This window comes from Aulonocara sp. 'chitande type north' Nkhata Bay, linkage group LG8 (genome assembly GCF_057382095.1).
Source record: "Aulonocara sp. 'chitande type north' Nkhata Bay isolate Kocher_YH1m ecotype deep benthic linkage group LG8, A_spYH_male_GT1.1, whole genome shotgun sequence".
In the NCBI taxonomy this organism is placed as follows: Eukaryota; Metazoa; Chordata; class Actinopteri; order Cichliformes; family Cichlidae; genus Aulonocara; species Aulonocara sp. 'chitande type north' Nkhata Bay.
Window position 1 is genome coordinate 18,699,731 of NC_141351.1, and position 144,179 is coordinate 18,843,909.

General features: G+C 39.8%; 5 protein-coding genes, 1 long non-coding RNA gene, 1 other non-coding gene and 2 pseudogenes across 13 annotated transcripts in view; 3 read left to right on the plus strand and 6 right to left on the minus strand.

Moving 5' to 3' along the window:
- Window positions 1–11,200: 11,200 nt before the first annotated feature.
- On the minus strand, window positions 11,201–25,164 carry trim8b (tripartite motif containing 8b). Its single transcript, XM_086304092.1, has 5 exons — window positions 22,545–25,164; window positions 14,063–14,158; window positions 13,690–13,955; window positions 13,468–13,583; window positions 11,201–13,347 (listed from the first exon to the last, which is right to left on the minus strand). Exons 1-5 carry the CDS (start codon window positions 23,148–23,150, stop codon window positions 12,647–12,649), a joined length of 1,785 nt encoding a protein of 594 aa, XP_086160218.1. The 5' UTR covers window positions 23,151–25,164; the 3' UTR covers window positions 11,201–12,646.
- A 4,343-nt stretch (window positions 25,165–29,507) lies between these two features.
- Window positions 29,508–29,622, minus strand: LOC147323618 (U5 spliceosomal RNA). The gene has a single exon (XR_015130852.1). It is a non-coding gene; the product is annotated as a U5 spliceosomal RNA (small nuclear RNA).
- Window positions 29,623–31,876: 2,254 nt separating this feature from the next.
- Window positions 31,877–43,553, minus strand: LOC147323619 (alpha-N-acetylgalactosaminide alpha-2,6-sialyltransferase 1-like). The gene is made up of 9 exons (XM_086304093.1): window positions 43,355–43,553; window positions 42,899–43,193; window positions 42,275–42,437; window positions 40,938–41,100; window positions 40,128–40,266; window positions 39,937–40,040; window positions 38,883–38,966; window positions 37,578–37,677; window positions 31,877–34,572 (listed from the first exon to the last, which is right to left on the minus strand). The coding sequence occupies exons 1-9, from the start codon at window positions 43,447–43,449 to the stop codon at window positions 34,399–34,401; spliced, it is 1,317 nt and encodes a 438-aa protein (XP_086160219.1). The 5' UTR covers window positions 43,450–43,553; the 3' UTR covers window positions 31,877–34,398.
- A 55-nt stretch (window positions 43,554–43,608) lies between these two features.
- Window positions 43,609–44,582, plus strand: LOC147323620 (uncharacterized; annotated as a pseudogene).
- Window positions 44,583–58,694: 14,112 nt separating this feature from the next.
- Window positions 58,695–64,798, minus strand: LOC147323621 (uncharacterized). Of its 5 annotated transcripts, XR_015130768.1 has the most exons (6): window positions 64,591–64,798; window positions 64,218–64,297; window positions 63,128–63,219; window positions 62,245–62,402; window positions 61,761–61,818; window positions 58,695–59,136 (listed from the first exon to the last, which is right to left on the minus strand). It is a non-coding gene; the product is annotated as an uncharacterized LOC147323621 (long non-coding RNA). The 5 variants fall into 5 exon arrangements; XR_015130769.1 differs by lacking the exon at window positions 64,591–64,798 and having other exon boundaries at window positions 58,695–59,133; window positions 61,761–61,815; window positions 64,218–64,581; XR_015130767.1 differs by lacking the exon at window positions 64,591–64,798 and having other exon boundaries at window positions 61,761–61,815; window positions 64,218–64,581.
- Window positions 64,799–65,299: 501 nt separating this feature from the next.
- On the plus strand, window positions 65,300–80,664 carry LOC147323622 (alpha-N-acetylgalactosaminide alpha-2,6-sialyltransferase 1-like; annotated as a pseudogene). Its single transcript, XR_015130759.1, has 9 exons — window positions 65,300–65,420; window positions 65,576–65,846; window positions 66,020–66,182; window positions 70,750–70,912; window positions 74,320–74,458; window positions 74,548–74,651; window positions 75,315–75,398; window positions 76,079–76,178; window positions 76,708–80,664. The product of XR_015130759.1 is annotated as an alpha-N-acetylgalactosaminide alpha-2,6-sialyltransferase 1-like (transcript).
- Window positions 80,665–83,214: 2,550 nt separating this feature from the next.
- On the minus strand, window positions 83,215–101,999 carry LOC147323623 (alpha-2,8-sialyltransferase 8F-like). The gene is made up of 7 exons (XM_086304095.1): window positions 101,875–101,999; window positions 88,478–88,546; window positions 88,279–88,353; window positions 85,789–85,930; window positions 84,525–84,637; window positions 84,350–84,442; window positions 83,215–84,264 (listed from the first exon to the last, which is right to left on the minus strand). Exons 1-7 carry the CDS (start codon window positions 101,958–101,960, stop codon window positions 83,787–83,789), a joined length of 1,056 nt encoding a protein of 351 aa, XP_086160221.1. The 5' UTR covers window positions 101,961–101,999; the 3' UTR covers window positions 83,215–83,786.
- Window positions 100,923–115,821, plus strand: LOC147323624 (alpha-N-acetylgalactosaminide alpha-2,6-sialyltransferase 1-like). 2 transcript variants are annotated; one of them, XM_086304096.1, is made up of 9 exons: window positions 100,923–100,938; window positions 104,153–104,426; window positions 104,649–104,811; window positions 105,662–105,824; window positions 111,900–112,038; window positions 112,128–112,231; window positions 112,897–112,980; window positions 113,885–113,984; window positions 114,443–115,819. In XM_086304096.1, exons 2-9 carry the CDS (start codon window positions 104,337–104,339, stop codon window positions 114,629–114,631), a joined length of 1,032 nt encoding a protein of 343 aa, XP_086160222.1. In that variant the 5' UTR covers window positions 100,923–100,938; window positions 104,153–104,336; the 3' UTR covers window positions 114,632–115,819. The 2 variants fall into 2 exon arrangements, with proteins under 2 accessions (XP_086160222.1, XP_086160223.1); XM_086304097.1 differs by lacking the exon at window positions 100,923–100,938 and adding an exon at window positions 103,883–103,995 and having other exon boundaries at window positions 114,443–115,821.
- A 24,426-nt stretch (window positions 115,822–140,247) lies between these two features.
- The window catches only part of LOC147323625 (alpha-N-acetylgalactosaminide alpha-2,6-sialyltransferase 1-like), a 15,135-nt gene continuing 11,203 nt past the window's right edge, over window positions 140,248–144,179 (minus strand). Inside the window, exon 9 of the mRNA XM_086304098.1 lies at window positions 140,248–140,827. Within this exon, the coding sequence (XP_086160224.1) occupies window positions 140,618–140,827 (210 nt within the window). The 3' untranslated portion in view covers window positions 140,248–140,617. The remainder of the gene's footprint in view (window positions 140,828–144,179) is intronic.

The window sequence follows — 144,179 nt, forward strand, 5'->3', positions numbered from 1 at the left end:
TTGCATAATATATAACATAAAATCATAAATGTTGCACTTGCATAGGTGTACAAGGTCAAACTGTGAAGGATAATATAACATTAAAAATTTGACACATCCACCAACCTGTTTGAAAATCAGTGAACTTGTCTGTAATTATGATTACAGCTAAAAAAAAATGTATAAAGGTAAATTTAACTTCTTGTTTCTTGAAATAAAATCTTAACCTGTTTAAAATTAGGGGTAAGGTTTAGGTTTATTTTTAACTCCTTTATGTGCACGTTTCACCTAGTGCACACAGCACATACACAAACTGATGTACTCAAGAGCTAAGATGCATGTGTAAAGGAACTGATCTGAAAGCTAACACCTTCTAGTTTTAGAAACCATGCTTGTTTAGCATGCAGCTAAAATGTACCCTCACCCACATAGAGCTCTGCCTGTGACCTAATGAATGATAAAGCTACAGTAGTTCAACCTATGACATGGAAAAAACATGTGCTTATGTTTCCAAAATATCTACAGTTGTGGTAAGACATTTTTATGCACGCATGAATGTCATGGTAATTTTAAGCGTTGAGTGATTTCTTTGAACTGCTCTTTTTACAGAATGGAATGACTGTACGCCATACACCTTTAATGATTCTAAAAGCAGAAATTGGGTTCATAAGTTTGAATCGACTCTCCTCCGCTTATCCAGTTCAGGGTCAACAACCTTCAGGCATAATTCCAGCTGTATATTTGACCGCTCTTCTTTGCAGAGTTGGTGGAATTGGTTGGCTTCCTGGTACACCCCCGGCTTAAGCATAAATTTTCAATAGGGTTGAGGATCAGGGCTTTGCAAAATCCCTACCAGAAGCATACTATTAGCTTGCTTCATCCAATTCCAAACCACTTTTGATATGTGTTTGGGATCATTGTCCTGTTGGAACACAATTGTGTTTGACATTTGAAACATCTAAGCTGCTGATTTGACCTGAAGTTAAAAAAATGTAATCTTCCAAACACTGTGGCCAAATAGCTCAATCTTTGTGTCTGACCATAAAACTTTTGTCCAGAAGCCATTTGGCTTGTCCAAGTAGGCAGCTGAAATTTCACTCACGCATGTCAATTTTGGAACAGGAGCTTTTTTATTGGTCAGCACCCTCTCAGTGCATGGTAGTATATGGTCGTTTCACTGTGGACACTGACACTGGTGTTCCAGTGAGTGTTGAAAAATAAATAACTTTTATGCTACCAAAGAGGAAACTGACTGTTATAGTCAGTCGTGATCACTAGTAGGAAGTGAATAGAAGCTTCAGCACCTTATTAAAATATTTAAATCAGTATATGTATATATTTGAGCTTGTATTTGATGCTGTGTAGATTAGAGAAAATCCAAAATAAATTCAACCTTGTTATCTAAATTGGGGTTTTTAAAGGCATTAAATATGCATGCTGTATAATCATTCTAACCTGGAAAAAGAACAGTTCAAAGAAATAATTAAAACCTCAAAATTACCATGACATCATGCTCATGATGAGCGTATGCAAATACTGACCACAACTGAATGTTCTTTTCCGAGATGCTACAGGCTCAGCCTGTCCTAAAATGCAGAATGACAGCTGTAAGATACCATCGTGATACATCTGGAAAATTACTTCCACTGGTGACTTGTACAAATGACTTATAAATGTCTAATCACTTATAAGTCATCACTGATGATGCATGCCTGTGCTACTCCAGGTACTACTGGTGAAAACCAGACAGTACTGCCTGGAGAGGATCAATGGCTTCCTGTGTTACAAAATATTGTGTCACAAAATCATGTCGTTCTTGTGAATATGTATTACAATATAACAGTTGCAGTGTCAAATCAAATCCTGACAGGTTGTCAGGTTTCAGGTAGGTGGTGCTGCATCCACCGGTCTGGGTAAGTGCCTGATGTCCTGGGGCTGTGCTTGAGGAACCGTTGAATCTTCTCCCCCGAGCTGAAGTGACAAATATCAGGAAACAAATACACCTCATCCACCCACAAAGGCCCCTGTTTAACTTGAGAGCACTTAACTGTTACAGACGTGAGCGATAAACAGTTGTATGACACTGCAGTCTTTCACCTCCACCCAGTAGTTTTAATATAACTACGCAAAACTATTTAACCTTCAAATGACTAAGTTGTATAATTGGAAAAAAATGTTTCATGTCATGAATTCTACTTCTACTTTTACATAACTTTTATAAGAACTGTTTTTTTTTTAAACATTTGTTGTCATAAGTTTTGGTAGTGACAACTTTTTGATTGCTACAACTTTCAGATATTTCAGTGATCTCAATATTTGAAGAGTTTCAGGAGTTTTTCTGCCAAAGTAAATCACACGCCCACAAACATGATGTGTGCTTAGGTGTTGTTTGAAACAAACCTTGTATCAGGTCGATGGCTGAGTTTTAAATAATGAACAGGAAATAAACTGAGGCCCAGAGCTATGGAAGCTTGTTTCCACAAGTTAAAATATCTTAAATTTTTTTTGAAAGCCAGACCTAAGTTGAAATTTTGAGCTATTACCTCAAGATTTTGACTTACTGACTGAAACTTCTATGCAAGTCAAAAATGTTAAGATAACTAAACTAGAATTTTGACTTATGGATATATTTATCCATAAGTCAAAATTCTAAGATATTTATCTTTTTTCTTTTGTAAGCAGCAGAAACAACAACAAAATGCAATCTATTTGACTATTACCAAGTTATGCTACATTTCAGAGATAGTTTTCTTGCTTTTGTTTAGTTTCCACTGGTTTTTGCTGTTATAATAAGATATCTTTTTATCAGAAAAGGGATTTAGAACAGGTATTACCACACAACCACAATACTTTGTTTGGCAGCTCACTGACAGTCATGCAGACATCTCAAGTCTCAGTAGACAAAGCCTCATCAGACTGAAACTACAGCAGACATTTCCTGTTTACTTTTATTTTATTTTAGTTATTGTTTCAGTTTTTTTATGCCTTGCAGCAAAAGTTTTGTTTTGTTTTGTTTTTTAATTTTTTTTTTTATTTCTGTTAACTAAAAATGTTCCACTCATAATTTTATTTTAGTTTTTCTAGTTTGGTTTTAGTTAACCATGGCAATGTTGCTCGGTTACCCTGACCCTCTTTGATTTTACATAGAAAACCCATGAATGGCTCATATTTTCTGCTTAAGTGAAGGCAATCACTGACTGCAGGAACCTTAACTACAGCACTGAGTCCACTTACTATATAACTGATTACTCCCAACCCTGAGTCATTTCATTTTAAAGCTTAGAGAAGCAGCATGTGTTTGTTATTACTCAACCCTGAAGTACACTCAGATCCTTAATACTGACCCAGAAGAAGATATTTGGAGGTATTACATGTCTAATAGTGTGTTCCGGGTGCAGAAACAGTGTGCTATGTGTTTTTACTTTATGCATAGCTTTGTATGTAACTGATTCAGAGGGCCTTGGAGGCCTGAAAACAGCCTCTTCTTGTCTTACAAAGATTCTCATTGTTCAGTCTTCCTCTCTGCTCACACAGACAGAATGTGCAAGTGTTGTTCCTCATTTCTGGCGCTTAAACGCCCAGTTGCATTTAAATCTAACAAAGCACTGCGGAAAATGTGATACGCCGCGGGAGTCACATTTAGAAATATGAAGGCGTTGGGGGAAACAGTCTGGGAAAATATCTTTTTGCTCTTTGGTGGAGAGTTGGAGATAAGTTGGTCGCACTAAGACTGAAAACGCTGAAACAGCTAGCATGGCCTGACTAATTCACCTGCTCAGGCTTGTTAATTTGCACAAAGTGCTGCTTTAAGGGGGTTGGGGTGCTGGAGATTTTTTGCTGGGACCAGTTGTCAGGCAGCTGTGAACACAGACTTGTCCCGGCAAACTGAATTACTGGTATCGAATAAATAAACCTGATGAAATGTAATTTAGTGAGCATGCCAGGTGTTACCAGTGTTTATGAAACCTTTCTGTGGCACCGTTAAACTAATATACATAGTGCTATCAGTATTTTAATCTACTACTTCTTTAGCTGGCACAAAAATGGTTTTGGTCTCTACGGTGAGTGTCTTTGAGTCTTTGAATGTTGTGAATTACAGATGCACCTGATTAAGCAAGCCAGTTAGCAACTACACATTATCATATCCAGTATACAAGATGGCAGTGTGCTTCCTGATATGAAAACCAAAGTTAAGAGTCTATGTGTCTAAGTCTGTTGGTTCAATTGCTGATTTTTGAGCACGACTAATAAATGATGGTACTTTTAGAGGCAGAAAGGCTAATGTAAGTCAACCACAAGTTATTAGCTAATGAGGATCCTGGATATTGTTAGTCAGATCTTGGCCAGTTACAAAACACTAAGATGTTGACAGCAAAAATGCTCAAGTCAAGGCTTCCTAACAGGAGTTTAAATTAAAGTAGGTATGCCCATCCTTTATACTTTCTAGCATCCAACCAAAGACAAGATTTTTAAAGTTTAGCACCTTTACAGCCGCTGGTTTTTGTGAAGCCAGAAGTTGCCTTAACATCCATTTGGGATGTTTTTGCATTTTAGGGCGACCAAGTAAATAAGGCCCAGTCATGCAGGCCTAATGACCAATCAACCACCTGTCAAGTAGGAATAATGAGTATTCCCCAACAAACTGTGGGGAATACTCACTGTTGCTGGAGGTTGGTGGGAAAATGATTATTAACAACTGGAACTATGGATGAGACCTGGCAGACTCCAAGTCAGTTATCCAGGTGGGTAAGTTATTAAATAATTGTTATGTAAGGAAAAGAATCCACAGGAGCCAAAACCACTTTTAAAGTTAACCATTTTTTATGGGGAAGATCGACTCCACTTAACAGCCAACCTCAAGCATCACCTAGGGGAAGTGCAGTTTTTGCCACTTAAGCTGCATATGTCTATGGACCACCTTCCCACCTAAAAATGGTGTCAGGGACCAAGCAGTAAAGCACAGAGGACACGTCGCATTCAAAAAGGTAGGTTTTTATTGATCTAAAAATATGAAAATGACAAACAAATCCAAAACTTATACAGGCAGACCAATAAAAGAGGGCAATTCAATAAACTCAACTCCAAACAACAACTAAGAAAACGAGACATTAGGGAACTTAAATACTGGCTTAGCTAAACAAACACCAGGGGAAGACAAAATGGCTGCTATATAGCAAACTAACACAAAACAATGAAACAAACTCCAAACACCCCCCGGGCAATGAAACATGTGGTTCAGTCCAATGAGGCTCTAATCACTACTTTAGATCCCTCAGCCCTTAGCCACACCTTTTGCAACCAGGAAGGAGAAGCCATGTGCCCCGGGTAACTCAAGCAAAGGAAGATGTGTTAATACAACATTAAAACATGTTTTGTAACGTGTGATGGAAAAATAAACCAATTTAATTTAATAATGAAAAAATATATTGGACAATGAGTAAAATATATTTTAAGGACTGACTGCAAAGTGAAGTAAACTAGTGGTGAGGTGTGGCTTGCCATCACATGTGGTCACGCCTAATTAAAAAATATCAAATTTAAGGCTCAAAAACATCCAAAAACAAATTTAATTCTACTTTTTCTATGGTTTGTATGACAAGTTTTGTTGCCTTTGCCCTGTTAAACATTGATTCATAAGCGCTGGGGATTTACTGCACATCCACTGTAGGCAGCATTTTTTAACACCCACAAACAAAGTCAAATAACTGACAAATGAGAGAAATTTCCTTTTAATCACTATAAAAATAGAACACACAGACAGAAAAAAATAAACAGAGGATTTTCAACATCAGCAAGCTAAGAGCTTAAATAGTAGGTTTTGGTAGCTGGTTGTTTTGCATTATTTTAAACTCAACAAATCTGTGTGTATAAATGATAAGTTTTATCAAGATTCCTTTTATAATAATTACATTTTTTAAGCTCTAAAGTGACCATAGAAACATGAAATCAATAATACTTAAATGAGAAATATATCAAAGAGTCTTCTTTCTTTTAATGCCATATTTTTAGAGTTCTATCTGTCTTTTATGTGTCTGTTGAAGCTTCAAATGAGAGTACAAAAAGTTCTGTGGCTGTTTTATTGGTGAATAAAAAACCCTGCTGTGTGTGGTGGTAATTCTAAAGTGGCTCACAGTGTATGCATGTGTGTGTGTGTGTGTGTGTCATAGATGCATATCTGAGAGGTAGGCGACCGGATTCTTCTTGTTTCTCCTTGTGGATCAAGCAGCTGTTCGGCAGCTGTGTGCGCAAGTGTGAGAAAATGTGTGTCAGGAGAGAAAGAGGGGAGTGTTTGCTAATGTGTGTGTGTGTGTCAGCAAGAGAGAAAGACTGAAAAGCAGCGCTGTAATTTATGCTGCACCTCCGACCCCACAGCTCTTGGCTGCCTGTCTCTGCTGAGGTTTGCTGACGTGAGAAAAAGAAGCAGCACATCAGACCTCTGCTTAAGCTTGAAAGGGAGAAGAAGTGGGAGGAAGACGAGGGTGGAGCAAGAAGCAATGTGATTTAAAATGTTTGTTTTTACGTGTATGTTAACCGCTGACTGCTGCTGGAGGGAAAGAAATGGCATTCAGACATTGAAACTGACATATAATGAGTAAATATCTCATAAAACTGTGAAGAGAGTTCAAAATGTAGGTTTATTCTTTACCTTGGAAGCTGTAGTTGACAAAACAACCTCAACGTGATGTTGATTTTGTAGCTTTAGTTGTTTTATGAATAAGACTGGTGCCACTCATACACAGTAGCATGGCATGGGGTAAACTTTTGAGGAAGCCAACAGGACCTGCAGGCACCTTGTTGCAACTGATGCAAGACTTTACAGCTCACAGCTCTCTCATAATGAATAAAAAGAAACCTTCATTTCTAACGTAGCCAGGGCATGTTTAAATTTTCACTTTCACATCATTAAGTATCTGTAGGCTACATATTTAAATTGCTTGATAAACAAAAATGCTGTCAGTAGTTCCTTGGTGTTTCAAACTTGGTCACATATTCAGTTCTCATCACAACGGACTGAAAGCAGAACCAAGTGGTTAACGACCACAATCTTACCAGGTAACTTGCACCTTATGTCCACTGTTCTCATTTTCTGTTTGGAAACATTGCAGTAAAACTACTCCTTCTGTGAACTGACACATGCAGTTACAGTCAGTCATGTAAAGTTCAAATATGCAATTCAGTCACATTAAAAATGAATGTGCAGTCGTGGTCATGATGTTTCCATGACACTCATAATGTTCGGGATTTCTTTGAGCTGTTCTTTGTCTTGTACCGGATACATAATGACTTTTTAAAATAAGAATTGTGTGCACATTTGAATTTATTTTGGATTTTCTCTAATCCACAAAGAGTCAAAAGTGTGCATACAGGTTCAAATATAGACACCTCCACTAACATTTAATTTCCTTTAGCAGGCTGCACCTGGGCCAGACACTTTTGGTAGCTACTGACAGCCTTCAGGCATACTCGTGATTGGACGTCTCACAGTTCTTGGCAGATATAAGTTGGTTTCCTGGCCGGACTTTAAGTGTAATTAACAAATTTGTAATAGAGTTGAGGTGAGGGCTGTATTTGAGACAAATGTCCTGCTGTTGACACCCAATTGTGTCCAAGTTTCAAGTGTCTAGCTGTTCATTTCAGGTGGAGCTGAAGACTTTGGTAGTTCTCCTTCATTACTCCATCCACCTTGAGCAATTTACGAGTATCCCTGGCAGTAAAACAGCCCCAGAGCACGAGGCTACCACCACCATGCTTGACAGTTTGAAAAACCTCATCTTAAATCCTCAAAACATTGTGGACAAATAGCTCAAAGAGAACTTCCCAACTGTAAATCTGAATTTCTCTTTCTTAAATCTACCTCGGCTTTTTGGACTGTCCCATTGTTCTAACAATCCAACAAGTTCTGTCAAATAAATTCTTTTTTGTGCTTTTAAACTGCCCATGACACTGTCAAGTTAAAAGAAATTAGAGAACTTTTAGCTCCTCTTATTAGATTTAAATGTATGTATATATTTGAACCTATATGTATGTGGATTAGAGAAATTCTGAATAAATCCAAACTTGTGCACCCAATTTTTGTTTCTTTAATGTAGTTAAAGATGTATGCATTTTAATCATTCTACCCTGGAAAATAGAAGAGTTCAAAGAAATCATTAAAAGACCAAAATTACCATGGCATTCATGCTCCTGATTGAGTGTATGTAAACTTCTGACCACTACTGCAGCTTAGCACAGAGCCTAGAAGAAAGAAGCATTTAGTCCAGAACAACAAAATCAGCCAAAACCAGCACCTCTGCAGATGTCTCATTCGTAAACTCTACATAAAAGATCATTGTAGCTGCCACAACAACACCCAGAGGTTTAAACTAGCCTGTAGCTTTTTATTTTATACGTTACAGTCCTGTGGAGTTATCAGTTAATGCTGTTGCGAGTTCGCTAGCAGCAACGTAGATCTGTAACTGCCTGTGATATAATTTGATGCCAGAATTAATATAAAGTGTGGCCAGTTGCTGGATTAACATTGAAAACATGTAAAGTAGTGAAACTAAACTACCCTTTGTTTACAGTCTATATGCTAAACAAAGATAACTTTATTGATGGAAGTGTCCTCATCTAGGAAATTATTAGCGTCAGTCTACTCCTTTGAGTAACTTTCAATCGAATCATGTGATCTTCATAACTGAAATATTCAAAATTTTCTTTCCTTCTTTCCGCTCTGCACTCACTGTTTTTCTAAGACACAGGTGGATCATCTCTGCTGTGTGAATGGGATTGAGGCTCAAAGTGCTGGGTAGTGGAAAGCAGTAATGCAACAGCTTAATCGGGCTGAGGGGAACGCACACATGCACTCACTCAAAGACACACACACTCTCTCTGCATCTCTGTCTCGCGCGTCTAGTCATCTCAAGACTTGTTTTCTCCATCCTGTTTTCTCTCTGCAGGCCTCCACCCACACATACTCATGAGCCGTTTTGTACTCAGTGGACACAGAGATAGTTGTTAAGTTCTGTTTAAATGGGTTTTTCCTTTACTGGCACGTCCATTAAGACAGATAAGTACACTAATAGATTATATATAAAACCGATACAAGGCGGACTGATTAGGTTTTTTTGGGGGGAGGTCTGTTGGAGCAGAGATTGTGTAATGTTAAGGGTATAGGTGGGAGGATGTCAGTTTGTTTTAAGGTTGAATGGTTGAGTATGCAGATGACTGTTTAGGGGTAGCTGTGTTTGCAAAACTGCACAAAATGCCAGTGGAAAATTTTATGAGAAATACAATCCACAAAATAGCAAAACCATCAAAGAATTCGTGCTTCCAATAAGCATTGTCTTTATGAGGTCATCTATTTTGCTGCTCTTTTAGGCTATACAGTCAATTTGAACTTCTTTGTACTTGACAACAGACTTTGGTTGACGAAAGATTTTCATATTTGTTTAGGTCACATGTAACATGGCTTGAAATATTCTTTAACTCAAGGCCCAAAACCCAGAGTTGGCTCTCTGAAAGAAATATTTGGCACCATGAGTCAATGTGGTATTTCACATCTAATGGTGTCGAAGAACTGTTACGCAACGCTGATGACACGGACACCTTTTCTCACACACAACAGTGGAAACCCAGATCTATGACTCAGCTTAATTTTTAAATAATTAAAATAAATAAATCAAAGCAAAGTGTAAATAAAATAAGTATCCACCACATCTGGAAAACTTTGGGTCCTCTTCTGAACTACGCTGTAAACTGGACCCTTAATTAAAGTAGTACAAACTTAAATATGGCAGCCCTTTAGTGCTATGAAATTGCCCCCCACGATTTTTAAAAGGATGAAGGCGTTAGTCTCGGGAAAGCTCAGCTAAAGCTAGTGTGTGATTTTACTGTGTACCAGAGAGGAAGATGAAAAACTCTATGCAAAGAGCCAGACCTCGTGCAAATTTTGAAAGTGGTCTTGAGGAAAGGCTCCCTGAGCTTTCAGAATTTTTCTTTGTACCTTACCATTTTCAGAAAAAATGCTTTTTGTTTGTTAAGCTACCTAACACTTAGCAAAGTTGACACAGAAACTAAGAAATGCATTTGCACCTTCATCAACTGCTCAATGAAGCCTCGTCAGAAATGGTGTCAGTGGAAGGGTGGCTGTCAAGAAGCCATTCTTAAGGAAGGGAAACAGACTGAAGTGTGTCAAATTACACAAGAACTGAAAATCAAAAGGTCTTCAATGTGTATGGAAGAGTTCAGGAGAGAGGTCCTACAGTAAAATACAGTGAAGGCACTGTCATGGTTTGGAGCTGCATGTCAACCAGTGGTGTTCGAGATCTTGTAAAAATTAATGGCAGTATGAAGTCAGATTTTTATCCAACATGCAATACCAACTGGAAAGCATCTGATTAGCAACAGCTTCATTTTTCAGCATCACAATGATCCCAAATACAATGCTAGGCTAGGATAGAAGGCCATACAACGGAACAAAATCAGTCATGGATTGACCTCCCCGGACGTCAACATTACTGAAACAGTGCGGGATCATTTTGACAGAGAACGTAACACAAGCGGCCAACATCCAAGGAAGAGCTTTGAATGCCCTTCAAGAAGCCTAGAGAACGATTCCTGATGGATATTTAAATGACAAGAAAGCTGCCTAAGAGAGTTCAAACTATGTTGAAGAATAAAGGCGGTCAGACCAAATATTGTCTGGATATTAAAACAGACTGTTTTTGTTTTATATACTGTATTTCTATGTATCTATGTATGAACTTTAAATAAATAGATCCAAACATTTTCCCAGCCAAAATAAATATTATATATATTTAATTGCAGGTGCTAACAATTTCTTGCAAGTTTAGTAAACCCTGGGCAGGTGAATCATTTGCTATATTAATCTCGCTTTAGCTAGCTGTTAGTATAAAAAAAAACATCCTAACTGCCTCTACAAGTGTACAAAAGCACTTTCACGACAGTTTTGTTGAATTTTTATAACGGCCAGATTGAAAATAAGAGTTTTTAAATAAACTAATGCATAAATTTGTTACCTGTTTACATCTCTAGTTGGAGTAAACAAGCTGCTGCTATGTATGGACATGACGGGGAAGTGGAAACGTATTTGAATACTAACACACAGCTGTTTTTTGTCTTTTTATGGGATTTATTTACAGTAACAAAAATATAGAATATCACCAACCTTATCCTTTAAACATGAGATGTTTCGCACATACACAGTTGACAGCAGAGACTGGTTTAAACTTGTTTATTTGGATCCTTTCTCCAAATCACGTCTGTAATTTTTCCATTTCACAAAATATTTACAAAAAAAGATACTTTTAGGTTTTTTTTTTTTCCTCTCTCTTTATCGTGGCTGTTGTAACAGCTACTTTTAAGGATGATGAACCATTGCTTACATCTTGCAGTCCAGTCTTTTAGAAAAAGTTCATGAAAAAAAAAAGAAGCTCCTCCCACCCTTCGTTTCTTTCGTACACTCATTTTAAAACAGCATACAGTTTCTTCTCCCCCATTGTTCTTCATCTGAGTGCTTTTAGAAAAACAAACAACAAACTAAACCTCTTCCTTGCATGCTTTCAGCTGCAAACAGGAAGCCAAGAGCTTGTGTGCTTATTGAGAGGAAGTGACATCTTTGCCCTGCAGGAAGTACAATTACAGCATCATCAGATCGTCCAGATGCCTGATTAGTTTGGTCTCCCCAGTCTTGCCCTTTTCTCTAAAATAGTAGAGTCTCTGTAGGCAAGCGTTAAACGTACAAGTGTACCAAATAACACAAAGTCATTCATCACTAAATGGAAACAGTCTGTAATATTTTCTGTCCTGTGGCAGCAGGAAGGGAGTGCTAAGGATGCGGGCCGAATTCTCAAAAATGCAGAGGGCTGGGGTCAGCCGGCCCTTTAGACGCTGCTCTATTGTCCCTCTGTGGGTCAGCATCTGTAGTCCAGGCATAGCAAGGCGTCCACAAGTGCATTGTGGGTGTTCCATGGAAGAGCTTTTTGTGTTCAAGCTGTACGATCCATCCCTGAACTCAGCAAAGAAAGGAAGAAGTGCCATGACAATAAAAATAAAACGGACACGCAGGGACCGCAGTCCCTTTTTAAAGGATCTGTCAAACAAAGTCAGCTATGCGGAGAAAAATATGTTTGCTAATAACATAAGGCAATTGACCTCAGTACAACTGGAGGGGTGATTATATCAGAGAAACATGAGCTGAACGTGGAAAGCTCAACACTGCACGGTATAATCTCTTTTCCCTTTAGCCTCAGTGAGAAGCCTTGAAGAAGCATGAGAAGATTCTCTACTAAAAGTTAATTTCCTACCAATCCATCTCCTACTCTATAAATAAAAAAAGATGCATCTCCTCGTCTCCTCTTCAGGCTTCTCTTCCTTGTTTCTGTGTAAAATGCTGAGCTGAGTTTCACCAGCCTGTTTATGCATTTTACGTATAATACACTACATGAAAACACGGACCAAAATTAAAGAAAGGAAGAAAATAAAAACAAAGAGATCAACCCTGCCCCCGAATGTGTGTGCGCGTATGTGTGTAGATATAAACAATTATTTTAATATGTGTATAGTATAATCGTATTGTGTCTATTCCCGTTAGTAAGTCTGTAAAGGTGTGCTATTTTGGTGCCTGTCTCTATATCTGTGTGTGTGTGTGTGTGTGTTTGCTCTGTTAACTGGTGACGTAGTGCTTTGTAGAGGGCTGCCCATACAGCCCGTAGAAATCTGCATGTCTGTGTGTCTGTGAGGCGTCTATCCAGTCCCTCACTGCCAAGCCCTGCATGGACGGACCTCCGGAAGCCAGGCCAGGAGGAGGGGGGTAGTCCTGGGCACTGACCCAGGGAAAAGAGCCCGAGCGTGGATACGGAGGGTGGCTGCGGTGGCCTGACACAGAGGGCACTCCAGAGCAGTAGCAGTTATCCATCGTGCACACCAGAATCTTGCGACCGCCATACTGAGGGAGCACTGCCTGCTGGGAGGAGTGCGAGGAACTGCTGCCTCCAGGAGGGAAGTGAGAGGAGCCGAATACAGAGCCTGAATGGTGATTAGTCAACGAGCCACTCCCGCTTCCCGTCCCGCCGCTCTCGCTGATGTGAGGCGGGCCACAGGGTCCGAGAGCCTGCTGATTGGTGGACTGGCCTTCTCCAGAGGCAGAGCTGGACCCCAGGTAGGGCTGTTTGGCTAACGACGAGGAAGAAGATGAGGAAGAGGAGGACGAGTCTTTGAAACCCGGTGCGGCATTTTTTCCGCCGTTCCCATTTCCCTCTGGGAAAGCAGTGGAATGTTTCCGTTTCTCTGCACCAGAGCCAGAGCTCTGACCGCTGGGATAGGCGGGAACAGACTGCAGGAAGGTCGAGGGAGGGGTGAGGGGAGCTACGAGACGAGAGAGAGAAAGTGCGAAATGAGAAGAGGTAAGTGGTAATTAAAAGAAAAACACTTCCATGACGGTCGTGCCCTGCATTAAAAGCTAACAGGTGTATTTCATTTTCTCACCTTCAAGTGTTCTTTTCAAGCTCTTCTCTCTTTTTGAGATCTCAGAAAGGAAAAGTTTAGAGTTGAGATTCCCAACTTTGTAAGGAGGGAGACTGCTGCCCACACATGCCTGAGATCTGCAACAAGTGCGAGGAGACGGGGTTCATGATAAGGTGTTTGCTTGGAAACATCTCCAAAATAATTCAATAAATAAAAATCATTGTATGAAGACCGTTTGCTCACCTGTCTGTGAGGATTTTAACAGGCTTGGTGTTTTTCATGAAGCTCAGCTCCTCCGCCTTCCCGAAGGCAGTCTGGATGGAGCTCAGCAGCTTCTGGGCCTCGTGGCGCTGCTCCCCGAGAGCTAAAACCTGGGCTGCGTTCTCCTGACAAAACCGAGCCTGAGCCCGATCCAGAGCCTCCAGTGTCCGACCGAGATCCTCCTCCAGGAGCTGGTGCATCCGCTGGTACTGCAGGCGCACCTCCTCTTTCAGCTCACATACCCTGTCCTGTAAAATAAACACACACACACACACACACCAATCAAAATTTCCTAAAGATTTTATAGAGCCATAAAAGAGAAAACGCGCCCACGGAGTGACGTGCAAAAACATACCTCCACCACACACTTGTCTGAGTCGAGTTTGCAAAGCTGTTCCTCAATCTCCTGCACTCGCTCCTCCACGCGTTCCTGCTGTCTTAACAGGTTTTGCTGTGAGGTGAGAAGGACAGAAAATAAATAAAGAACGCCTTGTGGCCTTGTGACCTCGGTCAGCTACTAGCATCCCCTCCCCAAGCCTGAGATATTAGGATCCGGGAGTGGGCTAATTTAGTCTCCATCGAACACACAATCCCTGTGGGGGAGGAAGGAGGGGGATGCAGTCATAGCAACCAGCAGCTATTTTGTGTTTGCATTAGCGAGTGAAGACTAATGTTGGGGGAGCCGGGGGCAGCGAGCAGAGATAGATAAATGGGCAGAAAAAGCTCCGGCAGCTTCGCTCTCCCCTTGGTGCAACTCCTCTTCCTCTATTCTGCCTTTTCTTTCTAAAAGACACACACTCAAACAGAGGAGGCTGCTCTGCGAGCTATGGCAATGTTGTGGCAACAGCGTCTGTTTTTTCTGGGATGATGATGATGATGAAGATGATGGCATGTGAAGAAATAAAGGCCGAGCTGAGTTTTATCCGGCTCAGCTTGTGGCCAAAATTTACAGAAAAGAAGGAATAAATGGCTCCGTGCGAGACCAACAATCCTTTGCATAAATTTTGGATAGCGGGAATGCCATTGACACAGATTTGATGATCCCTTCGTGTTGCTAATATTTAATGGGAAATATAAATAACCCTCACTCAACATTTAATGGAGCGTATTGATAAGATGGTGCTGACATGGCTACAGCCCTTTTTGCTTCTTGGTCAGGTGTGCTAAGTGCCGGTTTCAGCTACATGCCAACATGCTCGCAATGACAATGCTAGAATAGTTATCCTATGCAGGTGTATTGTTTGGCAAGTCGATCATTTAGTGAACTGTGTGACCAGGGGGGCACAGGTTTGTGAAATTCAGGGCTGACACCTGTGTTTAAAAGAGCAATTTGACCGACATTTTTCTGTTCTTGTTTTGAATCGTCATTTTCTGTCTGAGAAAATTAAAGTACTGCTAGTGTTTAAGCTTTTCACCACACCATCTCTGAATAAAAATAAATACATGGCATTAATGTTGGTAAATGTTGTCCTGCTTACTGGCGATAGTTCACGATGCATTTGTGCATTCAACTTTTACTCATTAGTGTTAAAAATGTGTAAGTAAAATCAAATGAATTTCAATAGTAGAATTTTTTTTAAGTCTATAAATTATTCATAAATAGGTTAAATCTTGCCCAAGGTGGTTCAACCTAGTAAGAGAATAAAGCCAAAGATTTCCCCCAATTAACCACCAAAATTTGCAAATACTCATATTTAAGGAGGATTAACCAGCAAATTTTCACTTTTGGCTCCATAGTGTAGTGGTTGACACGTTGCCCTTACATATTAAAGATCCCCAATTTGAAACCATAATTTTAGGGCACAGGTGTCAAACTCTAGGCCTTGAGGGCCACTGTCCTGCTTGTTTTCCAACTAGCCTGCCCTTGTAGCTTCTTATTGGCAAAAGCACACCTGATCCAGGTAATCAGCAGCAGGTAGGGCAGGGATATCTCAAAAACAAGCAGGATACAGGCCCTCGAGGACTGGAGTTTGACACCCCTGCCTTAGGGGGTCATAAGCTAGTGCTTTTCTAGTGCCGATCCCAAACCTCTGATTAATGGGAGGATTGTGTTGGGAAGGGCATCCAGTGTAAAACTGTACTAAAATAAAAACAGATTCATTTGCTGTAGCATTTTATGAATAAAAGAAAAATCAGAAATAAAAGAGCAGATGAAAAAAGTTTAATGATTTAACAATGAATGTGGCATCCGCCAGCTGTAAAATTTTAGCCCAAGATGTTCAACATATAAATTTTGAACATACGGAGTTTGAAATTTGAACAGTTTAGTTTTGCTGATGCCATTATTTTATTTATTTATTTTTTTGTTTATTATGTAAAAAAAATAAATAAATAAAAATAAATCTTCCTTTATGAAATCTAACATCACAGTGCAAAGAGGCTTATTAAGAGTTTATCATGTTATCTCTTAGATTAGCATAAAACTGATGTAAAACAACAAAAAAACATCAGATTGTGAAATCAGTAAACGACATACTATTGGATGATATGGGCTTAAGCTGATAGATCTGTGCATCTCCAAAAGCCATCCACCCATTTTCTTCCGCTTATCTGGGGCTGGATCGTGGGGGCAGCAGCCTAAGCAGAGAATCCCAGACCACCCTCCTCCTCCAGCTTGTCCTGGGGAACACCAAGCCATTCCCAGGCCAGCCGAGAGATATAATCTGACCTGGGGCCTCCTCCCAGTGGGACATGCCCGGAACACCTCGGATCCTCGTCAGATTTTCTTTTTTGTGTTTTTAAATGTATGTGTTGTTTAATGTGTGGATATGCTGCAAATCAATTTCCCATTGGGGACAATAAAAGTACCTTTGACCAGACAGCCAAATCACCTCAACTAGGTCCTTTCGATGTGGCTAGTGGCTCTACTAAGAGCCCTTATGGGATGGCTGAACTTCTTACCCCATCTCTATGAGACAGGCCAGGCACTTTTCGGCGACCATAGGTGCGGGTAGGGGTACAGATTGACCAGTAGATCAGGAGCTTCGCTTTTACACTCAGCTCTTCTTTCACCGCGACGGACTGGCACAGCATTCACACGACTCATGCCACAGCAGCAATCCGTCTGTCGCGCACTTGCTCACGTAACTAACGAACAATACCCCGAGATACTTGAACGTCTCCACTTAGGGCAGAAATGGAGTGGGTACTGCACCCCTTATCAGCTGAGGACCATGGCCTCAGACTTTGAGGAGCTGATTCTCAGTCCAGCTGCTTCACACTCAGCTGCAAACTGCTCCAGTGTGAGTTAGAGGCCACCACTGGATGAAGCCAACAGAACCACGTCATCTGCAAAAAGGAGAGATAAGATTCTGAGACCACCCAATTGGACACATGTAGACTGGTTGGGCAAACTCCCATGCACCCTGAAGTATTCTCGAGAGGGTAAAGAGGTGGTCCACTGTTCCGTGATCGGTACGAAAACTGCATTGTTCCAACTTTATCTGACGTTTGACTTTCTGACAAACTCTGCTTTCCAGCACACTGGCATAGACTTTACCAGGGAGGCTGAGGAGTGTGATCCCCCTATATTTGGAGCACACACTCTATTGCCCCTTCATCAAGATGGGAACCACCATCTCCAGTTTGCCAATTCAGACGCACTACCCCTGATTGCCATGCAATATTGTAGAGGCGTGTCAACTAAGATAACCCTACAACATCCAGAGCCATCAGGAACTCGGGGCAAACCTCATCTATCCCATGGGCCCTGTTTAACTGCCTCAGTGACTCCACCCCCTTGTCCCCAGACTCTTCTTCCTCTACGGAAGATCTGGCAGTGGGATAAGGCCCTCAAAGTATTCCCTCCACTGCCCGACAATCCATTTTTTTCAAAGCCCAAGCCATGTGTTGAGGTGACCCTGACTATAGCTAGCCAATACCTCTCAACCTCACGCACTAGCTCAGGCTCCTTCCCCATCAGACAGGTGACATTCCATGTCCCAATCGCTAGACTCGGTAGCTGGGATCAGTCCACCAGGGTCTCTGCCCCTGGCCGCCACCCTGCACACATTGCACCCCATAAGCTAACATTTGTTAATTAGTACTAAAATTAGCAGTGTAATCTAATAATGATACCAATGGACGTCAGTAACACACTAAATGAGTCTGTGTTACGTTGTCCTTCAAATTCTCCTACCATCAAGAGTTGAGCAACTAACCCTGGCTCAGGGGTAAATCTTAGGCCTCTGGAGGTTCTTATATATCTGATATCATGATGTGTAGCAATGGGCTATGCATCTAGAACCTGTTACACATCACTTAAAATTCATTGGAAGAACAAGTCATGGATATGCATAAAAAGTGTATTATGCACTGTGCCGAGCAACCACTGGGCAACAGCCTAAAGTAACCCATTTTCAGCATATATACACCCCCCCCCCTTATTCTTTATTACTTTGTAACTTTTTTCAGTGGGATTAAAATTATCACTTTGCTTTTTTTTGTCTACCAACTTACTATGACACAATCTCTAAACCTAAAAAAATAATAAAATAAAATTTGAATAACTGGGAAATGATATCTGTAGACATAATCTCATTTTCTGATTGGCTCATCAGACAACAATTTGGGATGATAGTGCTTAGCTCATACATTTGTGAGTGCCATCCATGAATAAATAAGCAAATATATGTTTAATATAAGACTGGTTAATAAAAAAATGCTTTGAGGTACAGCATAAAGAGAGAAATAACAAATACAACCAAATTGGGGACGGGACTAGGATAAAAGCATGTCTAAAGAGACTTTAAGGTATTAAATGATCACCAAATGAATGACATTCAACCTAAAATGTGTATGCACCCAAGGATTAGCAAACCTCATGGTGGTCACCATAATGCTTAGGATTCATCCTCTGGTGAGCATGAATAACTTTCAGTATTCAACAGTCAGACAGCCTTAATTAAAGGATGAGTCTGTCATTAGCTTGGCATGCCATTAATCATTTGTTTTTCCTCAGGCTGAAGGTTTATTCACATACAACCACCACAATCATCATCGTCACTGCGCAGTCATTCTAGCCAACAGCAGCTGCTTTTATCATTAGTGATCAGCTGCTGTAGAGGCTGATAGGAATGAAAACCTCCTGGGCCTCAGCAGCACATGGTTGGGAATTGCTGCCCTAGATATCTCTCTCTCTCTCTCACACACACACACACACACACACACACACACACACACACACACACACACACACACACACACACACACACACACACAGTTGGCATGGTTAGATCCAGGACGGTGACCTGGTTGTGCTGACTGATTGAGTTAGGCTCTGAGCAGAAGCCAGAGGGGGAAAAACAGGGTCGAAGAAGCTGAGGCTTTGCAGAGAACCTCTCAGGGAGGAAGGGAGGGAGGAAACAGGGGGTATTGAAGAGGGGAGGGGGCTTTTTAGTTGTCATTTCACCACAGTGTCTTTTCCATCAGAACCACCAGAGCAGGAGAACGGGGCCAGAGGGAAGGTCGGTCCTCACCGGGAGTGACTGGTGGATGGTGTTAGGGAGGTGAATTTGTTGGAGGGGGACTGATGGAGGTGAAGAGCAGGGTGGGGCCTGTAGGGTTGTGTGTATGTGTGAAAGGGAGGGGTGGTTCCTCTCTGCAAGCCTTAAATCACATTCAACATGGAGGATCTGCTAGTAGTTAATACATGTAGACAAATATCTAAAATATTTATGGACTGGGGCTGTGAATGAGCTCAGTGACATTAGATTTTTTTTTTCCTGTTTGCATCATCTTAAAAACATGGTCAACCACCCAGATGAGATACAATTTACCTCGTGGTCTATTTATTCAGAGACAGCTTCTGCTCTTTTATTTCATAAAATATAAATTTTTAATGAGGTTAAAGTCTGGTTGATGCTGTATTTTTAAAGCGGCTAGTGAGACATTTTACAGTGTAACAAGAAGAGAGTTTGTAATTGACTTCTAACCTAGTGCAGCATTTTTTTTACTGTAGGGTTTTTTCCGGGCTCAGAACTGTTCATTTATAGTAAGGGCCAAGACATTTCTGACCGTTTATATAATAAAGATGTGCAATTATATTTGATTAAATTAAACGTGGTCAACAGAAAGTTGGCAGGAAAAATAATTTGACTATACTGGAGATCTTTTTGTTTAGATCTGGCTAAAATGTGTTTGAGGGCCCAAAAAACATGAGCACAGGAACCAGTTTCGGCAGGCCTTACAATCAAACTCGGCCCCAATCCTGGCAGATCAGCTAATCTAAATGCCAGCCCACATCAGCTGATATCCTTTACACATCCATAAATCTCATATAAGACGCTCTATTAAAGCTGCTTTAGCCCTGCATCTGCAAGCCGCTTTGCAACCCTTCTTCACCCCAGCTCCTTCATATATTTAGTATCATATCTGTTGTTACTGAAGGTCTTGCTTGAATGCAAACCTTCCAAAAAACCTTCTACAATTATAGGAGCCAACAAGCAGTGGGTGTCGGGAGCCCTGTACTTGTAAATGCCAAGGCAGGTGAATGGCTGAGCCATCTCTTGTGAATTCAAAGACTTAAACTGGTTTTCCCTGTAGTTCTGGACTGTTGGCTAAGGAAAATAAAGCATATGAAGCCACCACCATGTGGGTATTTTCACCTTATCTGTATATTTTACACTCCATGCAATTTGTAGATTAATGGACTGACAATCTATTAACCTATTATTAGTGAAGCTATTTCTAAATAGAGTATCACACCTGTGGGATCACTGACAAATTAGCATCTACTTGGTTCATTTACAGCTAGCAGTAGTACGACTAAAAAAAAAAAAAAAAATATTTGCAGACCACTCTGTGCTCCATGGAAACTATGGACTACTAATGGGGCAATCTGCTTGCAGGACCCTCTTTGTTACCCAATTCGCCTAAAAACTACCACCAATCAACTGGCAACCAGTTGGGGAACAAACCTCATATGGTTGCCTTTGGTTTGCTGACCGGTCTTTAGACCAGTGTGACTGAGGCCTTAGAGATTCATGTGTGATGGGTTATTCAACTGTGTATTTTATGCTGCACATCCATGAATTTGTCTAAAGCCCATCTAAACCACAGATCTTGTTTCTCGTCGGTAACCCACGCTAACCCTTTCATCATCCAACATCATGTAATGAGCGCCATGTTTTGTGTCACTGCCCAGAAACCTTGGATGTAAATTGGCTTGTAGCTAAATCTGGTACAAAGCATCTTTTCTCTTATAGGATTAATGTTTTTGTGCATGGTCCCACGAATGAAACTAAACAGAATGCTTGTGTGTTTTTTTCTTAACCTGTAAGACGTTTCCTTCTTCACATATTCAGGTCACTGACACAGATTAAAGGTCAATAAACATCAGGCCACAATAGTGTATTTTAGTAAAAATGCAAATATGACAGATTTTAACAGTACAACTTCTAAATTTAGCCCACCTGAGAGTCATTTGTGCGCTACAGGTGACTGATTTACTATACGTAAAGCTGAGTCATAGCATTACCAGCAGGAAAAATGCCCAACCATAACACGGTTGCCACCTAAACAGGGTGTTGGGTGAACTAAATGAGTCAGATGGAATTGGTTTTCACTCTGACTGGACGCGCCTGTCAACCACCCCTTCAAAAGAAAGAACAGAGGCTAGGAAACTCGCCCAGCCTCCGCTAGAACGAGCTGCAGTAAGCACCAACCCCTCAGGAAAGGAAGAGGTTAATAAAAAACCCCAAGTAGACCGCAGAATCAAGTGACGAATCACTTTAATCCCCCTTCCCCTCGTCTCTACTCCCACCCCTGCCGCACACAACTGGCGATCCCTGAGCTCGGATGCACCTGTGCTGGGGAGATAAGGCCCTCTGAGGGCCCCTCATTGTTCCACTCTCGACCACATTGTTTGTCATTCCAGCAGATGAGAACGGAGGCTGGAATGGATCACCACTGAAAAAATGCGAGATAGACCTGAAACACTTGAAATGCAACCATTTCTTAAAATGGGAAAGTGTTCTGTTATTGAAGACGGGATTGTGTAACGAGGTAAACAATCAACAACTTATTGTGGCAGCAGAAATCTCCACTTTAGATCTTAAATGTGGCACGGGAAGGCATTAAATATGCTCTTTGTTCTGCTGATGTTTGCTTGAAAGCTACAAAGTGGATGAAAAATGAGCTTGCAGGATGGTGTGATGCTGTTATAAAAGCCAGCACTTATTGATCTCTGATGAGCAGAGAGCAGTAAGTAGGGCTGAAACTATTGATTATTTTTTTGATTAATTGTTGTAGTCTATCAGCAAAATGTAGAAAATATTCGACAGACGATCCAATGTGACACCACTGATTTTTAAAAAAAAAAATCATAGTTAAATAGATTTTACAGATTTTACTAGCAAAAGTGCTTTTTTCCAGTAATTTTTGACCCCAAAATATATTCTAGCTTTATAATGTCCACTTAGTATAAATTAACCTATTACAATTTCTTCAAAGTCTTACAGCATTTATGAACTAAAATACTAAAAATTAGTTGCTTTTATCATTACTAACAACAAAACAAATAAACAAACAAAAAAAATTGTCAACTGAAGGAATCGGGGCTGTTATAAAGCAACTATTATTCATTTCTATGTTTACAATCATCTAGGTCTGGCCACAGGAAGCCACTGGAGATGGCAGAAAGAGCTGCATATGACTCTGAAGCCACAGGTTCAATACTCCTACTGGTTTCCTTTTAAATATCTTATCAACCACTCTGAGTAACGTACAAGACGTCAGTAGTTTTCTTTCCCCTGTTCTTATTCGAGTCACTTGAGCACATATAAGAAATGGAAAAAACAAGTGTTTAAAGTAAGCACACTGTATTCGTTTTCCCTTACTCTGATGTCATTGCGTCGCAGCTCCACATCAGTGACGGCGTGGCCGTGGCTGGGATGGCAACGGGCGAAGCAGCAGTACTGACACACAGCCGTCTGCTCGGCCTCGCAGTGGTACAGCCTGTACTCGTCGTGCTGGGGGCAGGTCCAGGCCTTCACCGCCTCCGCCTCCACCAACAGGTGCCCGAGGGCTGAGCACGGCTGCTGCAGGTGTGTCTGGACGTGTGACTGGCAGCACGGGGCGTTGCAGCGCAGGCAGACCTTCACGGCGGGGAGTGGGGGACCCCGGCGGCAGAGAATGCACTGCAGTGTCGGCGTGGTGGCCTTCTCCACGCTCAGGGCGTTGTACTTCTCAACTATGTTGGATAGTTTGTGGTTCTTCTCCAGGCTGGGCTTCTGGGTGTAAGCATGATTGCACTCGGGGCAGCGAGCCAGCGAGGAGTCTTTGGCCCAGGCCTCGCTGATGCAGCCCCGGCAGAAGTTGTGCTTGCAGGGCAGCTGGATGGGATCTGAGAACACGTGTAGGCAGATGGGGCAGATAAGCTCCTCCTCAAAACAGTTCCTCCATGTCTCAGCCATGTCAGAGGCCATCATGGTGCAGGCAGGCATACACTGGTTTCCACTCCTTTCAGACCTCTGTCTCTCTCACAGGAAACCTGACACTCTCAAACTGAGTCTCGCGAAAAAAAGAAAGAAGATAAAACCAGACCCAATGCCGCCCCTGAAAGATCAGTCTGTGTAGGCCGACCTTTGTGACCAAATTAGAGGAGTCTCCCTGACAGATGACGAGTATTGCTTATTACTGCAGCATGAAGGCAAAATTCCAGAAACCTGACCAGAGAAGGCTTCAGGCAAAAATGACAACACCTTGGTGATTTCAACACATGCAACAGGGGCTGACGTTATGCAGATTACAGTAAACTGTGCTTTCCTTTCCCCTAAATCACACACACACTCACACATACACACAAGCACTGGGCCTGCCTTCACTTCACAGCTTCTGTGTGTGTCTGTTTAAAGGCCTGCTGCAGGAAGCCAACAGCCTGTCTGCTACAGGTAAACCACGAAATGCAAACAAGGCACAGAGAATTAAGATCTACACAATTACCTGTACGACGAGGGAGAGACTCAATCTCTGTGTAGCACGGGAATAGACACTTGATCCTTTTCTGCCCTTACCTTCACAGCTCTCTTCCACTTAAACGCCGGATTATGACTGACTGTGGACAATTCAGACCAACAAACCATGCATGAAAACATGAAAAGCACGAGAAAGGACTGCTGGAGTCCACACCCTGATTACTATTCCCACACAGAAAGCTTTACAGAGAGAGAGAGAGAGAAAAAAAAAATAGCTGAACCTGTTTTATCGGGATCTCAAGGACGCTTGATTTCCTCTATAATCACAACGCAGCGCAATGCTTTTGTCCGCTGAATCATAAATAAGTATCCGAGTAGCCTCTACCAGCAATTTAATTATACATACAACCAGCGATGGTTTGGCAGTAGGCAGAAAAAGCTGTTTCAAAGGTCAGATGGAAAAACACAGGTACCTCCAGCCCTTCAATTTGACATAAAAGCGACATTTCCATTTGATGAATAACGCCTGCTATGTGGCACAGCTCGCATATCTGAACACAAGGCCGCAGCTTTTCTACCAGTTTTCAGTCGACAACAAAGGCCTTATAATCTCATTAAAAAGGAAATCATACCCGGGCCATCACATCGAGGCTGTTTACTGCATAGTTAATCGTTTTAATAGTCGAGTCCAGCTCTTGCGCACAAAACAAAGGGGTTTTTAGGATCCGCAGGAATGTTGGGCTGCTGTTGCAGAGCCAGAAACATCTATCAAATATCTCCTCACACAAAGATTACTAGTTCTCAGCTGTGGACCCCTTCATTTTATTTTATTTTACTTTGGTTTGTACCATTTCCCCCCCTACAGCCTTCAGCCAACAACATATTTATGTACTTCCTTATCTCGATTAAATCGCGTAAATTACCTCAGACGTCACCTCACCATTTTCTACCATAGCACAGGTACAGATAAACACTACATCCACTCCGCTTTCACACGAGGACAGTCGCTGCTAATATAACCTATGGTCATTATTTTTAGAAGCAGCCATATTTATATATTTAACTAAAAAAATTACAAAAAAAATACAAAAATATACCCTCCCGATCTTAAAGGGGACGTCGCGTTTCTGTCCTTGTTAGGGCTAGCTGTCATCAGCCATCTTGCAAATCCTCATTTTAAAAAAAGAAAGACAAAAAGTAGATATCCGCTGTGGAAACGCTGTAGGCTGTTTCACCAAAGCTGCTTTTCGATAGCTGTCCTACACAGACTCATCAACGCCACAGTCCCCTTTTCAGTAAAGAAAAATACGCATTTTCTCGGTATTGTACGTCCGAAGGAGCCGTCTGGCAGGAGTAATTTTCGTGGCTTGATGTGTCCCGTATGAGTCGACTCCGGGTTTCATAAAAATCCAACACGGTTGTGAATAATAATTTGTGTTATCTGCCCCCCTCCTGCTCCTCCTTTCTTTCTCTGTCTCTATCGGCCAGGGTTTAGAGAGAGGAGGAATGCAGGCGAGCTGAACTGAAGCAAAGTCAAGATAGCCATTACCTCGGGCAGCTTCCGGTGGTGATTTTCAAACTAAAAACAAGTTTCAGTGTAGTCGAAAATCACCACTAGGACCTTTTTCCTCGGAATTCTACCCTGGCCATTTTGGCATATTGGCCCTAATCCTCTTCTGCATTTTGAGAATAAAGTCTAACTTTCGATCTAAAAGTCAAAATATTATTTTCAGGATAAAGTCTAAATAACATTCTGAGGATGAAGTCGAAATGTAAAGATTAAAGTTATATTTTCAACACTAATAACTGCCATGGCTGGTAGATGAGTTAGTCAAATGATTTGATCAGCCATCTTATTGTGTCTAATAGAACATCTATTTTCCACCAAAGCGTAACTTTTGGGGTCCTTGCATCTATCCACTGCCAGTCTTTTTTTTTTAAGTACACATGTTTTTAAGTAGATTTTATTTAGTTTTTTTGGGTTCTATAGCATAAATTTGGTCATTTAATTTGGTCCACTATGGAAAATAACTTGACCTTTATTTTCAGAAGAAGATCTGTTTTCTTCAGTCTGAAGAAGAAGAACAGAATGATTCTTTATTGACAATTACTGAACATAGATTAAGTCAATTCAGTAAACCAATAAACCCATAATAGCTTCGTGCTGCCAGGTATTTTTATTTATTTATTTTTTCGTTTTTGGTACCAGGCTGCAAACGTGCTCTTTTAACACTGTTTGGTTGGGCATTTTAATATTGGAGTTCGGGGACTGACTGACTTTTGGAACCAGCCTCAAGTGACCATTAGATGAACTGCAGAGTTTTTATCATTTCTTTGTTGGTTTCATTTTTCAGTCATGGGTGATTTTTTTTTCTCTCTTTAAGCTCCTTGATGTTTATTTTGAAACCTCCTCGCACAAGCTTCCGTTCTGTTACACGCGCTCTCTGGCTGACCTGACGCATTTTCAATCCCCTTCTACTCTCCCTTCCTCCCGCTACTCAACCCGCTCCCCTCCATCCCTCCCTCCTTCCGGATCAACGCTACGGCCATCACGTGACCTGTCACTGAAGTGTGTCACGTTTTAACCGGGAGGAGATGAGGGACGAGCCGGGGAGGAAGGGCCGGGGATCGTACATACTAAAGGGCTTACAGCATTTGTTAAAGGCCTGGACTCTCTATTACCCGCTTGTGTGTGTGTGTGATTTATTCCTCACAGAGTAAAGGGACATTTAGGCGGAAACGGGATTTAAATAGTGATTTGTTCACTTTATTAATAAGTAACATGTGAGTATAATAGTAACAGTCTATAGTCAGTAAATGAAGGTTGCAATATTTGCCTGATGTTAAGTCCTGCTTTTAAAAATTTGAGTAAGGGTAGCTACAGAGGTATGCTCAGCGTATATTCATATGTTCATGAATAAGAAGTAGGCTAAAAGTCTATTTATAGGATTAAAGCTGGAACAATTAGTGACTAATAAGCTACAGTAATCTGGTTTTAGTACTATAGTCATTTTTAAAGAAAAGAATACCATGTTCTCCAGAGTGAATTTTATTCTTGTTGGTTTTGTTTATGTTCGAACGTTTGATATCATTAAAACCGCTTCGCTTTAAATATTTCAAAGCGTTCAAAGGCGCCCTCTTGTGCTCGGGTAGATTACAGCACTCTTTTCATTACTTTTTAAGTAAGTATATAAAATGTATTTAAATAGCACCTTTTAAGAAAAGCAAGCAAACAAATACAAAATATAATATAAGTGTTAAAACAACAACATTATCCACTAGTTTAAAGCAAGCCTATACTAAAAACTCTTTAACAGCTCTTTAAAAGTTTCAATAGCCACAGATCTCATATGCAATGGTAGTAGATTTCATAGTTTAGAAGTTGTAAATTCAAATCTACAGTCTAACCAAAACACTGGCAGGTTTTGATTAACCTGCGGATGCAAAGAACATAATAATCCATCCATCTATCCGTTCTCTTCCACTTATCCTTGTCAGGGTTGTCGGGGGACTGGAGCCTATTCCAGCTATTATAGAGCGAGAGGCGGGGTACACCCTGGACAGGTTGCCAGTCATTTGCTGGCCTAACACAGAGAGACAGACAACCATTCACACTCATGTTCACACCGAAGGGCAATTTATCAGTTAACCTAACCCCTCTAATTTCATGTCTTTGGGCTGTGGGAGGAAGCTGGAGTACTTGCAGAGAACCCGCACAAATACAGGACGTACAAACTCTACACAGAAAGGCCCTGGCCAGATGGTGCAGTCGAACGTTGCTGTGAGGCAACAGTACTAACTACTGCACCACTGTGTGCTGCCTAGGACTTAATAATGACGCCTTAAAAAATATGTAATTACATGTCAGCAACTCAGTGCATTTAAGCACAGAGACATAGTCAAGATAACCTGCAAATTGAGCAACAAACTGAAGAAGAAAAGTGATTTTAGTGACTTTCAATGTGGCATTCTTCTTGGTGCCAGATGGGCTGCTCTGAGTATTTCAGAAACTGCTGATCTGCTGGGATTTTCCCACTCAACTAACTCTAGGGTTTATAGAGAGCAGTCTAAAAAAAAGAAAATATCCAGTCTGTGGCAGTTCTGTAGGCTTGTTGATGCTAGAGGTCAGATGAGGATGACCAGATTCAGATTGCTTCAAGCTGATAGGAAGGCAACAGTAACTCAGACAACTGAACGTTACAACCAAAGTATGCAGAAGATAATCTCTGAACGTATAACCCTGACACAAATGGGCTTTGGCAGCAGAAGACCACGCTGGGTGCCACTAAAAATTTACACAGGATCTTTAAAACTGGACTGAAGACTGAACCCTCCCCCAACAAAACAAAAAACATTGCTTGTTGGATGAGTCTGTTTTGTGACATACAGGTAGTATTTGACCTAAACAACATGAAAGCATGGCTTCATCCTACCTTGTTTAAATGGTTTGTACTGGTAGTTGAGGTGTAATATGGTGGGGGATACTGAAGATACATAGCATAATGTATAATCAGGGATCATGCCTTAGAAAAATGGGACTTTTGCATCTATATTGCACATTTTACTCCACTACATTCAAGTCTTTTACTATTTGTAATCCGTGGCTGATTTGGTTATGTCTTATTCCAATAAATCAACACTCACCTTCTTGTTTTAATAACAGCCTCATCAGTGATAATGGGTAACCAGAATTACAACACAGGAGATTTATATAAATTATATAAAGATTTAACATCTTTCTTGAGCAAACAACAAACAAACAGCTCAACAGTAGTCCAATAAAATTAATTAAACCTAAAATATGTTTTTCAATTGTAAAATACTTAAGAGCAGGAACTAAACACCCTTAAGCACTGATTTGTTGGAGCACATCTAACACGGTTTAATAGGTTGTTGAACACAAAAAGTATGAGCTTCTCCAACAGTTTTAATGGAAACCTGGAATATAACCAGGCAGCTTGATCTAGATGACCTAAGAGGTCAAGCAGGTTTGCAGCTTAGGTGCACGTCAGGGAAATACTTTGATGCCAGATCATGTGTGAGGTGTTAAAAACAAAAATTTAAAATCTACTCTAAACAAAACTAAAAAAGTTAAATACTACTGTTAAAAAAAACAAAACTAAATATACATTCACCAATGGTTAGCACTGTTGCCACACAGCAAGAAGGTCCTGAGTTCAATTCCACCATCTGGCCGGGGTCTGCGTGGAGTTTGCATGTTCTCCCCGTGATTGTGTGGGTTCTCTCCAGGTACTCTGGCTTCCTCCCACAGTCCAAAGACATGCAGTTAGTGGCGTTAGGTTAATTGGAAACACTAAATTGCCCATATATGTGAATGCGGGAGTAAATGTGAGTGCGAATGTTTGTCTCTGTCTATGTGTTAGCCCTGTGATAGACTGGAGACCTGTCCAGGGTGAACCCTGCCTCTTGCCCAAAGACAGCTGGGATATGCTTCAGCGCCCCCCCGTGACCTTAAAAAGGATAAGTGGAAGCGATAGATGAATGAACATTCATCAAGTAAACATGATGTTGAATAAAATAAAAATATTTTGGAAATGTCCTTAATTTTACTCTTTTGCATTGTTCTGAACTCCAATTAGAAAAAGACTAACAAACTAACATAAATAAATGAAACGAATAGAAACATTCAAAAAATAAAATAAAATCTTAATGTGAATAAATGGGAAAAAAAACAACGTAAAATATGAAAATAATAACTGTGATAAACTGCTATAGTTCAGCGTGCTCACTATGTTATATACTGTAACAACAATAACGGGTACATGAAAAATGAAAACATTACTGGCTACATTTGAAGATGTTGCAATACTAACATTGTTCGCGATTGCGCTACCAGTGCATTATTTCCTTTGAACATAGTTAACAAGCCCCGCTAAACGCAGGGCATCAAAAAATTGGGTGAAACTCTTATTGTTCCTCTCCACGGAAATCTTTAGTAAAAGGCGAAAGATTTATACGATCTGAAGAGAAACAAGAGTGTACTAAATTATAGCAACACCGCAACAGGACCCCATTGACAACAAAGCCGTGTAAAGTGACGGTTCACTGGGAAAGAGCAGTTATAAATGACAAAGACCACTCATTGTCACACAATGCAGTAGTGAATAAAACAATATAAATGCACAGGGTAAGACTTTTAATGTGAACGCTGTAAGTTTATTCACATTAGATTAACCGTCAACAGTAAGCGCAATGCATGATGGGATTCCGTGGGGGTTTTCCGGGTTGTTAAAAAGTTAAAATCTAACGCAGAGCTCTTATTTATTCGCGTAAGATTTTTTTCCTATAATTGTTTTTACCTCGCAAAGCATGGTGAAGCATTGCGCTAATGTTTTTGAACGCTTTTAAATGTTTAACCGTATCATTTATTTTCGGAAGTCACGCCCCGTGTAAACGTAACCGTCGTGACGTCACGAATTTGTTCCTTATTCCACATTTCAAAGCTTTAGCTTTAGCTGTGTTGCCGCCATGTTGACTTTCGGATCCAGAACTGATGGGTTAAAGGGTGGAGCGTAAAGTTATCAGGTAACACACATACGTGTCTGCTAATGTGCGGGAAGTCACAGATTCGTTAAAGGCCAGAATTTCACTCACCAAAAACTCAAGCACAAACGTCTCGGATGCTCTGTGCCACACACACACAAAAACGTAGTTAAAACTGCTCCCACAGCCTATACAGTGAAAAGGTCCATTTTAACAAGGCCATGTATCAGGACACCTGTCAGTCAACCCTGACACGCCCCTACTCAGTCACCGCCCCACTCGGAGCAGTGATGTAGGGGGAAATCTGTAAAGCTGAACTCACAATTATGGAGACCACATCCCATTTTTGGGGACTGATTTTTCTATTGATTTTTTTTTAAAAATATAAAAGGGACAATGCACACTAGTTAATATGAGCAATTAGGATTTAGCCTAAGCTGCCCATCTGAAGTAATGCATTAAAAGCCAGTGCAGAATAAAATTAACTGTCAATAATAGCTCAATAACCGCTGAAATAATAAATAAATAAATAAATAAATAGACGAACAAACAATGTGAAACATCAAATCAAACCAATCACATGGCAGCAACTCAGTGCATTTAGGCATGTGGATGTATTCAAGATGAGCTGCTGAAGTTCAAACTGAGCATCAGAATGGGGGGGGGGGGGGGGGGGGGGAGTGATGTTGGTGTCTTTAAACTTTTAACTTGATTGTTGGTGTCAGATGGGCTCGTTGCAGTGTCTCAGAAACTGCTGATCTACTCGAAGTGTCCACGGTTTATAGAGAAAGCTGTGAAAAGGAATTAAAATAAATAAATAAGTAAAACAAGTGGCTTGATGATTCCAGAAATCAGAGGAGAATGTGCCAGGTGACAGAAGGGTGGCAGTATATGCAGAACAGAACATGTCAAATCTTAAAGCAGATGTGCTACAGCAGCAGAGGCCCACAGGGGGTGCCACTGCTTTCTGGAACTGGAGAGTGCACAATGCTATCATTTCAACATGGACCAAAATCTCCAAGGAATGTTTCCATCACTGTGTTGAATCTTTACCATAAAGAATTAAAGTAGCACTGAAGGCCAGAGTACAACTCAATACTAGTAAAGTATACCCAACATAATATTTGTATGAAATAAGAAAAAAAATAATGAAAAAAGTATTGAAGTACAGTGTCTGTGTGTAGAATTGGGTGACACGGTTAATTTACAAGATACAAAATCATCAATAGGAAAGAAGATAAAAACATCACAACATGCATTTAAAAAAATTATTTAGTTTCACTTGTGACTAAAACAGTGTGATTAAATAAGATACATTCAACAAAACATAAAAAAACCCCACTCACCTAATTATTATTATGTTAAAACAGTAACGCTACGTTATATTACTGCAATACTGATATATAGTACAAAGTACTATATATCAGTATTGTATAGTAAAGTATATCAGTATTATATAGTAAAAACTCCTTTGTCCCACACGCCATCAGACTGTTTAACTCCTCTCTGGAGGGGAGAGGGAGGGGAAACAGGAGGACAAAGGAGGGGGGAACAACTAAGCTGTAGTGCCTCTTCACCTCACTGTGCAATACCTTTGTGCAATACTTTTGTAAATAGTCAACGGTGCAAATAGACCTCAATACTTGAAATGTGCAATTCACTTGTATTTTTATTTTTATTCCTATTTATTCTATTTATCCCCTTCGTATATTTTATTTATATTTGTCTCTGTATTTATATTTATGTGTGTGTGTATATATATATAATATTCTGTAACTGTAACTTCTGTCGGTGCTGTGCTTTTGGAAACCGAATTTCCCAGAGGAACCCACCCGAGGGATTAATAAAGTTCTATCTTATCTTATCTTATCTTATCTTATCTTATCTTATCTTATCTTATCTTATCTTATCTTAAAGTAAGTCAAAGGCGTACTAAAGTACAGCACTTGGATAAAGTCCTGCTCTGAAAAAGCTGCAGGTGGTGCTGTTTACTGCAGGAGCTCATCTCAAAGCCCATACTGCAACTGTCTGAGATAGATACAGATTGGAGAAACAATTTAACCATCCACGGGCCAAAATAAAAAATTTATAGCCTTTATATCTCATCTGTAGTAGTTTTAACAGTCAAAAAACATCACATCACTTCATTTAAGTTTAATACCAGCAGCCACATCCTGGCTACTTTTAATACTTTACATATACATTCTTTTACAGAAACGAATTGACAATCACCAAAGCATTAAAACTAAATAATACATTATTACTACATTACATGCCTAATAACACGTGTAATCTGCATTTTAAAGGAGTGGTGTTGACTGTTGGATTGTTATTTGTAAGAACTGGTAGGCCTTGCATGTGCACCCAGAATCCATTACTATGTGTGCAGATAGCATTATTTAATCCTGTCATACCTATTGAGTTGTCTCATTATGTTCTATTGAAGCCTTGTCCTTATTTTTATAGATCGAGGCCAGAGTAACCCAAGCTTAAAGTGTTCATTAAGGTATTTTGTCACTTAGAAATAAAAATTAGGTAAGAGATTAAGTGGCTGTTAACCACAGGTTGCTTAGTTTATGTAAAAATGTAGTTTGTTGTTGTTTTGGTTTATGTGTTGAAATTGTTTTATGTGTATGTTTATGTGCTGTATATGAGTATATACTTATATATAGTTAAACATGTATGGATCATTCTGAATAAATTCTGAATATTGATTTGTAAGAAATGAAATTTGAATACGGGGCTAGAAACAGAAAAAGTGTAAATTTCATCCTAGATCGCACTGTTCAGTTCAGTTCAGTTCAGTTCATTTTTATTTCAAACATTTCAAACATGTGCCTTCACAATCATTACAAAATATCATTCCATTATTTGTTTGAAAAGGAGTAGGCTGAAGTATTTACTTATTTGTCCCTACCCCCTCAAGTTTTACCTCTCATTCATTTAATTTTTTTTTTGTCTTAAATTAAACAAACAACATATGAAACATATAAACATATGAAGTAAAACAAAACATAACATACATAAATCAAAAACAAGAAATTAGCAAGCCCCACCACAGTATAGTTTCTTTCATATGAAAAATACAGAATGTGTATATTTGCAGATACACAAGTTATGGAAAAACAACAAACCAAAACAAAACAAAAAAACAACCAAAAAAGAACCGCAACACCATTACCAGCAACATTACCATCCTGGGTTAACCCCGTTTTCTTCATTCTTATACTTATTTAAAATTAGGTTTTTATATTTTACTTTAAACTGTTTTATGTTTTGACTGTCTTTTATTTCTTCTGTTAGACTGTTCCATAATTTAACTCCTGCAATTGAGATTGACATAGTTCTTAAAGTTGTTCTAGCACTTTGTATTTTTAAATTCCATTTCCCTCTTAAGTTATACCCACCTTCTCTTTCTATGAACAATTTACAGATTTCTTTGGGAAGCAATTTATTTCTGACTTTATACATTATTTGCGCTGTTTTAAGCTTCACCAAGTCTTGGAATTTAATAGCTTGCATTTTGACAAAGAGTGCATTTGTATGGTCCCTGTACCCTACATTATTTATTAATCTAATGGCCCTTTTCTGTATTATAGTTATTGTTTGTGTGTTACTTTTGTATGTGTTTCCCCAGACCTCTACACAGTAGCTCATATATGGCAGTAGTAAAGCACAGTATAAAATGTGCAGTGCTTTCTGATCCAACATATGCTTTGCTTTTCCCAGGATGGCAATGCCCCGTGCCAATTTCCCCCGAACATAAGTAATGTGTGGCTTCCAACAGAGCTTGTGGTCAATGATCACCCCAAGAAATTTTATTTCATTTACTCTTTCTAAATATACATTGTCAACACATATTTCTACTGACTGACTGACTTACTCAAATGTGTGGTTATAATACCGGATCTTAACTGGAAGAGAACAGAATCAACTTGATTGTGGAGAAGATGTTTATGGTGCTGTTAAACAACGCTCTTATCTGAACCTTATCTGTTTGACTTGTAATAATCGGTAAATAACAGTCTCTTCCTTATCTGTTTGACTTGTAATAATCGGTAAATAGCAGTCTCTTCCTTATCTGTTTGACTTGTAATAATCGGTAAATAACAGTCTCTTCCTTATCTGTTTGACTTGTAATAATCGGTAAATAGCAGTCTCTTCCTTATCTGTTTGACTTGTAATAATCGGTAAATAACAGTCTCTTCCTTATCCCATTGCTTTTATTCTTGCCGTTGCAGCATTGCTGCAGATCTTACAGTCCTGGGTTTACTTACACTCCCTGGTACAGATTTAATATTTTGCTGTTGTGAAGGTTTTTCCATGTGTTCTTCTCTTGAATGTAGTCGTGGTTGGAATAGAAAACGACCCTGGTTTTAACATACTTGTCATAATAGTAGTTGGAGTATTTCTTGAATTCTTCACTCATGAATCCGTATGCATCCACCTGAAGATGAAGTAGTGAGAAATAAAAAGGGGACTGAATTACACTGAAATAATAAATGATAAAAATGACATAACTGCTTTTGGAATTAGTAAAACACCTGGGGAGCCACTTTAACAAGCCCAGTTTATTAGTTTATCTTTAACTCCTTCTTTAACAGCAACAGCTAATGTTAAATAAAAATATAAATATACCTTTATCTTCACTATCTTCTCTAATGATAATTATTACTTTTATCATTAGAGAAGTAACATATTAAAGGGAGAACAATTATGGAAATTCAAATTTTCACGATTTCAGGTTTTTTAAGAATTGGTTTCTGTTTGGTTTCATGGTATTTCTAGAGCTCAAAGAGCCAGTTCCCCCCTTTCTTTTTTCTCCTTTCACTACAGATACTTGTATTATCGTGTGGTCTTTAACTTACAATATTATGCACCTTGAGGCGACTGGCTTAGATCAGCATTCTTTTTGGATTTACACATCTGAATTCAACAAGTTGCAAGCAGATGTTACGTGAGCTATCACTGCTTTCCACCTCGCCTAGACAGCATAAAGCTGGTGCAAATGTATTTAGGCTGCATTTGAACCCAGGAGCTTCTTGCTGTGAGGCAACAGTGCAAATCACGGTGCAATCTGAGGATATCCTAGAGCTTTAAATATGCAGTTTATCAAATACAGTCGCTTGCAAAAGTATTTGGCTCCCTTGAACTTTTCCACATTTTGTCACATTACAGCCACAAACATGAATCAATTTTATTGGAATTCCACGTGAAAGACCAACACAAAGTGGTGTACACGTGAGAAGTGGAACGAAAATCATACATGATTCCAAACATTTGTTTACAAACATATAACTGAAAAGTGGGGTGTGTGTAATTATTCAGCCCCCTGAGTCAAAACTTTGTAGAACCACCTTTTGCTGCAATTACAGCTGCCAGTCTTTTAGGGTTTGTCTCTACCAGCTTTGCACATCTAGAGACTGAAATCTTTGCCCATTCTTCTTTGCAAAACAGCTCCAGCTCAGTCAGATTAGAGGGACAGCGCTTGTGAACAGCAGTTTTCAGATCTTGCCACAGATTCTCGATTGGATTTAGATCTGGACTTTGACTGGGCCGTTCTAACACATGGATATGTTTAGTTTTAAACCATTCCATTGTTGCCCTGGCTTTATGTTCAGGGTCATTGTCCTGCTGGAAGGTGAACCTCCGCCCCAGTCTCAAGTCTTTTGCAGACTCCAAGAGGTTTTCTTTCAAGATTGCCCTGTATTTGGCTCCATCCATCTTCCCATCAACTCTGACCAGCTTCCCTGTCCCTGCTGAAGAGAAGCACCCCCAGAGCATGATGCTGCCACCACCATATTTGACAGTGGGGATGGTGTGTTCAGAGTGATGTGCAGTGTTAGTTTTCCGCCACACATAGCGTTTTGCATTTTGGCCAGTGGCAAACTGCAAACGGGACTTCTTATGGTTTTCTGTTAACAATGGCTTTCTTCTTGCCACTCTTACATAAAGGCCGACTTTGTGCAGTGCACGACTAATAGTTGTCCTATGGACAGATTCCCCCACCTGAGCTGTAGATCTCTGCAGCTCGCTCAGAGTCACCATGGGCCTCTTGGCTGCATTTCTGATCAGCGCTCTCCTTGTTCGGCCTGTGAGTTTAGGTGGACGGCCTTGTCTTGGTAGTTGTGCCATACTCCTTCCATTTTGGAATAATCGCTTGAATTCGCTTAAATTTCTCAATAACTTTATCCCTGACCTGTCTGGTGTGTTCTTTGGACTTCATGGTGTTGTTGCTCCCAATATTCTCTTAGACAACCTCTGAGGCCGTCACAGAGCAGCTGTATTTGTACTGACATTAGATTACACACAGGTGCACTCTATTTAGTCATTAGCACTCATCAGGCAATGTTTATGGGCAGCTGACTGCACTCAGACCAAAGGGGGCTGAATAATTACGCACACCCCACTTTGCAGTTATTTATTTGTAAACAATGTTTGGAATCATGTATGATTTTCGTTCCACTTCTCACGTGTACACCACTTTGTATTGGTCTTTCACGTGGAATTCCAATAAAATTGATTCATGTTTGTGGCTGTAATGTGACAAAATGTGGAAAAGTTCAAGGGGGCCGAATACTTTTGCAAGCCACTGTATCCCTTAGCATTTCTATTCTTTGAATGTTTGCTTTGTCTCCTGTCCTGTCTTTCCATCTCTGAGTGAAGTTCTCACATTCTTTGCTGTCCTTGAGAAATAAAGAAACTGTACCTTTAACTAGCACTGATCACTGTGTGATAAGTCTTGGTTTTTGTTTTACTCTGAATTTTGGTCCATCTTTGAACCCTAACACAATTAGCCTGTTGTGAGAATGTAAAAAAGAAAAATCACCCCAAAAAAGGCCTTAAAAAAAGAAAACTCTTGACAATAGTAACACATCAGACTTTGGCTAACAGCTAATAAAAAGTGTCCAAAAAAAAAAGAAAGCTGTTAAGAGAAACTGCCAATAATTCAAAGTAAATGATAAAGTTACCATTGTGAAATTTATATAAATGCATGAAGCTCTTGAGTTGGGTCATGTTATAGACACTTGATGAATCTGTTTGACAAGTTTATTAAATAGCTGTGTAAAACAAGGTGTGACATCAGTTTTATCGATGCTGTCCAGCTGGTCTGTCTTCACACATTGGAACAGTTCAATAAAACTGGTGACACACCTTATTTTACAGTTTTAATTTAAACATCTTATCTTATTTTCCTAGGAGGGTACACAAAAAGTCAGTGTTCCTTCAGCTTATCCCTGACAGTGGTTCAGAGCTTTAATACAACTTTATTATATGATTGCTGGGAAGGTCTTTCCACGTTGAAATATGCTGCTAAAACAGTAATAAGATAGTTTGACGTTAATATGCTTTTAATACAAAGTTAATGTACACATGGTGTGTTGCATTCTTCCAAAGGTGTGGTTAGAAGTAGTTGTAATGTTAAGAAGTTAAAATCAAGTGTTAACTCACTGTGTCACAGGTGTGCAGAGCCAGGAAGAGAGTGAATGCTCCGTTGGTTGGTCTGACCCTCGCCCAGTATCTCTTATTCAGATTGGGTGACTTCAAGAACCTGTAATGCAATGATATAATAGGTTGTAGGACTGGCCTTAGCAACAATAACTTGAAGTAATAATTATTTTCTGTATTACTAACAGTCTCTCACTTTGTTGTGGAAGAATGTTTCTGTACAACATTGCTTAAGTTCAATATTTGTAGGCATTTGTTTATGCACAGGTGTCTTAATTTCTCACCTCACATTTCCATTGAGTTGTGGTCTGGACTTTGAATGGGACATTGCAGCACCTTGATTCCACAGCAATTCTGTTGTACGCTTGCTGCTTGATTTGGAATCATTGTCCTAGTAAATGACTCAGTTTGGCTGGCTTTAGTTGTTCTACAGGCGGCCTCACATTTGGCTGTAGAACACTTTGATATACAGACAAGTGTATGTTTAACTCTTCGACTATAAAATGTCCATTTGCTATGGCTAGAAAACAAGTCCAACTCATCATCTTTCCTCTCGCACTGTGGTTTCAGTCAATATGAGGCGTTTGAGCTGATATGCTGTATTTAAATGTGGTGCTGTGCATTATGGGCAGTCATTTCCACTTTGGGCTTATCTGTCCAAAGGACATTGTTCTAGAAGTCCTGCGGTTTGTTCAGATAGAACTCTTCAAACCTAAACAGTGCTGCATTTCTTTTTTAGAGAGTAGAGGCTTTTTCATTTTCCTCATTGTAATGTCATGATCTTTAACAATTAACATGCTAACTAAGACTGTTAGAATCTAAGGTGTAGCTATTGCGGTTTTTGCAATTTCTTTGACCATCACACACCCACTGTTGGGAAGACTGTAGCATGGTGTTAGCACACATCTGCATGGTCTGGAGCAATGACTGCAGAAAACTTCCCTTTGATTAGCAGAACCTGGCTGCTACTCACTCAATGTAAGCAGAAAGAACTGCAAAATGTCTGTTTGTATTTGTATACATATTGTTACAATGGGAAAAGTTAACTTGGACTATGCATAAAATCTGTACTTCAATATTGTTTGGATCATTTGATTAAAAAAAAAAAATCAAACATTATGGACCTTCAACTTATTTAACAACTTTTATCAACATTTTTTTTAATTTAACTTAACAACTTTTAATATTGTAATTAAGAGAAGGCTTTAAATAATTTAAGGCTTTAAATAAAATTAAAAAAAAATAGAATAAATAGTCTGCACTGTTTAAAAATAAATGTTCTGGAGTGGATGGTGAAAGAAGGCTGACCTGTTCCGCACATATCGGAGGAAATCCTGATGCAGAACGTAGAAGCGGCTCTCGTTGTACTGCCCTGAATAGTAGGTCCTTGGCCTGGGGGGGTTGAACAATAGGAGTAATGAAAGGATGATGAGATGTTTTAGTTTCTCAAATGCTATTAAATTTATTTGCTGGAGTGAACAGCTGGAAACATATGCTTATGTGCCTGCAGTGCATTTTAGACCAAAAAACTTTTACCTGAATATCAGTCTGAGTGTGCATGTATGACACAAAATTTAGATGGTCTGCAGAACAGCCGTGTAGTTATTAAAAAAAAGTGTGCATTTACTTAAGTGAAAGAAAAGTTTACACTTCTCCGTAGTAAACTATCTCAATTAATTGTCTGCAAATGAAATTTAATTGACATAAACAATTCTGCTTTAAAGAGTCTTTTAAATTCAAGTGGCAATACACGTCTTACGGTTTGACTTATCAGTATAAAGTAAATGTTGATTATTCCCCTAAAAGCTCACTTTCACCAAAATGAAGGCTTGATTTGCACAAACAGAAAGCAGATGTTTCTCAACAGTAACTGAACCGGCAAAATACTTAAAAAGTAAAAAAGCAAAGCAAAAAAGAAATGAAGTGGCTTATGGTGCTTTTCTTATCTGACCATCACTCAAACAATTTTCACAAATGTTTATATAGCACTTTACATGCATGTCTATTTCACCTACAATAAGACTAATTTAGAATCACCATCAACAGAATGCATGTTTTTGGACTGAGGGAACAGCAAGGGAATAACCACATGAGCACACAGAGAACACGGAAACTCCACAGAGGAAGGTCCCAGAAAGTTGTTTGAGCAAGAGATAAATGATTTGTAAAATTATTATTAAATTTAAGGCAAAACACTTATTACAAAGTTCTATTTTTTAAATGTACAGTTTTAATAGACACTTAATAAAATGTATGTTATAGCATTTGAATAAAAATGTCACAGATTCTGAATTTATTTTAATTTAACACCACAAAAAGCCATAAATACTGCAGCAGCACATAACATTTAGTTGATACTCACAGTCTTTTGCGGTATGGACCAGCAGAGACCTTTTCTCCTTTGAGAAGGCCCTCAAGCCATTGGTAATCCCTCATCCCCTCAGGAATCATCACATATTTTATACCCTGCCAGAAGGAAAATGAGGACAGAGAAGCCATCTTTACTCTAGTGAAATAAAACAAAAATCAAGGGCCAATGAAAAGCTTCATTACCTCATCATGAGGAGCAGCTTTGTATCCGTGTTTTTTAAGGATGTAACGAGATGAAGTGATGGAGTGGGCTGTGTGGACATACACCGATGTTTTGTTTCCTACATCTTCTTCAAAGCCCTTGGTGATGGCACCATTCATCCTGCCACACAGGCAGAAGCAGGTGTTGCAGATGTTAAGCTTGGCTTCAAATGTTTAAGCTTAGTAATTTGCTCAGATCAATTGAGAAGCAATCGTTGCTTTCATTTTGGGAGAATGGTTTTCTTGTGGAATCAACCACCTTCAGCAATACCACTGAAGTGTTGGCCCAAAACATTTCAGAACATACTCTTACTGAAACTTAATTCACTTAACACGCTTTCCATTCTGACTCTATGACGACACTGATGTTTGAAAGAGAACAATACATTTTGGAGTTTCTACACCACAAGCAGGTGAGCTATCAGATACAGTACCACATTTTTACCGTCAAAGAATTTGCTGATCAGCAACCGTTCTCATGTTTTTTTTATATCTTTTTTAGCGTTCTTATGTTTTAAAGCTAACTTTAGTAAAAGATACACCTTAATAGTTGATAGTGTTGTTCTGTTTGTCCTTTCCTACCGAAAAACATAATCATGCGCATCAATCTCTACACCCATTCTGGTGATTCAGAATCAAATAGGTTCTAGAAATCAGTGACGATACCCAGCCCTATATGAAAGTCACAGAGAAAGATAAAGCAGGGTATGCTTTACACTGCTTTATCTTTTCTACACTGGGCCTAGTGCCTGTCGAACAAAGCCAAGAGGTTTGCTTGGGGGTTTGTCTTACCGAAAAACGTAATCATGGCCATCGATCTCCACCCCCTTCTTTGAGCCGTTCAGGATTCCTCCAGTACCTACCACAGCACAGCGCACACAACCGTCACCACCGGGTTTTGGGAGGAGCAACGGCTCTTTTGGCTTTGGAATCAACTTCACTGACTTCATCACATCTGCAAACCAAAAGAAAAATTCAAAAATGTGTTTACTCTGAGTGCTGTAGTTCCAGCATAGTAATGTATCCTGTATATGAAAACAATGAAGCAAGATGAAGGCCATAACTCTTATTCATGCATTAACAGCTGTTTCTTCAGCTTTACCTGACTCACCTGCTCATGTTTACTAAAAGGGACGAGAGCTTTCAGTGAGCAAAACTAGAGTAAATTTGTTATGGTCTGTGTGGAGGGAGGCATGAAAGGACCTAAATTGCAGACTAAAACACAGAGGCCAAGCTGAAACTGAAAATGGTAGTTTTATTTGCTCCAGTGTTTAGCAATAAACTAAACTTGGTGATACAAAATAAACTTGTTAGGCTTGGCAAACAGACATATGAGGGAGGATGCAACACTGAACACAGGAAGGACTTAAATACAGACATGAGGTGATCAGGAGAAGTGGCAACACATGAGGAAACAGCTGACACACATGAACATAACGACGTCACAGGGGAAACTTAAAACTAAACTGGGGACCTCTTTCAAAATATAACAGGAAACATAATGAAATGCAGACAAGAACTTAAAGTTCATGTTGTCATGAACTGACCAGAGCTAGAACAAAAGTGCAACAAGAAAACCTGGAGCTCCTGAAGTAGTCCAAAACAAAAGACTATGAAAGGCACTTAGTCTGGGTTGACAAATCAAAAAACAACCTCAAACAAACAAACTTAAGATCTTTTATTTTTTTTTTATAGCTGCTCCCCTCATTCCTTGTGAACTCAGCTGTTGCTAACTTCATTGTTTTAGCCCCTTGTCAGCCAATCAGCATTCAACTAACACATGGGGTCATTAATGTAGAGCAACATGCAGCTAGGATTTTGGAGGACTGAAAGTGCTGGTTTGAAACCACTCTCAGAAAGCAAATACACACAGCTGGACACAAGCTTGGTACCATAAATTCACAGCAAGCCTGGGTTTGAATTCAGCCCTGGTCTTTCTGCGTAGAGTCTGCATATTGCAGGTGGTAACCTATAGCAACACCATGTGACCCTGAATTGGATAAGCATAGGAAAATGGATGGGGGAACATTGATTTGAGAAGTAGCCTCAAGTCGCCTATTCATGTGCCAAAAAGTTGCTTGAGGATGTGTCATAACAAAAGAAAATAGGTGTGTCACTAAAAGACCTACCGTCGTACTTGAACTCCATAAAACCGAAAGGATTGTTAAAATGTGAGAGCCGATTCCACTCGCTCATGTTGATGTTGTCCTTGTGTAGAAACAAACGTATGTTTGGAAGAAAAGCCTTCTTAAAGTTTTCATCGTCAGAGTTTCGCAGAGACTGGGCACATGCCTGAAAATCATAAAACTATTAAATACAGGAAATTAGCCAAAGACAGAATTTGCTGTGATATAATTATCCAACTCTATTAAATAACATCCTTGAATAATTCAAAACGGGGAGAACCAAATGACAGAAAAAATGTAATAAAGCAAGAGTAAAATAAGTGTTAGCATTAGCCATGTGCCAGATAGTTATTTTTAAACATCTGTATTGGTTTCAGCAGAGAATTTCATAATTGGTGCATCACTGCAGGAAAGAGTGAAGGCAGACATATGCGAAGCCACAAAGGTAGAAAAACAGCTCCACAAAATGAAAATAATGAATTTAAAGGGGGAAACAAGGTACATGTATAGGTCACAAGGAAAACGATTGACTGCTTGGCTGAGCAGAATTCAGTGCTGCCTATACCCAAACACAGAAAAGTTAGGAACTGCATTTATATTACTTCTCTCATATGCTCGTATGCTTACTGTCGGTCTAGGTGGTGCATCCTGGTTATAAACATCATCAAAATCCCACTGAGGAAGCTTTGTGAAATTTATTTTGTAGAGGATAGGCATAGGAGTCTCAGCCATGGCTCCGCGTGTAGGGGTTTTAGATTTTGTCACTGGGTTCATTTTTGTTGAAATAACTTTTGCTATGCCAGCTGTGGTACACACAAAAGGTGGTGCAGATGTCTTTTTGATTTTTCCCAAAAATGTAATGACACTGTCAAGAGAAAAATGTTCCCATTTGTGTCCATTTTTTCCTGAGAAAGTTGTCCTCCTGAATCAGGAATTAGGCAGAAATGCAACAGAGGTAACAAATGACAAACAAATAGCAAAGTACAAATAACAGAACTAGCAAATCAGTTCACAGTTCCCTTTTTAATGATTCTTTATATCAACACAAAATATTAAAAAACAAAGAAAAAAAACCCAACTGACCTTTTTGATAAATGTTCCTGTGACAGAATAAACACCAGAAAACCAACAGTTACAAAAACGAGCAAAGAAAAAATCCTGAACTTTTGGACCGCCATCACTGCTGAGTGAAGGCTTTGCTGTTTAATTAAAAAGAAAAGTATTTTCTCTTTCTTCTGAGATTTGCTCAGAGGTCGAAAAACCACCTGGAGTATTTAACAACTTGATGTGACTGCTGAGAATTCACAAAGACACAAGTGAGATAGCACTAGTTCAAGATGGCAGCCAACCAAACCAGTTGTGCGACTGCTGATTTTCACAAAGACACAAGTGAGATAGCACTAGTTCAAGATGGCAGCCAACCAAACCAGTTGTGCGACTGCTGATTTTCACAAAGACACAAGTAAGATAGCACTAGTTCAAGATAGTGGCCAACCAAACCGGTTGTGTGACTGCTGAGAGTTCACAAAGACACAAGTAAGATGGCACTAGTTTAAGATGACACCCGGTTTGACCGGTTTCGTGCGTGTGCGTATGCGCGTTCAGGTGTGCTACCCATACCACAGCCACTCTAGGTATGTCTTCAGGAGTATGCAGTCGGGGTCCTCAACGTAAAAAGCAACGCTGTGAAAACCCCGTAGATGGGACTGTATTTAAGTTAGAATATCAAGGCGCCGAAGGGTATGTGTATGCCATTAAATATACCGAAGGGGCAGTTGTGCTTAGTGTAGATTGTGGCGAGGGATTGTTTTGGGGGGAACCCCAAGTCATGTCTACTAAAAACTGGAAGCTCTTCCGCACCGTAGTGTGTGCGGACCTGGACAATGTGGGCTTCCCAGAGCTGCTGTATGTTTCCCAGTGGAACAGTGCATCAGGCCCTGAGCTTTACAGGGTTGAGGCTGATCGTTTCAATCGCAACCCTGACGACTTTATTTTTCTCAGTGTATGTGATGACAGGGATAGTCTTATTGCTTCCAGAGGGCTTGAAAACTGGAGGTTAAATCCTTACCCTCTAAACCTCGAAGAGCGCACAAGATAGTTTAACGACTTGTTTTTTATACAGTGGTGCGACTGGAGAGGTTTGTCGCGTCTGTTTAGCCAGATTGATGACGCGATCAAGAGGGACAGACTCAACACTGCGTACGAGAGTATTAGAAAACGCCTTGTTTTTGACGATCTGGCGAGTTGTCCGAAGACTGGTTTGCCTGCTACGCTGTGCAAACCTAAAATCATAAGACCTTCCGACAACTAAACAATAAACTGGTAGGTTTAATGTGCGGGTGTGTAGGGTTGCGTGTGTATCTATGTGACAAATTAAGAGCTTGTGGTTTTCATTTTACAGAGCATGACATGCAGTCGTGGGACCTGTCAGAGTCACCATCAACAGCGCTGCTAATCCCGACCCCCCAGACTCCACCACCTTCACCACAATGCTCGCAAGACCCCCTCATATCAGACCTGTGGGAGGAAACTGTAATCGACATCAAACTCGCAACTCTCCACCTGTTGATGTTGGCGTTGAATGAGTTTCTACAAGAGACATGTCACGGATGCCAAACAGGCCACCCCAGTCAGGTGCAACACAGCTGCTTGCAGGAATTGTCTGAGTATTTCTTCGACACCTACTATGATGATGTGATGATAAGGCTCCAGATTGACCGATTCATCCCAGCCATCCGGCTGTTTGTACGCTCATACACTGTAGATGGGACTGGAACACAAATCCGCAGAGTTGCAGAACACATCATGTGTGAACTGAGATCAGAGCGACATATAGTATGCGCCATTAATGACAACATTGCGCATGCATGATTGGAAACTACTGGGCTGGGAGACACCTGGTTTAATGTGTCCTGTTCAAGTATCCATTGTCTGTGTTTGTGTATGTGTGAAAATTAAATAAAAAGACGTGTTAACATCAACATCTTAGTCATTTGTGGTTTGTAAATCATGGAAAGCACATTGCATAAAATATATAATGATCCAGCCCATCCTGCGGGGTTGGCCAGTTTAAATAAGCTACGTATAGCGGCAGGGGAGGCATCAGGTGTAACACCTCCACTTTCTCAGGTCAAACATTATTTAGAACAAGACGACACTTACATACTCCATAAACCTGCGAGGATCCACTTCCCCAGAAATAGAGTATTGGTGACAGGGGTCGACAAACAGTTTCAAGCCGATCTGGTTGACATGTGTGAATATGTGGCAGATAATGATAATGTGAGATATCTGCTAACATGTATAGATGTATTCTCAAAATACGCATGGGTTAGATGCCTAACAAACAAGTCAGGGACTGCTGTATCAGCTGCTTTTGAGGATATACTTAGTGAGGGTAGGATCCCTGTGAAACTACAAACAGATGAAGGCAAAGAGTTTTATAATACAACCTTTAAACAGCTAATGAAGCGATATAATGTCAAGCATTTCTCAACAGCTAGCGAGGTTAAATGCAGTATTGTCGAGAGATTCAGTCGTAGCTTCAAGGGTAGAATGTGGAAGTACTTAACATCAGCCAACTCCCGGAGATATGTAGATGTCATACAAGATCTCCCACAAGCATATAACAATGCTTATCACAGATCTATCCAAATGGCTCCGGCAGAGGTGAATAAGGATAATGAGAAGTCGCTGTACAAAACGAGGCCTAAGAGGGACCTGCGCTTTAAATTTAATATTGGTGACACTGTACGAATATCAAAACTGAGAGGAAAGTTTCGAAAAGGATATGAGCAGACCTACACCAATGAGATTTTCACAGTCAAGGAACGTATAGGGAGACAGCCCCCAGTGTACAGACTAGCGGATCTAGCAGGAGAGGTATTGAAAGGGTCATTTTATGAGCCTGAGATACAACGTGTGGTTGTTGATGAAAACAAAACATTTAAAATTGAAAACATATTGGCTAGAAAAAAAGTGGGTCGGAAAAAGCAGGTGCTAGTGAAATGGCTAGGATGGCCCAACAGCTTTAATTCGTGGATTCCAGAAAAAGACATTGTTGAGGCGTAATTAACTCAGATGACGCGGCTCTACACACATTCATTCAACACTGAGCATAGACTGAGAAAGCATGAATAAAAAGAACAACAATGCAGGCTTCTATGTAAGCCTCTTCTCGAATGCTTCAGCACATGTTCACCCGGGTAATAAGATATCTAATTTTAGAACAAAGCTAGCAAAACCTATTGTTTTGGATCAGCCGTATGAGGTCGCTGTTATAGAGATACAGTACCCACGCATATGGCTGTCTTTTCCACAATCAGATTCGCAAGTGGAAATTCATGACCCAGTCAAAGATGGAACCATAGCCGTAACCATGATCGAACTGTCTGTGGGTCATTATACATCTGTGGAACAGATAATAAAATAATTTAATTTTAAATGTCAGCAGCACCAAGCCACTGGAGACATTAAAATGCAATACAACGCAGTTAGTAACCATGCCTGTGTTATGGGGCCTAGGGGGACTATTCTCACATTTAGAGGGAGACTGGCGAAAATCCTAGGATTCAAAACAGGAGACCCGTTTGTACTTCATTATAAAAACACATATGCCCCGCACCCCGCAGACATATGCGGGGGAAAATATAACATCTTTATTTATGCAGATATCGTTGATTACCAGCTTGTGGGTGACGCCCACGCGAGGCTATTAAGAGCTATAAATATTACAGACGATGACCGCCGCTTGCCTATTCTACAATTTGACAGTCCACACTACACACCTGTGTCAAAGACATTAATCGACGACAAAGAAATTGATTTGAAAGACGATTGAAATCAACACATACACTTTTTATACGGCAAGGTGTTTGTCAAGTTACACTTCCGACCGATAACCAAGCATTTTTGAAAAAAAAGGATGGCCGTCTACAACACTGATGACTCAAAATATGTAAAATACTACTTATCACAGGCTGGTGGAGAGCTCGGAGGGTATGTTGGGACCAGTAGGGGAGACCGGGGATAGTTGTAACATTTTTCACATTTCTGTCTGTAAATTGGAGCTCTTTTAAGGTAGTGGATTCAAAATGTAATGCAAAGTATTTACATGTCTCTGCTATTAAATAGTGCAGCTATTTTCTCTGCAGCACAATTACCCATTGCATGGTATGGCCTCAAACACGAAGAGTGAAATGTTACAATTAACCCCATAGTCTGGGTTAGTTGTAACATATCCTGGGGTGAAATGTAACACAATGAAATAAGGGTACTGACAAAACATTAACATGTAATCTTTTTTATTCAACACATGAATGCACTTACATCCATTTATGTAGCTATGTGTGTGTGTGTGTGACAGAATGCAGAAATCTAGCTTTTGAACATATTCCAGCCCCCCAAAAAAGACAAATTATGGAATTTTCTGCAACTGAATATTTCATTAATTTTGGTTGGTCTTCCTTGAGTTTGGCCTCATTGGCTCAGTGGGCATTATAACCTGCAACTCTTGCACCAATTTTGAACATAACAATGGAGCTGAAAAAATGTAGTTGTTCACCAGCATCGCAATTCCATTACTTTTTATCATGGCTTACCTTGGTGTGGTTTGCAAAGTGCTTCAGAAAGGTGAGGAAATCTGTTTCTTGCACCCATCCTGATTTATTTCCACTACCAGTACTTCCTGCTGGTCCATCTCTGACACAGTGGTCTGCATAATGTATGTGTGGGAACACAAACAGTGGAGGAATTGTGTTGCCAATGGCATTAACCGCATATACAAAAGCGACCAGTGAATCTCTCTTTGCTGATGTCGTTGCCCCAACTTGTTTAATATAAGTTAAAGTAATAGTGTGGTAAGTTGTAACATCTGCATTATTGTTACAACTAACCCAGACTGTTGCTGTTACAACTGACCCAGACTCCTATAGCCATGAACTAGCTAACATTACAGCCAACGGCTAAAACACTAGCACTAAAGACCCACACAGAATATATCCCCATAGACATACAAATAACATAATTTAAGTTTGATGAGTTTAGTTAAATTTAGTTAAATTGTCTGTGTTTGACGAAATGTGCTGATTTTTCACATGTGATAGCAGAACTGAATTGGGCATGCACAGGATGAGTCACATCATTTGAAACTTAGCCCTGATTGGAGAAATTGGAAGTGTTACAACTGACCCACGTTACAACTATCCCCGGTCTCCCCTACACAATATGGGTCAGGGCTGGGTGGGTTGTTCCGCAGCTTGTTTAGATTTGCTGTACCGCTGTTTAAAAAAGGAGTTAGCATAGTCAAACCACACCTAAAAACAGCCGCATCGGGCATAGTGTCTGATGTCATAACCAACATAACCAGACCCTCAACCACTAAGAGGGACGGTAACGGCTTGTATGTGTATGGTATATGCCCAAACCATCTAAGACCCCACCCCCAGGGCAGCTGTTGTCTAAAAAGCGTAAAACCACAAAACCTAGCAGGAGAGCCACCAAACGGACACCGCCACGCAGAGTGAAAAGACCCAGAACCAGTCGTTCAGAAAATGCAGTGTTTGACATATTCTAAATGGCACTGTTACACAGTCATTCTGGAGAATGTGTAAAAACAGAGCTGGACCTGTTTACTGTTCCCTACATACAGACTAGCATTGAGAAAAGTACATTTATCGAAATCCCACCTGTATCTGCAATCACTGATGGAGCGCCGATCGAGTTTTACATCTCATCGTCCGGTGAAGATTACCTGGATCTAAATGACTCATATATCTACATACGTGTGAGAATCACAAACGCTGATGGCTCAAACCTGGCTAGGGACGCTAATGTAGGATTTATTAATTATCCTGGATGCAGCATATTTAGTCAAGTCGATATTAATTTGGGAGACCGGCTCATTAGTCAATCATCCAACACATATCCATACAGAGGTGTGATAGAATGTCTTATCAATTATAATAAGGACACTTTAGACACACAGTTCAGCACTGGGTTATTCTGTAAGGATACATCATCACACATGAATGACACATCTATAGAAGGAGAGAAGACCTGTCGCTGAAATTTATGCGCTCTAAAGACAAATTTGCTCTCATGACAGCGGATGCCAATGCATACAGATTTAAAATTGTCTCAGCCAGTCTCTTTGTCAAGAAAGTTAGTGTATCACCGAGCGTCAGACTTGCACACAGCAAGGCATTGCACCATGCAAACGCAAAATACACGGTAGACAGAGTGTCTTTAAAGACCTTCTCCATACCTGCAGGGGCTAGAATATCAACAAATGACAATTTATTTATGGGTAGGTTACCTAAATTTGTCATCATTGCATTCATAGACAATGAAGCATACACAGGCTCCTACCAGCGTAATCCATTTCATTTTGAAAACTGCGATATAGAATTTATGTCTTTATATGCTGATAGTCAGGCTTATCCTGCTAAACCATTCCAGCCAAATTTCCAGAGAAAACACTATACCAGAGAATTTTACCAGCTGATACAAACCACAGGAAGACATTTAAAGGACAGATCCTTGGCCATAACACGTGCCGACTTTGGTAACGGCTACACTTTATTCTGTTTCAATCTGGAAGCTGACGAAGGACATTCAGGGAATGTGTCGTGAATTAAAACTGGGAACGTGAGATTGGAAACCCGTTTCAGAAATCCACTACCCCGTACAGTGAACCTCTTGTGTTATTCTGTATTTGATTCTAACATGAGACAAGTGCTCTTGGACTACTATTGAGACAAAAACGGTCATGAACACTATAGAACTATCAGCCGTGATCGGCAGCATTATCAATAAAAACACACATTTTCTAGGCGTGTTAGCCTATGATCAGCTAACCACTGAACGGCTTCAAAGACTCCCTGCTATGGGTATTGTAAACACCCACCTTCTACGATGCCCGGGGAACATTGGCTTGCTGTTTATATTTCGAGAGACAGACGCGGTTATTTTTTTGATAGTTTTGGTCACTCGTTAGACAGTTTTCCCCCAGCAATAAAGATGTTTCTTCTAAAAAACGGTTCCACTGTTTTATATTCAGGAAAACAAGTGCAGAACGAGTTCTCCATCACATGCGGTCAACATTGTGTATTTTTTTTAATATCATATACAAAATGGTGTATCTTATGCCAGTCTTCTTAACATGTATGGGTCTGATTTAATTTGTAATGATGCTATGGTGTCGATTTGTCAACAACATACAACCTGTTGCTGTATGCAGTGATTATGTGTGTGTGCAATGCGGATACTGACATGTACTAATGAGAATAATAAAAACAACATGAGAGCATGATTTAATCGAGACAATGGTATTTATTATCAAATCTCGTGTGTGTATATATACAGATTCACAACATACTTTGTTTAAACATAAATAAAAGAAATCAAACATTAACCAGTAATAAAAGACATAAAATATCAAATTCAAATTTCAAATTCAAATTTTATTTGTCATGTACACAGTCATACACAGTACGATATGCAGTGAAATGCTTAGACAACTGCTCGTGACCTAAAGAAAAAAAGAAAAGGCTATGAATAAGATAGGAAATAAATATGAAAATTAAAAAAGGGTAAATTTAACTAGGAAGGAATAAAATAAAAAATAAAAATGAAAGTTAAAAATGAAATAACTGTACAACACAAATTAGACACAAACTGTCGTCAGCAAACTTGATGATGGTGGTGGAGCTGGTAGTGGCCACACAGTCATATGTGTACAGAGAGTACAGCAGGGGGCTCAGAACACACCCCTGGGGGGCTCCAGTGCTGAGAGTGGTGGAGGCTAAGACATGTCCGCCCATCCTTACTGCCTGTGGTTTGCCAGTTAGGAAGTTGGAGATCCACTGACACATAGATGAGCTGAGTCCCAGATGCTCCAGCTTGGTAAATGGTAAATGGTAAATGGCCTGCATTTGTATAGCGCTTTTCTAGTCCATAGGACCCCAAAGCGCTTTACACTACATTCAGTCATTCACCCATTCACACACACATTCACACACTGGCGATAGCAAGCTACATTGTAGCCACAGCTGCCCTGGGGCGCACTGACAGAGGCGAGGCTGCCGGACACAGGCGCCACCGGGCCCTCTGACCACCACCAGTAGGCAAACATGGGGTTAGTATCTTGCCCAAGGATATTTGGCATGCAGCCAGGGTGCAGCCTGGGATCGAACCACCGACCTTCTGATTAGTGGCTGACCTTCTCTGCCACCTGAGCTACAGCCACCCCATTGGTGGTGAGTGTGGAGGGAATTATGATATTAAATGCAGAGCTGTAGTCTATGAAGAGCATTTTAACATAATTCCCCCTTCTAGTGTCCAAGTGAGTAAGTGATGTGTGGAGGAGATGAGAGATGGCATCGTCTGTGGAACGATTTGGACGGTAAGCGAACTGTAGTGGGTCCAGTGTGTCTGGTAGTGAAGAAATGATGAAGTCTCTGACCAGGCATTCAAAGCACTTCATCATTACTGAGGTGAGGGCTACAGGGCGATAGTCATTGAGAGAAGCAGGGTGGGGTTTCTTCGGGACAGGAACAATGATGGACTCTTTAAAGCATGTGGGGATGACCGACTGAGATAAAGAGATGTTGAATATCTCAGTGAACACAGGAGCTAGCTGGTATGCGCAGTCTCTGAGGATACGACCTGGGATGCCGTCTGGTCCTGCTGCTTTCCTGGTGTTCACTCTCTTGAAGGCTCTCCTTACTTCATGCTCGGAGATGACGAGCACGTTTCCGGTGCTGGCAGTATCTTCCTGTCTGCAGCCGTTAGCGCCGCTAGCACTAGCATCGTTGGAGTCCTTAGCTGCAGCCTCGAAGCTGCAGCTGCAGCTAAATATTTAACAGTAATAAAAAAGAAAAACATATATTTAACAGTAATAAAAGAAAATAAAACAAAACAATTTAGCAGCAATAAGTGAAAAAAAACCCATTACAGTAGAAAAACACCAAACAGCAAATATTTTTTAGCAGAAAAACAATTTCTGCAATAAGAAAAAACCTGAATTCAAAAATCCAACCACTCTACAGGACCCCCTTTAATTTGTTTCTTTTATTCTTTATTTTTTTTAAGTGTACTATGTCGCAGCGGTCTGCCAGGGGTGTTCTTTTTTGGTGTGTGTTTTAAAAAACCAGGGTCTTCAGACAGTGTGTGATCGGTTTTATACATGGCGACGGTCTTATGTATGCCTGTGTTAGATATGGCTGATAAAGGTTGTTACGGATTCAGATATTGAGGGTGAGCACAAAAACAATAATGGTCCAGAAGAGCTTCGGTCAAAGAATGATTTTAATGAACACACGCGTGGGGAGATGGACACTGCCCGCAGACAGCATCGATCTCCGCCCAATAATACACAAACGGTTGTTTTATACCATCAGAGTTTGGTTTATGACGCCCCCTCATGCGTCAAACAGATACAATTCACATACAATAATATTGACGACTTTCGACATATATGGAAGGAGCCTTCTCTCCGTCTCGAGGCCAGGTGCCGACTCTCACTTATCTCCTGGAGCATACTTTTGCAGCTACAGGCATTTGCAAACTGTTATTCGAACTCCTAGCCTAAACATGAGCCCAACTGTTGTCTGTGTGTGTGTGTCGACCTCCAACGCATTCAGCCTCACCCCGCCCGTTGGCGCTTCTAACCTTTTCCCAGACAGAAGCTCTCAGTGGTATGTGTAATAATCTTAACTAAAAGTATGTGTGACCTATTGAATAAATGTTTTACCAAAAATGCCCCTACTCAAGGCTTAATAAAAGAATGTAAAATATGTGTTGTGCAGTGTTGGTCAAGTTACTTGAAAAAAGTAATCAGTAACTAATTACTGATTACTTCCTCCAAAAAGTAATCCCGTTACTTTACTGATTACTTATTTTCAAAAGTAATTAATTACTTAGTTACTTTTTAAAAACACGATTTACAACCTGAATAGGTGATAAAGCGATAGATCTTTCAGCCCAATTCTACTTTTTCTACATAATCCATCATACAAAATGTAATCAAATGGAAAAGTCCCTTTTTAAAACTTGTTTTATTAGTTTTAATCTTTTAACTTTATGCATCAAGCAAAAATTTAATTATATGCACCATTCTCTGACTGGAAGAAATTTGTTTAATATTTAAACCTATTTTCTGCACATTCCAGCACATAAAATACTTTTTTTGTGTGTCTTTACACTCACTCTTTCAAATAGATGCAAGTAAAACACAGCAGAAAATAAATAAAGTCAAAGACTAGCGGTCCTTTTGCTCTATTTTCACCTGTAAAGCATGGACACATATTGAAGCCATTCAATAGAGACGTTAGAAAATGTCTTATTCTGCTCAACGTATTTCCCATCATACGTGAGAGCGAGCGTGTCTCTAGGCAGAAACAGCGTTTTATACACACCCATACTTAATGCAGCCAAGGTGGTATACGTGAATGGATCAACTTGGGTACAACCCAGTAGCGTGTCACGATAAATGCTGCATGCTTTACGCAGGACATCAACATCGTTAACACAGTAACGCCTGAGTTCAGCCTGAAAATCAAAGGGATTCTGTGAGGCAACCTGGTACCATTCCATGAATCGCACCTTATCGCTTTCAGACATGTGCTCATAGCCGTAGAAGGAGGGGTCTGGGTACGGGCTCACATAATGCTCATTATCGTATTAAACCTGTGTGGGAAATGGCCCTTCTGCAGGTCTTGAAAACCTAAAGCAGAGGGTATTTTGGCAAGGCCCATGGGTAAAAAGCTGAACAAATCAATCCACCGCTGGTCATAGTCCCTGTCATGCATTAAAATCACACGGCTGCCGCTCATTATGACACTAGGTGTTATGCTCTGTCTGACAAAGTACTCGAGGAGTATGTAGTTATCAAACCCAGATGCATTATGTGCTATGAAAGTGTACCCACGAAATCTTGGGCGTCTGTAATATTAAATGTGAACTGTAAAAGCGGCAGTTGCTAAAGAAAAGGGTCCTGGGCCGTTCTCCCGAACTCCTAAAAATTAAGCTTTTGTTTTAGGAAAAAAATAGTTTAAATATCCTGTAATATGTTAACACAACACCTTTAAAAATACAATAATAGGTTTTGTTTTACTTACCGTTTACGATGTCCATGTTATAAAGAACGATGTTAGTGTTGATGATCGCAAAGAAAATGGCGTGCTCCGCAGCAATCTTGACGGGTAAATGGCTAAGGGTTTCGGACTCTGAGCGTGTTTTATATAGGATGGGTGTTTCCAAAAAGAAAGGTATGTCTCCAACCAATTTAAATGAGACCCTTCAGGGCTTTTGTCTTCTCAAGGAATTACATATGAACCGATACTTCAGGCAATAGGCGGGGTCCCCATCCGACTGGTACACCTGCCGGCTTTTACCTTTTCCTAAGGAATCCCAACAATTAAATGATACCCGCAGTGGGCTTTTGCAATCCTGAACAAATTCAAACAATTAGCCAGCTGTTGAAAAGACGGAGCGGGTCTGGGCGACTGGTTTTAGAGGTATCACTGTAGCGTTTATTTTCTAAAGGGCTGAATGTTATTTGCGACCATCTGTTGTGTTAAAAACTACTCTGAAACCATGAAACCCCTTACAGAAGAAATGCTTTGTTAATGCACACTGCGAAGCAAAACGCCATCCACTCCGCCTGCAAAACAAAAAATTGCTTTTAAGAACACATATGTCTGCATAACTGAATGTTGAGATACACCTAAGTGATAAAAATAGTTTAATTAAAAACCCTATGGTTTGATTAAATTAAAACCCAGTTAAAAACACATAAACTCATATAAACCTATAAACTCATGTAACCCCTCTGACGCCCTGTGGTGTTTCCACACATGAACTTGCATACCCCCACCACACCTGAACGCGCATGCGCACACGCACGAAACCGTCAAACAGGTTGTCAAACCGGTTTGGTTGGCCGCCATCTTGAACTAGTGCCATCGTATTACTACTGACACACATACACCTACACACAGATACATACACTTAAACACACAGAGATCAGCAATAAAACACACACACACACAGCTTCAGAACAATGTTTATCTTACATAAAGGGGAAGGTATGGCAAAATGACGACTACAGGGTTCATACCTACACTCAGAAAAATTATGGTTCTTAAATGGTTCTTCAGATGTCTTCATGGTTCTTTAAAAAACCATCATACGTCAAAGAACCTTTTTATTTTGTGGATGGTTCTTCAGATATAACAAATGGTTCTTTAAAGAACAAAAGGTTCTTCATCCTTAGCAATCTAAGTTTGATGGTGTAAATGGCATAAATATTTATTCACTATAATGAGGCTGTGAATTATACTGTGTGTTTTCTTTGTGTGCATGTGTGTGCGAAGGGGGAGGGCGGGATACCTGGCAATTACCCTTTAAGAGAAGATGGTAGGAAACTGAATATTCAAATAAAAGTTAGAAATATTTGCAAACAGTAGACACAATACACACATTCAAATACTGTACTTTAGTTTTAAATTTTAATAAAGCATTACTATTTTCTACTCCAAGGCATTACTTTTGAGATTATTATATATTTTTGAAAATATAGCATAATGATAATACTAGTTATTGTAAACTTTACAAACCACCCAGCAGTATGTAAAGTCAAATTATAAAATACAAGTAAATAACAATTGCAGAACAGAATGTCAGTGTAATGAACACACACTTCGTTTTGACAAAGCACAGCTTAGGTAAATGATCTGAGTAGTTGTTCATCACTGAGCAATTTGTTAATATGTGTTTCGAGCCAAATAAATGACAGGGAGAGAGAGAGTGACGTCAGACACGTCATACTATAACCTCCCGGGAGCGGACGGAGGGGGTCAGTCGTTGAGATGCGCATGCGCAGACAGAGTGTGCGAGCGGCGGGCCTTGACCTTTCGGGAAAAAAAACTCACGGACGGTGACAGCGAAACGGATAACAGTCTTCAGTACCTGCTGGACTTTGAAGCTGTGGATTCTGGGACTGTTAGAAAAGGTAAAACATTTTCATTAAAACCTTATTACTGTTTTGTTTTTGTTACTCGTCATTGTAGCTTGCTGTTAATGTTGTGCTAACAGTAGCAATTAGCTAGATACGTTAGCCGTTGAGGTCAGCGCAATTTAGTATCCAACTGTTTTCCTAACAAAACCACTGTTATAATTAAGTGAAGCTGCTCCCAGCTAATTTGAACCTTTGGCTTCTAAAATATGTGGTTCAATTGCGTGCTGCGTACATAACCCAATGTCAGCTAGACCGAAATTAAAATTTAATATATTATTAAAGTCACTAAAATGGCGCCTGAAGCCTGTTGTGATGTGAGCTCTGTGTCTGCTCTAGAAACTCTGAAATTCTGTAGATCTGAGCCGTACATTAAATACTCACATGAACCTGTACTTTGAATTCTGTATGAGCTGTATAAAATACAGCTATGCATAAGAGTTTTGAATGAATAATTAGATTAGATGACTCTTTATTGTCTAATCTAATTATATACAAATGAATAGAAATGTGACATGAGAAGGTGTGTCTTTGACTGTTCCTGCATAACTTAGTTTCGGACTAGTTGACAAGTTATGCTCTGGTCATTTGATGTTTCCAAGATAGATGTTCTTTTGTACTACTTACAAAGTCAAAGTTTTTTAATTATGCTAGAATACTGGAAGACAATCAACTTTTAGTGTTTTCCGCATATTAATTATTCTGAAATAGAGACGGTGACCCTAACTGTACAGAAGCACTAAACAACTGACAATCTAACAGACATCATTGGCCTGAGCCGTCATGCACAGTGAGTCTGATCCTTTGCTGTGAGAGTCTGACAAGCATGTTTCTGGTCAGTTTGGAAGAAATAATATCACAATGTTGATCTTTCTTTCCAACATTCCTTCTCTTTTACAACATAAACTATGATCAAAGGTACTTATGTTCACAGCATGTAATAATACTGACAGTCCAGGGCATTGTGGTCTGTTGAGCTAGGGTTAGGGTTAGCAATTCAGACATATGTAATCAATATTAAACGTCTCTGACGTGGGCCACTGTCCGCAGTGTTGGGAAATCCATACCGGGCTGGAACGAGTCAAGGTAGGTGAGCATCCACGAGAAGACACGGCAGATGCATCCTACTAATACTGACAGGACCAGGAGACTCCAGAAACCGAGCATCTTCTCTTCAGTGCCATCCTCGCCTGTCACCCTCTCTGCCCGCAGCTCTTTGAGTATGGGGTAGATAAGGGCGCAGAGAAACCCTTATTACTAATTTGTATTATAATTCAATTTTCATGAAATATTCATATTCAGTATTGGTCCTTTTATATTATAACCACGTATCCACCCAGGCTCACGGTGGGGCAGGGCTCTGTCCTGGGATGCTTGAGTACAAGGTAATGTACACCCTGACGAGGTATCCAGTCTGTCAGAATTGTTTTCAATATTTGGTTAAAAAACATGAGTGACAACAAAAATCCAACTAGGATTCTTGCATATGATGAATGAAGTCTGTCTTTGACTGTATTGTCCAGCTGATCCATCAAACCCCCAGCAGGTGAACCTTATTCATGACATAACACGGCAACAATGTAAAAAATGAAACAGCAACAGTCTAAATGTAAAGTGCATTCTAAAGTCCTCTTCAATAAATCATATGCAAAGAGTCATTTGGGACTGTAAAACGTGAACTACAGAACCCAGAGTCTTCATCATTAAATCTCTGGTTGCTTCATTTTTCTATCCTATATCAGATACTTTAAGGTTAGGTTAGGTAAAGTTGCATTCTCATGGTGAGGCAAAGTGCTTTATGTGTGTGTGTGCGTGTCATGAACGGCTATAAAAGGCCTATAATTAAAGAAAGCGAGGTTTGAGTTCGAGTTGCGGCAGACTGTCACTACTTGTAAATGGAACGCAGCCTCCCTACGGCGGACAGCTAATAACAGGAATCGGACGCGGTCCACCCAAGTCCACAGCAACCACCATAGCAACCGCCTAGCATGACCTTAAAAACATATTCTGTCTTCATAACTATCAAAAACATGAAATGATTTGCAAAGTGTGAAAGTGTTACAGCTGCAGAGAGCTATGGCGGTATCTTTGGAAGCTGTTTACATAGCTAATAATATACGATGTAACCATGGAGACAGTCACGTGAGCTAGCGGTGCATGTTTGCTACAGTGAATAAGGTGATTGCGTGCACACGCTGCAGAGGGTAAAGACATTACTTCAATATTGTTTTATATTGATATATATTTGCCTTCTGTTGACCATCACCTCAGGTTCACCATTACAGTTTCAGCATACAGATGCACACTGTCTAAATATGAACACATTCAAAAACTCATGTCTCAGAAATAAGCACAGCTGTTCATGTTTGTCATTAGATTTTTATTTGTAAGAAAATTATGAGCTTCATATTGTGCATTAAATAAAAGAACATTTCACAACTCTGAGTCAACAGAAACAGGTAACAGAAATGTCTCTAATGTGTACAGTGTAGTGTAAGCATTAAAAGATCATAAAGGAAACACTAACATTCATGTGAAACTAATTGTAATAAAAAAAATGAACAGGTGGTTTATAGATGTAAAAGAAAGAATCTGAAAACAACACTTTTTTGGTCTAAGTGATCAAAGTAGAAAACAAAACTGGTGTTCAAGAACAAACCGTAGCTGCACTAATATTACACATCTCCATTGTTGTGGTGAACAGACATGTTGCTTTTAAAACCACATGCAGTGTGTGACCGTGACTATTCACTGAGACCATGAACGCCACTTCGCTGAAGCCTTCGCCTTCGCCTTCTTCTTCTTCTTCTTAATTGGAAGCAGAAGGAGCACGAGCTGCTCTGATCTACTGAAAGGAAAAAGCAGAACATCTGAGTTGAAACCAGTCAGCTGAAATCATTAAGACAGGAACAAATTCAATGCAGTGTCTCAAGTGGCTTAGCCTGTTACAACTGTTGATACAAGCTAAATACGGTTAACACACAGTGTCAGGGAGCTCCAGTGTGGGAACTAGTGGCTTTAGGTTTGTAGTCATTTAACTTTCATCCATTCATTCATTTAATTCAGGAGGAAGAAATGCCAGGTTGGTGCAGGCTGGTTACATGCATTTGGTCCCATGCTGTCTTTAACTAAATGACTTGGTTCACTTTATGGCTGGGCTGTATGTGGGGTTATATCATGTTATTTGGGCAGGAGTACCTGTCCTCTGTTAGACTTAGAAAGTTTCTCCATAAGTAGAGTTTGTAACTCTTATAGCACATCTGTGGCTGACAGCTTTTTGGTGGCTCTTTTTACCCCACACTGGTTGTGAGTGTGTAAATAGCCCCACTAGTTCTTTTGGGTTGCAGTTAACTTGGGAGGAAGAGGTAGGTCTGCCATGACTAGATGATTAACAATTATCTGGGATACATAAATTTCATAATGCATGCATATATCTCTATAAACCTGGCCTGAGGGCTGCCATTTTTTACATTCAGTTATTTCTTTGTTGAATCTAAATAATAAATGTGTCACAGTTAAACTGACACTGGTCAGTGTAAATGGCTCATTGGGAAACAGACAGAGGTGGGACCAAGTCATTGTTTTGCAAGTCTCAAGTAAGTCTCAAGTCTTTATCCTCAAGTCTCAAGTCAAGTCTCAAGTAATGTCAGGCAAGTCAGAGTCGAGTCTCAAGTCACTGGTGTAAAAGTCCAAGTAAAGTCACAAGTCTGAAATTTTGAATTTCAAGTCCTTTCGAGTCATTAAAAAAAACGAAAAAACGCATGTTGCAGTTATATGCTAAATGTAAATATTAGACCATGTAATTTTTAAATCTGTTTTTCTCAACACATGACAAAATAGTGAACTTAGAAAATATACACAAATTGTGAAATTGCACCTCTTTAAAATGCAGCTCAATTAAACCTAGCTCCAAGAATAATTTTCACCGACAGTTCTGAGATAAGCTGCATGTTATTCTTGGATGCGGTTGTAGGACCGGCTTTAAAATCGCATGACAAAAATATCATATACATTAAAAAAAAACTGCATCACCAACGTAGCCTGGACAACATTTGCTAGTTAGATGAAGTCAGCTATCTCATCGTAGCATATTTATATGCATATTTATAATCATACGGTTCTTGGAGTGAGTGCATACACTCATGAAGTTTAGTAACTTCAGGTCACTGCAACAAGCCCAGGTACAGTTTACCGATGGATGGGTACAGGACCTTGAAATGCACCGTGTAGAACGAAAGACCATCGTACGTATCATAAGTTTACCAGTCTCACAAATCGTCGTCATAAATACACATTCGTTAACCGTTTATTAATAGGACCTTTGAGCTCAACGATAATTAATTAGCAGTGGAAATAATTTCTGGTACGCGTTACAGAAATGTAGCAGTGACAATAATACTGTATGCTGTAATCGTACTGGGCAATTAGTGATACAAAACAACTGTTTTACCCTGTGAATAAAAGTATATGTTTTTGTCAATGTACCATAATAACAGAAGCGAAACGCAATATTGTGTCAGGACAATTCACTATTTATGCACAATAAACAGCATAGCATAGCGCGACAATTTCTGTTCAGTGCCAGACTTGCTTGTAACCTATATCACCAATTATGTTAAGAAAAATGACATATTAACTACTAAAAAACACTGACCTTCGTGTAAATGCTTGGAGCAGACTAACCTGTGAGCTGGAGGGTTCTGGGACGTTATATTTGGTCTTTGAATGGCTGCGATCCAGGCCATCCGTCGCCTGTTTGTCACTTCGGAAACATGGCTGAACAATTTCTCTTCAACGACGTAATCCGATAACAACCGATCTCTTTACCCGTCGGCTTCCCGTGGCTGTCATGCGACCGGCTATTGCAGTTAATAATACAACAGCTTCTTGCCATTTTTGTGTTTCTTTTTATCGCTGTATAACTGATTTCAATTGAAAGCCTGCGTGCGCTAGTACCTCTTGCCACGAGTTCCCAGAATCCTTTGCGGTTCTACCCGTGAATGACGTCACATTTTCAATCTCTATATAATATGCATGTTAAATTTTATATTTGGGGTAAAATATCAAGTCTTTTCAAGTAAACCGGTTCAAGTCCAATTCAAGTCCCAAGTCATTGGTGTAAAAGTCCAAGTCAAGTCACAAGTCTTAGAACATTTTTTCAAGTCAAGTCTAAAGTCATAAAATTAATGACTCGAGTCCAAGTCATGTGACTCAAGTCCACACCTCTGGAAACAGAAACCTTTAAATTAAACCCTATCACCTGATATCGAGTGTCAAACAATATCAAAGCTGTAAAAGCTGTTTACAGTCAGAATTTATAAAACTATGATTGTAAATAAATTCAAACAAGTGAGCTTTTCTCTTTGTGCTGAATATCAACACTGTGGTTTCTTAGACTGTAAGCTTTACTTCAGCACAACCAGTTGCAGAAGCTGCCACTCCAAATGTCTTTTGATAACACGAAAAAAATACCTTTTCAGTCCACGGCCTGAAGTTCTTCTCTGACATCTTCTGCCATCAGCTTTGTCTGCTGGTTTGAAGACAATAAACCACAAAAAAGATGATTTAGTCACTTTGTTTGCATCATGCAGCTCGAATGTGTCGTGTAACGATGTTGAATAGCCGTCGTTATCCCTCTGCTGTGTCAGTAGGATTGTATTGTACAGCATCTCATTGATATGTGAGGAATGCTAATGTAACATGATAACAGACTTACATCATTAAAACATAAAGGACAGGAGATATTTAGATATTTTTATATTTATATTACATTTTATAGCTGACGGATATTACTAAATAGATAGAATTTACTAAATAGCTGGATGAACATGAAAAATATGTCTATAATAACAAATGACCATGAGAGCCAGTAGAATTAATTCAACTGGACACTCGAAAGACGTCCTTAAATGCTCTTTAAGTGGCAGAACAGATAAACAAACAGTTAATTGCTTACTTGAGATGAAATCTGCTCAGCTACTTTGAAAACAGCTTCTAACTGGTTCCTCCTTTAACAGGATGACTGCTCAGGGGTAAGGCCATCATGTAGTCCAGCAATCTTTATGGTTCTGCTTTGATTCACCAGGAATTATTAGGGAAACCTTCCAGCGCCTCCTGTGAAAGACACAGGCATAAACACACAAACATTTATTAACATGTTCCACAGTCTTCCAGTTTGATTTTCTCATCCTGTGGACAACAACGTACAGGGATGCAGGTTTATTGTTAACTTTTGTAAGGTTTATTTAGTGAACATATCCAGCTGCAGCTCCACTGTGATCCTGAACTGGATAAGCACTTAAGAAAATGTGTCAATAAATGGACATACATCAACTTACTATATTTATCCAAACAGACGGGACCAATAATGCTTCACTGAGTTAGAGACTTTAATGTCTCTTCTATGTAAGAATGTCTCGTGCTGACATACTTGCAAACTTGACAACAAAGGTTTTTCAGACTGCATGTAGCTGTCCTCTATGTCAGCTCACACATTTACATTTATGTCACACTTATTTCTGCTTTCCCATTTTATAATTATTACTTACATTTTGATTAGATACCTTGAGTTTGTAAATGATCAGATTACATAATTGGAATACAATGTATCCAATTCAGGGTTGCGGGAGGATGAAGCCTATCCCAGCTGATACAGGACAAAGACAGGCTGCCAGTTTATTGCAGGGCGAAAACAATATGTGTAACAGAAAATCCACTTAAATGTTTGATATTTCTTATAATAATCATAATTATGACTATTATTTAAAGGTTTCTTTATAAATACATTTTGATTTTTTATAACCTCTAAAATATAAACCTGAGCTGTTTCAGATTCTGACCTCTGACCTCACTGCAGCTCCCTCTTGGAAGTACGTCTGCTTCTTGTCTACCCCCAGTGTTGACCGCCTGCCCTTGATATCACGTACTGTACCTGAGGAACAAAAAAGGACAAACACTTGCCTTCATTTAAGAAGTACATTCATACAGAGGTAATCTATGGAAACACACTAGTTGACCCGTCCCATCCTGGCAACAAACTGTTCCAACTTCTGCAATCTGGTAGAAGGTTCCGCATCTTCCGGGCAAGGACAGAGAGACTCAAGAGGAGCTTCTATCCCCAAGCCATCCGTGCCCTAAACACACACACCCGCCCTCTCACATCATCTATAATTGACTGAGACAGGACTCTCTTCCAGACACTCTAAACCAAGGCACAATGTACATTTCAATTCCTTTAATTTTAAATATGTTTATATTGTCTATCCTGTAAAATAGTCAGATGTCTATTCATATTAATGTACAGAATTCACCTGCTTGCTGCTACTACTGCACATTCACCCAGTGTATGTATGTATGTATATATATATATATATATATATATATATATATATATATATATATATATATATATATATATATATATAATGTTCTTCCTCTACACCCCCCCCCCCAATTTTTGCACATGTCGAGGAGCGTGTCAGGCTACATTTCACTGTGTGTTATACTTGTATAACTATGCATGTGACAAATAATGAACCTTGAACCCCCTTGAACCCTTGAAACTTGCACATATTTATTATAGATGCACTGAAGCTAATCGAGATATTTGCTGTCAATCTGTGGCTGCGATTAAACACTTTACTGAAAACTTTATTAACTAGTAACTTCATCAGTCATGACAGAAGCTAATATTTCTGTGCTAACATCGTTTAAACAGTAACAGCTTTACTCCAATATAAGCTAACGTTTACACCGTAACTTTAAGCTAGCACCATAAAGACGGTAAAACACGTAATAATATCTACAAATGCATCTTAAAGCTGTTATATTAGCACTCTGTGTAGTACTAACATAACCACATTAACATTACTGACACTCGCTGACTTTTAATAGTCATTCTATAAATGCTGTCCGTTTAAATGGTCTTACCTGTACACACTGCATATCCACCGGATTCCAGCCAGAGTGGATTCTGGAGTCTTCCCACGCTCCTGTTAGTGATCCTCCATCTGGATGGATGAGAACAACCTTCTGAGCAATCTAGCAGGAGATGGCCCATATCTATGGGACTGATTTGTGCTAATAACGCCCATTGTATGGACTGATAACAGCCGAAGCGGGTGAATAAAGTCACCCAGTAGCTAGCTGTGCCATTACCCAGCATACACCACTCCCTCCGTAAATGCAATAAACGATACAAAAGTATCGTTCTACCTGTTTTTCAGGTAGTTGTTTACATTATATAATTTATTGTGTTCTGTATACGTCACTACAATGTGATTTGGAAAATGTCTAAATATACCGACAACAGGCACTTCCGCGGCAATCTCTTCAATCGGAGGACCCTTCACGTCAATTCCCGAGGCGAGAGGGGTACCCTGCACGTCCATAAGTGAAGCAGAGGGAGCCTGACCATGCGTCACACGTTTGACGAGTTGGGAGTGAGAACGTGTTGTCTGATCACCACCAGTAGTCTTGCCCAAGGACACAACGACCGCGACTGTCCAAGCCGGGGCTCGAAACGGCAACCTTCTGATTACAAGGTGAACTCCCAACTCTTGAATCACGATCGCCCTTGCCAAAAGGTAAACAGACCGGTGTTACATAATACACAACCTGAGTAGTACTCAAAGCGCTTTAAACAATTTTCTTTATTCATCCATTCATGGAAGCATTTTTTATGCTTAAGTCTTTTCTATCTAACATTCACACATTCATGGAAAACAACTTTGTGTTAGTAGTTTGCCAGGGTGCTTGGAATGCAGGCTGGCGTGACCAGGGAATTAAAATGTTCTTGTGCATGTTTATCCCTTTGTTGTGTGATAAAGGCACAAACGTCTGATGACATTTTGTGTATGGGTGTGTCTGCTTCTGAATGAATTTGTTTGCTTTGGATTTTGTATTGCTCTTTCTATGGCAGCTGCTGCATCAGTGCCAAGGTGTTGGGTGGCTCTTCCACCTGTGAGCAGCTCTCAGGAGGGAGAGCAGATAGTTTTTGAGCTTAACTGAACAGCAACAACTCCACAAACCAGAGATGGCAGAATTAATTTTAAAGTCTTTTTCTTTGCTTTTTTTGTCATCGTGTATCTTGATTATTTTGAATTTATTAGACAATAGGATAAAAAGCATCAGGTGGGTTGTGTTTTTCTATGTTGACTCATGAAAAACCTATGATTGATTTAATCTGTTTACTGGTAAATTATTTTTTTATTTCTGTAAAGTTTTTCAAAGAAACACACTTGTCTCACTAATTATCTTATGTTGCTTCTGTTTCCCTTTTGATTCAGCTGGTCAACCTTCATAGATGACAGTGAATCGGAAGACTTTGTGCTTGAGAGGTACAGGGCATACTGGGAAAGAAAATTAAAATCAGGACCACCACATCCTGACTTTAGCAGAAGACTTGAAGCAAAAATAGCAGATTCAGCAAAAAACAACACAACACAACGCATTGTAGCTGAGACCCCCATGGCTCTCCTCTACAAAAAAGACTTCAAGAAGCTTCCTCAGTGGGATTTTGAAGATGTTTACAGCAAAGATACTCAACATAGACGACCAGTAAGCATGTTAAGACAAGATATAGTAAAAACAGTCGAATGTATTAACTTTATGGATGTGAGCCAGCATAGCTGGAGTCATATCAGACATATTGCTTTTGCTGTTTCCTGATTTGTTTCAAGTCATTCATTTTTAACTTGTTTCATCATTTCATATTTTTTTATGATTTTCAGACATGTGCTCAGTCTCTACGAAACTCTCAGGATGAGAAATTCAAGAAGGCTTTTCTTCCTAACATACGTTTGTTTCTGCACGAAGACAACATTAACATGAGCGAGTGGAATCGCCTTTCACATTTCAACAGTCCTTTTGGGTTTATGAACTACAAATATGATGGTAGGTCTTTATGAAGCTGATATTGGGTCAGTATTGTGTGCCAGACTGAAGAATGACAGAGTAATATACATCTATTCTCTGACTGGATTTTTAAACACCTATGTAGTTTTATGAGATATGTTTAAACAGCCAATGAAATAACAGCACGTCAATGCATTTAGGAATGGATGAATGCAAAAGATGGCGTGCTGATATAAACCTAACTCTGGACTACTTAATAAAAAAAACATGAAGCAATTATTTTAAGTAAAATACAGTTAAAATATATAAATTCAAATATTTATTTATTCAAATAATTAATCATTAAGGAAAATGTGCTTGGTATAAACTGAACATATACCAATCAAACAAAAGCTTACATTTAAAATCTACTTAACTAATCTAATTAACTAATTAACTAATAACTAATTAATAACGGACTATAACGACCAGCTTCTTCAATGATGAATGCAGATGCTTCACTGGCTGATGAGCTGAACACGTTTTATGCTCGCTTCGACGCCGCAGCAATTAAAACAACAAACGGCTGCGCGCGCTCGGAGTGCACCAGTGAAGAAAATGCATTCGTCATCACAGAGCATGCCGTGAGGAACACCTTCAGGAGGGTGAACACCAGGAAGGCAGCAGGACCAGATGCAATTCCTGGCCGGGTCCTTAGAGCCTGCGCTGATCAACTAGCACCGGTGTTCACGGAGATCTTCAACCTCTCCCTGGCCCAAGCTGTGGTTCCCACGTGCTTCAAACAGTCCATTATTGTCCCTGTTCCAAAGAAACAACAGCCCGCTTGCCACAATGACTACCGTCCAGTAGCACTGACTTCAACTGTGATGAAGTGTTTTGAAAGACTGATGAGAGATCACATCACTTCTTCACTTCCTGCCACCATCGACTCACTTCAGTTTGCTTACCGGACTAATCGTTCCACAGACGATGCCATATCTCACCTGCTCCACACATCCCTGAGTCACCTGGACACTGGCAGAGGGAATTATGTTAGGATGCTGTTCGTGGACTACAGTTCAGCATTCAACACAATAATTCCCTCTAAGCTTTTCACCAAGTTGACGGATCTAGGACTCAGCTCATCACTGTGTCAGTGGATCCTCAACTTCCTCACAGACAGACCCCAATCAGTGAGGGTAGGAAAACAAGTCTCCCCCTCCATCTCACTCAGCACTGGAGTGCCTCAGGGCTGTGTTTTAAGCCCCCTGCTGTACTCACTGTACACTTATGATTGTGTAGCCACATCCGACACCACCTCCATTGTCAAGTTTGCTGACGACACTGCTGTTGTGGGCCTGATCTCCAACAACATCGAGACGGCCTACCTGGAGGAGATTAGGAACCTGGAGACCTGGTGCCAGGAGAATAACCTCCTCCTAAACATCAGCAAGACTAAGGAGCTGATTGTGGACTTCACTACAAAGCAGGCGAGGAATTACAAACCCCTCATCATCAGTGGCACGCCAGTGGAGAGAGTGGACAGTTTCCGATACCTGGGTGTCCACATCACTCAGGACCTGTCATGGTCCTGTCACATCAACACCCTGGTTAAGAAAGCCCGTCAGCGTCTCTTCTTCCTCAGAAGACTTAGAGACTTCCATCTGCCACTGAAGGTGCTCAAGAACTTCTACTCCTGCACCATCGAGAGCGTCCTGACGGCAAACAGCTGCACCTGGTTTGGGAACAGCACCAAGCAGGACAGACGAGATCTGCAAAGGGTGGTGCGCTCGGCAGAACGCATCATTCAATCAGAGCTCCCTGACCTGCTGTCCATCTACACCAAGCGGTGCAAGTCCAAAGCTAGGAAGATTATGATGGACCTCTCCCATCCCAACAATGGACTCTTCTCACTGTTGAGGTCTGGGAAGCGCTTCCGCTCCCTTAAGGCCAAAACAGAGAGAATGAGGAGGAGCTTCTTCCCCCAGGCTATTCGGGGCCTGAACCAGGTGTAGGACTGGACTCTCCCAAACACGTCACTATAAGACTGGACTCTCACACACGTCACCACACGCACCACCACACATTTCCTATAATCCTATAATTCCTATAATTTATAATCCTTATCTTTATAATCTCTTCTGCTATTTGCACATTCTTTACTGTAAATTCCTAAGTTAATTTGTAAATTTTTGTAGTAAACTGTAAATTGTAAATATTGTAAAACTTTTCTTCTGTCATTTAATGGTCGGGCATTGTACAGCTACAAGCATTTCATCCCCATGTCATACTGTGTATGGTTGTGTGTGTGTGACAAATAAAATTTGAATTTGAATTTGAATTTAATGTAAACAGATTAGTTAAAGTATGCATTTTAGGCATTTTTTGTTATTTTGAGTGAATGAAGACTTATGAGAGACAATCGAGCGACTGTTTTGGTAGTCGCTCTATTGTAATTTAACAGAGAACTATTTTGTCTGGAAATTTTCAAGTGCCGAATTTAATGTGGTTCGATATGAAAGAGTTTACACATCATGAGAGTGTTGGGATGAATCATGCTATTTTTTTCAGGTGATGTATTATATTTTCTGATGGTGGCTATAAAGATTTAGTTGTTAATATCCATCGATTCAAACTATATGCTACCTGCATCATATTGTCTTGTTTGAGACATCGTTATAAAGACATACCGTAATGATAAGTCAACATTGAAACACCTGCGGCTTTTAGTCAGGTGCGGCTAATGTATGTACAAAACGGGATTTTCCCCTGATTTTAGCTTGTGCGGCTAATATTCAGGTGCGCTTTGTAGTCCGGGAAATACGGTACATCTTTTAAATATGAAACGTTAGTTTAAAGCAAACTAAAGGGGCTAGCAGGAGGGGCTATGCGCTTACCTGCTGCTCTCTGGCAGGTAGCTCCATGCCCTCCTGGGTTTTAAAGGCACCTTAGAACACACATGCATCAACACTACATATGAGCGGGCGGAGGGAGGTTTGGAGTCTTCACACACCCCCGTTCTCTGCGGCCTGCTGGAGCAGGGGGCTAGGAGGAGAAGTTGGCTGTCCGACTGGGGTCTGGAGTGTGGGGGCTCCCTGCTGCTGCGGAGTCAGGGCGGTCTGCTTCTCCCTACCCCAGGGAAAGGGGTAACACCACCTGGGTCTGGGTGCAGTTTCCTTCTCCAGGGGCAAGGGTACCTAGACCCGGGGCTTAGAGTACGCTTGGGGAGTGTGATTGTGTGTACAGTGTCTCTCTATGTCTGTCTCCACGTTGGGTGAGTGTTGAGTAATTGCATATGAGAGCATGAGGGTGGGAATGGATGTTTGTATCTGTGTGTGTGTGTCTGTATGTCTGTGTCTATATGTCAGGTCGGGTATCAGACGCCACCTCTCTGGGGACATCTCAGGCCCTCTAAGGTTTGGAGGCCTATCTCCCCCTACCACCACTTCCCCTGCCAGTGGCAGACACCCTCAGACATCGGTGCGTTGGTGGTTCTTTGTGTCCGGGGGTGGGCGTCCAGGTACACACCGGCTCACTCCTTGGTGGCTGCTTATTGGGCCCTGGAGCCTGGGGCTCGCTCGGGCCACTTCGGGGGTGGGGTTCCCTTGGCCTCTCGGCCTGGGGCTCGGTCACTCTGGCACAGCTGGCTGCCGGCGGAGCTCACGGGCACGCCACTGCAACCCCCTTGGCTTCTGCTCTGCAGCTGCTGAGTGACCCTTATCTGGGGCTCTCCTCAGCTCTTCCTGGGATAGTGGCGCAGCTGCCCCTCTGTTGGTCTTCCTTGGTCTCTTGTGTTCTGAGGGCCTCTGGATGTCTGGAGGTTTGATCTCCTCCATACCTGCTTCACGCCCTGGAGGACGGGGCTGTGGCCCCCCCACACCCTCTAGCAGATCATTACATGAAGGAACCTTTTAAATACAAGCGCGTCCATGCTCACAGGTGTACACACGGGTGCTCACACACACAAACTACACCTTTTTTGGCTCCTACCTCAAAGCACACTGTGTTCTGTTGATCTTATGTGCTGCACAATAATGTTTAATATTTAGTATTTACAGTTATATTCCCATAGATCATCGTGATGTTGTTTATTATGTTGCTCTCGTTTTCTTCTACTTGTTTTCTTTTTTTCATTCTTAACAGGTGAAATTAAAAAAGTATCTACTGTTATCTATTGTTAGCTAGTTTATTGTGATGGTGTTGTTTTTATTATGTTGCTCTTTGTTGTTTGTTTGTTTTCTCTTCTGGTTTTTTATCTCCATACAGTTGATCCAGGTGTTTTGTCTTTTTTTTTTTCTTCCCCCCTTTCTCACCATCTCTTCTCCTCTCTATTTTTCTTTCTCTCCCTCTCTTTCCTTCATTCTTTCTCCCTGTCCTATCCTCCAGTCATGTCTGTCCCGTCTTTAAAAAATGAAAATAAAATAAATACATAATTATAATAAAGGTCAATCAAATGGACCAATATGGCAAGGCCATGATGATCCACTTGGTAAAGTAAATCCACTTGGGATCTTTCTTGGCCTTCAGACAACAATTCTGATGGCTAAAGATCCAAACGGGACAGTCAAAAAAAAAAAAAGCAAACTAACAAACCTCTTCTACTCATACAGCAACTTTTGGTTTGCAGATGTGATGGATTCAGTAAAGCTGATTCCAAAGCCAAAAGAGCCACTGCTTCTCCCAAAACCAGGTGGTGATGGCTGCGTGCGCTGTGCTGTGGTAGGTACTGGAGGAATCCTGAACGGCTCAAAGAAGGGGGTGGAAATCGATGGCCATGATTACGTTTTTCGGTAAGACAAAAAAAAAAAAAACCCAAGCAAACCTCTTGGCTTTGTTTGACAGGCACTAGGCCAAGTGTAGAAAAGATAAAGCAGTGTAAAGCATACTGCTTTATCTTTCTCTGTGACTTTCATATAGGGCTGGGTATCGTCACTGATTTCTAGAATCTATTTGATTCTGATTCACAAGGTCCCAAATCGATCCACGATTTGATTCAATTCGATTCACGATTCGATTCAAATTGGGGAAATTTTGCCTCAGACAGTCAGAAAAATTATAATTCAGATCATGCATCAGTACATTTCCATATTTTTATATCTATAAAAAGAGAACTGACACTTGCGAGACTTTATCAAAGGTGTAAGCATCACAGCAGATGCTGTGATGTTACTTGTTAAGTAGCTGAGGATGAAACAAAGAAAAACGTGAAGGTGATTTTCCTGACCTGGGATTTTATAAAAATATTCTGCAGTAGATCAAAAACGAAAGAAAATCATTAATCAACATATAAACATTACCTGATGCTGCTGACCTGAAGCAGAGCAAAGTTACAGAGGTTTTATTAGAGACAGAGCTAAGTATTTTGCAATTTTGCATAATTTAAAGTTTAAATTTGTTCAGTATTGAACAGCAGAAATTAGGCTTTCTTTTTGGAAGTAAGTAAAAGGAAAAAAAACAGCGTCCCACAGAGCTGTAAACAACGGTAGACTTTTGCGTAACAAGCAAGCGAATAATCAGAAAACAGAAACTCTTCTTGAAGTATACTGAGAGCGAGAGAGAGCTGTGCATGAAGTGTGATTTTATCATGGTGGAAGCAAAACGGCAAAAGTCAGAGGGAATTCACGACGATGTTTAAGTGAAGCCTAGTTTGGATCTTCTTTTGCTGCTGGTTTGGTCAATATTGTTTGGTGAGTGATGAAACCTGCAGCTTTTTGTGAGGTTTAACCTGAGATTCTGGTGTTTAAATTTATATTAAAAAGTCGATTCAGGATTTTAATGAATTGATATCACGTTATCCAAGCTAGAATCGATTTTAATCGATAAATCGATCATCAAAACCCACCCCTACTTTCATACCATAATTTACAAAATTAACTTTATTTTGTATTCAGTAACACTTTAAACTCGTGAGAGGTAGAAATTAGACAGCAGGGGACCCAACGGTTGTTTTTTATCATAGACTTCTGTACAACTGCTGTCATTCACGAAGAATGGAGGCTTCCATATTCATTCACTTCCGTACTGGCTTTACTCTTTCGATGTCCAACCTTTATATATAGTCTATGGCTATATAAATCTCGTATCAAAGAAACTCTTGTATTGATTTTAAAAAATCTAAATAAAATGTTTATAAAATTCCACAAAAACAACATTTTTGTTTATTTTCTAACTACAAAAAGTTGGAACAGGTAAAAAAAAAGGAAAATGAAGTAGGGCTAACCCCCCCCCCCCCCCCCCCCCCCACCCCCCCCCCCAAACAGCTAACTAACAAGTCAGTGACATAATTGGGTATAAAAAGAGCATCTTGAAGAAGATGGACAGCAGTTCAACAACATACAAAACACCAAGTCTACAAATTATGGAAAAATGTTCCTCAACAAAAAAACATAAAAGGTTCCTAGACTTACATCATTGTTTCTATAGAAAAATAATTTAGTCATTATTTGAATTCAATTCGATTAATTTTTTCATATACCAACTATCATCTGAAGGCACTTTTTATTGTAAGGTAAAGATGCTAAAATAATACAGAGAACAAGCCAAGGACCCCTCCTGAAGGGAAAATGTCCTATTTAACAGAATATCCATCTACTGTGACCAGTTAGGGGTGATGGTTTACAGTACAATGTTTACAATTTGCAGTATTTACTGTGAATAATATCATAAAAAGATCCACACAGTCTAGAGAAATCTCTACAAGAGAGAGGGCCACAAATCAATATTGTGCTTGATGTTTGGACCCTCAGGTGGCCAAAATCATTTAACCTCCTAAGACCCGAACCCTTTCATAGCATCCATTTTTAATTTCTCTTTGCTGTTTGGGCTGACTGGGACTAGATAAATGTAAAAACAAAGAATTAGCTGATTTGTATTTTTTTTCCTGATTTTTGTTTTTGACAAAAATGAGATCCACATATGAGGAAATGTGTTTTAAATATCGATTCAATAGTGACAGCATAATGTCCTCGTAAGTGGATATCAGGCCCTTGTAGAGTAAAATGTAGTATTTTGGTCTAGACCAGCCAAAATATGATCTCCACATATGTGGACGCCAGATCCTAGGAGGTTAAAGTAACTAAGGCAGAGTGAAAAACTAGTCAGAAAAATTGAAAGTTGAAACTTGTCAGAGATTTACAGTTAACAAACGGTCAGGTGAATAAAGAAAACTGAGACACTTGATACTGATAACGTGCGGCACGGGTGAATCTCAGACAGAGAGACACCACGAACTGCAGTATTCGTTTATTTTTATAGGTTACATCGTCAATATGCAAATATAATCACATTTCCTGTTACGCAGGTCCTGATGCTGTCTGTGTGTAAGCTGTGTTTGTGTGTGTGTGTCACAAAGTGTGTGTGTTGCAAGTCAATTTCTAAGAATAATATAATGCAAGTCAACTTCTGCGGATGTGTATTTCTGTACTGATCTCTTGCGGTAAATGAACACAGAGTCACAGGGTCAGCTTCCTGTTTCTACAGAAAACTGAGTCTGGTGAAATATGTGAACATAAGTATAACATAACATTTGAAGCATAATCAAATAAAACAATAAAAACTCCCTAACAAAACTCTTTTTAAAAATTATAGTCTTTCTCTCTCTTCTCTCTATGAGAACACAATGTCTATCTATTTATGGTTTATGGTTATCAGTGCTTAAGGAATTCATTACATGTTTCAGCAAGACATACTATTACATCTATTTCAACAACAGTTCTCCACCTGCTGAACTGGTCTGCCTTCAGTCCACACCCTACAATTACTAAAATAACTTTGTGAGATGTGAAATGATGAATAGGATAGAGATGACACAGAACACCACAGTTCCCAAATAGTTATGGAGGTTTATTAGAATACAGACAGTTGATGCACAGTTGTAAATATGGACAAATCTTTTTAAGAGGTGTTGGTGCCATCAAAGTGTAATATTCTTCTTAAAATGGTACATTTTTTTCTGTGTTCCATTGTGTATAATATGTGTGTTTATCCGATTTGCAAATAACTGCAGTCTGATACACTTTACACAATGTTCCAGCATGTTTCGAATTAGAGTTGCTTTATGATGATACTTCACATGAAATTGCTCACTGTCCCACAAGCAGTTTATATATGGCAGATATTTGTAGTCAACACCTAGACATTGGTATTGCACTTTTAGCTAGCAACAACTGATAAAATGTATTCTTGTCTTGTCTGGCAGGACGAATGGTGCCATCACTAAGGGTTATGAGGAAGATGTAGGAAACAAAACATCGGTTTACGTTCACACAGCCCACTCCATCACGACATCACTTTACTTGCTCAAGAAGTACGGGTACAAATCTGCCCCTCATGACGAGGTACTTAAACTTCAAAGACAACAGTGTTGTATCGTACTTATTTTCCCTGCACAGAATAAACATAAGGGCTCCCCTTTTCCTTTTGACAGGGTATAAAATATGTGTTGATTCCAGAGGGGATGAGGGATTTCCAGTGGCTAAAGGCTCTTCTGAGAGGAGAAAAGGTCTCTGCTGGCCCATACCGCAATAAACTGTGAGTATAAAATGCAAAAAAAAGAAAGAAAATTAATCAAGAAATGTTTTCACCACTTTCAAAAAGTTGCAATTATCCCATTAAGGAATTAAGACTCCAACTGTATTTGTTTACGTCTTGTTTTGTTTTTTGAATCATGATGTAAATGTTTTGTACTCCCAAACACATATGTTTGTTTATTTTTCAGTAAATAAATAAACACTATAACCTTCTATTTTTCTATTTCTATTTTATGGGACACATAATGATGCCACTGAGGAGAAAGTTATTAAGATTATTTGTACTATCATACATTATCCTTTACAGTATTTATACAACAATTGGACAAAATAAAATATTAATCAATACAAATATATATATTTAATCTATTAATTTATTCAAAGTCTGTTATCTTAGGTCAACACTGTAACATAATATAATATAGAAAAAAAAAGAAAGAAAAAAAACATGAATTTAACCAAATTAAATTCAACCAGTTGCCATTTGTTTCACAAATGCAAATTTTGAGTGTACATGGAAGCTTTACCTGCATACATATAAAATGTTTGTGACATGTAATTTAAATGTATCTTTCTAATATAATGTCTTTTACAAATCAAAATATCTTCTGTGGCATATATGTGACTAACAAGTGTGCCATATTTCGTCTTCTAACCTCACCAGACCAAGGACCTACTATTCAGGGCAATACAATGAAAGTCGTTTCTACGTTCTGCACCAGGACTTCCTCCGATATGTGCGGAACAGGTCAGCCTGCAAATAACACCCTGTACATAGTATTTTTGTTAAAAGGGCTATGAATAGTTAGAAGAAAGCTTTCATGGCTACTGGATGGACTCACGCGCAGACAGTTCTTTCTTTGAGAACAAAAGGAGATTATTTATTTACAACAGGGATCACCTCAGTGCTATATATATGTGCAGTGAGTTGGGAGGGGGTCCAGGGAGAGAAGGGGGGGGGGGGGGTATCCACACACATGCTTCCTCTTCCACACAGTCACCGCCACAGCTCCTCCGCACACACGCACTCCTCTTCAGCCACACTCGCTCTGAAACTCCACACACGCTGCCACACCCGTTTGTTGTTTACAGCTCTACCCCAGGAATGCAACCTTGTTAGCTAATTCAACCATACAGTTGGGATTCCTATTAGAAATGAACAATAAGGATGAGAAACAAGCAAAACATCACTGGAATAACTGTTATAAGATTGTAACTCAGACATGAATGTCAGCATGAACAGAAGTCAGCATGATCTGAAGTCCAGTCTTCTTGAAGAACATCAAGTAATTTACACTGAGTAATTTTCTATGCATGTGTTCTTTTACAGTGTGTTTGGGATTTGGAGGTTGCCTATTCTGCTGTCATAGAAGTGTAGCTCATTTTCCCCATGTGTATGCTTAATTGATGCTTCTTCTTCACTCACAGGTTCTTACTGTCACCTAATCTGAATAAAACATCCTGGTCTTTAGTCAGACCAACCAACGGGGCATTCACTGTCTTCTTGGCTCTGCACACCTGTGACATAGTGAGTTAAAACTACTTGAAATTTGTGTGCTTATTGTTGGTATTCACAGCTTTAGAAGCATTGACCTGGCAATTAACTCTAGAATGAGCAAGTCAACTTTCAGGATTTTTCTCACACAGCCCAGATGAATCAGAAATAAGATGAAGAGTCAAAGACACCTTTCATGAAAAAGCACATTTTTACTCTGCAAGTTAAACAAAAGGTCCGAACCATAGGGATTAATACAGTGCCACCCACCACATGATACTTCCCTTCATGAAACATAAGCGTTTTCACTGTTCTTGGTGTTTTAAATCCAAGAATAACTGGGATGAATCTGATGGATCCCAACCATCATAGCCTTTGCCTCTCTAACTTTGTCCTCAACCTGCCTTCCTCTTATTTTAATAAAAAGACACACACACACACACACACACACACACACACACACACACACACACACACACACACACACACACACACACACACACACATATATAATTATAATATATTTGTCCTACTCTTTTCCCCCCCTTTCTGTCTTCCTCAGGTGGATGCATATGGATTTATGACTGACGACTAACTACTATGTTGAGAAAAACATGAGCAAAGTCATTTTCTACCTCAACCATGACTACATTTTGGAGAAGAATACATGGAAAGACCTTCATAACAGGAAAATAATCAGGCTGTATGAAAGAACTGAGTCAAAAGCAAAGAACTAAAAGCAACACTGACATGATCAAGATTTCTGATTACCAGATTTAAAAAACAACTATGTGTACTTTCCAAAGACTGAGACAATATGTGATGCTCAGTTTTACTCATTATGGTAGCTGGTTTTATTTTTCTGCAACTCCTTTTGTGGTTTTATCAAAAGCAAAAGACGATCGAGCAGTAATATCTCATTAATGATGCAAACTAAACCATCCAAAGCAAAGATGCTATGATTATTATCACTCATGTTATTTTAATGTGCATCTCTGTGGGTAAATTTCCATAGATTAAAATCAAGCATCGACAACAGCTGGGATTGAGTCAAGAGCATTAATGCAGATGAACTCTTTGCCTCTTTTTTTTTTTTTTACTATTGGTTTAATTTGGTCACATTGAAGGGTTTTCAGCATAAATGGCCTGTTTTAAGTTATGCCAACATTGTAGTTTAGAAATTAAGTAGGAAACTCTAAAATCTTGTAATCTCTAAAAATTTTTGGACATTCAGATGTGGAGTTGGGGTGTGTTTTGGATCTTTGTCCAAATTCTGCATAACCAAAGTGTGCTTGAGCTCCAGAGCATTCATAGCTATATCACTTATTGGCTCTGACAATCACGTTACCACAACTATGTTTGCCTGTTAATTTTATTGAAGTGCTGTGTTAGTAGCTTGTCAGATGTGATGGGACGCAAACCTTCCAAATATTTCTGATTTTCTCTCATCAGTCCAAAAAATATTTTCAAAAAAACTCTTGGGGCTCATCAACATGTTTTTGGCAAATATGTGATGAGGCTTTTTTTTTTGGTCAGCAGTAGTTTTCTTGATTCAGTAGGCAGTAATCGGGCCTTGGTCTGGTTAGTAAATTTGTGGTTAATCAAAGTTAATTCATGATTTAAAAAGCTGGGGCAATTCCTTTTTTACTTGGGACCAGGTAGGTTTGGATATTTTTTCCCCTTTAATAAAATATTTGTATTTAACTTTTGTTAATTTATTCTATTAGCATCTTTGTATAATAATAAAATGTGTTCAATGATCTGAAGTAAGGCTGACAAATATGCAAAAAACAAAATCAGCAAGAGGGCAAATACCTTTTCATAGCACCGCATGCATAGCTGGACTGGCCATCGGGCATACCGGGCATTTGCCTGGTGGGCCGATGGTGATTTTTTTGTTTTTATGGGCCGATGTTTTTTTTGTTTTGTTTTTTCCGTAACGGTATAAACACTGAAAGGTGGTGGATTGGCCAGATGCTGGGAGATGTGTAAAAATAACTCAGTTGTTTGGTGGTGGCTATTGCGGAGCTTCCACAGATTCAGTAACATTAGCAAGTGGTGGAGGCCAGCAGATGCAACACGCTGGCAGGTGGATGACGGAAAGGCAGGAGGAGCAGAGACCCGCAGAGGCGGTGAACTGAACTTCAGGTAAGAAGTTATGACCTGCAGTCTATCTGGGTCAGATATAAACCAAGTTCAGGTGGAGTTTATTTTCGTTATGCTGACTTTTTACAGTCAGTTGCAATAACTCGTACTGCGTACTAGCTAGCATGACGGCGTTTATATACTGCTGGGCGGGTGCTTTGATATTATTGATGTTGAACTTGTTTTATCTTATTTTATTTGTAAGGTTAGTTATTAGAGTTTCCAACCCTCCTGTAAAAAAACGGAATCGTCTGGTATTCAGAGAAAATATCACGCGTTTCGTATTGAGCTGAAAAGGAGCAGTTTGTCTCGAACTTCAGCTACAATGAAAAAGACACAAAGCTGGAGTTTTTCTGTGTCTTTGCTGCACAGCTGCCTCTTCTTCTCTCATTCTCTCCCCTCTCTCTCCTGTTGCTACTTCAATCATGAAACTGATCAATGATCAGCTGATTGGGTTTTCTCTCTTGTTTGTTTATCGCTCACTCTGTGCCAGAAAGGGGAAACCAGCGGATGTCGCGCTAAACAACAGCAGCACGTTTAAGCTTGATCAGCTGTTGTTAGAATTTATGTAATATTACTTTCTAGTATCAGCTGATGTTTGCTGGAGCCACAGCTGCAAAAGCAGCTGGTCATGATGTCGGTTTGGTTATCTGGTGAGAGGGAAACATGAAGATGAAACCAGGAGATGTCCTTACTGAATCATCAGAGCTGAACAGGTGATGGAGAAACAGGTTTACCTTTTAGGTGACATAAATGAGTTGAAGGGAAGTTATGAACTGTTTCTGACAAATAACACCAGGATCCTTTTCTAAGTAGCTGACAGCTGGTAACTGTGCAGGGGCGGATCTAGCAAAGTTTTGCCAGGGGCCCAGGTAGGGCATTAACAGGGAGAGGGGGCACAAAGAAATATTTTCTTATTCTCATTTAAAATGTCTCGCTTTTAACAAATAATTATCTGAATCTTACAACAAACGTTTTCATCTGATGTAAAATATATAGAAATCCATTATTGTACATAGTAATTTATTTTATGGTCCCATCATAATTTCTTCAGAAGTAGTGTACTGTATTGTATAAGATGCCAGTATTTTCCCACATTTTCTAGATACTGTACCAGTACTGTGTGTAAAATGCCATCAAAAAGTCAATTAAGTTTTATTCTTTCTCACCTGTCTTTCTGTCTCCTTTCACTTTTTAAAGGTTGCCATGTTAGAAAAAATATTTTGCCCTGCCATGCTGTTTGTTGATGTGGCAAATGAATGGTTTATGAAAATATATCTAAATCTGTCATCAGTATTCAGTAATGATCATGTCTCACCTCAGGTTAACTCGACCAAGCAGTCTACTTTCGGGTACTGTTTAGAATACCAGAATAGGGAGGATGGTGTAGGTTTAAGTTTATTAGACTGATACATATATATCAACAAGACAGTGTACATCACTGTGACAACAGCGTTTGTTTTCATTCAAAGGCTTTATGGTTTTTCCTATAATACCTGGTGGGCCGGTCTCTAGTCAAAATGCCCGGGCCGATTTTTTGTCCCAGTCCAGCCCTGACTGCATGTATTGCAAAATTGAAACATGGAACTGCACTGACAGTGAAATTAATCTGTTTTAAACTGAAGTGTCAGTATAAATGCTTTCCAGACAAAATGTAAACTTCTAACATTAGCAGAAAATGTAAATGGTGTGAGGTAATCAAATGTATTTTCTTGCATTTGAATACTTCATATTGTTTGGTTACTATTGGTTGCAGATTTTCAGTTTTCATTTATGCTTTTTCAGCTTATATATCAAATATTGACAAAAGAGTAATATGTAATCCAGGTATATCTGTATAATTATTTACGTCTGATGTGTTATTTAGCTTTAAGATAAACGCTGTTAATACCTGTTTGTGACAGCGTTACAGCTTTTACTTGTGGCACAATATCTTCATGTTGAAACCAAATAGCCAATTATATATTCCACCCCTGGAAAAAGGCATAATAACAAGATTATATTATTATCCTTTTTTTTATTTGTTTGTTTGTTGGATTTTAGTGGTTGACTTTGCTTTTTATAGTCAATTTAAATTTCTAGAGGTTTAATGGAGAAATAAGCTGTGATTTTATTGTGGTGGTTTGTTTTGATGTTACAGTTTTTCTCTGTTATTTTATTTTCTTAATTAGTTCAAAAGTTGTATCTTCCAGAAAATTTATTTTTTGTGAAACACAAAATGTTCAGTCAAACACAACAAGTTTTGTATAGAGTTGTTTGCTGTATCAATGACATCCAAAGACAGCTCAAATGATCTGTAACATCTGTGTACATTGTGCATGTAATTTTATGTAGGAAATAAAGCTGACTTTTGTGGGATGTGTTAATTTTGTATTTTATAATTTACTAGCATAATGTAAACATACTTCTATTTCTAGTTTGCTTAAAAGTTTTAACCTAAAATCACTGTGCCCTGTAGCATCCCTTATTTATACTTTATCTTTTGCTTTATGATTCTTTATGACTGTATTTCCTCCTGCGCGTCCAATCTCATTGTTAAGTTTGCAGATGACACTACAGTGCTCGGACTTATATCCAACAATGATGAGACAAACTATAGGACAGAGGTGCAACAACTAGAGTCATGGTGCCACGACAATAACTTGGTCTTAAACACCAAAAAGACCAAGGAGATCATTGTAGATTTCCGGAAGAGGGGTCATAACAACCATCTGCCTCTCTTCATTGGCAGTGAGGCGGTGGAGAGGGTGAGCAGTTTTAAATTCTTGGGGGTAACTGTGACCGAGGACCTGTCCTGGGGCAACCATATCACCTCAGTTGTACGGAAGGCCCAACAGCGCCTCTACTACCTGAGGAGACTGCGAAGCGCACACATTCCCAGATCTCTGATGTTGAACTTCTACAACTGTGCCATCAGCAGCGTTCTGACGTATGGATTTCTAGTGTGGTTCCCCAGCTGCACCAAGGCCGATCAGCAAGCACTCCAGCGGGTGGTGAAAGAAGCTGGCAGAATTATTGGAACAAGTCTGCCAGAGATCAGTAATATCTTCCCCACTCGCTGTCTGAGGAGGGTGCACAGTATCCTGCGGGACCAACATCACCCTGCGCGCCACCTTTTCCATCTGCTGCCCTCAGGGAGAAGGTACAGGTCTATACAGGCCAGAACATCCAGACTGGCCAACAGCCTGTATCCACAGGCTGTGAGGCTCCTGAACTCTCTGCCCCCCTCTCACGGACAATAACCATATCCAACTTCTTAATAGCAATGAACTGGTCTGCATTGGTGCATCATATCTTTATTCTCTTCCCCCTCCTGCCCCCCCCCCTCTTTCTTAAATAGATAACTATCATATCTGATATCATATCTCACAGTACAATAATATTGAATGGGTTGCATTGTTGTATTTTGTCATGTTTCTCAGGTCTTTGTCTGAATTTCTACGAACATTATTGCTAAGGATTGTCTTATTGCATTGGAGTCACACTGGGTTAAATATGTACACTTGGGTTTTAAGGGGTATTTATTATTTTCTTCTTTTTTTTTGAGTTGTATGGAAGCCCCAAACGCAATTTCATTGTTCTTGACAATGACAATAAATAAATAAATACTAAATACTAAATTTTCTTGCTGCTGCTCATTTCTGTTATCATCTCATCCTATTCACAGTTCTTCATCCTGCAATTCCCCTTATCCAGTGGTACATTTCCTCCTTTCCAAAATGTCCTAATAAGATGATGTCTCATCATTAGATATGTCTCTGTGCAGAGTCTGTGCCTTAAAATATAAAGCTCCTTGGGATCACTGGCATTGTGAACAGGTGCTAAATAAATTTAATGAACTGAATGTTAACATATTAGTCCATTAATTTAATGCATCTATGCTTTTCTTCTTTTCCCTTATGCAAGAACAGAACACAACAAGAACACGCAAGATGCTTACATAAATTCAAGAGATGGCCAATCCCTTTTTTTCAGTGTGTCCATCTGCCACTTGCATTTCCTTACCTGGATGATTGAGCATGCATCAAGACATGCCTACTTATTATTATTATTTTTTTAAAACTTAACTTAAACATCTTGAACAAACTTAACATAGCATTTTGTTTGATGTCTTTGGATTAGGGTCAGTTGCACTCTTACACAGATATTCTTCCAAACTTCTGTAGTTGATTGCTTTTCTGCTTATGATTTTTCAGCTCATTGCAATAGTATCAGTTTAATCAAAGAACATTAACAGTTAATATTTTGTTCAGATAAAAAAGTGCTTCATATGTTTTCGATACAGTAAATGTATTGTTTATGAATCTGATATCTGCCATTGAGAGTCATTTTGTTTTAGTGTAAAATAAAATGAAAAATAAAATCTATTATTAACAGACTTCTTGAGATGTAGCAGAATTATAAAATTAGCATATAAAGTTTTGGGTTTTGTTTTTACTGATGACTTATTTACGTAGATGAATACAAATTTATTCATTATTTAAGTAAAGGTATTACTTTAATTAAGCTATTTATTACTATAAATCAGGTTTTCATCATATAAATAACTCCTTTAGACAGCTACTAAACTGGATTTATGTGCAATATGATGGAATTTTCTAAATAAACAATGTTTCACAGCAACATCTGTTTGTTTTAAAGTTCCATCTAGTAAAACCTAGCTTGACATGGCATTTTTGACACTGGTGATATATTCTCTGAGCACTTGAAAAGTCTTAAAACTGTAAACCTGCTGTAAATATAAAATTAATACAAAATTTACTGTTTTTAATTTGAAAGTGCTCTGTCAACAGTCAGTGCTGAAGGGGAACATCTTTGGTACAGCTGTAGTAACAGTGAAGTGACTAAAAGCAGATGATAAATTTGGTAGTGGTATTCGCATTCCTGCAATTTTTTATTAGTATAGATAAAGCATGTATGAATGCAGCGTTTATAGCCCATTTAATGACAATGACAATTTAATTTGCATAGTACATTTCATTACATGGAAACACAATGTGATCACCAATGTAAAGAAATAGGCAAATTTACAATGGCAGGGAAAACAACAGAACAAAATAAAATAAAACAGAATAACAAAACCTATTAACTGTAGACCTGTGTGAATGGAAAGATTTAGAATCTGGTGTTGAATGTACGGACAGTAATTGATCTCAAGTCAGGTAGCTTGTTCTAAAAAAAACACGACTAAAATAACTGACACTCACATTTAGATCTAATTCTAGAAAAAGTTTTTTAAAAATGAAAAGCAAACAGATATTGTTTTCTTAATGTTCAATGTGAGATATTAAATTTCTTGATATACACTAGAAGCTGTGAAGCTCAGAGAAATTCCCGCGAGTCACCAGTTCCAGGATTAAAGAGATTTGGAGATATATTGTAAGACTTTTAAAGTAAAATGTAGCCTACTTCTGACTAATACATATTGATTTCAGTGAAAATGTCTTGGCTTCGCAGTTGGACACTTAAGCATTTTTTTTTATTCCATCATTTAAACTAGACCTGACCTGATTTGCAGTCTCCAAGGTGAAGCTTGAGCACACCCTTATTGTGCAGCTGTACCCAGTGGTAAAACTCATTTGGCATTGAATGGACTCTTGCATTATATGGTACATTATCATAGTAGTGGTTAGTTAGGGGAAAGAGTCTATCTGGGTGATTACTAAAGGGCCAGAATCCATACAGATGCACTGTTTCACATAATTCCAGGGCCAGACTAGTTATATATAATCCAGTGCTAGGTCGATATTCCTTTAACCCCTGGGATTTCCAGAATTTGACCAGTCTTTCAAGGTACAGAGGGTTTAAGAAGATTGGTTGAATAGGGATTTTCATGTCCTCAATGGCATACACAGCCCGCTGACACACACCCCTACTAAAACCAAAGGAGAAGCAAGGAAAGAGGAGCAGGGAGTTGCCATACTGGTGGAGGCTGTCTGCAAACGGCCGGCGACGTCCCGTCAGTGACCCATACCTGCAAATTAAACAACAACGCTTAAAGCAACAAGACAAAAAAAAAAACCCAATTCAGTTCCATGTTAGAATAAATGTTTGCTCACTTATTTATGAAGATGGTTGGGTTTGCTGTCACAAGGTTAGTCTTTATGCCAACATCATTCTTAAATTCATTTTCCAGAGGAGATAGGTTGCACCTGAAAACACAACAAAATATTTCTTACAGAGAGATGAGTTGTCGTCATGATTTTGGTGCTATACACATGACATATTTCTCACCTAAAAACAAAATCAGCTGAATCAATTATTTTTCCACAGCCGCTGTTTGTCAGAATCCCACCACTCCCAACAACTGAACAAGTGTCCCATCTCTTTTTTGAGAAAGGATTTTCCTGGAATTGACATCAACAGATTACACATTACAAAAAGAGCAAGATTTATACTGTTTCTAATGTATTATGTGTGAGAGACAAGTGCTCATTGTATTTAAGGAATTATGTCAAATCTGTAGGATGAGAACAACAAAGAAAAAGGTCCAAAGTAATGTGAAATTCAGAATAGCATTCATTACATGCCTATGTATTGTGTTAGGGTTGAAAACTTTTGATTTTTTTTATTTAAATTATTAGATAAAGCTGTTTTAATATTTTATTTATACACAATGCAAATATGCTCATAAACTGGCTCAGGAAATGCGAACGAGACCCCCAAGGCTCTTGAACTGGGCCTTAGAATAATAAGCAGATAGCCAAGGCTACGCAGGGGTTGTTTTTCTTCTCTGTTTCTCATTCCAGGACAAGCAAATACGAGGTGAGGTCGGACTGAACGGGGAGGATTCACAGCAAACTGCCACGTTTGTGTTGGGAGAAGATAATCTTTGTTATTGTCACAGTATAAACCTGTACAGCCCTGATCCAGGGTCATCTTTTCTGTGAAACAGTTCGCTGGTTCACAAAAAAGTCCAGCGCTGTAACTTGTAATTTCAACTGCTCAAACAAATTACATTTTTTAAACTACAAATATTTCTCCTGAATTCCTTCTGAAAAATCTGAACATAACAATTGTAAGTATAGACATTGGCAGTAAGAAACAGCTGGATAGAGCATAATTATCACTTTGACTTTGAATTTGATATGTCATTTTAAATCTTTATGTGTTACTTTCAATATGTTGACAATACAAACCACACTTATATGAACCATAGTCAAGTTAGAAGGTTTTTTGTCCTTTTTAAACCAATAAATAATTAAGAGACAGAACTCTGACAGAACTTATTAAGACAGATGAACTGCTGCAAAAGTACTCTGGGCAGCTAATGTAGGAATATGCTAAAGAATTTCATTTGATTCAATCCGTTAAGGGTGCAGGTCCCCAGATTTAGCACATGACTAAACATGTGATATAAGAACTTAGTAATACTATGTTAGAACATTTGAAGAATAATTAGGACATGAAACATGCAGCAGATTTTGTCTGAGTTCATTCTAGCGCATTCATAAAGAATACATTTCAAGGCATGTTCCCATCTTTAAGAAATACATACTTTGATAAAGGCCTTGAAAAGCACTGGGGTCACGGGAATGACAGTCCTGTCCTTATCACAGACAATCTTAGATCCCACTGGAGTGTTTTCCTGAGTGATAATGCCATTGTTGGATCCATTGCAATTGATGTTCAGCTGTAATCTTGAAAAATAATAAATGAATATATAAATAAATAAATAAATGTTTAAAGTTAGCTTTAGTGTTAAGGTGAAAGATTTGTGGTTTAAAATACAGTACACCTGTATTGTAAGTGTCATTTCTGCTACGTATGTATAAAAAGCAAACAAATCCCACATGAATTCAGTGTGTTATTTAAAACACTGATTTTATTTTATTTAAAACACTGAAAGCAATACAGTTTTATATTAGTTAATTTCATTTTAATTTCCAATGATGAATTTCAGCTACAGCAAATCAGGCTTACCAGAGAGGGAAAACAATTCAAATAAATGTTTTCATTTATGTAGTATTTGAATAGGCTTCAGTGGTTTGAATGGAAATGATTATTTAACCATAATGAAAGCCATTTAACTTCAGGCAGCTACAGATACAGCATACATGTAGGACAGACAACCTGTCTTTTGTCTTTAGATTGTATTTCATATTAATTTGTCTATTGTTGTATATTATGTTTACAGTTAGTGTTTTTTATGTTTAGTTTTTTCTTTGGCAATATTTGGCTTAACTCTTCAGCAATTAAAGACATTTTTATACAAAGTTCCCTATTCTGAGTGGTTCAAATGTAATTTGACAGTTGAATGATAACCAGTTTCATGTCCTGCTGAACCCCTTCTTAATTCATAAAAAATTATGCAGATGTAATATCTGAAGTTAATTTAAAGTCTCGATTTTATATTTTGTAACTTTTTCTCTGATTCTAAATATAAGAAATGTCAATGCAAATGAAGGAAGCCATTATTAGGTTGGAAAAAAGAGAGCAAAAAATTAACAGACTGATTCTTTCTTTAAAAGAAAGACTGCAGTGAATCAGCTCAGCAGCAAAAAGACCTGAAAGACCACAGAAGTGCAGGATAACAGAATTATTTACATAGTCAATGAGAAGAATTTTACAGCATCTTACCAATTAAGGAACACTCTCAAGTGTACAATCAATAAAGAGATGCTTTCATGAATGTAAATACTAGGGTTGGGAATTGGTAAGAATGTAGCAATTCTGATTCTATCATCAATATCACTTATCAATTCGATTCCTTATTGATCTCCTTACTGATTCTCATTGGCTCCATTTTGGGAGTTACTGCCATCTCTAAGCAGCATATCAAACACATTACATTCATGGAAATTAATTAGATGCTGTGGGTCAAATATTTGTGCATGTTGGAGGTATTTAAGCTCCTTGTTGCAATCGGTGTTGGGTCTGTGTTTCCACAGGCCCCGCAAGTTTAGAGACTTATTCCTCATGAGAACGAAAACAAGACAGAACATCTTCAACCGGTCTTTAACTCGCTAACGAGGGAAGCTTTGGTCAGAACCAGGCGGTGGAGCATAATGCTCATCACCTGTCTCTAGCCCAAATCCTTCAAAGAGCAGCTCTCCTCGTAGCCTTTTTATTGACAAACTGTTACAATATACAATAGTTTACACAATACAACACAACACAAGCACCTTCCACTGTAAAACCCACCAATGGTTCTAAGACAAGACACTATGTGTGTGTGTGTGCACGTGTAAGCATGTGTGCAAGAATGTGTGTGTGTGTGTGTGTGTGTGTCGTGGGGGTGCGTTTGTGTGACTTCCTGCTCACCAAAAGGATCATAAAAGCAGGAAGCTTACAACACAAGAACCAGATCTTTCAGATAGGATGTATCTACAATAAAACCTCCCCCAGCACCAGAGTAGCTGGAGAGGTGGTCAGAGACAAAAGAATGTCTTTGGTCCTACTGCTTGAAACAATGTAGAGATGGTAAGCATAAAAATGACAACATTTAACAATTCAATTTAACAATCGGTGTTTAAGTCATTATTCGAAAAAATAATGTATTACACAAAACACTTTTATTAAAAGTAATTCAGTACTTTACTTCAGCGGTCCCCAACCCCCGGGCCTCGGACCGGTACCAGTCCGTGAGTCGTTTGGTACCGGGCCGCGAGAGTTGAGGCTCAGGTGTGAAATGTATGGTTTTCAGGGTTTTTATCGGTTTTCAGCGTTATTTTGTTATCGTTTTTATCGTTTACTCGGTTTTCCTGGGTCTTTTCATGTGTGTTATGAATTTTTTTCGGTACCGGTACTAGTTTTATTTTGTTGTATTTATCCGCGACACCTTAAAGGACGGTCCGTGGAAATATTGTTGGGCATAAACCGGCCGTGGCGCAAAAAAGGTTGGGGACCGCTGCTTTACTTAATTAGTCCTAGGAGGAAGTAATCTGTTAAACTATTGTTTACATTACAATTGCTTTTCTCTGTAAAATGACCTGAAATTCACTGTCTAATATCAGGATGTTAGAAGGCTTGAAGTGTATGATCTTACCTGAATCTGTGGTAATTCTCCTCCTGCTTTTTCCATGTTTGATTGTAGAGCTTTTTTACTTTATCGATGGCTTCCCTGTAATGCACAAGCATTCATACACACAGTTAGAAGTATCATGCCTGCAGGTCTGACATGACTCAATCTTGGCAAAAATACTGTCATTTATTAAGAAAAAAGTTATGACAGTGCTCGCTCTTACTTGCAGCCTTTACAAAGTTCAGAGGGCTTTGAGGCACTTCTTTGAGGAAGTGGTCGGTGAAATTCCAAACTGTGAGAAATAAATGAGACAGATTAGTATGTGCACATAAAAAAGTTACCTTTTCTTGTACCCATTTTTTCCCTCAGCTTCATTGCTGTTGTTCTTTTCTGTACATGTGTTGGAAGGTCATGATCTTAACTCATTGTGTCTGAACCCTGTTCTTATGCTACCTGCAAAAATTCCAAAAGTTACCTACATATTCAATATAATATTAGATCAGATATCTGCGTTATAAACAACTTGTTACATGTTTTGTTTTGTTTTTTCATGGTGTTAAATGTCTTGGAAAACAAACTAATTCCACTTCACAGTTTGAAGTATCATCGCTGCAGGGCTGACATGGCCAACTCTGTGTTATTCAAAGGTTGCTAGGAAGTACTGGTGGTTTGTGGCAAGTTAGATTGATTAGTCTAGTCAGTATTGCGGTGAAGTTTAGAGTAGTGCCATTGATGATGAACTGGTGCAGAGCAGCTTTACTGCTTCCTGTCATAATTCAGTCACATCAACCATACCAGAGATCAATTTGAATTTAGGTGGATGATCGTGTTTGGATTTACTCACTCACTAATGTGTGCTTCAATCTCGTTGAATTTAGTTGTGCAAATCAATAAAGAGCAGTGAATTCTATTCCCAACTACAACCAATCTTAGGTTTCACACTAAGATTGGCTGTCAAATCTCACTTTAGACCTTACATACTCTTTTTTTAAGGCAAAGCCAATTTAAATCACTCTTATTTATTATTTCTTTTATTTTCTGCTTTTTTTTTTTTTTTTTTTAAATCAGCTTGTATTTATAAACAAGAAACACTCCTAGAGTGAAAACCTCTGCCAAGGAAGCTCACTCTCTGGGCACTATTAAAGAAACAGCATTGTATTAGGATAGGCTCCAGCCCCCCTGTGGCCCTGATAAGGATAAGCGGAAGAGAATGGATGGATGGATAAACCAGTATAATGTCCTAAATGTTACCAACACAAACAAAGACAGGAGAATTTTAAGTATAGTGTTCAAGATAAAAGATATTTTTGGTAAATTGACTTTATCTGACCTTGAAGAAGATGTCAAAGGTCCAACGTAATTTGATATTTAGAATCCACATACATCTTTTCCTATGTGCCTATATGTAGTGTGATGCTCATTCTTCTTTGTTGGTGAGGGGTTTTTTTGCACCATATGTTTGCAGGGAAGCTGAAATATTTTAATACCTGTAAAGTAAATAGTGAAGAGGGAGTGAGTTTCCTTAGTTGGGGTTTGTAGTGACGTGTGAGAGAATAATTGACATGTAGGCAAACACTGAGTGGTGTCCCAGAAACGATGTGGGCTTCATAGATAATTGGCAAACCTTCTGGAGGAAACCTGGTCTTGTTAGGAGAGATGGCATCCATCCCACTTTGGATGGAGCAGCTCTCATTTCTAGAAATATGGACAAATTTATTAAACCCCCCAAAATATGACTATCCAGAGTTGGGACCAGGAAGCAGAGTTGCAGTCTTACACGCTTCTCTGCAGCTTCTCTCCTCCTGCTACCCCCCCAAAAACCCATCTCCATAGAGACTGTGTCAGCTTCCAAAAAGACAAAAAACAAACTAAAAACCAGCAACAAACAACTTAAACATAAACAATCACAAAGAAAGAACAATACAGTATCCACATCTGAACCAAAGAGTAAAACAGTGAAATGTGGATTATTAAATATTAGGTCTCTCTCCTCCAAGTCTCTGTTAGCACATGACTTAATAATTGATCAACAAATTGATTTACTCTGCCTTACAGAAACCTGGTTGCAGCAGGATGATTATGTTAGTTTAAATGAATCAACACCCCCGAGCCATTCTAACTACCAGAAATCTCGAAGCACAGGCCGAGGGGGCGGTGTGGCAGCAATTTTTCACACCAGCCTATTAATTAATGAAAGACCAAGACAGACTTTTAATTCATTTGAAAGCCTGATGCTTAACATTGTCCACCCCAGCTGTGAAACTCAGAAACCAGTCTTACTTGTTATCATCTATCGTCCACCTGGGCCTTACACAGAGTTTCTGTCTGATTTCTCAGACTTTATATCTAATTTAGTTCTGAGCTCAGATAAAATAATTATTGTGGGTGATTTTAACATCCATGTAGATGCTAAAAATGACAGCCTCAACATGGCATTTAATCTGTTATTAGACTCAATTGGTTTCTCTCAAAATGTAAAAGAACCCACCCACCACTTTAATCACACTCTAGATCTTGTTTTAACATATGGCATAGAAACTGAACATTTAACAGTGTTTCCTGAAAACCCTCTGCTGTCTGATCATTTCCTGATAACATTTACTTTTACAATAATTGATTACACAGCGGTGAAGAGTAGACTTTATCAAAGTAGATGTCTTTCTGAAAGCACTGTAACTAAGTTTAAGAATATAATCCACCCACTGTTATCATCTTCAATGCCCTGTACCAACACAGAGCAGAGTAGCTATCTGAACGCTACCCCAACAGAGGTCGATTATCTTGTTAATAATTTCACCTCCTCACTACGTACGACTCTGGATACTGTAGCTCCTGTGAAAACTAAGGCCTCAAATCAGAAGTACCTGACTCCGTGGTATAATTCTGAAACACGTACCCTAAAGCAGATGACTCGTAATCTGGAGAGGAAATGGCGTGTCACAAATCTAGAGGATCATCATTTAGCCTGGAGAAATAGTTTGCTGCTTTATAAGAAAGCCCTCCGCAAAGCCAGAACATCTTACTATTCATCACTGATTGAAGAAAATAAGAACAACCCCAGGTTTCTCTTCAGCACTGTAGCCAGGCTGACAAAAAGTCAGAGCTCTTTTGAGCCAACCATCCCTTTAACGTTAACTAGTAATGACTTCATGAACTTCTTCACAAATAAAATTTTTATCATTAGAGAAAAAATTACCAATAATCATCCCACAGATGTAATATTATCTACAGCTACTCTTAGTACCATTGATATTAAGTTAGACTCTTTTTCTCCAATTGATCTTTCTGAGTTAACTTCAATAATTACTTCCTCCAAACCATCAACGTGTCTTTTAGACCCCATTCCTACAAAACTGCTCAAAGAAGTCCTGCCATTAATTAATTCTTCGATCTTAAATATGATCAACCTATCTCTAATAATCGGCTATGTACCACAGGCCTTCAAGCTGGCTGTAGTTAAACCTTTACTCAAAAAGCCATCTCTAGACCCAGCAGTCTTAGCTAATTATAGGCCAATCTCCAACCTTCCTTTCATATCAAAAATCCTTGAAAGAGTAGTTGTCAAACAGCTAACAGATCATCTGCAGAGGAATGGTTTATTTGAAGAGTTTCAGTCAGGTTTCAGAGCTCAGCACAGCACAGAAACAGCTTTAGTGAAGGTTACAAATGATCTTCTTATGGCCTCTGACAGTGGACTCATCTCTGTGCTTGTCCTGCTAGACCTCAGTGCAGCGTTCGATACTGTTGATCATAATATCCTATTAGAGCGATTAGAACATGCTGTAGGTATTACAGGTACTGCACTGCAGTGGTTTGTATCATATCTATCTAATAGACTCCAATTCGTGCATGTAAATGGGGAGTCCTCTTCACACACTGAGGTTAATTATGGAGTTCCACAGGGTTCAGTGCTAGGACCAATTCTGTTTACATTATACATGCTTCCCTTAGGCAGCATCATTAGAAGACATAGCATACATTTTCACTGCTATGCAGATGACACCCAGCTCTATCTGTCCATGAAGCCAGATAACACACACCAATTAGTTAAACTGCAGGAATGTCTTAAAGACATAAAGACCTGGATGGCCGCTAACTTTCTGCTTCTTAATTCAGATAAAACTGAGGTTATTGTACTCGGCCCTGAAAATCTTAGAAATATGGTATCTAATCAGATTCTTACTCTGGATGACATTACCTTGGCCTCCAGTAACGCTGTGAGGAACCTTGGAGTCATTTTTGACCAGGACATGTCCTTCAACGCACAAATTAAACAAATATGTAAGACTGCTTTCTTCCATTTGCGCAACATCTCTAAAATTAGAAATATCCTGTCTCAGAGTGACGCTGAAAAACTAGTTCATGCATTTATTACTTCCAGGCTGGACTACTGTAATTCATTATTATCAGGATGTCCAAAAAACTCTCTGAAAAGTCTACAGCTAATCCAAAATGCTGCAGCAAGAGTCCTGACAGGGACTAGAAAGAGAGAGCATATTTCTCCTGTTTTGGCTTCCCTTCATTGGCTTCCTGTTAAATCCAGAATTGAATTCAAAATCCTGCTCCTCACATACAAGGTCTTAAATAATCAGGCCCCATCTTATCTTAATGACCTTGTAGTACCATATCACCCTATTAGAGCGCTCCGCTCTCGCTCTGCAGGCCTACTTGTTGTTCCTAGAGTATTTAAAAGTAGAATGGGAGGGAGAGCCTTCAGTTTTCAGGCCCCTCTTCAGTGGAACCAGCTTCCAGTTTGGATTCGGGAGACAGACACTATCTCTACTTTTAAGATTAGGCTTAAAACTTTCCTTTTTTCTAAAGCATATAGTTAGGGCTGGACCAGGTGACCCTGAATCCTCCCTTTGTTATGCTGCAATAGATGTAGGCTGCCGGGGGGATTCCCATGATGCATTGAGTTTTTCCTTTCCAGTCACCTTTCTCACTCACTATGTATTAATAGACCTCTCTGCATTGAATCATATCTGTTATTAACCTCTGTCTCTCTTCCACAGCATGTCTTTATCCTGTCTTCCTTCTCTCACCCCAACCGGTCGCAGCAGATGGCCGCCCCTCCCTGAGCCTGGTTCTGCCGGAGGTTTCTTCCTGTTAAAAGGGAGTTTTTCCTTCCCACTGTCGCCAAAGTGCTTGCTCATAGGGGGTCATATGATTGTTGGGTTTTTCTCTGTATCTATGAAGCGCCTTGAGGCGACTTTTGTTGTGATTTGGCGCTATATAAATAAAATTGAATTGAATTGAATTGAATTGAATTGAATTGAATTGAATAATAAAGTTGGCACACATAATAAAGTTTGCCTGGCAGAGAGCTGGTACAAATGTCCTCCAAAGACCTAATTTTTATTTTTATACTTGAGTGCTGGGTCTGCGCTTCCACAGGCCCCGCTGGTTTTATTTATTCTTGTTAACGACAAGCAAGACGAACATCTTTTACTTGCTAGCAAGGGAGACTGGTCGGAACCAGGCTCTTGGAGCTGAATGCTCCTCACCTGTCTCCTAGCCATTCAATTCAATTCAATTCAATTTTATTTATATAGTGCCAAATCACAACAACAGTCGCCTCAAGGCGTTTATATATTGTACAGTATATCCTATAATAATAGATACAGAGAAAAACCCATAAACCCCTATGAGCAAGCACTTTGGCGACAGTGGGAAGGAAAAACTCCCTTTTAACAGTAAGAAACCTCCGGCAGAACCAGGCTCAGGGAGAGGCGGCCATCTGCAGCGGCAGCCTACACCTATTGCAGCATACCTAAGGGAGGATTCAGGGTCACCTGGTCCAGCCCTAACTATATGCTTTAACAAAAAGGAAAGTTTTAAGCCTAATCTTAAAAGTAGAGATAGTGTCTGTTAGAGCAGGGCGATATGACCAAAAATATTTATCACGATAAACATTTGAAAATTTGCGATAACGATATAACTGACGATATAATTGACACTAGACAAAATACTTCACAACTCCTCAACTTTATTAGTGCAAAAAATAAAATCAATGTATTTTCACTTAAACAAGCAGCTGTTTTTTATGTGCATTAAAGTTATATAAAAAATTAACAGTGCAAATGCAAATTCCTTGCTGACAGTTTAACCAAAAGGCATTTCCAGTGGAAATTGGCTGACATATCCTCAGCATAACCATGTATAATATCCACAAAACTTAAAAAGAGGTTATACACACAATACAGTAATATTATGTTGAAGCACATTACGTATCACTCCGCGAGGCTCCTGCCTACAATAGCCACAACGCTCCGACAATCCATCAAGCAGTGCGGCTTCGTAGCTTAGCAAAGTCGTACTAAAACATTTGCCAGATTTTTGAGCGCCGTGTACCACATAAAATCGTTTCGAGGTCAGTAAACACAACCAGAATCCAAACATAAGGCACACGGGATTATAAGGGGCACTGTCGACTTTCAGAAAAATCAAAGGATTGATTTTAAGTGTGCCGTATTTTCCAAAAAACACGGTAATAACGACGGCCCGCTAGCATGTGCTACCAGAAATAGTGCTTTTGTGTATCTGACAGACGAAAGCTAAACCAGTTCCACACCACTGAAGTTGCAGCATTTTTACAAACCAATTCTGGTTCATCCGTTTCATTCAACATCCGCTTTCGTTCTTCTCATTCTCCGTCGCCGGCACGCTTTTTCCTCCATGTGCGTATGAAAACAAAGGTACTGCGCATGCGCGTTTTACCCATATTCTATCACGATATTTCAATTTCTTATCATTGCCCGACATTATACCGGTATTACCGTAAACGGTATGATATGGCCCAGCCCCGGTGTCTGTCTCCTGAATCCAAACTGGAAGCTGGCGCCTGAAAACTGAAGGCTCTCCCTCCCATTCTACTTTTAAATACTCTAGGAACAACAAGTAGGCCTGCAGTGTGAGAGCGAAGTGCTCTAATAGGGTGATATGGTACTACAAGGTCATTAAGATATGATGGGGCCTGATTATTTCAGACCTTGTATGTGAGGAGCAGGATTTTGAATTCAATTCTGGATTTAACAGGAGAAATATGCTCTCTCTTTCTAGTCCCTGTCAGGACTCTTGCTGCAGCATTTTGGATTAGCTGTAGACTTTTCAGAGAGTTTTTTGGACATCCTAATAATAATGAATTACAGTAGTCCAGCCTGGAAGTAATAAATGCATGAACTAGTTTTTCAGCGTCACTCTGAGAAAGGATATTTCTAATCTTATAGATGTTGCGCAAATGGAAGAACGCAGTCTTACATATTTGTTTAATATGTGCGTTGAAGGACATGTCTTGGTCAAAAATAACTCCAAGGTTCCTCACAGCGTTACTTGAGGCCAAGGTAATGCCATCCAGAGTAAGAATCTGGTTAGATACCATGTTTCTAAGATTTTCAGGGCCGAGTACAATAACCTCGGTTTTATCTGAATTAAGAAGCGGAAAGTTAGCAGCCATCCAGGTCTTTATGTCTTTAAGACATTCCTGCAGTTTAACCAAATGGTGTGTGTTACCTGGCTTCATGGATAGATAGAGCTGGGTGTCATCTGCATAGCAGTGAAAATGTATGCTATGTCTTCTAATGATGCTGCCTAAGGGAAGCATGTATAATGTAAACAGAATTGGTCCTAGCACTGAACCCTGTGGAACTCCATAACTGACCTTAGTGTGTGAAGAGGACTCTCCATTTACATGTACAAACTGGAGTCTGTTAGACAGATATGATACAAACCACTGCAGTGCAGTACCTGTAATACCTACAGCATGTTCTAATCGCTCTAATAGGATATTATGGTCAACAGTATCGAATGCTGCACTGAGGTCTAGCAGGACAAGCACAGAGACGAGTCCACTGTCAGAAGCCATAAGAAGATCACTTGTAACCTTCACTAAAGCTGTTTCTGTGCTGTGATGAGCTCTGAAACCTGACTGAAACTCTTCAAATAAACCTTTCCTCTGCAGATGATCTGTTAGCTGTTTGACAACTACTCTTTCAAGGATTTTTGATATGAAAGGAAAGTTGGAGATTGGCCTATAATTAGCTAAGACAGTTGGGTCTAGAGATGGCTTTTTAAGTGAAGGTTTAACTACTGCCAGCTTGAAGGCCTGTGGTACATAGCCGGTTATTAGAGATAGGTTGATCATATTTAAGATTTAAACATTAATTAATGGCAGGACTTCTTTGAGCAGTTTTGTAGGAATGGGGTCTAAAAGACACGTTGATTATTGAAGTTAACTCAGAAAGATCAATTAGAGAAAAAGAGTCTAACTTAATATCAATGGTACTAAAAGTAGCTGTAGATAATATTACATCTGTGGGATGATTATTGGTAATTTTTTCTCTAATGTAAAAATTTTATTTGTGAAGAAGTTCATGAAGTCATTACTAGTTAACGTTAAAGGGATGGTTGGCTCAAAAGAGCTCTGACTTTTTGTCAGCCTGGCTACAGTGCTGAAGAGAAACCTGGGGTTGTTCTTATTTTCTTCAATCGGTGATGAATAGTAAGATGTTCTGGCTTTGCGGAGGGCTTTCTTATAAAGCAGCAAACTTTTTCTCCAGGCTAAATGATGATCCTCTAAATTTGTGACACAGCATTTCCTCTCCAGCTTGTGAGTCATCTGCTTTAGGCTACGTGTTTGAGAATTATACCACGGAGTCAGGTACTTCTGATTTGAGACCTTAGTTTTCACAGGAGCTACAGTATCCAGAGTCGTACGTAGTGAGGAGGTGAAATCATCAGTTCCCTCATCTGCAAATGGTTACTGGACTTCCTGACCAACCGCCCCCAACATGTCCGGCTGGATAACCGCTGCTCATCTACCATCACAATGAACACCGGTGTACCACAAGGCTGTGTGATGAGCCCTTTCCTCTACTCCCTCTTCACCCACGACTGCAGACCTGCTGATGGTTCCAACACCATCATTAAGTTTGCAGATGACACCACGGTGATTGGCCTCATCAGTGACAACGATGAGGCCGCCTACAGGGAGGAGGTGGATCGTCTGGCTGAGTGGTGCGACAGAAACAACCTGCTGCTTAACACCGAGAAGACCAAGGAGCTCATCGTGGACTACAGGAGGAATGCTGACCCACATCCACCCATCCACATTAAGGGGACGGCTGTGGAGCGTGTGAGCAGCTTCAAGTTCCTGGGAGTCCACATCTCCGAGGATCTCACCTGGACGACCAACTGCTCCAAGCTGGTCAAGAAGGCTCACCAGCGCCTCTTCTTCTTGAGGACTCTGAGGAAGAACCACCTGTCCTCAGACATCCTGGTGAACTTCTATCGCTGCACCATCGAGAGCATCCTGACCAACTGTATAACAGTCTGGTACGGGAACTGCTCTGCCTCGGACCGGAAGGCGTTGCAGAGGGTCGTGAAAACTGCCCAGCGCATCGCCGGAGCACCACTTCCTGCCATAAAAGACATCTACAGGAAGCGGTGTCTGAAAAGGGCTGGGAAAATCATCAAAGACCCCAGTCACCCATCACATGGACTCTTCACCCTCCTGCCCTCTGGGAGGCGCCACAGGAGCCTCCGGACTAAGACCACCAGGTACCGGAACAGCTTCTTCCCCACAGCTGTCAGACTCCTGAACTCTGCCTCCTGACATCTGACCCACGTTAAACTCATGGACTGAACATACACACACCCACAATGGACAACTGTACCCTCAAACACAATAATAACATGGACTGAACCACCACTCACAACCACTAGCACTTTATATAGCCTCTGTAGAAACTATCTACACCCTCACTTATCTTAACTGCACTACTGTATAGCTCTGTGTAAATAATCATTCTGTACATTCGATAATCTTTAATCCTACAACTGTTTACAACTTGCATAGTTCCCATTTCTGTATAGCTGTATATCCCAGATTCTGTAAAGTTATTTATTTCATATTCTGTATAGTTTTTCATATTTATATCCTGTTCATATCCTGTACATAGCTTGTACTCACTACAGCCTGTACATACTTATAGTTATAGAATATTCACAACATACTTCATACCGTGTACATTATAACATACCATAATAGACCCATTTCTGTAATATACTCACATATCTATATTATTGCTAATATATATTGTAATATATCTATATCACTAAAGCACTTCTGGATGGATGCAAACTGCATTTCGTTGCCCTGTACCTGTGCATGTGCAATGACAATAAAGTTGAATTCTATTCTATTCTATTCTATTAACAAGATAATCGACCTCTGTTGGGGTAGCGTTCAGATAGCTGCTCTGTGTTGGTACAGGGCATTGAAGATGATAACAGTGGGTGGATTATATTCTTAAACTTAGTTACAGCGCTTTCAGAAAGACATCTACTGTGATGAAGTCTACGCTCCACTGCTGTGTAATCAATTATTGTAAATGTAAATGTTATCAGGAAATGATCAGACAGGAGAGGGTTTTCAGTAAACACTGTTAAATGTTCAGTTTCTATGCCATATGTTAAAACAAGATCTAGAGTGTGATTAAAATGGTGGGTGGGTTCTTTTAAAGTTTGAGAGAAGCCAAATTGAGTCTAATAACAGATTAAATGCTGTGTTGAGGCTGTCATTTTAACATCTACATGGATGTTAAAATCACCCACAATAATTATTTTATCTGAGCTGAGCACTAAATCAGATAAAAAGTCTGAGAAATCAGAGAGAAACTCTGTGTAAGGCCCAGGTGGACGACAGATGATAACAAGTAAGACTGGTTTCTGAGTTTTACAGCTGGGGTGGACAAGGTTAAGCATTAGGCTTTCAAATGAATTAAAAGTCTGTCTTGGTCTTTCGTTGATTAATAGGCTGGTGGGAAAAATTGCTGCCACACCGAAAACCGGTTCTTGTTGAGAACCGGTTCCCACTGTTTCAATTCCTTGGAGTTGTTTGCCAATTTTGCAAACGATTCCCTTATTGATTCCAGTCGCCCCGAATGACGTCACCACGTTGCGGAGCGTCATTTACCTGGCAGGAAACACGGCGCGTAAGCGGCTCAAACACTAAAAAGTTTGATTATACTTTACGAGAACGGATGACAACAGGGCAACTTGCAATACTTGCAAAGTAGATATTTCATTTAAGGAAACACTACGAATATGCAAAAGCATTTGCTCACAAAACACGTGATAACCTTAAATGAATGTTGTGTTTTTAATTCCGCTCCGGACTCGTGAATCTCAACCCAGCAGCACCGGTAACGTTTGCACATCCTCTCCCATTAATGCGGCAGGTAAATAATCAACTAACAGTGCATATTATGTTAGTGAGATCTGCCTTATTACAAAACCTGCCATTACTGTGTATTTAGGTGACCATGATGAGAGAGACAGACAGAGTCTGGCTCAGATGCTGGCAGTTCTCGCTGCAGTCTACCAGTAGCATCTCCTTTCAGGCCAGGATAGACGAATGTCACCGAGCAGTGACTAAATTTGTGGTAAAAGGCTTGCACCCATTTGCCACAGCAGATGCCCCGATTTTCGGTAAGTGAATGTGTTTAATTGTAGGCAGGGACATTACTGGATATTCTTGTGTAATTGCTACAGAATAATTTATGTTATACTTTGTTATTGCTACAGAAAAATATTTATTTTATTATTTTACATTTACAATTTTTTTCCCCGGGGACCCTGTGACACCCCATTGAAGAGCCGTAGGCTGGATCTTCTAAGATCACACTGCTGTAAGGCCATGTTACTCCTAATTTCTATCTTGTTCAAAGAGAAGATATAAAACAAAGTTCTAAGCTAATCGACCTTAGTGTTCTCCTTTAAAAAAAAAAGAAAAAAAAGAATCAATAACAGAATTGATAAAGAATCGAAAATGGAATCTGAATCGTGAAAATCTTATCAATACCCATCCCTACACACCGCCCCCTCGGCCTGTGCTTCGAGATTTCTGGTAGTTAGAATGACTCGGGGGTGTTGATTCATTTAAACTAACATAATCATCCTGCTGCAACCAGGTTTCTGTAAGGCAAAGTAAATCGATTTGTTGATCAATTATTAAGTCATGTACTAACAGAGACTTGGAGCAGAGAGACCTAATATTTAATAATCCACATTTCACTGTTTTACTCTTTGGTTCAGATGTGGATACTGTATTGTTCTTTCTTTATGATTTTTTATGTTTAAGTTGTTTATTGCTGGTTTTTAGTTTGTTTTTTGTCTGTTTGGGAGCTGACACAGTCTCAATGGAGATGGGTTTTTAGGGGGGGTAGCAGGAAGAGAGAAGCTGCAGAGAGGCTTGTAAGACTGCAACTCTGCTCTAGCCAGCATCCAATAAACAGCCTTCCTTGCCTCCTATCAAGATAGAGTGAAGTCTGATGTTTCCCTCACCACCCCTCACTGTGTAACAGTTGGATCCAACTGTTACACAGTGAGGGGTGGTTGGATCCAACTGTTACACAGTGAGGGGTGGTTGGATCCAACTGTTACACAGTGAGGGGTGGTGAGGGAAACATCAGACTTCACTCTATCTTAATTAAAGTAATTGTTTTATTATCTCTTGCCAACATCATACACATGCAGACAGCAACTTTTCAAAATGGCCCCCAATCCATTTCCTGCTCCCTTTAAATACTCTAAAGACACACCTTCTTAATACAGACTGGCCTATAAAAGAGCTGCAATTGAGGCAGGCTTCCTCTTTACTGGGAAAACAAGATGGCCACCACAAAGGTAACCTGCAACACTTTGTTACTTAAATGCTTCCCAACATGATCCAAAATGCAGGTACTGGCTGGGGTGCGAGTGAGTGTTTAATTTACAGCGGTGAGAAGGTGACAAAACAGGAAGAGCAGAGCGGGGAGTAAACAAACCTAAACTGGGAAAACTAAAGAACAAAACTAAAACCAGACACTCACGGGAAGAGGAGCAAAATGCACAAAGAGAGATGGCAGAGAGACGCAGAATGAATACCAGGTAACAGCATAATGCAGACTGACATGGAACTAAACAGACCACGCAACAGAGAGCACAGGAAAACACAGGGCTTAAATACACGGGGAGTAATCAGGGAATGGGCCACAGGAGGGAGACACAGCTGGGAGCAATTAGGCTAACGAGACAGGGGAGAGGTAAAACTGAACACACTGACATGAGACATGAACTTTCAGAATAAAACAGGAAACTAACAGACACAGAGAACCAGACAGGACACTGAACTTGACAGGCAGACTCATGAGCAGACACAATAACACCATGGACAGACAGAGGGAACACAGAGAAGTGGGAGCAGGCAGGCAAAGAACAGAAACCTAACAAATGGCAAAATCACAACAGAATACACACTCGGAATGAACAAAAGCATAAGGAAACACAAAACCCTGAGTCCTCAGACTCAGGACCATGACATTTTTAAGACCAAAATGTGTAGTTCTACTTATGTGAAGCATGTGTGTATTTCTTCCACCTCTGGCTTGCATTTGCATTTTACACAGCTTCCCAAGTGTTTCAGAATTGGGCTTGTATAATAAGAGTAAAACACTAACAGAGCTTGACTGTTTTTTTTTCTGTAATAAAAAACAGTTACTTTTTTGTGGTTTCACAGTGATCAAAATATTTGTTTTACTGGCTTCTCCCTTTTCATTTGTAAGTACAAAGGTAGTTACTCACCTTTCTTCAAATGTGTACCAGATAAAAGCGCTCAGCAGACACCCCAAACAGAGGAGATTGGCCATCATCGAGAGCTGTTTCCTCATGTCTCTCCAGTGGTTCACATTTCACAGCACTCAATTTCATTTCACCTTATATATTTTTCCGGGTACTTCCTGTCTGTCTGGTTTGGCTGCCTGTTGCTGCTGTTGCTCGTTTCCATGTTTGTGTGTATGAAGGGGTGTGTGTGTTAGTGATGTGTGGAGCCGGGTTTTTGTTTTCTTTCTCTCACCCTCTCTCTTGCACTTTTGTCTGATTCTATCCAATCACTTAAATCACGGTTAAAAACCTATTTATTTAACCTTGTCTTTCCTGCTCGTTAATCTCTGTATCTGATCCCTAGACTTACTCTATTTTACCGTTTATATACACTTTTTTATGGTTTTGTGCTTTTTTACTTGATATTCATTTTATGCTATTCCTGTGTATTAGTGACACTGACCTGTTAGCAAACTTGGTACTTTGCTATGGTCCTATAATATTTATAATATTTATGTCTTATTTTCTGTCTTTTATGTGAAGCACTTTGGTATGCCGTTGGTTTTTAAATGCCGGTTAATTGTTTGAAATTGTTCAGGATTGCAAAAGCCTTGCTGTGCAAGTTTAAAACAATGAGGGTGGAGCACGCAGTTGCTGAGCTCCGGTGTAACTGGCCAAGATAGGCCTAAGGGTCCGCTGTTGCTGGCTACTTCAGAAAATAGGCGCGACCCTGCTCGACTGGTACATCTGCGGGGCTTTTACCTTCTCGGGGAATTACAAAAACGCTTTTGCAATCCTGAACAATTTCAAACAATTAACCGGCTGTTAATTGTCTGTGCGACTGGTTTTAGAAGTATGACTGCAGCGTTTATTTTCTAAAGGGCTGAATGTTATTTGCGACCATGTGTCGTGTTAAAAACTACTCTGAAACCACGAAACCCCTTACAGAAGAAATTCTCGTTTGATCCGTTTGTAAATAAATCAAATGCTTGCATCGCTGCATGCTGTGACATCAGAATTACAAAATGAGTGTGATTAAAACAATTAGTTTGAAAGAGCGATACTGGCTGCTTTGGGGGAAAAGGTGACATCGTGTGCAACGTGTTTTAGAAGTAGCCCAATAGCTACAATTTATTTTCTAAAGGGGCTGAATATTATTTGCGACCGTTTACTGTGTTAAAAAACTAGCTGGCTCTGTCTCCCTCTTAGTTCAACATTCTGAAATCCCGATTTTTAAATAAAATGATCGCATCAACCCGTGAAAGAAACCCCAGTAGATGCGTAAAAACTAGTTACATTAAAACTAGTGGTTTGATTAAATGAAATGCTTGTGAACAGGCTGAAATTACCCGTACAGAAGAAATTCCCACTTGTGCCGTTTTTAAAATAAAATGCTTGCATCGCTGCATGAGGAGACACAGTGACGGTCCTAGCCTGTTTGGCACCCTGGGCGAACACTCCCTCTGATGATTCTCATGTATCCTGAATGTTTCAGGATACATGAGCTGCCATTATCCAATGACACATCTGCTTACCTGTATCTTTTGCTCATTTCTCCTCCTCTTCTTTTCTCTTTTTTCTAAACTGAGCACCTGATGGCTTTGAACTTTTCTTGTCCATCTTCAATTGGCTTCAATTTTGCACTCCAGTATGAACACCCATCCCCCAACTCGAGGATCACCACAACATAACCTAATAAACCTACGCCTTATTTCACAGATTTGCTTTGTCTAGAGTTTATTTCTGGGATTTCACACAACCCGGGATTCAAATCATGAATCCATAATGGACTTGGATTTACAATATTATGAATGAAATGTGCTGTATTTGGAAGCAGGGCAAACCGTCCGTGTCGCCCGTATCAAAAACCGCTACTGGCTATAGCCCTGCCCTGCTGCATCAGTGACAACTTGTTAGGTGGCTCTTCCACCTGTGAGCAGCTCTCAGGAGGGAGAGCAGATAGTTTTTGAGCTTAACTGAGCAGCAACAACTCCACAAACCAGAGATGGCAGAGTTAATTTTAAAGTTTTTTTCTTTGCTTTTTTTGTCATCGTGTATCTTGATTATTTTGAATTTATTAGACAATAGGATAAAAAGCATCAGGTGGGTTGTGTTTTTATATGTTGACTCATGAAAAACCTATGATTGATTTAATCTGTTTACTGGTAAATTATTTTTTTATTTCTGTAAAGTTTTTCAAAGAAACACACACTTGTCTCACTAATTATCTTATGTTGCTTCTGTTTCCCTTTTGATTCAGCTGGTCAACCTTCATAGAAATAGATGACAGTGAATCGGAAGACTTTGTGCTTGAGAGGTACAGGGCATACTGGGAAAGAAAATTAAAATCAGGACCACCACATCCTGACTTTGAAGCAGAAATAGCAGAAATAGCAGATTCAGCAAAAAACAACACAATACAACGCATTGTAGCTGAGACCCCCATGGCTCTCCTCTACAAAAAAGACTTCAAGAAGCTTCCTCGGTGGGATTTTGAAGATGTTTACAGCAAAGATACTCAACATAGACGACCAGTAAGCATGTTAAGACAAGATATAGTAAAAACAGTCGAACGTATTAACTTTATGGATGTGAGCCAGCATAGCTGGAGTCATATCAGACATCTGCATGATGCCTGACATTTCAGTTTCTGTCTTTTTGGCTTCTTGACGTATTGCTTTTGCTTTTTCATGATTTGTTTCAAGTCATTCATTTTTAACTTGTTTCATCATTTCATATTTTTTTATGATTTTCAGACATGTGCTCAGTCTCTACGAAACTCTCAGGATGAGAAATTCAAGAAGGCTTTTCTTCCTAACATACGTTTGTTTCTGCACAAAGACAACATTAACATGAGCGAGTGGAATCGCCTTTCACATTTCAACAGTCCTTTTGGGTTTATGAACTACAAATATGATGGTAGGTCTTTATGAAGCTGATATTGGGTCAGTATTGTGTGCCAGACTGAAGAATGACAGAGTAATATACATCTATTCTCTGACTGGATTTTTAAACACATATGTAGTTTTATGAGATATGTTTAAACAGCCAATGAAATAACAGCACGTCAATGCATTTAGGAATGGATGAATAGAAAAGATGGCGTGCTGATATAAACCTAACTCTGGACTACTTAATAAAAAAAACATGAAGCAATTATTTTAAGTGAGATACAGTTAAAATATATTAATTCAAATATTTATTTATTCAAATAATTAATCATTAAGGAAAATGTGATTGGTATAAACTGAACATATACCAATCAAACAAAAGCTTACATTTAAAATCTACTTAACTAATCTAATTAACTAATGTAAACAGATTAGTTAAAGTATGCATTTTAGGCATTTTTTGTTATTTTGAGTGAATGAAGACTTATGAGAGACAATCGAGCGACTGTTTTGGTAGTCGCTCTATTGTAATTTAACAGAGAACTATTTTGTCTGGAAATTTTCAAGTGCCGAATTTAATGTGGTTCGATATGAAAGAGTTTACACATCATGAGAGTGTTGGGATGAATCATGCTATTTTTCAGAGGATGTATTATATTTTCTGATGGTGGCTATAAAGATTTAGTTGTTAATATCCATCGATTCAAACTATATGCTACCTGCATCATATTGTCTTGTTTGAGACATCGTTATAAAGACATACATCTTTTAAATATGAAACATTAGTTTAAAGCAAACTAACAAACCTCTTCTCTACTCATACATCAACCATAAAACAATCACAGAATGTGTATTCATGTTTTTCTTTTGGTTTGCAGATGTGATGGATTCAGTGAAGCTGATTCCAAAGCCAAATAAGCCACTGCTTCTCCCAAAACCAGGTGGTGATGGCTGTGTGCGCTGTGCTGTGGTAGGTACTGGAGGAATCCTGAACGGCTCAAAGAAGGGAGTGGAGATCGATGGCCATGATTACGTTTTTCGGTAAGACAAAAAAAACCCAAGCAAACCTGTTTGTTTTGTTTGACAGGCACTAGGCCAGGGGTCAAATTCAAATTCAAATTTTATTTGTCACGTACACAGTCATACACAGTACGATATGCAGTGAAATGCTTAGACAACTGCTCGTGACCTAAAGAAAAACAAAGGAAAAGGCTATGAATAAGATCGGAAATAAATATGAAAAATTAAAAAGGGTAAATTTAACTAGGAAGGAACAAAATATAAATTAAGGTTAAAAATGAAATAACTGTACAACACAAATTAGAATGAAGGGTAAATTTAACTGGGAAAGAATAAGATAAACTAGAAAGCGAAAATTTAGTGTGCCTATGCCGCTGCCAATGAGTGCAGTTTGCCATTCATACGGCTCAAAAAAAAATAAATCCAAATAAGGGTAGACAGGCCGTACTACTGCTGGCATACCACTAGAGTGAGCCAACACACCACTAATTGAGTGAGCCAACACACCACTAATTGAGTGAGCCAACACACCACAAGTTAAGTTTCACTTCCCTTCCCATTCATTTCAATAGGCAAAAACTAGCATTAAAATATTCATATTTAAAAAACTATAGAAGTAATAAACACCAAAAGTCATAGCACACCATTCCAGCTCCAGCCGCACAAAATGATATAACATATGTGAACCTTGTCTCAAAACTGTGCGGCACATAAGCGTGGGAAAATTTTCACTAAAATATTAATATTTAAAAAACTATAGAAGTAATAACCACCAAAAGTCATAGCAACTCATTCCAGCTCCAGCCGCACACAATCATATGTGAACCTTGTCTCAAAACTGTGGGGCGAGTTACGGTCCAAAATTTCAGGCGGAATAATAATAATAATAATAATAATAATAATAATAATAATAATAATAATAATAATAATAATAATAATAAATCCGAGCAATAGTAATAAGTGTGCCTTTTGGCATAGGCACACTTAAATATATAAATTAAAGTTGAAAATAAAATAACTGTACAACAAAATACACAATACACAGTATAGAACTATATAAGAATGTATGAAGAAATATAAATAAATAAATATATACACAATAACAGCAGCTGTACAAGTATTAACTGGAAATGAAGAATATAGTGACCAGTGTTGTGCAATCCACATTATGTCTTGTGCAGTGCAAATATGCTTAAAGTGATTTAAGTGATGAAGTGAAAACAATGTCCAGATTGTCCAGTGTGTGTAAGAACTATATGTGTGGGTCAGTACTGTGTAGTGGTGTGATTGAGAGACCGTATCGCCTGCGGGAAGAAGCTCCTCCTCAGTCTCTCTGTGTTGGTCTTCAGGGAGCGGAATCTCTTTCCTGACCTCAACAGAGAGAACAGTCTGTTGTTGGGATGACTGAGGTCCTTCACGATCTTCCTGGCCTTGGTCCAGCACCGCCTGCTGTAGATTGAGTGCAGGTCAGGGAGCTCGGAGCGGATGGTGCGCTCAGCTGATCGCACAACCCTCTGTCGAGGGTCAGCAACCTTTAACACCCAAAGAGCCATTTGGACCCGGTTTCCACGCAAAAGAAAACACTGGGAGCCGCAAATACTTTTTGAAATCTAAAATGAAGATAACACTGTATATATTGTTTTGTTTTTTACCTTTATGCTTTGTGTGAACAACTAAAGTAAGTAAAGTTTATTTATTAAGCGCTTTTCACAGACAGGCAGTCACAAAGCGCTGGACACAAATATTAAAATAAACAATACAATCAATAGACATTATACACAATGTAAAAGATCAAATGCAAATAATGTAAAGAATATAAAATACGTAGATCAACAAAAAGCTTGTTTGAACAGAAAAGTTTTTAACTGCTTATTAAAAGATTCCACAGAGCAACTAAGGTGTGTTTCTTATGAAATCCATGAAATGCTACAGAGAAAATTACATTTTATTTATGTAATTAACACATTTTGAACTCTTAAAGAAATATAACAAAAGGAAAGACACCCAGCTGAATTAAAATGATCCACACATTTAGACTTTTCATCACCACTTTACGGTAACATACTGGCGTCACTGTTGCCAGCGTCATACCGTGACGCCGTGTTACGGTAGCTTACTGTTCTGCAGGATGATACCGTTTTTTGCTGGAGTAGTATAATACTCTTGGACAAATTATGGTAACGCACCGTAGCCTTTTTTACGGTATCTCACTGGCGACAGTGACGCCAGTGAGATACCGTTATGTCGTAAATTACGTCAACAAAGTAACATCATACTGTGATACTACCGTTTATTCACGGTATGTCACTGTAAGCCCGCTGCAAGGTAATAAACTGCAACATATTAACCAGTAACTCACCGTTATCACGCATCATCAGTACCAAAAATATTCATCTCTGCTAGAGGATACCGTGTCCCAACAGGCGGTCATTTACTGTTTAACAGGTAATTTACCGTAATTTCAGTTAACAGTAACATACTGTAAGAGACTGGAGGGTTCCAAAAAAATTGGATGGATAGATAGATACACACACACACACACACACACACACACACACACACACACACACACACACACACACACACACACACACACACACAAAATATAATTCATGTGCTTTACACCACTTTATTTCAATTCTGATTTTTCCCTGCTGAAATACACATTTCCAAAATCAAAAACTGAAAAGAACTGAAAACATATTTTCATTGAGGAAGCACTTGTTTTTACTAAACCATGTAATCCATTATTTTCTCAGATGGTTGTACAAACATTAACGATATTATGTCATATCCATATCATGGCAGACAACATATGCTCAAGTGTTGGGTTTTCTTAGTTATATTTTTTAGGGTCTTAAACCTACAATGTGAAGTGCCTTGGCATTCATTTTGGTGGCACCATACAAATAAACTGAATTGTAATGAATATAATATCAAGCCCCACACTTCTGCCTTTATATACACTTTGTCCAAAATACTGGCTCACACCACCAAATCATTGCACAAAACAGGGTCCACAATGACATGGATGATCGTGTGTGGTGTGAAGGAACTTGACTGACCTGCACTGAACCCTGATCTTGCTTTGTGGACTGAGTTAATTGATTTGTAGGGTGAGCCAATACATGTGACAATTAAAGTGTAAGTAGCTGAAATAATTTTTAACAAACGGGTAAAAGAAGGAAAAAAAATCAAAACTGTTGCACTCAAAAAACCTATTGGACAGAGACAAAGTCTTGCAAGATGGCAAGAGAGCTTGTCTTCATTGTTGCTGGTCTTGTGTAAATGTCCAGAAAGCATGGGCCATGGATCATCTGTGGAGACATGGGTAACAACACATTGGTCACTTAAATTATACAAGAAATTCACTAAAAATGGCAAAAACAGTTACCTAATTTGAAGTTCTCCACTCAAATTCGGTAAGCCGCTGGAGGAAAGTTGTGACATGAGGGTTAATGTGAACAACCTTTCGCTTTACAGTGGTCCCAGTCCTTCTGCTTGTCCCACACTTGGAGGTACATTTTGTTCCCTCTTCAGGGTTTATCCTTACAAAAAACCTTGCACACGCTGACTCCTGGTATTCCAGGTTCAATACATAGAATGAACCAAAGAAGATTACACGCCCCTCTGGACTCACCATCCAGCAGGTGGCGGTCATTGAACTTTGTCCTTAAATGTATAGGGGCAACATGTTGTCATTATGCAACATAAAATAATTTCAATACTTCACTTCTTCACACTGTCTAGATAGTCATAAAGCAAATAGCTATGTACAGTTAATTATTAATGGCCTTATGTACATAAGTCCGTTTTAACATATTATAATTGTACATAATTGGGAATTATTCTGCACATTAAACACACCTAACAAACAGTCAGCCCAGTTAAATTACCGGAGATGAATCAACTGTATGGTTATTTTGGAGTTTATAGTTTGTGCTGCTGTTAAACTTTACAGTATTGACTTCAGTATTTCTGCTGTTGGTGTAGCTAGACTACTATGTTGATCAGTAATATGTAATGTGAAATTTGATATTGTTACTTTGCTGGATTCACTGAGACACATGTCCAACAACCTTGGTTTATAAAGGAAATTACATAAATTTGAGCTAACAAAACAGAGACTGGATACCTGTGTCCACGAAAAGCTCCTGTGCCAAACAGAAATTTTAATATGGTCTAATCAGCTCTATTTCATAAATGACTTCTTACCAAGAATAATCAGCCTTGGGGTGCTTGGCAGGCTTTTAACGTGCAAACTGAACAATATAAATTTGCGTGCACTGAAGCCACAAAATTTAGAAATACACATAGTTGCAAAAAGTTCAGTGACCAATTACCTTTCCTAAATGACAAATGCAATGCAAAAAATAAGAGTATTGACAATAGGGACCGATTCCCAGTTTTTACATGATCAAAATTATTCACAAAAGGCTTCAGTAAACAGAAAATGTGTGCCGACAAGAGAACAGTGCACAAAAATAAAAAGATATTTGAGCTCGACGCTTTAATGGGTTTAACATGACTTAGTCAGCACTCCGCACCGTACAGGTAGTACAAGCACACCTTAAAACACTGACCAGCTAACAGCTTTAAGCATTTGGGCGCAACCTCGGTAGTTCACCGATACACCTGTTGCAAACGTCCAAGTTTCTATCAAGTCTCATAAATCCATCGGCAACTATTACCTAACTAGTCTTTTGAGTCTCCACATTCATAGATATTGACATTTTGTCTTAGCATTTGAATGAAAATATCCTGGTAGGGTAGCTTAAAAGTCAAAACAAACAGTAATAAGAACGCATTTCGGACTTCTCTCGAATAAGTGAAAAAAACACTTACCTTCACACTGATTAGCTGGTTCCGATCCAACTTTAATGTGTCCCATGTCAGTCCGTTTTAGGGAAAAAGTGTTAAGTGGTTTCATTTAATTTTGAGATGCCCGCATGGACGAGCAATTTGGAGTCTAGCAGAGTTATCACAAATAGCATATGATCTTCAGATATAATCCAATCAACCTTGCATTTAACCCGATTGAACATCCAGTTACCTCTGACTACTTCTAAGTTGCACATGTTAACGGTCTCATCATCACTCTGTGCTGCAGCGAACTGGATCTGTGGCACAGAATAGTTGATGGTGATGTTGTTCTCCTGCTTTGCAGCTTTGTTTGAGTCTGAATTGCGTCTTATGCTGGGCAGACACTGTGCGAAGAGAAGCAGATCAATATTTTCTTGTTGTTGTTATTTTTTTATTTTTTATTTTTTGCCTGGTAGTGACCGAAAGAACGAGATCGCGGATACAAGCGGCAGAAATGAGCTTCCTCCGAAGGGTGGCTGGCCTCTCCCTTAGAGATAGGGTGAGAAGTTCGGCCATCCGGGAGGGGCTCAGAGTAGAGCAGCTGCTGCTCCACATCGAAAGGAGCCAGCTGAGGTGGTTCGGGCATCTGACAAGGATGCCCCCTGGGCGCCTCCTGGGTGAGGTGTTCCAGGCATGTCCCACCGGGAGGAGGCCCCGGGGCAGACCCAGGACACGCTGGAGAGATTATATCTCTCGGCTGGCCTGGGAACGCCTTGGTATTCCCCCGGATAAGCTGGAGGAGGTGGCTGGGGAGAGGGAGGTCTGGGCCTCTTTGCTTAGTACAACTGCTGTCATTCATGAAGAATGGAGGCTTCCATATTCATTCACTTCTGTACTGGCTTTACTCTTTCGATAGTCTATGACTATATAAATCTCGTATCAAAGAAACTGTTGTATTGATTTTAAAAAAATCTAAATAAAATGTTTATAAAATTCCACAAAAACAACATTTTTGTTTATTTTCTAACTACAAAAAGTTGGAACAGGTAAAAAAAAAGGAAAATGAAGTTGGGCTAATTTGCAAATAACTGCAGTCTGATTTGATTTACACTTTACACAATGTTCCAGCATGTTTCGAATTAGAGTTGCTTTATGATGATACTTCACATGAAATTGCTCACTGTCCCACAAGCAGTTTATATATGGCAGATATTTGTAGTCAACACCTAGACATTGGTATTGCACTTTTAGCTAGCAACAACTGATAAAATGTATTCTTGTCTTGTCTGGCAGGATGAATGGTGCCATCACTAAGGGTTATGAGGAAGATGTAGGAAACAAAACATCGGTTTACGTTCACACAGCCCACTCCATCACGACATCACTTTACTTGCTCAAGAAGTACGGGTACAAATCTGCCCCTCATGACGAGGTACTTAAACTTCAAAGACAACAGTGTTGTATCGTACTTATTTTCCCTGCACAGAATAAACATAAGGGCTCCCCTTTTCCTTTTGACAGGGTATAAAATATGTGTTGATTCCAGAGGGGATGAGGGATTTCCAGTGGCTAAAGGCTCTTCTGAGAGGAGAAAAGGTCTCTGCTGGCCCATACCGCAATAAACTGTGAGTATAAAATGCAAAAAAAAGAAAGAAAATTAATCAAGAAATGTTTTCACCACTTTCAAAAAGTTGCAATTATCCCATTAAGGAATTAAGACTCCAACTGTATTTGTTTACGTCTTGTTTTGTTTTTTGAATCATGATGTAAATGTTTTGTACTCCCAAACACATATGTTTGTTTATTTTTCAGTAAATAAATAAACACTATAACCTTCTATTTTTCTATTTCTATTTTATGGGACACATAATGATGCCACTGAGGAGAAAGTTATTAAGATTATTTGTACTATCATACATTATCCTTTACAGTATTTATACAACAATTGGACAAAATAAAATATTAATCAATACAAATATATATATTTAATCTATTAATTTATTCAAAGTCTGTTATCTTAGGTCAACACTGTAACATAATATAATATAGAAAAAAAAAAAGAAAGAAAAAAAACATGAATTTAACCAAATTAAATTCAACCAGTTGCCATTTGTTTCACAAATGCAAATTTTGAGTGTACATGGAAGCTTTACCTGCATACATATAAAATGTTTGTGACATGTAATTTAAATGTATCTTTCTAATATAATGTCTTTTACAAATCAAAATATCTTCTGTGGCATATATGTGACTAACAAGTGTGCCATATTTCGTCTTCTAACCTCACCAGACCAAGGACCTACTATTCAGGGCAATACAATGAAAGTCGTTTCTACGTTCTGCACCAGGACTTCCTCCGATATGTGCGGAACAGGTCAGCCTGCAATTAACACCCTGTACATAGTATTTTTGTTAAAAGGGCTATGAATAGTTAGAAGAAAGCTTTCATGGCTACTGGATGGACTCACGCGCAGACAGTTCTTTCTTTGAGAACAAAAGGAGATTATTTATTTACAACAGGGATCACCTCAGTGCTATATATATGTGCAGTGAGTTGGGAGGGGGTCCAGGGAGAGAGGGGGGGGGGGGGGGGGGGTATCCACACACATGCTTCCTCTTCCACACAGTCACCGCCACAGCTCCTCCGCACACACGCACTCCTCTTCAGCCACACTCGCTCTGAAACTCCACACACGCTGCCACACCCGTTTGTTGTTTACAGCTCTACCCCAGGAATGCAACCTTGTTAGCTAATTCAACCATACAGTTGGGATTCCTATTAGAAATGAACAATAAGGATGAGAAACAAGCAAAACATCACTGGAATAACTGTTATAAGATTGTAACTCAGACATGAATGTCAGCATGAACAGTCCTTGAACAATGTAATTATACAGTACTTTCCCCATTTACTTTGAAAATGGGAAATATTTGCAGCAATTTATTGAAACATGTGCAAACATACATAGACATACAATATATTAGACAAAATATATTGGTACAATTCTAACCAATCAATGTTTGGTGTGACCACCTTTATTTTTCAACACAGTCTGAACTCTCTCAGACAAACTTTCCTGTAATTCCTTTAAGTGGTCTTCAGGAGTAGGACTCCAGTCTTCTTGAAGAACATCAAGTAATTTACACTGAGTAATTTTCTATGCATGTGTTCTTTTACAGTGTGTTTGGGATTTGGAGGTTGCCTATTCTGCTGTCATAGAAGTGTAGCTCATTTTCCCCATGTGTATGCTTAATTGATGCTTCTTCTTCACTCACAGGTTCTTACTGTCACCTAATCTGAATAAAACATCCTGGTCTTTGGTCAGACCAACCAACGGGGCATTCACTGTCTTCTTGGCTCTGCACACCTGTGACATAGTGAGTTAAAACTACTTGAACTTTGTGTGCTTATTGCTGGTATTCACAGCTTTAGAAGCATTGACCTGGCAATTAACTCTAGAATGAGCAAGTCAACTTTCAGGAGCTTTCTCACACAGCCCAGATGAATCAGAAATAAGATGAAGAGTCAAAGACACCTTTCATGAAAAAGCACATTTTTACTCTGCAAGTTAAACAAAAGGTCCGCCCCATTGGGATTAATACAGTGCCACCCACCACATACTTCCCTTCATGAAACATAAGCGTTTTCACTGTTCTTGGTGTTTTAAATCCAAGAATAACTGGGATGAATCTGATGGATCCCAACCATCATAGCCTTTGCCTCTCTAACTTTGTCCTCAACCTGCCTTCCTCTTATTTTAATAAAAAGACACATACACACGTATAATCATAATATATTTCTCCTACTATTTCTCCTGCCTTTCTGTCTTCCTCAGGTCGATGCATATGGATTCATGACTGACGACTACGTCAAATATCCTAACTACTATGTTGAGAAAAACATGAGCAAAGTCATTTTCTACGCCAACCATGACTACATTTTGGAGAAGAATACATGGAAAGACCTTCATAACAGGAAAATAATCAGGCTGTTTCGAAGAACTGAGTCAAAAGCAAAGAACTAAAAGCAACACTGACATGATCAAGATTTCTGATTACCAGATTTAAAAACAACTATGTGTACTTTCCAAAGACTGAGACAATATGTGATGCTCAGTTTTACTCATTATGGTAGCTGGTTTTATTTTTCTGCAACTCCTTTTGTGGTTTTATCAAAAGCAAAAGACGATCGAGCAGTAATATCTCATTAATGATGCAAACTAAACCATCCAAAGCAAAGATGCTATGATTATTATCACTCATGTTATTTTATTAAAGTGCATCTCTGTGGGTAAATTTCCATAGATTAAAATCAAGCATCGACAACAGCTGGGATTGAGTCAAGAGCATTAATGCAGATGAACTCTTTGCCTCTTTATTTTTACTATTGGTTTAATTTGGTCACATTGAAGGGGTTTTCAGCATAAATGGCAGTTTTATAAATTTTCTTGCATTTGAATACTTGATATTGTTTGGTTACTATTGGTTGCAGATTTTCAGTTTTCATTTATGCTTTTTCAGCTTATATATCAAATATTGACAAAAGAGTAATATGTAATCCAGGTATATCTGTATAATTATTTACGTCTGATGTGTTATTTAGCTTTAAGATAAATGCTGTTAATACCTGTTTGTGACAGCTGTAGTTACAGCTTTTACTTGTGGCACAATATCTTCATGTTGAAACCAAATAGCCAATTATATATTCCACCCCTGGAAAAAGGCATAATAACAAGATTATATTATTATCCTTTTTTTATTTGTTTGTTTGTTGGATTTTAGTGGTTGACTTTGCTTTTATAGTAAATTTAAATTTCTAGAGGTTTAATGGAGAAAAAAGCTGTGATTTTATTGTGGTGGTTTGTTTTGATGTTACAGTTTTTCTCTGTTATTTTATTTTCTTAATTAGTTCAAAAGTTGTATCTTTCAGAAAAATTATTTTTTGTGAAACACAAAATGTTCAGTCAAACACAACAAGTTTTGTATAGAGTTGTTTGATGTATCAATGACATCCAAAGACAGCTCAAATGATCTGTAACATCTGTGTACATTGTGCATGTAATTTTATGTAGGAAATAAAGCTGACTTTTGTGGGATGTGTTAATTTTGTATTTTATAATTTACTAGCATAATGTAAACATACTTCTATTTCTAGTTTGCTTAAAAGTTTTAACCTAAAATCACTGTGCCCTGTAGCATCCCTTATTTATACTTTATCTTTTGCTTTATGATTCTTTTCTTGCTGCTGCTCATTTCTGTTATCATCTCATCCTATTCACAGTTCTTCATCCTGCAATTCCCCTTATCCAGTGGTACATTTCCTCCTTTCCAAAATGTCCTAATAAGATGATGTCTCATCATTAGATATGTCTCTGTGCAGAGTCTGTGCCTTAAAATATAAAGCTCCTTGGGATCACTGGCATTGTGAACAGGTGCTAAATAAATTTAATGAATTGAATGTTAACATATTAGTCCATTAATTTAATGCATCTATGCTGTTCTTCTTTTCCCTTATGCAAGAACAGAACAGCATATCTCATTTTAAAATCAGCAGCACCTCAAAGGAAATCTAGGCAAAGGATATTATTATTTGAGCACGAGAAAGGGGAAATAAATTTGTCATATTTGTAAGCGATCTGTCACTCAAAGACTAAATGCATGTAATGTGAAAAGAAAATAATCCAGTCCATTTTTTTTTTTTAGATCAGAAGCATAGTGTTATTTTTGTGGCGGTGTTAAACTGCACTGTGCATTCACGGAGCTATAACTGATAGTTGATCTTTGGAATGTGGTTTTACTTCCCCATTAACAGGGTTGGCAAATAAATGGTAAAATGGCCTGTATTTGTATAGCGCTTTTACTAGTCCCTAAGGACCCCAAAGTGCTTTACACATCCAGTCATCCACCCATTCACGCACACATTCACACACTGCTACATTGTAGCCACAGCCACTCTGGGGCGCACTGACAGAGGCGAGGCTGCCGGACACTGGCGCCACCGGGCCCTCTGACCACCACCAGTAGGCAACGGGTGAAGTGTCTTGCCCAAGGACACCTGTGTCAAGGTTACTGTGTGCCAAGCCGGAAGTATTTAAATAAATTTGCTATTGTCGTAAGTGGAAAGTTCCACAGCTCTAATGGAAAATACCACATTTCCATTTGTAGTGATGTGGGATGTGGGAACAGAACATATGCTCACATTGGTTACTACTATAGTTTTAGGACCCTTACATAGCATAGTCTCTGTTATAGTGTGTACACTGTCATTATTATAGTCTGTTCAGAGCGCTATGCTTCCACTACTGTAGATATATTTATAGCACTGTGTAGATCTGTTTACCACACACTAGTACATCTGTATATATGTAGCACATCTGTATGTTATACAGATCATCTCTGTATATGTATATCTATACATATGTATACAAAAGTACATCTGTACATTTGTCTGTAGTTCAGTCCAAAGATGATTAATTCATTGACACCCTAGCCAGGACGAGGACCCCAATTCTCACCTCCAAAGTACACAGTCCTTTTAGAAAGGTCATTTCAAGAATGATTTTCTGTGTTGAGTTGGGCATAACCAGTTCAAAAGCTCTCGTAATATCTATAATACGAGTCACTGATGTCTTGATGCATTCTCAATCATCCAGGAAAGTAAATCTCCACAAAGTTGATTCTGTTCATCTGGATGTAGCGTTTTGTGGGAGAAACGTTTCGTCACTCATCCACGTGACTTCTTCAGTCTCAGCTGACTGCAGGTTTCCCCAATCTTATAAACAGTACATTTGCATAATGACTGAAACCAGCCCACTGAAGGAACAAAGGGCTGGGAGGTCAGTTCCTTAATCTTAATTATGCAAATTCTCATGGCCATTGATCAACAACCAATGACCAAAACCCACTGATCAAAGCGATCAATGGCGGAAGATGTACCCTGTAGGTGTAAATAGACTGCAGAGTCCTGGCCTGACGAGGCTTACACCTACAGGCCAGTGGACACTCTTTCAAGGATGAGGATGTACACATCTTGGACAGGGAGGAACGCTGGTTTGAGCGGGGAGTCAAGGAGACCATTTACCTGAAAAGGGAAAGACCTGCTCTGAATCGAGGAGGGGGCCTAAGGGTACATCTTTCGCCATCTTACAATGCTGTGATTGCAGCCATTCCCCAACTCTCTGTGAATGGTGCTCACGGCCATTGAACAGTGGGCTTTGATCAGTGGGTTTTGGTCATGCTCCGGCTCGCTGAGCTCCTCTGGCTCAGGCTGAGCAGATCCGGGTGGATTCCTTGCATCCTTAACATAGAATGTTCCAATGCAGTCTATGCCACAACCAGTCTGGCAAATCCGCCTTCTTTGGATCTTGTGTGTTCCTTCTATACTTCCTGCATGTGATGCACTTACAGATGTGTGAGGCAACTGCACTGCTGCATCCAATGACTCATATCCCATTAGATCGCAATTCATTTACAGTCATACCTCTTCCCTGATGCTGTACTTTCTTATGATAATGCTGGATCAGTAAAGAAGACATGTGGCTTGCTTTTGGAAGAATGGCAGGATGTTTCATGTGTGGATGAAGATCAGATCTTGTCAAGTGGCCGCCTGCTCTCAGCACACCCTGCTTATCCAAAAATTGACTTAATTTGCATAGCGTGTTTGCTTTGTCTTTGGATATTATGTTGTTGCATTGCCGTAGATTCTTGATTTCACTGCTGAATGCTTCTCTTTGGACCAATCTGATTCTGAAAAGTTTAGTTTGTTGTCTTTCCTCAACACTTGTACTTCCGTTGGGATTAAGACCTTTGACTTGCTTAGCACAACATTTAAGACAAGCAACAGCTCATTTAACAGCTCTTTTCCAGCCAGAAAACTTAGTCAGGCGGTCCAACAATGTTCTATTTACCTTTGTGCTGGTGTTGAGCACCTGAGCCTTTTAAAGTTCTGGATCATTGTCACTAACCTCTCTCACCTTAGCCTCCCTTATGGGTAACTCCGTTTCCCGCAGAGTCTGGCCCTGATTTGAAGCAACGAGCTGATCTGCCGATAACCCTCTCAATGCATGGTCCACCGGATTGTCTTCGGCTATCAGCAGCTCTCCTCTAAATTCGTACACTTAGAAGAATACGCCCGACCCATTGTTCAAATTTGGGGAAATGAAGGATGCATTTGTCGGCCGCATTTGGTGCAGGCTTCAGATTGGGACAGCCTTTGCTGCCTGGCTGTGATGTAATCGGCCTTCAAATGCAGCCTCCAAAGGATGCAGCCCCTGAATTGGGACCTAGCATATATGACTGGTTGGTTACAGGAGGACAAACCTGTCATATCAGACAGTATCAGTCGGAATCTGGAATAACTCTAAACCAATAAAATATAGGAAACAGATCAACTTAAAATTGGAATTAATTAAATGGTTCATTAATAATTAAATGCCCATTCATTTCATTTAAAGCTTTTAATACATTATTTATTTATTTCCAATTTTATTTATATTATATATTATACATATAATTAATTATACAATTATATATTCAATTAATACAAATTTGACATTTAATTGAATTTACATTTAATCAATTATTTAATGATGCATTTATTTAATTCATTTTGGTACACCTGGCCTTGCGGCTGTGTTCATGAATTAATTTTATCTGTCAGTCTCACCCATCAAATTCAGGGGTGGGGTTAACACTGATCGAGTCAAAAGCATTGCTTTTGCCTGGTGGCCATTGTTTTAGTGGGCCTTTCTCAGCATCAACAACAGACATGTGGAAACTTACTAAACTATACTTAGAAATATCCTGTTTTTGTGTCACCAAATACACTTTTAATATTGTTATTGGCTGCAGACAGAGTCAGGTTGAGAGTGGATGCAAGGCGAGCTATAGGCTAGAGAGGAGGTAAGAATGCAAGATGAATCCCTGAGTAGTGGGTAGTAGTTTTTTAACATGATTACTCTCTTCCTTGTTGGCTGCTGCGCTTTATTTTATTTTTTTAAATAACACAATGTGTACATATATCCTCTGGTATGTCATGTCCTTTCGCATATTGTATAAATAATCATAGTGGGCCGCCATGACCAATAAATGCCAAGGTCTGGTTAAATCTGACATCAGCGTGGAAATAAAACATGGCTGGTAACAACTATAGAGTAGGGAGAAGTTTTCTTTCAAAGCACAAGATCCCTGTCAGTCCCTGCATCCTTAAATGTCTCCAGTTGTCCCGAGTTCCCTCTGACTGTCTCCTTGGTGCATTTAAACCCATGTTCCTCCCTGTCCTCATCGTCTGTTGTCTTCATCTCCATTATCAGTCATCATAATTTTACCATCTCTGTGCAAGTCTGCAAATTTCTTTATTAAATAATAAGATTCTTAAATTCATCAAGTCTCTCTGTGCCTGGGTCCTCGCCACAAAACATGACATCACTGTTTTGTACATTTTAACAAAATTTAATCCCCAAATTTGTGAAAGAAAAGCAAAACACTTTTTTGAAAAGTCTGTAACAAAACCATCAAATCTGATAAAGGTTATTTAAATGCTGCTAAAGACTACTACTGCCAAAGAAGAATGGATTGGAATTTTAAAAAAAAATACATATCCTAACCTGCGGGAGAATAATGAATGATGCGCACAGTGAGTAAAAAGTAAACTCAGTGCATTTTTTGGACAGAGATTCACTTTTAATGTGTATGTATAATATAATATATATACATAAAAATACACTCCAAAAATAGAAGAGTCCTTGAAATGTACAAAATATTATTAAAAAATTGAGACACCTTGGCCTATGGTACAATGTATACAATGTATGAAAAGATCTTTACTGCAGATACTTCTATGGCTCTGCAGATTTTTTCTTTTATTTTAACCTCACCTTGAGGTTGGCAAATCTGTCTATCACATTTTGGTGGTCAAGTCTCTCAAGCATCTCTTTCTCAACTGACATCACAGCCAGGTGCTGAAGTCTGCTTTGACCCATGGTCCTTCTCAGCCAGGTATGGAGCTGAATCAAGACACTAAAAGACCTTTCACAGCTATAGCTGCTAACTGGGTTTGTTAGGTCAACCTGAATAACAGTTTTCACAGTGTGGGGAAGATCTGATTATCCAGCCTCCTACCTAACTATATAAAGAGTAACTGAAGGTTAAATGCAGCTAATATGTCCTGTTTTAAGCCAGGCCACCGTAAATGTACTTTTATTTATTCACTCCACATAAAATGTAATAAATAAGTCATATAATACAAAAACCAACTATTCACATTTCAACTTTTAACTATTTAAATTTTTAGCTTTTTCCTTTTAAACAAATTTAAAGTGAAACAACACAAAACACTACAAACCAGAACACAATTAAATATAAATTAAAATATGAAAACAAAAAGAAGATGCACATTCTCTGTCATATGGGTCTGCATGAATAAACTTTCTGAATCCTTTATCATCCGTAACTGAAAATAGTTGTGGATGATTACTATACCTTTCTAATGTGACATTGTTGTCCCTGGCTCTCTTTCTCTCTCCCTCCCGCTCTGTTCCTGTGCTACTGCGAGTGTAATTACCGCCCCGAGAGAGAGGGTGAGAGACCAAATGAAACAAAACAAAACAAAAACCCCACAGCTTGCAATAAGGAGCCAGCTCGCGTCGTTCAAGTCAAAGATGCGGCTCTAAGAGCCATTTCGTTAGTGACCGACACATCACTACTGGCTAGTCCAACTTCAGTAACCCTACAGACGTCACTGCTGTTTAGTTTTCTCTCTTCATTTATGTTGGAAGTGACAGCAGAGCTGTACGTTTTTATTTTTTCAGAAATCTCTTAGAATAAACAGTATATCGCGACAATGACAAACTGAAACACAGGGCTTAAATACATAGAGCGAGCAATCAGGGAATGGACAACAGGAGGGAAACACAGCTGGGGCAAATCAGAACTGACCAGACAAGGAAGCGTAAACTGAACACACTGAGGTAAGACAGAGACCTTCAGAGTAAAACAGGAAACACATAACACAGACTGAACAAAGACACAGACTCGCACGCACTGCAACAGAGGGAACAGAGACGTGGGACCAGGGCAGACACAGACACTGACTGGACACGGGGATATAGCAACTAAGGATACACAGAGACGCGAACTAGACAAGGGGATACAGCTGACAGGGGAGACAGAGCAACTAGAGAAGACAGAGACATAAACCATAAGACAGAACTCAAACAAAAACTCAAAGACTAGAAATAATAAATAATATAATAAACTCAAAAACCCTGGGTCAACGACCCAGGCATCCTAACAGTTTGAGACATCGTTATAAAGACATCCATCTTTTAAATATGAAACATTAGTTTAAAGCAAACTAACAAACCTCTTCTCTACTCATACAGCAACCATAAAACAATCACAGAATGTGTATTCATGTGTTTCTTTTCGTTTGCAGATGTGCTGGATTCAGTGAAGCTGATTCCAAAGGCAAAACAGCCACTGCTTCTCCCAAAACCAGGTGGTGATGGCTGTGTGCGCTGTGCTGTGGTAGGTACTGGAGGAATCCTGAACGGCTCAAAGAAGGGGGTGGAGATCGATAGCCATGATTAAGTTGTTCGGTAAGAATAAACAACCCAAGCAAACCTTGGTTGGTTTTGTTTGACAGACACTACTTCTGACTCACAGTAAAGTGGTGAAGATTTACTGCCATTCATGTCAAAGTTATTCTTATAGCTTTTATCTTGATGGTAGTGTGAAAATGTAAAAATACTACTACAGACAACCTTACTAATTTTCTGTTGTTAAGAAGTAATAAGTATCTTTTTCTGTTCTGGTAGTCGGTCTGGAAAAATGAGCATGGGTAAGAAGACTCCAGGTTAACGAAGGATGTCAACCTTTTAGTATTTATCACCCATACCTAATTTCTTGAAGCAAAGAACAAGTATTGTGAAAAATACTTGACTTTGATGGGGAAACCTAGGGACACTTCAGGGTCATATGGCAGGCCCATTGTAACGAAAGATAAAGTAGTGTTAAACATACCCTGCTTTATCTGTCTTTGTGACTCTCATAATTTACAAAATGAACTTCATTTTGTATTCAATAAGACTTTAAACTAGTGAGAGGTAGAAATTAGAGAGCAAGAGAACCTAAGGGTTGTTTTATCATAGACTTCTGAGCAACTTCTGTACAAAGAATACAGGCTTAAATTACTTCCATATTGGCTTTACTCTTTAGATGTCCAGCCTTCATATACAGTCTATGATATATCTCATTCTAGAGAAATTCATTTCATTCATTTTTTTGTATACTGCCAAATAACAACAACAGTCACCTCAAGGAAGGAAAAACTATTCTGCAGTCATAAAAAATGTTGTTTTTTTATCAGTGCATGAGGAATGCCTTGTATGTTTCAGTAAGACATACTATTACGTCAGTGCATACTATTACATCTATTACAACAGCAGTTCTCCACCTGCTAAACTGGCCTGCCTTGAGTCCACACCCTACAAAACCTGAAATACCTTGGTGAGACATGAAATGATTAATACGATAAGGAGGTCAAGTCAAGTGGCTTTATTGTCATTTCAACCATGTGCAGTGGTACAGTACACAGTGAGGTGAGACAATGTTCCTCCAATAGAAAACCGCAACAATGGCAGTGGGATGTGGAAAAAGACTGAGCATTGTGCAAAAAGTAAAAGTATGAAGGTAGGTGTGTGTGTGTGTGTGTGTGTGTGTGTGTGTGTGTGTGTGTGTGTGTGTATGCGTGAGATTGTGCAGATAAGTGCTTGAGGTAGTGACGCATATGAAGGTATGTGTGTGTCAGTCTAGTCACTTAGTGTTCAGGAGTCTGACGTCTTGGGGGAAGAAACTGTTGCCCTAGTCTGGCAGTGAGACGCGCAGGGTACCCCCCTCACGTCGATAAGTGAAGCAGAGGGAGCCTGACCATGCGTCACACATTTGACAAGTTGGGAATGAGAACGTGTTGGATTATATCTTTCACCTCTGAAAGAGGGGTATGTATAACAAGATCACATATTTTCTTTTAATGTTTGTTGGATCTTAGTGGTTGGGTTTGTTTTTCAAATTCAAATTCAAATTCAAATTCAAATTTTATTTGTCACACACACACAACCATACACAGTATGACATGGGGGTGAAATGCTTGTAGCTGTACAATGCCCGACCATTAAATGACAGAAAAAAAGTTTTACAATATTTACAATTTACAGTTTACTACAAAAATTTACAAATTAACTTAGGAATTTACAGTAAAGAATGTGCAAATAGCAGAAGAGATTATAAAGATAAGGATTATAAATTATAGGAATTATAGGATTATAGGAAATGTGTGGTGACGTGTGTGAGAGTCCAGTCTTATAGTGACGTGTTTGGGAGAGTCCAGTCCTACACCTGGTTCAGGCCCCGAATAGCCTGGGGGAAGAAGCTCCTCCTCATTCTCTCTGTTTTGGCCTTAAGGGAGCGGAAGCGCTTCCCAGACCTCAACAGTGAGAAGAGTCCATTGTTGGGATGGGAGAGGTCCATCATAATCTTCCTAGCTTTGGACTTGCACCGCTTGGTGTAGATGGACAGCAGGTCAGGGAGCTCTGATTGAATGATGCGTTCTGCCAAGCGCACCACCCTTTGCAGATCTCGTCTGTCCTGCTTGGTGCTGTTCCCAAACCAGGTGCAGATGTTTGCCGTCAGGACGCTCTCGATGGTGCAGGAGTAGAAGTTCTTGAGCACCTTCAGTGGCAGATGGAAGTCTCTAAGTCTTCTGAGGAAGAAGAGACGCTGACGGGCTTTCTTAACCAGGGTGTTGATGTGACAGGACCATGACAGGTCCTGAGTGATGTGGACACCCAGGTATCGGAAACTGTCCACTCTCTCCACTGGCGTGCCACTGATGATGAGGGGTTTGTAATTCCTCGCCTGCTTTGTAGTGAAGTCCACAATCAGCTCCTTAGTCTTGCTGATGTTTAGGAGGAGGTTATTCTCCTGGCACCAGGTCTCCAGGTTCCTAATCTCCTCCAGGTAGGCCGTCTCGATGTTGTCGGAGATCAGGCCCACAACAGCAGTGTCGTCAGCAAACTTGACAATGGAGGTGGTGTCGGATGTGGCTACACAGTCATAAGTGTACAGTGAGTACAGCAGGGGGCTTAAAACACAGCCCTGAGGCACTCCAGTGCTGAGTGAGATGGAGGGGGAGACTTGTTTTCCCACCCTCACTGATTGGGGTCTGTCTGTGAGGAAGTTGAGGATCCACTGACACAGTGATGAGCTGAGTCCTAGATCCATCAACTTGGTGAAAAGCTTAGAGGGAATTATTGTGTTGAATGCTGAACTGTAGTCCACGAACAGCATCCTAACATAATTCCCTCTGCCAGTGTCCAGGTGACTCAGGGATGTGTGGAGCAGGTGAGATATGGCATCGTCTGTGGAACGATTAGTCCGGTAAGCAAACTGAAGTGAGTCGATGGTGGCAGGAAGTGAAGAAGTGATGTGATCTCTCATCAGTCTTTCAAAACACTTCATCACAATTGAAGTCAGTGCTACTGGACGGTAGTCATTGTGGCAAGCGGGCTGTTGTTTCTTTGGAACAGGGACAATAATGGACTGTTTGAAGCACGTGGGAACCACAGCTTGGGCCAGGGAGAGGTTAAAGATCTCCGTGAACACCGGTGCTAGTTGATCAGCGCAGGCTCTAAGGACCTGGCCAGGGATTGCATCTGGTCCTGCTGCCTTCCTGGTGTTCACCCTCCTGAAGGTGTTCCTCACGGCATGCTCTGTGATGACGAATGCATTTTCTTCACTGGTGCACTCCGAGCGCGCGCAGCCCAGTGGCGTGTCTAGAAAATTTTTGTTGGGGGGGCCAGGTAGGGGCACAGATTTGGAGAAGGGTGGCAGATGTAATTGGCAGATAATGTTTAAAAAAAAATTCTACCAACCATTAACCATAATTCAATAATCCTATAAACCTAATAACCGAATGCGCTTTTAACTCTTATTAGAATGAGATTTTAACCACTACGGTGCAAAGTTTTTAGATACTGCGTTGATAAAGTACAAGAGATACAATCAGTGCTTTGTCAGTGTTTACTCAGCATTCAAGGACAGCAATATTTGCATAGTATTTTTACTGACATGTAGTGCACATATGTTTTGGGCAAAAACATTTTTGAATATTAAAATACGAACATTTGTAACAAACAATTGACAAATTAGCCAGTTCCAATGTAAAACTTTATCTGCTTATTAAAAAAAGAAGATAATCTTCTCACAAACTGGTGTTTGATTTTGAAACAGGAAAAAAGTGGGGAAACAACTGAAAAGACTAACATTTGAATAAAACCTGAAAGCAAGTAAATACTTTCTCTGCTGCCTTATGGTAAACTTTGGTAATATTGATCAAGAACAACACTGGCTGATGATGAAATACAGTCAGCTGGCATGGTGACACTGCCAGTATTAACCTGCAGGGCTGGACTGGGACAAAAAATTGGGCATTTTTACTACAGACCGACCCACCAGGTAGTAAAGCCATAAAGACTTTGACTGAAAACAAACCCTGTTGTGACAGTGATGTACAGTCTTGTTGGTATATGTATGATTTCTATACATTTTACGTCAGATAAAAACTTTGGTTGTAAGATTTAGATAATTATTTAATAAAAGCGAGATATTTTAAATGAGAATAAGAAAGAAAAGTAATTTCTTTGTGCTCCACCTTTCCCTGTTAATTCCCTACCTGGCCCCCTGGCATAACTTTGCTAGACCCGCCCCTGCACAGTTACCAGCTGTCAGCTACGTAAAAAAGGATCCTGGGGTTATTTGTCTCTCAGAAACAGTTCATAACTTCCCTTCAACTCATTCCTGTCACCTAAAAGGTAAACCTGTTTCTCCATCACCTGTTCAGCTCTGATGATTCAGTAAGGACATCTCCTGGTTTCATCTTCATGTTTCCCTCTCACCACATATACAAACCAACATCATGACCAGCAGCTTTACAGCTGTGGCTCCAGCAAACATCAGCTGATACTTGAAATTAATATTAAATAAATTCTAACAACAGCTGATCAAGCTTAAACGTGCTGCTGTTGTTTAGCGCGACATCCGCTGGTTTCCTCTTTCTGGCACAAAGTGGGCGATAAACAAACAAGAGAGACGATCAGCTGATCATTGATCAGTTTCATGATTGAAGTAGCAACAGAAGAGGGAGGGGGAGAGAATGAGAGAAGAAGAGGCAGCTGTGCAGCGTAAACACACAGAATAAATCCAGCTTTGTCTTTTTCCATTCTAGCTAAAGTTTGGGACAAACTGCGTCTCTTCTCAGGTCAATACCAAACGCATAATATTTTCTCTGAATGAGGGACCATTCCATTTTTAAGGAGCCGTTGGCAACTCTACTAACTAACCTTATGAATAAAATAAAGTTCACTATCAGTAACATCATAGCAACTGAACAGCTGTACAGAAACTCCTTCATGCTAGCTCGGGCAGTATGAGTTATTGCAACTGACAGTAAAAAGTCAGCACAACAAAAATAAACTCCACCTAAACTTGGTTTATATCTGACCCAGATAGACTGCAGGTCATAACTTCTTACCTGAAGTTCAGTTCACCTGACACTCGGACTGGCGGCTGCCTCGGGTCTCTCCTCCTCCTGCCTCCCCTTCCCTCATCCACCTGCTGGCCTCTGTGGAAGCCCCGCCATAGCCACCACCAAACAACTGAGTTATTTTTACACATCGACCTGCATCTGGCCAATCCACCATCTCTCATTGTTCATGCCCTTACAAAATAAAATAAAAAAAATAAGTCACCGGGCATATGCCCGGTATGCCCGATGGCCAGTCCAGCTATGCAACCAAATCTGCAGCTCCATACAGCAATGTTATGACTCAGATGATATCTTATAACTCATAACTCTTATGTTAGCTCCCCTCAGTAGCATACTGTCTGAAATATTCGAGGGCTCCAATAATTCTTTAAGTGTTATTTTTTCCTTGGTATTCTAATTTCACCGAAGTTTACTAAACTCAACAAACTTAATATTACTTACCGGGACATTTATTCTGTCCTCATTTTCTTTCACCGAAAAATTGTTTCCAGCGGTGCCGTCTTTCGTGCTTGGCTCTCCTACCTTTGCTAACGTGATGCGCATAGCGCAGAAGCCGATGCTGCATTCACTTACACTCGGATATCTGAGCTTCACCGTGAAAACATAATCGGACATTTGATATTTGATTGAATTGTATTGTTTTGCCTTTGGGGTGGCACCTGGGGTGGCCAGTCTGGTTGGGGGGGTGGCCTGTGCCCCCCCAGGCCACCCCGCTGGACACGCCATTGGCGCAGCCGTTTTTTGTTTTAATTGCTGCGGCGTCGAAGCGAGCATAAAACGTGTTCAGCTCATCAGCCAGTGAAGCATCTGCATTCATCATTGAAGAAGCTGGTCGTTTATAGTCCGTTATAGTCCGCAGTCCTTTCCACAGGCTCCTAGAGTCGCACTGTCGTAGCTGTGACTCTAGTTTTTCCCCGTAGCTCCGCTTTGCCTTTCGGACCGCGCTGCGCACGTTGTAGGACGCAGCCTTGTATAGGTCCATATTACCGGAGACAAGCCCTTCATTGTAGGCAGCGGTGCGTGATCTCAGAGCGTCGCGGATGTTTTTATCCACCCACGGCTTCTGGTTGGGAAACGTTCGGATGATAGTTCTTTCTGCTGTGTCGTCCGCTAGTTTCCCGATAAATCCCACAACCGCTTCCGTAAACATGTTGATGTCATCAGAGCTGTGCCGAAACATGTCCCAGTCTGCGTCATCCAGTGCGTTTTATAGTACACTTTAATTTCTAGGGGTGTAATGGATATAGCATTTGGCTGTTTGCCTTAATGTTATGGTCTTTTTTGTCTTTTAATTTTTGTTCTTTATTGTTTCCAAAGTTTTACTTTCCAGAATTTGTTGAACTTATGTTTTTTACAACTCTTCTGTAGATGTTTTCGACGTTGCCTCAAATTCCTCTATCACTTCTACCTCTTCTTAAAGTCAATAAAGAGTTCTTTTACTGATGGCATGAAGTTGGCTTTAATGTTAGTTGTAAGATCTTGGGGTTGTTACAGCTTCACCTTGATCACAAACTACGCCACCGTCGAACTAAAACATAACATAAAATCCAATGAGATAGTAAGACGAGTGAAGTAAAGACATAAAATGATCTATATAACATACAAACATACCTCGCTGGCTGACCCATGCTTTGAGGCAGAAATGAGCACTTTACAGATACTTTTAAGAAACAACTTTCTCTGAATTAAATTGGCTTCTCTTGCTTCAACTTGCCATGCTCACACATCAACATGGCGTGCATCTCCCTCAGGTGCACCAGTGGAACCAACATGCAGTACAATAGTTCCTACATGAGAATTTTCACAATAAATGACCTAATGGCATATAAAATATGCATAGTGCAAAACAAAATACATTAACTGAAAGTAAGGCAGTAAAATTCCTCAACTACATCAGCGATTACTGAAATGGTCTCTAACATTTGTAAACATTGTGCAACATCTGCATGTAACATCATCTATAAAGCTATATTATGAATGAAATAAAGCTGACCTTTGTGGGATGTTTAGTGTTTTTATCATTGCATTCAATGTCGCAAACTCACAATAACAGCGTCAACGCGTTAGCGCGGTTAGCTCATTAACACGTTAGCGCCATCCAGCCCACACTTGCTAACGGAGATTTGCCGTGTTAATGCGGTTATGCCGTGTTAATGCGGTTATGCCGTGTTAATGCGGTTATGCCGTTAACATCATTTTAATGAGATTAACGCTGACAGCACTAGTTTATTTTTATTTTTTTATTTTATGTTCTTTTGTTTGAATCTGCATGCTCAATTTGTCTGTCACTTTGCAGCGGGAGTTTCCCCAATAAGGGACAATAAAGGGTTATTCTATTCTATTTTATTCTATTTTATTCTATTCTATTTGCTTCTGCATAGAATAGGACATACAGCACATCCCAAACAAACTGGTATACCAGATACCCTTTATTCCATACTTTGCACCAGTACAAACAATTTGGCAGTCACATATTTTAGTCTCTAGTTTTCTTTGATGCAGCTTTTTTATTTTGTTTTGGTGAAATGCTTTTTTAAATATGATCTTCTCCAAAATGTAGTTGTGGGCATAAATTTTAATATATTTCTCAAAACAGTGGTTGGTGTATTTTATGTAATTGTGTTTTTATGAATCTATATACATCCCCCTGAGGATGCCAGTAAGAGGACATAGTTTTCGCATTACCTTAACAACAACAATAAAAACCACCACCACCAACAAAAAACGTTTACTTGCACAGCACTTACTTACTCCCAGAGCTGAAGTGAAAGAGTCATGAATCTTGTTTATTATAGTGACCACCTGGCACTCTCTCCACAAATGTGTTAGTTCGTATAAGCCTGAAGCCATGGATGTTCTTGTGTGAGTATTGATGTTACTATTTTTCTACTTTAAATGGTAAATGGTAAATGGCCTGCATTTGTATAGCGCTTTACTTTGTCCCTAAGGGCCCCAAAGCGCTTTACACTACATTCAGTCATCCACACATTCACACACTTTATGAGAGGTAAACAAATTTATACAGTGTCATGTCACACTGAACATTGACATTATTCATTTCAACATTATTCAGTGTCATGGCCTCATGCAGGAGATCAAGAAATACTTCTCCTATTGCTGTTATTCTGTGGCAGGCCAAACTTTTCAAAAACTTAATGAAGCACCATCCATTCAGGCAATCTGGAACAACAAAACAATATCACACCCATTCCAGCCCGCACTCACCAGCTCAGTTGCTTATGAAGCGTAGCATGAACTAAGTAGAACATTTAAGCGTGTCACAACATCTCTGTTTACATTTCATGATTCATTCTAAGTATTTCCTTACTCATTGTAACCTTTAAACTTTCACCAGAGGCAACAAGTGAGTGAATAAAATGTAGGATAAAAGAAAAATAAGGATGCTAGATTTGTCTTCATCATTAAAACCCTTGGAGAAATACGGATATGTTGGATATATGTGTAATATATTGCAGATACTGTTAACATGTTTATATGAAATATTAGTCTTTACCACTAGATGGCAGTAAAGGATTCGCTAGGCCAATCCAAAAACCTACACCTGCCTTTAGGCAACAGTCAGTTAAAAATAAAGAGATTCGGTTTATCCACACTGTGCTTTTATGCAAAAATAAATCTAGTGTTTCAAGCTGCCTGAGTTACTCGTCAAGTGAATAACTGTTACATTTGCAGTATTTTTGGTATAGAATTCCTTTAATTAGAGTGGGATTGCAGCAGTTGTATATATACAAAAAAGCATATTCAAGAAATCAATATGATTTGATCAATTTTGACAACAAATATTATTATTTGTGCTTCTGACGCAATTAAAAACAATTAACCCTGCTTATAAGTAATTCTGTACTTATTTAGTACAGTTGAGCATTTTATTTTTAATTAATTAACTTAACACTATCATTGCATTGTACAGTAACAAAAATATACTAAATATTTACTAAAATAAAATGCAAATTGTTATAGTATCAGAATCTGAAAATGTACGTGTTAAGAATCCAGCATTGAAGCTATTACTTTGAAAAGGTTAGGTTGCATGCACTCAAAGAAGGGGGTGATCGAACGATTTTTCAATAAGAAAAAAACAAACAGAACAAACATGTTGGCCATGTTTGACAGACACCACTGTTGGAGCTATTTGTTCTTTATTTTTGTTTTTGTTCTTATTTTTGAAATTAGTTAAAGTTTGTTGTTAGTTTACTTATATTTTGGGGTTTATTTGTCGGTTAATATTTTGTTTTAAATGATTTGTTTTGTTTGTTGTTATTTTGTTAAATTAGTCAGTAAGAGCTGTAGGGCCATTTTGTTTCTATAAATAAAGAGACTGGTATAGGACCAGCATGCATTTGGGGTGGGCCTATGGTTTTTTTTTACCAGAGCAGGAGAAGCAGTAGGAAGGATCTTGTTATTGCTTGCCAAATGGATAAATAAACCAAAACTCTCAACTAAAAGGTTTGGACAATGGACTTCTTTTGCCTGCGTACGAAATATTACCTCAGTGCAGCAGTGGCTTGTGGACTTTAAGTTGTGGGACGTTTGATCATACAAAAGTAAAGGAATTGCCACTACACAAAGTAAAAAACCTTCCCGTGGACAAAGGAATAATCCTTCATTAATGGATATAAGGATTTCAAGGATCACCGTCGAACTCGAATAAAAGGTATTGGATCGTCTGGTGAGTAATCCAGACGGATTTGATGTTGAGGCCTGGATCAACATGTCACTCGTTCATCAAAGCTGGTGAGTGATAATATTGTTTAAGCCGTAAAGGAAAACGGTGAAGCTATTGGAGTTTAAAGACATGATTTCACTACAAAGACTGATGAACTGAGTTTTGACGTACTAAATTGGTGCATAATTGGATCGCTAATTGAAACATGCCAACGCCCTCTGTGGAAATGTTTGTCCGCTGCAAAAGGCAGGTAAATGGATGTCATGTTTGTACTTTAGGCTATGGACTCTCAGTGTGCTGTGCATCTTTATAAAGTTTGAAATAATCCAAGAGGACAATAAAAATGTCGGATATTAAGAGTAAACGAGAGGATGACACTGAGATGCAAGCAGAGAAAAGAAGCGTTAAATTTACGCCAAAAGGTTTGGATTTGTATATAAAGACATGCCAAGAAAAGCGCAGTTCAATGTGTAAGCAAGCATCTAAGTACATGGGGAAAATTTCCGCTTTAATGACCTCACATGAAAACGTTAAGGAAGTGTCTTCTGAATTTGGGAAGTTTATTAAATGCTATCAAGATGCAAACGCTTTGCAAGAATCCTTTTTAAGTTTGCCACTGCCAGAAGATGAAGTGAAAAGGCAAGTTGCACATTTTCAGTCGAAGGTGACAGCATTCTCTGTTTTTATGGACAAAGTAAAGGTTTGGTTGCAGGAGGCGGGCGAGCCGTATACTGAACAAAACAATACTGTTCGCAATGATAAAGCTGTTGAAAGTTTGGATGAAATAAAACCTGAAGACAGTGTCTCTAATATCTCAAGTGTAAAACCACCTTCAAAAACCTTGTCACAGCAAAGTCGAATTTCATCAACATCTTCCGCACGCATTAAAGCTGCGGCTGACAAGGCAGCGCTCATGGAGCGACTCGCTGCATTAAAGAAAAAACATTCTATCGAAGCGCAAGAGGAAAAACTGAGAAAAGAAAAGGAGAAACTGAGAAAAGAAAAGGAGACATTATCCTTGGAAACAGAGCTGGCAGCCACTAATGCAAAGCTTCGTGTCTTAAAAATAAATTCAGTTTGTAGCTCTGAGCATTCTGATGGAATGAACTCTTATTTTGAAAGAGGGCACGTACAAGAAGCGCCTAGTTTAAATCCTTGTGCCGATACATTTGTTCCAACATCAAGAGATTACTCTGGTATAAATTCTGCATCTGAATCACAAGTAATCGTACCTAGACAAAGTCAAACCCAACATCAGGTTGATGATTCAGCTCAAGTGTCCTGTACATGTGGCAGAATCGACAAATAAAGTTGACTTTGACTTTGACTTTGACTTTGAAGTGACGCAGCAAACACAGCCTCAGTCTCCTACTTTGACTGGGAACTGCACGAAGGAGATTGTAAATATTATGCAAAAACAAAATGACATCACTACTTTGCTTGTAAAACAAAACTTATCTTCTGTCCTCCCCGCCAGAAACATCCCTGTGTTTGATGGAGACCCTTTACAGTACAGATCATTTATGAATGCCTTTGAAAATGGAGTGGAAGCTAAAACTGATAACTGGAGCGACTGTTTGCATTTTTTTAGAGCAGTTCACTAGGGGGCAGCCTAGGGATTTGGTGCATAGTTGTCAGCACTTACCACCTGAGCAGGGCTATTCCACAGCCAAAGATCTTCTTGAAGAACATTTTGGGAACGAAAATAAAATTGCCTCTGCATATATGGAGAGGATTGTGAGTTGGGTACCTATTAAAAGTGAGGATGTGAAAGGTCTACAGTCATTCTCTCTTTTTCTTCAAGGATGTTCGAATCTAACACAGCAAGTTGTTTATATGAAGGAGTTGGATTTGCCCTCAAATATGAGAATGGTTGTTATGAAACTTCCATACAAATTGAGGGAAAAATGGAGAGTTGTTGCCTATGAACTGCAGGAACAAAATGGTTACAGAGCAGTGTTCACTGATCTGGTTGCCTTTATAATAAAACAGGTAAAAGTAGCATCAGATCCAGTGTTTGGCAACATCCAAGACTCACAATCTGGAAGCAGCTTTAAAGCTTCAAGTTCTACCAAGCAAAGGAGAAAAGGAAGTAGTTTTGCCACTAATGTCAGTACAGTGCCAGGAATCAACGCTCAATCAACTGGAAGCAGAACAACTTCCGCCGTTCTGCATAGTTGTTTGTTTTGTTCACACAGCAACCATTTACTAGAGAATTGTAAGCAGTTTAAAGCTAAAACGCATCAGGATAAGTTGACTTTTATCAAGGAAAGGGGAATTTGTTTTGGTTGTTTAAAAGTTGGTCACACAAGCAAAGACTGTAGGAGTCGTTTGGATTGCGACGTGTGTCACCAAAGGCACCCAGGGGTTCTTCATATAGAGCGAAAGGATCCAGGTGCGTCTTCGGAACAAACTCAACAGAGGACAAACTCTAATGTCAACTTTTCAACTGCAACCACTCAGACATGTGGGTATATTGGGGCTGGTCATGAAGTTGATGCAATTTTTTCTATAGTTCCAGTTCAAGTTAAGAGCCAAAAGAGTAATAAAATTGTGCAAACCTATGCGTTTTTGGATCCTGGAAGTTCAGGTACATTCTGTACAGAAACTTTGGCAAAAAGGCTGAATGTAAAAGGTAAAAAGACCAATATCTTTTTGAGAACAATGAGTCAAGATAAGATTGTTAGTACACAAGTTCTGTCTGGTTTGGAAGTGTCTGGTTTGGAAGCAAATGATTTCATGCCATTGCCAGATGTTTTGACTCAAAAGACTATGCCAGTTTCTACAGTTAATATTCCCCAGCAAAGCGACATCGATCAGTGGCCTCATCTTAAACCTGTTAAACTGTACAACGTTAATGCAGATGTGGAGCTACTGATAGGCACTGATGCTTCCAATGTTTTGGAGCCATGGAAGGTGATAAACAGTGTGGGAGGTGGACCTTATGCTGTAAAAACAAAAGTTGGCTGGGTCATAAATGGTCCCCTGCGCACTGGAAGTAACAGTGGAAATAAAACCAACTGCACTGCTGTAACAGCCAATAGGATTTCCGTTGAGCGTCTTGAAGACATGTTGATTAAACAGTACAATCATGATTTTAATGAAAGATCATCAGAGGAGCAGACTGAAATGTCTAGAGAGGATCTGTGTTTCATGGATATTGTTAGTAGTTCAATAAAGCTTATTGGAAATCATTATCACATTGATTTGCCTTTCAGGAGAGAAGGTTCCAGTTTGCCAAATAACCTCTGTGTCGCGGAGCAGCGTCTCCAGAGTCTCAGACGGAGATTTGAAAAGGATACTCATTATAAGGATGAATACACTAAATGTGTAAACAACATGCTTGAACGAGGATATGCCGAGTTTGTGCCTGTAGATGAGTTGCACAAAGATGATGGAAAGGTGTGGTACATCCCTCATCATGGAGTGTATCATCCCACAAAGGGCAAATTAAGAGTTGTATTTGACTGTGGAACAACTTATAAAGGAGCATCATTGAACAGTCAGCTTCTACAGGGACCTGATCTCACAAACTCGCTGGTTGGGGTTCTGATCAGATTTAGACAAGAGCCTGTTGCATTAATGGCGGACATTGATTCCATGTTTCACCAAGTGCACGTCTCAGAAAAACATGTCAACTTTCTCCGTTTCCTGTGGTGGCAACATGGCAACACTTCAAGGTCTGCACAGGAATGCAGGATGAAAGTGCATTTGTTTGGAGCTGTATCTTCGCCAAGTTGTGCAAATTATGCTCTACAGAGAACTGCAGATGATAATGCACAACAGTTTCCAGCTGAAGTGGTTGATACAGTCAAAAGAAACTTTTATGTGGATGATTGTTTGAAATCTGTTGCTTCAGAAGAGGAGGCAGTGCACATGGTGAAGAGGCTGACAGATATCTGCGCTAAAGGAGGATTTAAGCTTTCAAAATGGATCAGCAACAGTCGCACAGTGCTCATGTCAATCCCAGAGGAAAGAAGAGCAAAGGAAATTAAGGATCTGGATTTGGACACAGATCAACTTCCAGTTGAGAGAGCACTGGGTTTACAGTGGTGCATAGCAACAGACAAGTTCCAGTTCAGAACCTCCCTGCAGGACCGTCCAACAACCAGAAGGGGAATTTTGTCTGTGGTCAGCTCACTGTATGATCCTTTGGGAATCTTGTCTCCCTTCAGTATGCCAGCTAAACTGTTGCTACAAGAGCTTTGCCGACAAAATTTGAAGTGGGATGAAGTTATTCCCCACTCTCTTTCCCAGCGGTGGCGTGATTGGCTGGAGGATCTCCAGCTGATTTCAAAGTTTAAAGTGGAACGTTGCATTAAACCAAATTGCTTTGGAAGACCAGATAGGGCACAACTTCATCATTTTTCTGATGCAAGTCAAGATGGGTATGGAACGGTGTCATATTTAAAGTTGGAAAAGAATAACGTCACGCATGTTGCTTTTATCCTGGGAAAGGCTAGAGTTGCTCCTCTCAAGCAAACTACAATTCCCAGGTTGGAATTGACGGCTGCAGTTCTTGCAGTTCGGGTGGACAGGCTTCTGCAAAAGGAGCTGCAAGTCAGGTTGGAAAAATCAGTTTTTTGGACTGATAGCACAACAGTACTGAAATACATCTCCAATGAAACCAGAAGATTCAATACTTTTGTTGCAAACAGAATTGCTGTTATTCGGGAAGCAACAGATGTGAATCAGTGGAGATACGTTTCTTCTAAGGAGAATCCTGCAGATGACGCATCCAGAGGTATGAGAGCTGGGGATCTCCTCAAATGTAGGAGATGGATAAAAGGGCCAGAATTTCTCTATGAGTCAGAAAAGGAATGGCCTAAACTGGATGTGGAGTACAGTGTAATTTCTGCAGATGACCCAGAGGTCAAAAGGGACCTGACAATGAATGCCATTGTGAGAGAATTACAAAATCCTACCAGCTATTTTATCCTCTACTTCTCGTCTTGGGCAAAACTTAAAATCTCTGTAGCCTGGCTTTTAAAGATGAAAGAGGTCTTGGTGTTGTTGGCACAGAAGAGGAAAGAGTTGCTTGCTGCAGGTTTGAATAAGAATGATCCGGAAGGTCAGAAAGAAGTGGAGATAAGAATGGAAAGATTTAAGACCACTTTGAAGAAAGGAAATCTCACTCCAGAAGACTTGGCAAAGGCAGAACAAGCTATTCTTCAATATGCACAACAACAGAAATTTACGACTGAAATGGCTTTAATCCGCAATGGCCTCAAAGGAGTCTCTAAGGGAAATTGGCTCTACAAACTTGATCCAGTGTTGGATGCAGGAATCCTCAGAGTGGGTGGCCGATTGAATAAAGCAGCCATGCCTATGGAATTAAAGCATCCTGTAATTTTGACAAAAGATATGCATGTGTCAACACTGATTTTACGCCATATCCATCAAAGGTTGGGACATGCAGGAAGAGCACACATGCTGTCAAAACTAAGACAAAATTACTGGATACTAAATGCAAATTCTGCTGCCAGGAAAATCATCTCTCGTTGTGTCACGTGTAGACGCAACAGAGGAAAGTTTGTTGAACAAAAGATGGCGGATCTGCCTGAAGAGAGAGTCCTGCCAGACATAGCTCCATTCACAAATGTTGGAGTGGACTATTTTGGACCTATAAGTGTTAAAAGAGGACGAAGTCTCCTTAAAAGGTATGGAGTTCTTTTTACCTGTTTCACCAGTTGTGCAGTACATCTGGAGATTGCATGTACACTTGATACAGACTCTTGTATAAATGCTGTGAGGAGGTTCATCTGTAGACGAGGCCCAGTTACGACCATCAGATCTGATAATGCTACAAATTTTGTTGGGGCGAATCGAGAGTTGAAAGAAAGTTTGACTGAGCTGGACCATGCCAAAATTCAAAAGGCTTTTGTTCAGGATGGCATGAAATGGAACTTCAACATTCCAGCAGCCTCTCACCAAGGTGGTGTGTGGGAGCGTCTCATTCGTTCAATAAAGAATATTTTAGCCTCAGTTCTTAAGGAGCAAGTTCTGGATGATGAAGGACTCCACACAGTCTTCTGTGAGGTTGAAGCTATAATGAACGACAGACCCATTACTAAAGTTTCAGATGACTCAAATGATCTTGAAGCACTGACACCCAATCACTTGTTGTTGCTGAAAAATAAACCAGTTTTTCCACCAGGACTGTTTCATCCAAGTGATTTGCATGTCAGGAAAAGGTGGAAACAGGTACAGTACATGGCAGAGTTGTTCTGGAAGAGATGGCTTTCTGAGTACCTACCTTTGATGCAAGAAAGACAAAAATGGATGAGGACTAAAAGATGTCTTATACCTGGAGATGTTGTTTTAATTGCAGACGCTACAGCTCCAAGAGGATCATGGATGATGGCGAAAGTCTTAAATGTAAACCAGGATGCAAAAGGCTTGGTGCGTTCTGTGAGACTACAAACAAGGACCAGTGTTTTGGAAAGGCCAGTGACAAAACTTATTTTGCTACTGGAAGCCTCATCGTGAAGAAAATCCTCAATGAAAATTAAGGATTTGTTTAAGGGAATAGCTCCTCCTTTTGGGACTTTAAAGTAATTGTGATTGTATGCACAATTAGGGGCCGGAGTGTTGGAGCTATTTGTTCTTTATTTTTGTTTTTGTTCTTATTTTTGAAATTAGTTAAAGTTTGTTGTTAGTTTACTTATATTTTGGGGTTTATTTGTCGGTTAATATTTTGTTTTAAATGATTTGTTTTGTTTGTTGTTATTTTGTTAAATTAGTCAGTAAGAGCTGTAGGGCCATTTTGTTTCTATAAATAAAGAGACTGGTATAGGACCAGCATGCATTTGGGGTGGGCCTATGGTTTTTTTTACCAGAGCAGGAGAAGCAGTAGGAAGGATCTTGTTATTGCTTGCCAAATGGATAAATAAACCAAAACCAAAACTCTCAACTAAAAGGTTTGGACAATGGACTTCTTTTGCCTGCGTACGAAATATTACCTCAGTGCAGCAGTGGCTTGTGGACTTTAAGTTGTGGGACGTTTGATCATACAAAAGTAAAGGAATTGCCACTACAACCACCTTTTACTTGTAGTAAAATAGTGAAGGATGCGATACAAAGTTGTTCTGATGATTTGAATCCTGAAGGGAGCAGTTCTTTTTTTATTTGAATTGCAAAAAGGAATGTGATCGAGGGGATTTCAGGCTTCTAAAACGTTGGCTGAGGCTTTCAGTATTCGACAGTGCTATTGTTGTTTGCACATTTTATTTGAATTTACTTGAATATCTGAATAAGAAATGAAAAAGTGCTTTGAAGGGAAAACGCTATCAAAAAACTGAAAGCAAAAATTAAGGATTTACTGGGATATAATGGGAATGGAAATAGTAACAAACTGTAGGAGACTCAGAAAAAGAAGGGAACACACAATAATGTGGGGCAACTCAACACAAGACTGAAACAATAAATACAAAAGATGTCTTGCCCTTTTCACTTTTTTCCCTTTTTACGTAAATGGCCTCCTTGACTCCCCACTCAAACCAGCATTGCTCCCTGTGTGTATCCTCATCATTGACAGTGTCCACTAGCGTGTAGGTGTGAATAGACTGCGGAGTCCTGGCCTGACGAGTTAGCTTTTCCGTGTTGTCCCATCTGCTTAGCCAGGTCGGGTTCCCCGACGTATAAATCATGACAATCCTCCTGGCACCTAACAACGTAATCTATGTTACTCTGTTTGTGTCGAGGAACCCGATCCTTGGGGTGGGCCAATTTTTTGCGCAGTGCATTTTGAGGTTTGTAATCCAAAGAGTTTAAAGAGAATATGTCTCAACTGCTGCAATACTCCTGACACGTAAGAGATCACTAAGGGTTTTCGCTCAGTCAGCGGTTGTCTTTCTCTCCTGGATTGGCTGAAGTTTTCATTAGGCGCCTTCCCAGCTTTAACAAATGTCCAGCTGGGATAATCACGATATGTTCTTCTGCTTTCCTGGCCACTGTAACTGTGGGGATGGTGTTCGCTCCATGTTGTAGTGTCCTGATGACACCCAATTTGTGCTCCAGTGGATGATGAGAGTCAAACCTTAAATACTGATCCATACGTGTTTGTTTACAGTATCATCAACTTTTCTTTGCATATGAGTATGCATGTACTCTAAAGAGTGCTAAAGTCTTCTCCATTAAACTTTTTGATTTTTTGCCCTGTTTTAATCTTATTTATTGATCTTTTTTGTATTTTCTTTATCACTGAGGGCACCACTGAAATTTTTGTTACGTTCTTGTAACATAATGACAATAAATAATCTAAACCTTGAGACAATTTAGTTACAGTTTAGAGTTATAAACCTTGGAGGAGTCCTTTTACCTTCAGCTAAAAGCAATCAGGTTGTCTCATAATATAAAAAATAACCTACAGACATACACTTCTTTTTCTTTTCTTTTTTTCAAAAAGTCCCATGGAATAAACCTTTAGGCTGACAAGATGTTTCAATGTCTTTAATTTAAAGATTTCTGCTTGTGATGTTGTTATATACTGGACTGAGGACCCCTTTAGGATTGGCAAAACATCCCAAACAAATCAGATCACCTTCATTCTATCCATCCATCCATCCATCTATCTTCCACTTATCCAGTTGAGGGTCACAGGGGGGCTGGATCTTAGTCCCTGGCGATATGGTGGATTTGAACACAGGACTTTCTTAGGCTAACCACTGCACCAACGTGCTGCCTGAAACAAGCTTTGAATATCAACAGAGCAGTGGGAACTCAGTGTTGCTTCGGGTTTTCTGTCTTTGTTTCTGGCTCCGTTCTTTGAAACAGCTTTATTATTTTTCTTTTGTGAAAGTTTTTCCATGTATTCTTCTCCAAAATGTAGTCATGGTTGGCATAGAAAATTACATTACTTTTAATGTACTTCTCAAAATAGTAGTTGGAGTATTTCATGTATTCATCAGTCATGAACCCATATGCATCCACCTGAGGATACAGAAAGAGAGAAAGAAAAAAAATATTTTAGTACAGCACTTTTCAAAACATATTTTGCAGAATACCTTAATACAGGATCAATCTGGATCATGCACAGCACAAATCTACAGCAGAATGTCTATATATACATACATGCAGTCAACATTAAAAAATATCAGAAGTGTGTGTGTGTGTGTGTGTGTGTGTGTGTGTGTGTGTGTGTGTGTGTGTGTGTATATAAAAAACTAAAACTAACACCCAGCACGCCCCTGCGGGCGGTTTATCCTTCAAGCTCGGGTCCTCTACCAGAGGCCTGGGAGCTTGAGGGTCCTGCGCAGTATCTTAGCTGTTCCCAGGACTGCGCTCTTCTGGACAGAGATCTCCGATGTTGTTCCCGGGATCTGCTGGAGCCACTCGCCTAGCTTGGGAGTCACCGCACCTAGTGCTCCGATTACCACTGCGACCACCTTCACCTTCACCCTCCACATCCTCTCGAGCTCTTCTCTGAGCCCTTGGTATTTCTCCAGCTTCTCGTGTTCCTTCTTCCTGATATTGCTGTCATTCGGAACCGCTACATCGATCACTACGGCCGTCTTCTTCTGTTTGTCTACCACCACTATGTCCGGTTGGTTAGCCACCACCATTTTGTCCGTCTGTATCTGGAAGTCCCACAGGATCTTAGCTCGGTCATTCTCCATCACCCTTGGGGGCATCTCCCATTTAGACCTCGGGACTTCCAGGTTATACTCGGCACAGATGTTCCTGTACACTATGCCGGCCACTTGGTTATGGCGTTCCATGTATGCCTTGCCTGCTAGCATCTTGCACCCTGCTGTTATGTGCTGGATTGTCTCTGGGGCATCTTTACACAGCCTGCACCTGGGGTCTTGCCTGGTGTGATAGACCCCAGCCTCTATGGATCTTGTGCTCAGAGCTTGTTCTTGTGCTGCCATGATTAGTGCTTCCGTGCTGTCTTTCAGTCCAGCTTTGTCCAGCCACTGGTAGGATCTCTGGATATCAGCCACCTTCTCTATCTGCCGGTGGTACATACCGTGCAGGGGCCTGTCCTTCCATGATGGTTCCTCGCCTTCCTCCACTTTCTTGGGTTTCTGCTGCCTGAGGTATTCACTGAGCATGCTGTCAGTTGGGGCCATCTTCGTGATGTATTCTTGGATGTTCCTTGTCTCATCCTGGACTGTGGTGCTATATATATATATAGCACCACATAGCAACACACATATATATACCGACCAATAACCTGCCTCAGTACTACATGGAAGCTCCTGTCAGGCATCATATCGGCTAAGATGAACAGGCACATGGGTCAATACATGAGCGGGACACAGAAAGGAATTGGCAAGAATACCAGAGGTGCAAAACACCAGCTACTGGTAGACAGAACAATCAGCCGAGACTGCAAGACCAGACTGACCAACCTGTGCACTGCCTGGATTGATTACAAGAAGGCCTATGACTCAATGCCCCACAGCTGGATACTGGAATGCCTAGAATTGTACAAGATCAATGGGACCCTAAGAGCCTTCATCAGGAACTCAATGGGGATGTGGCGTACAACACTAGAGGCCAACTCCAAGCCCATAGCACAAGTTACCATCAAGTGCGGGATCTACCAAGGAGATGCTCTGTCCCCACTGCTGTTCTGCATAGGCCTGAACCCCCTCAGTGAGATCATTAACAAGACTGGCTACGGATACCGACTACGGAACGGAGCAGTTGTCAGCCACCTCCTGTACATGGATGACATCAAGCTGTATGCCAAGAGTGAACGAGACATCGATTCACTGATCCACACTACCAGGCTATACAGCAATGACATTGGAATGTCGTTCGGACTGGAGAAGTGTAGTCGGATGGTAACAAAGAGAGGGAAGGTAACATTGCAGACATAGAGGACAGTTACAAGTACCTGGGGATCCCGCAGGCAAATGGGAACCATGAAGAGGCCGCTAGAAAGGCTGCAACCACCAAGTACCTGCAGAGGGTCAGGCAAGTCCTGAGGAGTCAGCTGAATGGTAAGAACAAGATCCGGGCCATCAACACGTACGCCCTGCCCGTGATCAGGTACCCTGCTGGGGTAATAGGCTGGCCAAAGGAGGAGATAGAAGCCACTGACATAAAGACAAGAAAGCTCCTGACCATGCATGGAGGGTTTCACCCCAAGTCCAGCACCCTGAGGCTGTACGCTAAGCGGAAGGAAGGGGGCCGGGGACTGGTGAGTGTCAGCACCATAGTCCAGGATGAGACAAGGAACATCCAAGAATACATTGGGAAGATGGCCCCAACTGACCGAGTGCTCAGTGAATACCTCAGGCAGCAGAAACCCAAGAAAGAGGAGGGAGACGAGGAACCATCATGGAAGGACAGGCCCCTGCACGGTATGTACCACCGGCAGATAGAGGAGGTGGCTGATATCCAGAAATCCTACCAGTGGCTGGACAAAGCTGGACTGAAAGACAGCACAGAGGCACTAATCATGGCAGCACAAGAACAAGCTCTGAGTACAAGATCCATAGAGGCTGGGGTCTATCACACCAGGCAAGACCCCAGGTGCAGGCTGTGTAAAGATGCCCCAGAGACAATCCAGCACATAACAGCAGGGTGCAAGATGCTAGCAGGCAAGGCATACATGGAACGCCATAACCAAGTGGCCGGCATAGTGTACAGGAACATCTGTGCCGAGTATAACCTAGAAGTCCCGAGGTCAAAATGGGAGATGCCCCCAAGGGTGGTGGAGAATGACCGAGCTAAGATCCTGTGGGACTTCCAGATACAGACGGACAAAATGGTGGTGGCTAACCAACCGGACATAGTGGTGGTAGACAAACAGAAGAAGACGGCCGTAGTGATCGATGTAGCGGTTCCGAATGACAGCAATATCAGGAAGAAGGAACACGAGAAGCTGGAGAAATACCAAGGGCTCAGAGAAGAGCTCGAGAGGATGTGGAGGGTGAAGGTAACGGTGGTCCCCGTGGTCCCCCCTGCTTCTCTCAATGACTATCGCCCTGTAGCCCTCACCTCAGTAGTGATGAAGTGCTTTGAACGCCTGGTCAGAGACTTCATCATTTCTTCACTACCAGACACACTGGACCCACTACAGTTCGCTTACCGTCCAAATCGTTCCACAGACGATGCCATCTCTCATCTCCTCCACACATCACTCACTCACTTGGACACTAGAAGGGGGAATTATGTTAAAATGCTCTTCATAGACTACAGCTCTGCATTTAACACCATAATTCCCTCCACACTCACCACCAAGCTGGAGCATCTGGGACTCAGCTCATCTATGTGTCTGTGGATCTCCAACTTCCTAACTGGCAGACCACAGGCAGTAAGGATGGGC

Bases quoted from the DNA above. Each gene is read 5' to 3' on its own strand.
- trim8b (XM_086304092.1), bottom strand. From the start codon at position 23,150: ATGCCTGCCTGCACCATGATGGCCTCTGACATGGCTGAGACATGGAGG. The intron at 14,159-22,544 runs GTAAGGGAAAAC...CTCACCTCACAG, and splicing joins TGCGACGCAATGACATCAGA to CAAAACCTGTTAAGACAGCA. The intron at 13,956-14,062 runs GTATGTTTTTGC...TTTATTTTACAG, and splicing joins CAGACAAGTGTGTGGTGGAG to GACAGGGTATGTGAGCTGAA.
- LOC147323623 (XM_086304095.1), bottom strand. From the start codon at position 101,960: ATGAGGAAACAGCTCTCGATGATGGCCAATCTCCTCTGTTTGGGGTGT. The intron at 84,638-85,788 runs GTATGTATTTCT...TGTCAATTCCAG, and splicing joins TTTTCAAGGCCTTTATCAAA to GAAAATCCTTTCTCAAAAAA. The intron at 84,443-84,524 runs GTGAGAAATATG...TTGTGTTTTCAG, and splicing joins TCAGCTGATTTTGTTTTTAG to GTGCAACCTATCTCCTCTGG.
- LOC147323619 (XM_086304093.1), bottom strand. From the start codon at position 43,449: ATGGCGGTCCAAAAGTTCAGGATTTTTTCTTTGCTCGTTTTTGTAACT. The intron at 43,194-43,354 runs GTCAGTTGGGTT...TTCCTGATTCAG, and splicing joins CAGGAACATTTATCAAAAAG to GAGGACAACTTTCTCAGGAA. The intron at 40,267-40,937 runs GTAAGACAAACC...CCTGTGTGGCAG, and splicing joins GGCCATGATTACGTTTTTCG to GATGAATGGTGCCATCACCA.
- LOC147323624 (XM_086304097.1), top strand. From the start codon at position 103,898: ATGGCAGAGTTAATTTTAAAGTTTTTTTCTTTGCTTTTTTTGTCATCG. The intron at 112,039-112,127 runs GTACTTAAACTT...TCCTTTTGACAG, and splicing joins AATCTGCCCCTCATGACGAG to GGTATAAAATATGTGTTGAT. The intron at 112,981-113,884 runs GTCAGCCTGCAA...CTTCACTCACAG, and splicing joins CTCCGATATGTGCGGAACAG to GTTCTTACTGTCACCTAATC.